General features: G+C 38.0%; 1 protein-coding gene across 1 annotated transcript; it reads right to left on the bottom strand.

Annotated features, from left to right (window-relative positions):
- Positions 1–43,998: 43,998 nt before the first annotated feature.
- Positions 43,999–103,406, bottom strand: LOC134527459 (large ribosomal subunit protein eL8). Its single transcript, XM_063360154.1, has 6 exons — positions 103,200–103,406; positions 93,764–93,878; positions 93,036–93,185; positions 81,228–81,451; positions 46,622–46,744; positions 43,999–44,222 (listed from the first exon to the last, which is right to left on the bottom strand). The coding sequence occupies exons 1-6, from the start codon at positions 103,212–103,214 to the stop codon at positions 44,040–44,042; spliced, it is 810 nt and encodes a 269-aa protein (XP_063216224.1). The 5' UTR covers positions 103,215–103,406; the 3' UTR covers positions 43,999–44,039.
- Positions 103,407–144,179: the final 40,773 nt, after the last annotated feature.

The following is a 144,179-nucleotide window of genomic DNA, read 5'->3' as shown; positions in this document are numbered from 1 at the left end:
CTGTTTCACCTCGAGCATGCGGCGGTTCACGTCGGCTCGTGTTCGGATGCATGTCCCCTTCGTCTATGCCTGTGGTGATGCGGGCGAATGCCGGGCCAGACCCAGCGTGTGTGCCTGGGGGGGAGGGAGAAATTTCTCCCATTCCTGTTGTACTGCAACATTTAATGTTTTAGCAGATTAAGTTGTTATTATTTGTGTTTTTATTTAATATGTATTCTATGTCTAATATTTAATTTATTTAAAAACGGTAATTATTTTTAAATGTATATCTATGAGAATGTTACTCTATGGATTGAATTGGACGTTTGAAATTGAACAATTACCGAGACCCCTCTAAGGAGGAATTGACTTTAAAACGGTAAACGGTAAAGTTGACGCCGTTAATTTGTAATGCAAATTATTATTTCAGTATTTATGTACGGTACGTATTTAACATTTACATGAAATTTTGTATTCCGCACTATTGTTGCGCGCGGATTTCACGAGTTAATTAGAAATTAATGTAACTGTTTTTGGTAATCGGCCAATCACGGCCCACCGTTTGAAATTAAGTCTAGCATTGTTAACTGGCTTAATTTGAGAAGGTTTGAGAGAATGTAATGGCCAGCTTAAGCTAGCACAGCTTCGTGACGTCGGTGAATTTAAACCCTACGAAATAGCTGGAAAGTAGTAGGCATCCTGGACTAAGGATGGTAATGATGTATCTTTAGGGTGTATAGATACTTAAGTAGGCTTTATCCAGGGCCGGTGCAAGGAGTTTTTTCGGCACATGCGAGATCTGGATTTGGCGCCTATATATATATATATATATATATATATATATATATATATATATATATATATATATATATATATATATATATATATATACACACACACACACACACACACATATTAGGGACTTCATATATTGGTGCAAACGCACATATATATATATACTTATACACACTAGCCTACTGTAGTAATAAAAACAAAGGAAATAAAGACTAAAAATTTATGATACAACTATCTTATTTTATTTACAGTTTCTTGAACAGTCAATAACAAAACAATTAATAAGGTCATCATCATCAACATACTCATAACTTCCTAACTACACTCGTTCATCAGCAGTGTTCTACTTCAGAAAACCTTTCTTTCTTGATTTAGCTTTTGCAAAATCCTTTAAAATCGTATCTGTATCTATTGTGTTCAATATTTCATTTTCAATGGCCAATGTGGCAAGACCACTAAGACGTTCTTGTGAAATGCTAGATCGAAGGTAGTTTTTTATTCTTTTTAGTTTTGAGAAGCTCCTTTCTCCACTGGCGATGAAAACATTTGGAAATATGTCTATTAATCTGTTTGTTGTGAGATAGCTCAGTGTTGTGTGAGGGGAGCTCTCTTCTTGTGACAATATTGAAATTAATATTGATATTTCCTTAAAAAGATCTTCTGCGTTAATGTCTCTTTCATCACCTGCTGTCAGTACTTCGCTCAAACGTTGACAATTTCCTTTGATAGTTTTTTCTTCACCATTTTCTAATTTTTTCAAGTCATAAATAAATTGGAAATGTTGGCTATGGTTGTGCATAAGATCAAATCTCTCGGACAATGAACTGATGGCTGTATCGAGAATCACAAAAAAGAAATTTATTTTGAAAGAATCTTTTCCTGTCTCTGTCTTAATTGTTTCGTCGACACCTTCATACAAAAATTGACGTTTAACCTTTCTTGTCCTTACTACCGTTTCATTAGGAAACTCAGAGCTGATTCCGAGTTTATCAGCCAACTCCTTTGCGTCTGTAACAACATTATTAAATCCATTTTCTGTTCTCATTTTGATCAAAAACGACTTTACGCTTTCAATTAGGGTCATGGCACTCTGCAGGTTGACTTCTTTTGCCTGAAGGGTTTTGCTTACCAAATTTATTTTGAACAAAACCTCATACCATGTGATCAAGCAACAAAGGAACCGAAAATCTGTTATTTTTTTGGCAATACCAGTGGCTGTATTTTTTCCAAAAACATCAATCTTGGCATCAGTAGAGGCTGCGTAAACAGCGTTGTATATTTCATCAATATGGTAGCGCAGAGGTTCAAGAGTGTCAATCCTACTTTCCCATCGGGTTTCACTTAAAGGTTTTACTGTTAAATTTGTTACGTGATGTTTCAATATGTCCCATCTATGGATGGATGCCGAAAAATAGTTATAAATCTCTTGAACGTTACTGAAAAAGTTCACGGCTACAGTACAGGAAAGAGCAGCGTCGTTTACTACTAGGTTTAGTGAGTGACTTCCACAAGGGACAAAGAAGGCTCTTGGGTTGAGGTCTAGGATCCTTTTTTGAACCCCAACATGTTTTCCCTTCATGTTAGACCCGTTATCATACCCCTGGCCTCGCATGTTGTTTAAAGCTATTCCTCTTTTTGACAACTCATCCAACAAAAGAGCTGTTAGTCCTTCTCCAGATGTATCAAACGCTTGCAGAAACCCAAGGAAGTATTCTTTGATTATTGCGTTTTCTCCTGGTACAGCGTGAACAAATCTGACTACTAGAGTCATCTGTTCTTGGTGGCTAACGTCAGGTGTACAGTCAAGAATGATGGAATAGTAGGTAGCTTTATGCAATTCACTTAAGATGAATTCATTAACTTTACGAGCAAGTACATCTATGAACTCATTTTGTATCTCTTTGCTTAAATAGTGTACATGAGTTTCTTTCGAAGTTATCCTGCGAAGATGTTCAGAGAGAACAGCGTCAAATCTGGAAATGTGCTCCACTAGTTTCAAAAAGTTTCCATTATTTTCTTGGAAAATCTTATCATTTGTGCCACGAAAAGCTAATCCTTGAGCTCCAAGGAACTGCACTATAGTAAGAAGTCGCTTCAAATCTTCATACCAATGCTCTGTTTCTGATTTTATGATGCGTTGGTTTTCGTCGTCAATGGTTTTCCCTGACTTCAATCTCTGGGAAAGTTCTCGATAAGAAATGGCAGCTGTTATATGATAAGGTGACTTTTCGTGTTGGCGTAAGAATGTTGACATGTTTTGCCAATCAGAGTAACCCTCTGTTCCAGAAACAGATATAACTTCATTACTGAAGAGTTTACAAAAGAAACAAAATACTGAATTTTTCGATTTTGAGTACACGAGCCATTCTCTGTCGATTTCTTCTCCATTTGACAATTTTTGTTTATAATTGGCAACTGTGAAGCATCTGCCAGATTTATGGTCAACAGGAAATTTAAAATGTTTAACCTGCACAGGGCCTTTCTCGACGAGAACTTGACGGATGTCATCGGTGATTTTAGCCGGCCATTCTCCACAGTCGTCAAGATCGTTCCTGTTTTCCTTGAGATGAAAATCCTGAAAACACATCAACACAGTGGTTAATTTCAGTGGGAACGCAACATAACGGCGTTCCCTTACCTCCCAAGAGTGCCGGAACGCAAGGGAACGCACGTAATTCGTAACTTGTAAAACTACAAATAAAAAAAAGTATATGGTTAGGATCAATTTTAGGCTTTGCTCGCGATCAGGGAGGGAAGTCAGTCATCTCGCCCGCGCTACACAATAACAAAACAAAACCCCCCGCCACTCTATTAAAACAGCTGTTTGTAGAAGTCTAGTCTAGTCTAGTCTAGTCTAGTCGGAAACCGAGAGGGTAAAAATCAGCACTTTAAGTATGTGTAATAATATAAAAATTGTTGTGATTTTTTTACATCGTTTTTTGATTTGGATTAACATTAATAATAATAAAGTTAAAAACGAATTTTGAAAAAATAATTTTTGTTCATCCTCCCTTAATGGTGTGCTATAAGCTACGATTTCATGATCGGCTACTTACCAAATATAGAAACAATTGAACAAAAAGCACCTAAAATATATTCAAATTTACCTGCAGTGGATGTTGTTCGATGTTCTCAGATTCAATTTGAACAGTTGGTCTAGATGATTTGGGTAATGGAATAACCAAAGTTTCCTCGGAATCAGAATCCTGAAACACGTGTAACACATGTTGGATACTAAATCATCCCATAGAAAATGCACAACAAAAGTTGAGATAATTTGTAAGTAAGATGGAGAAAACTTAATTTTTCGTTTAGTTTAAAAGTACAGATAAATATAATAATTGCTCTCTTACCTGCATTGTTTGTTGTTCTGCGGTGTCGTTCTTATGAGACTCAGACTCTACGGAAGAGCCAACTTCAGATCTAACAAAAAATTTACTCATTGCTTTCGCCTGTTTTTCGTTTCCTCTTTCCATGTCCTTTTTTCTTTTTCTATAAAAAGTACCCGTAGGTTTCTTCTTGTCCGCCATGATACCACCACAATAATAATATCAAACTGGACAGTGGCGTGTGCATGCACTTGTCGAGTTGACAGATCGCACTAGCACTGAGACTGAGCGGTGCAGTGAGCAGGCACTTACGGTGGGTCGGGGGCAGCAGGAGGAGGGTGGGGAGGGCTTCACGTTGTGACAGGAAAGCAGGGAAGCACCGCGCGGCGCGCACCACCACCACATGAGTCATCGCCATCGCATCACCACCGATGCTCGCATATTGCTGTATTAGCAAACAGAAACACTCTATCTTTTATAAAATTATAATCATGTTCATGGCGTTTATTTATTTATAAAACAATTTGCTCAAATAAATTAAAAATTTTTTGAATTTTTTTTTTCCGATAGCTCCGTTGGCGCCACTGCCCGCGTGGCGCCACATGCGGCCGCATGTGCCGCATGGGCCTGGCGCCGGCCCTGGCTTTATCTACAAAGATAAAGATCCTAGGAGTGATAATTACGTGAGTAATAGAATTGCAAAAATCTGTCACCACAATTCTATGCCAATCGTCACGTACCTCCCGTAAAATCGTCACATTGCGGCCTAAACGAATTATAAACATTGAAATTTGAAATTAACTAATATTGTCTACAAGGAACTAACTTTTTTTGATACAAATTATTTTATTTCTACACACATTTAACGTAACTAAGAGGTCTGATGAGCGAGAGAGACTGAGCTCTACCGACCTAAATTGAACCTATCTAGCCGAGGTAAAAACAAGAACCATAATTCTACGAAATAAAACTGTGTAAAATATCGCCGAACCCGAACCAAAGACTTTTGCTTGGTAATTAAATGTGCGCATCGTCACTCCTGACAGTTGGAAATGTTATGTGTGATGCCAAGAACAGTTAGGGAATTTGAGCTTAATAAGTAAATAATAATAATAAGAGTAACTTTGAGATATTTTGGTTTGAAATAAATAAGTAGATTCTTAATGGTGTGTTGTTTTATGTTATTTATTATCTTAGATATCCAAGTGTATATTTGTGTCTATGTTCCTAAATCAATACCTAACTGTGGCTTAAATACTTCCAACACATGCCAACTGTATGTTACCCAAGCAGTATTGTTTTACACAGTGAAAGTAAGCCTAATGTAATTAAATTTGTCTCCATCGAGGTGGGGCCATTCGTACAAAGTGTACCGTAACCTGAGGTGGGGACGCGGATTTGTGTCGAAAAGAATAGTGACTATTCCGCCTAAACAATGGCAAAAATCGGATTTGTGTCGAATCGGAATAGTCACTATTCCATACAAGATTTAAATCTCACAAGTTGGCACGGACTTGTGCCGACTCGGAATAGTCACTATTCCGGTTCGATACATTTCCGTGTAGTGAAGATTCCGGGTATAGTGGAAGTCGGGTTAGTTTTATGCGGAAAAGTGTCGAATTTTTTTCGATGGAATTCATGTAGTTTGGTGAAACATGGTCCGATCCGGATTTTATTCGAATATGAATTTTTCAAGTAGTACCTACATAACGACGTTAGAGTGCAGTGTTCGCGTGGTTTAGCAACGCCATCTGTCATGTTACTCATAACTAATTGTTGAAGCTCATTGCGAATTATCACTGAGCAGGGTGCGCCAGTATACCCTTTTCCATTTATAATTTTATAATTTATTGTATATTATCTCGGTTTCTATTTGCACACATGATTTATTTTATGCCTGTAATTTTTAAGTGCATAGTTGTCAATATGCTATTATTGTAACATTAAGCCGATTGCAGGTTCAGCTTTTTTGAATTCTGTAAAAAAAATTATAAAACATGTTACCACATTATTACTGAAATTTTAATGAATTCAAAAGTTAGTTAACTTATGTGAAATTTATGTTGATTTATTTATATTTAAAATTTAAATTAATTTGCCGATTCTCTTGCATCTTATATAGCATAAATATTTTATAATTCAACTTCTTTTTAAACAATTTTAAGAAAGATATTTAAATGTATGCAATTTTGATGTTGCCACACATTTATTAAATTAATTTTGTAAGTACCTACGATTTTAAAATAATTGTGTAGTTTTGAAGTTGCCAATATACACTTTTTGGTTGAAAAACGCAGATTTTAAAACTAATTTGCAAGAGTAGGCAGCAAGTATTGTTCATATTTTTCGTTCGTTTCTTGATGTTTTAATGAGTTGAAAATAAGGCGGAAAGTCGGTTTTTTAGGAGAAATTTTTATTGTTATTTGTTTGATGCTTACTTAATTAGTATCAATTCAAAACATTATTTTTGCAATACGTTTTCTATAAAAAAAAAAATTTTTTTTTTTTTTTTTTTTTTTTCCTAACCTAACTAATAACTAAGTGTATTTGGGAGGGGTCTGGGTAGGGAAGACTCTAAGTGCGTCTCAGGCCGAAGCCTATACGCTCTAAGCATGCAGGTTATGAACCATGCAGGAGAGGAAGCATGCATCATGTGCTAGGAGGGGATTGGCCAGCCATGGCAACGTTTTAGCCATGACTAACTCCCCTCACTGACTATTCTAAGTTAAAAACTAGATAAGTTGGGCCCAGGTAAAACCTGCATAGACACAGGGAAAACCCTGGGCACTGACATGCGGGATGCAAAATTTCATGCATTAATTACAAGCAGGTTGGTTACAGGAAACAGAAGGATGGTTCTGGAAGAAGAGTTGGACAGAGTAGAAAGACTACTAAGCAAATGGGCGGGAGCTTGGACATTTTGTCCGCATTTAGTTTGGTGGCACTGGTTGTTTCGGGGCGACTTTAGTCGTTTCCCCCAGGCTGCCAGCCAGCCTGGTGTTTGAGAAGGAAAAAAATTTGTGTTATGTATATATATATATATACATGCACAGGCATATATACACATATATACACACGCATACATATGGTTGGTATGTATGTTGTGTGTGTGCGATGTCACACTAGTTGCAATGGTAGCTGGTATTCAAAATCTCATGCCATCAGAAACACGACCGTCACTGCAGGTGAGGCCTGCAGGCGAGCCATGCCCATCAGGCATAAAGAGTCAGCCCTAATAACACAGGCAGTGGACCTCTGCATAAGTCAAAACCTACACCTGCGTGCTTCGGACCATTTTGAATAAGCATCATGTTTGGTTATCACATGTATTACAGCCATCTGTGTGTTTATTTAGGTGTAATTCAAAATCTCATGCCATCAGAAACACGACCGTCACTGCAGGTGAGGCCTGCAGGCGAGCCATGCCCATCAGGCATAAAGAGTCAGCCCTAATAACACAGGCAGTGGACCTTTGCATAAGTCAAAACCTACACCTGCGTGCTTCGGACCATTTTGAATTATTATAATCATGTTTGGTTATTACATAATCACATAATTAATTGTCATGTATGATAATTAGGGCGCTTATGTTCTTAATTTACTTAACTTATAACTAAGGGGGTGAAACCTTAAATTTATATTATATTAACTTTTACTTATTATCGAGGGGCTGCCAGCACACATGTGTATTGTGCGCGAACTTTGTTTCATTTGTAATGCACACACTGCCCTTAATTATGCGTAAGCATAGGCAGATTTGTTTTGCCGGCCTGCCACGAGTCCGTGGAAGGCCGGCGCGGGAGGTACCGAGCGCCGGCAACTAGTTTTGTTTGGGGGGGGTCGTGCGCTGATTGGCTGTCAGGCTCGGCCAATCAGAGGGCGCCTCGCCCGCAGCTACGGCGGGCGGTGCGCCAGGATTGATTTCGGAAGCTTATACTTCTGTGTATTATTTGGGTCGTAGTTTCCAAGGGAGGAAATATGTGGATTTAAATTATTCACGCATTTATCGTAAAAATTTTGGGTTGTGCGGATATAAAAATCTTGCAAAGTTTCAGTGTTAGTTTCGCTGTGCAAGTTCTCTACTGGACAGTATATCGGGGCGTCTGCAGCGATTCGAATGCACCTATTCTGAACTCGCTGCAGTTTTATTAGATGGCAGTATGCAGCAGTAGCCCAGACTGGGGCTGCATACGTGATTATCGGGCGTATGAGAGCTTTGTAGAGCAGTAATCCGTTTTTGACTGTGCTGCCACATCGCCTGCTCATTACAGTATATAATGCGCGCATTCTAACCTGAGCTTGGGTTTGTTTAATGTCAATGTGCTGTCTCCACAGGAGTTTCCTATCCATGTGGACACCTAGGTATTTAACTACGTCCTTGTGAGGGATTGGCTCATCAAATAGACGTAGTTGCGGCCTGTTGTCGGCTGGCGGGAGGTTTTTGCGTGTAAACACAATCGCCTCAGACTTGGTCGTGTTTACTTTTATGCGCCAGGCTGTACACCACTGTTCAACTTCAGTGAGCGCAGTCTGGAGCCTGGTAGTGGCCAGCTGTAGGTTATGAGATCTGCTATACAGTACAGTGTCGTCTGCATAGCAGCCTAGCTTGACTAGTCTGTGTGCGGGGCGAGGCATGTCGCGTACATATATATTAAATAGTACTGGGCCTAGGATGCTGCCCTGCGGCACTCCGGCTTTAATTAATTTTAGGTCAGACGTTGCCCCTTCAGATGACACTCTAAAGGTTCTGCCTGCTAGATAGGATGCAATGAGTTTAGTGTAGCAATCCGGGAAGTTTGCTTCATACATTTTATATATTAGCCCTGCATGAAAAACTCTATCAAAGGCCTTTTCTACATCGAGAAACGTAGCAACTACGTAGTCTTGAACGTTGAATGCGCTGGTTATCTCTTCGGTAAGACGGACCAGTTGATGGGTAGTCGAATGAGCACTGCGAAAGCCAAATTGCTCATTTGGCAGCAAGTTATGTTCGTGTATGTGTACTTTGAGTCTGTGTAAAATTATGCGCTCCGCAACTTTAGACACAGTACTTAAGAGGCTTATTGGCCTGTAGTTCTGGGGCAGTGTTTTGTCCTTGCCCGGCTTGTGGAAGACTATTACTTTAGCTTCCTTCCACTGGGAGGGAAAAATATTCAGTCTGAGCATTGCATTAATGCATTCAGCCAGATATTCTAAGGCTTCGTCTGGAAGCTGTTTGAGAACAACTGCTTGTATGCCGTCGTTCCCAGGGGCTTTTCGCGGCTTCATATTCTTGATAGCACGCTTAATTTCTTGGGCCTGGGTGGGGAGAGGCTCAGAGATAGTGGGCTGGTGCAGTTTAGCGCGGAGTTCGCGGTAAATTTGTGCAGTGAATGGCCTGTCGCAAGGCTGCAAATTGGGCTGGAATGCTGTTTCTAAGGTGCTTGCGAAAGCATGCGCCTTGTCCTGGGGAAGAAATGCAAGTCCATTATTTGTTTGGAGGGGTGGAATTTTATCAAATTTATTCAAAATTCGCTTAGTCATTGCCCAGGCACTCCCGTCCTGTACATTGAGCTTCGCGATTTTGGCTTCCCACTGGCTGCTACGCCACAACGAGAGTTCATCTGATATAGCAGTTTGAAGCTCGTTGATTCTGCGTTTGATAATGTGCGTGCGTCGCCGTGTGTATTCGCGGCGCAGTCTGTTCTTTTGCGATATCATATCGCAAATGTATGCTGGCAGCTCGTCATGCACTAACTTAACCTCCTTTTCTGGGATGCACTGGCTAATTCCGTCTTGAATTTTCGCGGTAAAATTTGTTATAGCGGTTTCTAAATTATCACTATTATTTATTTCATCAAGTTCTGAAAGATTTAGTGACAAAAAATTTTTAAAACTGACCCAATCTGCATTTTTGTAATCCCTAACTTTGCGAGGTGGATTTGATTCGACATTTGCGTCGTCAAAAATTAAGTGAATAGGGAAGTGGTCAGACGTTAAGTCGTGTACAACTTCGAGTTCGAATCCCGAGTTCACACGTTTATTAATAACGATGTCTAGAACATCTGGGAGAACCCCCACACGCCCTGTGTCGTGTGTGGGCTCCATGGGAGCATGAATTTGGTAGTTGTGATTTAATTGGTGGTTATAAAGAATTGTACCATTCTGTGTGGCTCGCCTGCTGTTCCACTCTCTGTGTTTAGCATTTATGTCTCCTAAAGCGAGGAAGGTCGGGGCCGCCCCATACAGGGCGTCCAGATCAGCCTCGCTCAGGGACCTACCTGGTCGCGCATACATAGAAATAATTTTTATGTTTTGCCTGTTAATAGTTAGGTTTATGGCTATCGCTTCAAGATTGTGAAAAGCGGGGAGCTGCCACTCTGTGTGCTTTATACTTTTATGAACAAGAAGAGTCACTCCTCCGCCTCTGTGATTTACTCTGTCGCGCCTATAGATTACATAATTTAATATAGTAATTCTATCAGTCGGAGTTAAGTGGGTTTCATTAATCGCAGCTATTTTTATTTTGTATTTTTCTAAGTGGTGAATTAATTCCGGTATTTTATTTTTAATGCCGCGTGCATTCCAGAATAGGAGGGACTTAAGACTATGGGCCGCGGTTGGTATGCAACACTGGGCCGGATTACGAGCTGCCATTGAGCTTGGCAGCCAGTGTCTGGACGAAGCCCATCATCGCATGGACTTTTTCTGTTAGGGAAACAGATGGGTCGCACCATATAACCATAAGCTGGCACATGGGGACGATTGTGGCCGCCAGATTTGCATCCGTGTTGAAAGTGCGCGACTGCTCGAGCACTTTCTGGAAGTCAGCCAGGCCCGGTTTCGAGGCTGGCTGCTGTTGGGGCGCGGGCGGTGCAGTTGGCAGCACTGGAGCTGCGTCTACCGCCATGCTCATTTCAGGTGCCGGGGCTACCTGCGGCCGGGAGAGCGCGGTCGTGCGCTTCGCCGGGGCTGGCGCAGCCTTAGCTGCTACGAGCTTATCCTGGGCAGGCTGTCGCGGCCTGTCCTGCCCAGGCTGCGGGGGCCTTTCCTGAATGGGTCGCGGGGGTTTGCCTTGGCCATTTTTGTGGCCCGTCGGGTGTTTTTTGAACCCCTTCCGCTGCCAGGGGTTGTTCGCCAGCACTGGGTAGTCCAGCTCGTTGTAGCTGGGCTCGCAGTGCTGCTCCAGGGGCGCGAATCGGTTGCCACCTGCCTGCTGCAGGTAGTCGCCGAAGCTCTGGGGAGGAGGGTACCTCGGTGGACCCCAGGGGTTTTGCCTCGGGGGGCCAGAGAAGCCCGGAGGGGGCCGTGGCATCGGTTGCGGCTGGGGCTGCATTGCAGCGCGCCTGTTTTCGCGCAAGTCGCGGCGAGACTGTTGCTCGCGCTGCTTGCGTACCTGGGGCGGAAGGTGCCTGCGGGTCTCTTTTTTATAGACCTGGCAGCCCTTGTAGTTTGCGCAGTGTGCCTCCTTACAATGCGCGCACTTTTTGTGCTCCTGGTTGCCCCCATTGGGGCAGTCGGGAGCGCGGTGTGGCCCGCTGCACCACCGGCACACAGGGGCCGCGTGGCAGGCCTTGCCAACGTGGTTGTAGCGTTGGCAGACGCTACATTGGGAGGGGCCTGAGGGGCGACGGTAGTCGTCGACACGCACGAGCATGCCGGCGAACTCCTTTAGGCCGTAGATGCGCTCAGAGTCGCAGCTCTGAGGCACCTCTATCACTAGCGCATCGCACTTTTCGCGTCGCTGCCGGTTCTCCAGGAACCAGTGGTTCTGGACCGGCAGATTGAGTGAGCTGAATTCCTCCTGGAGGAACTCAGATGGGGTGTGTCGGTGTTTGCAATACGATAAAATTATAGTTAGGTATATGTGTGTTTATAATTATTTATTTTCTGTCTAATATATACAGCGAGGTTTTTTTTTTACAAAGACCATCGTTGGAAGAGAAGATTTTCTCAATTTTGGGGGACTCGAAAATAGTACAAACAAATAGCCTACTATGTTAATATGATGAAAACATTTGTTTCAGTTGCAGTGTTTAACATTCAGGTTTCTCCTGATGTATAGGCCTATTTGATGGTTTTGTGTGGGGTAGGCTCAATGTGTGTTAACTGCCTTTATCTAAAGTTATTTGCAAAAAAAATTCTTAAAAAACTCTAATAATATCGTAAATTCTTAAGCTACAACAAATACAAATACACCATCTCAGAAAAAAAATTGGTTGTCTGTAAAGTCGGTTAACGGACGATAGTTTAACGTGACAACGTCATAACAAAACATTGATGAAATGATTGCATACTTTTATTAATAAAATTGAATCATTTTAATTGAATTATCACTATTTTGTATGGATACAAAGGAGTGAAATGAAATATACAATTTCATTGATTAATTTTCTTTAATTTGCACTCATTAATTCAAATATGTTTATTACTTTAGCGAAGAGATTATTTTAACTATAACTTTTATACATGTTTGCTATTTAACTTCTAAGGATAGGACGGTGATAGGAAAAGTAGGAAACGAATGGGAGTTTTTCAAGTTTAATGTGCCTCGAAAAAGTCAAATCGATGGTTGTTCCAGTCGAGTGGAATCGTATAATGAGCGTAACGGGACACAGCGTAACGGGACAACGGGCGTAACGGGACACTTTTGACGTGACAACGTCTAATAAATCGATGAACGCCGGCTGCACGCACAGATTGGAAGAAGTTAAATAGCAAACATGTATAAAAGTTATAGTTAAAATAATCTCTTCGTTAAAGTAATAAACATATTTGAATTAATGAGTGCAAATAAAAGTAAATTTATCAATTAAATTGTAGATTTCATTTCACTCCTTCTTTGTATCCATACAAAATAGCGATAATTCAATAAAAATGATTCAATTTTATTCATAAAAGTATGCAATCATTATTTCATCAATGTTTTGTTATGACGTCACGTTAAACAAGTCCGTAAACCGACTTTACAACCAACAACCATTTTTTTGGAAAAATATTTTGTTTTAAATTTTGGATATTGATTATTCTTATGTGTTTCTGATTAAGTTCGCTTGTCTTTCATGCTTTCATAAATATAATTTTATATATAATTTTAACTGTAAAGCCATTTTATGATGGCCTGGATTAGATGATATTATTTCAAAACTAGTTTATCTTTTATATTTAAGTTAGATATCTTCGTTTCTGATTTTAGTACGAATTATAGGTTACGAGCTGCAATGTTGCACATTTAAGGTTCAATTGTAACTTATCCCAAACGTCTGGTATCTCAAATAGGTGCATATATATTTTACCAAGAATAAAAATTTGTATTTAAAATTATCTGTCTACAGCGATTCCAAACCGAAATGCACTTCAAACTGCAGACGATACCTCTGCTAAAGCCAGGCTATTGCTTCCGGGACGAAGCGCAACACCCCGTGGCCCTTCCATAAATAAAAATAAATCAGTTCATAAAAAAAAACCTACTTAAGAATTTATTTCTTAATATTATATTGTTCTTGTAAATATTGATTGGGTGGGGTCACACTTCCAGAGGCGCAGAGTTCTAGCTGAATTTTTCTTGTGAAGCAGTGCGCAATAACGTGGTTTGAAAACAGCGATGGCCGTGATTTGCATTTTGGGCAAATGTCTCAGAAAAATAAGATGACAATAACTTGTTAATTTAATAAATGAGTTTTCTGTGAGAGATTTTATTGCACTACATTTAAAATAGAACTTTTAAGATAGATTGAAAGCTGTTAGAAAATTCTGGTCTTTAGTTACATAATTATATAGTAATTTTGATTTTTAATAACTATAAAATATTATATTGCCCTTGAGGCTGATATGAGTAAGCATATTCAGACAGAAGAATTTTTTAAATAACATAATTTTAGTCGTTATGATTTTGAATATAGATATATACCTAGCTGAAATGCTGTATATTTTTATTGATATATCTTTATACATAAAAATCCCGTGTCACGATGTTCGTCCACGCTAATCTCAGAAACTACTTAACCGATTTTAATGAAATTTTGCGCATATACGTAACATAGTCCAACTTGAGGGGTAGGATAGTTTTTATCTCAATTAATGACCAAATATTTGTTTTTTCAAATGAAAAGATTTTTATAGGACAAAGGCTCATATACATACAAACAGCAATTGTGTGTTATTTCTCTATGTCCACCACACTCTCATATAGTGCTATACATTTCGTTTTAAGGGCAAGCTTCAAGGTCGCGGTTGCAGTGGCGTAGCCAGAGGGGGGGCCAAGGGCCATGCCCCCCCCCCCCCCGAAAGTTAAATTTTTTTTTAAATATAAAGTTTGCATAAATAATTGTTATTTATTTTAAAATACTCTTACTTATCTTATTCATACAAAATTTTACCTCAATTTTAATACTTTACAATGGTTTTGAGGACAAAGAGAATTAACATTTACTCGGTTCCAGTGCTTAGTCTTAGGAAAGATGGAATAACTTTGTGCTTCATAGGAAGGAAGTTGTTGTCAGGTCAAACAACTCGTTGTTACACGTAAAGTATAGATATGTGCGACAAAAAAAGGAAAGGAAGTAATTTACTTTCGTATTTTAATAAAGTGCCGAAGCAAGACGGAAGTGGATATGATATGACAATGACAGGTGTATCAATACAGGTAAGATTTATAACTAATAAGTTAATCACGAGTTGGAAGTTAATATTACTAAAATACTAAGTTTCCATATAGGTTCGATAACATTTCTAAAATGCTTGCCGTTTTTAAAATGGCCACGGAAACGGGTTTTTCAAAACGTTATGTCTCAATGTCAGTACACCAATTGGAATAGTACCTAACGGACTGAGTCGAATATAAAATGCTATGGAAACGCGGATCGTATTGGGAAGGGATGGAAAGTAAATGAAATATGAATTTTTTTCCGGCTACAGTTGCCACGTAATCAGGAATAACCACACTTTTATCGCGTACATTAAATTTACTTGCGGAATTTAATTCCATATGTAGCAGAATGAAAACAGCTGTTTGTTTTTATTTATTTGTTTATTTTATGTGAGCCAACATAAATTAAATCACGCCAATAATCCAACACGCAAATATGTCATGCGAATCGAAGTCGCTTTTAATCGGACTGAAATTTTCCATGGGAATAGGTATTGTTCACAATCTAGATTCAATAACCAAAACGTTTTGGTACCTACATGGAAACAATCAATGTTTTTTATTGTTTCATCTAGAGATGGACGAGCCTTAGAGTCTTGAGCTGACCCAAAAAAGCTACAGAAAAACAACATAAAATCAAGCCGGGCAAAAAAAAAAAAGATCCTATTTGAGCTTAAATCAATGCCATTTATATGAAGGAAAAAATAGTTTCTCTTTCTTCATAACAATTACATTAATAGTTTTAGACGACAATACATTTTTTTAAAGTTTCGAGTGTGTGAACAATTTCTTCTTATTATTTATTTTTTATTACATTATTTACTTTTTTGAAATCTGTGACTTGATTCAAAGGTTAAAAATTAACTTATTTGATATAACATTTTATAGCTCATGAATAAACAGCATAACATGCATGTGAATGGATTGGGGGGAAACTAATTTATATACATCATTAGTCACATGCATGTTATTTATATTAACTGTGTAGTTATTAATGGGGTACTTTGTAGATAAAAGGTGTACAATAACATTCTGCATTTAAGTATAAGGTTCCCTGTGAGTTATTTGTTTATGTATTTTACGAAGTTACGTATGAAGTAGAAGTCAAAAAACATACCCTTTATATTTATAATAACATAAATACTTTGAATTTGTTTATTGTGACTTTGCAAATGCTTTGGTACCCATGCTCAACCAATTAATCGGACAATGCTACAGAAGTGTCTTTGTTCTTTATTTTGTACAGGCTGCTGTCGAAAATAAAACATCGCAGTGTTCAGGTCCTTCTTTGGAACACAGGCAATCTCTTGATGAGCAAAGCACATTTTAAATGGCGAGTTTAAAAATGCAAAATAAGCAAGATATCGGGAGTTACATTGACAGACGCAATGTAAGCGAAGATGAAAAGGAAGCGGTTTTAAAAAACACGTGGACTCCAAATGCTGACTACAAATTCGAAAGTCAATTTAAGGGCAATAGAAAAAGGAATTTTCAGATCAATATAAGATATGTTGATCCAGAAGTCATTGAACTGCACGAAGATTTCTGTCATTTGTTCCCGTGTATGATGTAAGTGGGGCTGGACTAGAAAATACTATAAAGAAAAAATTGGTTTCCCTTGGTTTGGATATGAAAAGACTAAGAAGTCAGGGATACGATGGAGCATCAGCAATGAGAGGCGAATTCCGAGGTGTCCAAGCTATTATAGCAGAAGAATACCCGAAGGCATTGTATACTCATTGTGCCTCGCATTGCCTTAACCTCAGCCTCGACGAGTGAGGTGTGCAATTTTTTTTTTTAGAGCTTCTCATAGAACACATGTACTGAAAACCAAATTAAATTCTTCACCACTGAATCACACGGGCTTAATGAAGTACTGCGAAACACATTGGGTAGAAAGGCACGAAGCAGTTTCCCTTTTTGTAAATGCTCTGCTTCATGTGATTGAAGCTCTAGAACACATCACCGACGAAAACAAGGAAGGAAGTGCTAAAGTACAGATCCTTCACAGAAGTGGCTGTGACTTTAGCTTCATTATTAGTCTTAAAGTTTCCGAGAAAATGCTTTCACTGACTTGTTCACTCTCCCAATGTCTACAGAGCAAATCCATAGACCTGGGTACAGCTCTTAGCCAAGTTGAGTTAGTTGGCCTAAAATTAGCTGATATGCGCAGCAACAGCGATGAAGAATTAAAAAATATTTTCAAAGATTCTTTAGAGCTTGCAGATGTTCTTGGTGTGGTTCCAGCAATCCCAAGGTGTGTAGGCAGGCAGAAACATCGTGAAAACTACTCAGCAAATTCACCAAAGGAGTACTTCAGGAGGATGTCTTTCATTCCTTATATTAAAGAAATGAGTTCATCTCTCAGTGAAAGATTCTTAGCTTATAAGAATATTATTGTAGGATTGCAGTGCATCATACCAGTGAATGTTGTAAAATCTAGTTTCAGTGATATAGAGACAGCTTTTAATTTCTATGCTGATGACCTTACAAACACCAGTAAAGTCATGTTCAAAGGTGAGTGGGATTTATGTAAAATGAAATGGAAAAACTCCAAATATGAGCTACCGAAGGACGCAATCACTGCACTGAAGAAGTGCGAAGAAATGTTGTTTCTAAATTTACATATACTTCTGGAAATTCTGGCCTCTCTGCCTGTTACCACAGCATCAGTTGTTGAAAGAAGCTTTTCAACTCTGAAGAGACTGAAAACCTATCTCAGGAACAGCACTGGTGAAGACCGTCTAAATGGACTCGCACTAATATCCATACACCGCAGCATACCATTAAACGAAGATATATTCATTGAGAAATTCGCAAAGAAGAACAGAAGAATGCTGCTTGTTTAGATGGGTTAGTAGAAGAGTGGCCTTTAAAATGATTAAGAACGTGGTTATAAATTATTAATAGCAGTTTAAAATTTTTGTTTGGTGTTTTCAACTTTGAAATGATTTTTTTACAGTTTTTTTTAAGAAGTATTGAGTTTTCATAAAATCACTATGAACATATTCGAGTAAACATGTAAATTATAGAAGTTGTTCACTTTAGGTGTCTATACTGTATATACGTGTTTTCAGATTTAGCTCTTAATTTATTTCTTTAGTGCATCTTTTACTTTTTCAGATACCTAGTGTTTGATGTTTTAAAAGTTTAAATGGTTGTTATTGAAATGTTAGTATACACTTCTTAAGTTCCTAATGGCTGAGTTTTTTTAAGTATCATGAATGAATACGAGAAAATTAATAGATTATATTTGTTCGTGCAATGTGTTTATAGAGTATGTAGCTAATGTAATATTTGTATTTTGTGATCGATTGACCAAGGAAGCATTAGCTCTTTCTTAATGTAGATTTTTATTTAATGTATGTTTGTTATTATAAGATTATAAGTTTAGAAATTTTTACTTGAAATGCCAATATACTATGCTATTTTTTTAAAGCAGTCCCGAGTATACTTTCTAAATATACAATAAAAGAAAAAATGTATATTTAGTACAAACAGTGCAGCTAAAATAGTATGAGAGTATTAAGATCAAAATATTGATTAAGATTTAAGAAAACATTAGCACTTGCAAAGTCACGTAATTATTGTCTACAGGCTAAGTTGAAGAAATTGTATTTTAGTTTTAGTGTTCCTGCTTGAAAGCCGTTTGTATAAGTACTTTGAAGGTCATTTAAATAATAGTGAAATTTTTCACACAAAATTTTTTTTACAAATATATTGTATTATATGCTAATTATATATTCTGTATTGTGGCATGATAAACGCTTAAATAATACCATTTTGCACCTTGAAATCCTAATTTTTCCAGGGCAGGATTCCCGGACCCCCCCCCCCCCCTCCTTTTTCCTTTTGGTGGACTGGTGAATGACGAAATGTCGGCCCCCCCCCCCCCCCCCCCCCGAACAGAAATCCTAGCTACGCTATTGCGCGGTTGTGAATCATGGTCACCAGGTAGTGCTGGGGTGGAGATGAGAGCGAGAGATCGCAGACAGAAATATGACCGTGGCAGCGAGTGTGCTGAAGGGTGGAAGGGGTGCGCCGGCGGGATCACGTGTTCATCCGGTGTTGCCAGTTCTGTGTCCCACTGAGGAGAACAGCCGCGTGTCTTGCTAGGGGCGGACCGTTAGGCGAGGCACACCCACTCAGCAGTGTTTCAGCACTAGAAGCCCGGGACAGCAGGAATCTTCATTGGGCATCGTATAGAGCAGGGTTTTTTGGAGATGAATTCAGATACTAAATTGATAATGTATTTTTTAATATATTTTTTTTAGTTATAATTCTACAACCAATTGTCAGTTAAATTGGACTCTATCGCATGTCATGTTCAAGGATTACGTGCACTTACACGTCCCGTAACACCCGACACTCTGGTGGGTTTTCCTACAAGCACACATTTAATTTTATGAGCAAACCTATATTTTTTTTAATTTAGAATATTTTAACTTCTCCACATAATGTATGCGAATATTACGCTTGTGACCAAATGTTTGAATTATGTTATATATATATATTAAGATTCGAGTTATAGGGCAGGACTATTTTTGAAATATTAAACAATTTGTAAAATACTGAATAATTTAACAGTAGTCGAGATGAGTCAAGACATAAATATTTCGTAAGAAATAAAACACGATGTACATACATATACTTGCTAGTTGCTACACATTGACAATTTAACGATATGTAAAAAATGAGGACCTAATACATTGACGTATTAAAACTTAAGTTTATAAAACAATTGCCAAGTGCAAGTACAATAGGCAAACCAAGAGCCCCGTATCATTCATGGATATTTGTTCTTAACTTGCAAACTTATAAACTGAAGTAATATATATGTATATATAGCCTATATATATTTCCTTTTTGTTTCCCATTACCAAGGATATAATGATATATATCAGCATTTATTTATACATACAGAGATTTTCAATAGAGTAAAAATTGTGCTTAATGCATGAAAAATAATTACACACACACACACACACATATATATATATATATACACACACACACACACACATACAAGCTGCAGTACCCGGCGTTGCCCGGGCTGAACACAGGGTGAATGGGACCTTTTTCGAAATCAGATGTAGATAGTAATTGTCTTCTTGATTTGAATGTCAAGTGTGCAAAATAATTTATATCACTTTCAGATCCCGACAGACGTTTTGCCAGTGCATAGTTATTTACCTGTATATATCTCAAAATTGGTGGTCTGTATGTAATCTAGACTCTATAAAGCACTTTAGAAAAAAAGCTGAAAAATAAGAAATTACTAATATTGAAAAGAAAAACCATATCACTGATAGTAGAAACGCAGTTTACATCAACATAGAGACCAAAAGACATGTACCTATATTACTAGAACATCCATTTCAATAAATAAATCAATTTTCGTTTTTTTTACATCATAGTATACACAAAATAAACAACCACATATAACAGTTCTTCGAAATTCATTGTAAACTATATTTTAAAAGGTATGTCTCCACAGAACATAAAATATAAACTTCAGATAAAATTAGAACCTTATATAAAACTCATGAACAGTTACTTCCAAAAATATTTTTTTTTCTCTCGTTTAACTTAATGTTTTCGATGTTAGAACAAATTTGAACACACACAACAGAACATTTTATGGCTAATCGTCCAGAGTTTCAAAGAACAAAAATATCTTACTTCAATTATATTTACATTCATTTATCCCTTGCTGTTTCAAGCTCAGTTTTTAACGTCTTGATTGCTGTTTCTCTACCAAGCTTCTTTCAGCTTCCAAAATGTAGGCTGGTTCTCTAATGGCTCTGCCTATGCTTTGATTTGGCACCACTACCTCAGGCAGTAAACACCTACGATAAAATATAGTCAGTTTCGGCAACATTTCTGTTTTCCACATGAGCTTATCTCTTTCTGCTCTTTCTACGTGTAAATTCTGACGAACGCCAGACATTACTATGAAGTAACAATATTCGCGCTTTGTTAATGTCCTTTGCAGCTGATAAAAATAAAGCTGTGAACGTTTAAGAATTAAACTTTCATCGTCATTCACACGTAGAAAAAACTTTCTTTTTCTTATTGCAGATTCTTGGAGCCCTTGGTCAACTACAGAAGGCACACACTTGATTTCAACAATCGCATTTTCTTCGAACACAAGTCCGTCGGGGCTAGCACTCAAATATCCGTATTATAGATCCAAAAATAAATCACATTTCTGTACAACTAATCCGGTTTGTGCTTGAAACCTCTGAATGGCAATATGCTCATTGCGACGACCGTATTCCATTGCCAGTGTCGAAAACGTGGGCTTGTTAAGTAGGTAACTGTTTAACAAGATTTGAACAGGACGTAGATTCTTTCCGGCGACAAACAACGCCGAAATGACTGGCACACGTCTCATTTTGTGCCATAGCTCACAATCAGCTTGCATTTTTGTTCGTTCTACGATATTATTTCTTTCTTCCAAAGTGACTTGCAGTGATGGGATGCAATCAACATTAATTACATAAGTTGTTTGTCACAGAAATGATACTCCTAAATATATTAACATTGTGCACCTGTTAGATGTTAGACATGCAATTATAACATGACATTAATAATATACATTTTGATACTATTCATTACTGTTAAATAAAACTTTATAAACGTTAATTATATAACGTTTTTCAGTCACATTGTAGCAAATATAAGACGTGTGTATTATCACAATGGCAGTCCATCGGTGAGTGGGCAAAGGCGTCACCAAAACTCAGAAAATCTAATTTAGTACTACTTTTAACGTAAATAGATTCTTACATTAAGTGAAATTTTAGTAAAAAGTTTGTTTTACGTATACGTCTAAAAAAATATACACATGGTAAAATTTTAAAATGGAATAACATAAAGAATAGTTTACAGAAATATTTCTGGATTGTTTTTTCAGTTTCTGTTTTATAATCTATTGTCGCTGGCAATAAGTGCCAACACGTGAAATTGACAGTAAAGATTACAAAAAATTTTATAGACATAAGATTGCATCCTAATAAAAATGGTATTTATAGCTGCACATAAAAATCAAAATTGTCCCGTATGCATTCGCACTTTTACGGTTAACATTGTCACAAGCACACAAGTGTAATGTATCATTAATAAATTTTCAATCTATAGGCATATAGAAATTATTTTTAAGCATAAATGGAAACCTTAAATCCGTTTTAAATGTGTTTAGAGCAAATATATATTTTTTTCAACTGTTAATAATGTTAAAAATGAATTTCCAGGACAGTCAGTTTTCAACCTTATTTTAAAAGTTTTACAGTAGGTCACATATAAATGTCTCATATCCGTGTATGCATAATAATAATTATAACACTCAATGTACATAGGTACCTATTTTATTTTTAGCATACGTGCCAGAAGCATTTTTTTTTGCGGATTTCTTTCGCTTTGACAATTTATTGTGGCCGTTTCTTGAGGAATTTTGATAAAACTTCGTTGAATAAGTCACACGTAGTCGAGCGTTCCGAACACTAATACTACACAAGAGAGAATGAGTGACCTCGGTGAGACGCTGGCGTCACACACCTTTCCCCATCCCTTCCCATCATGCTCGGTAGCCGAGGGCGCAGCTAGCCACGGACCTCGACGACATCAAATTTTTTTCTTAAAAAAATGTCTAATTGACAGAATGTGAGTGTCGTTTGATTTTTTTTATCTACACGGCTCTACCAAAAATATCAAAGTTTGAAACAAATGTGATCGTTTGTGCGTCTTCAGAAACATTTGAATTTTCAGGAGCAGCCTAAATCTAAAGATAGCAAAAACTATTCTGTGTTATTTTTAAAACTCGCTATTAAAATAAAATTTTATCAAGTGTGTGTAGATATTCAGATAGGAATTTGAGATCTCTTGTCACAATAAATGTCAAGTTAAAAAAAATAATAAGCATTTGGTTTGGACAGGATTGTTTCGAAGAAGCCTCGGTGTGCATAACAGTGTGATATAAAACCCTCCTAAATTATATATGAAAAAACTACCACAGAAAAAACTATTTAAAGTAATGTACAAGTTTAATTTGTGAAGACGAACTGCGCAAGCACAATTTTTATTATTTTTAATGCATGATCATCATGCTATCAGTTTTTGTTTTTATTTGCTGTCCTGTAAAGAGTTAAACACTAACCACTGAAGTTGTAAATGCAGAACTGTCACTACCCCGCGCGCAAGGCGTGTCCGTCTCCCTGGCTCACAGTCGCGAGGGGTGGGTGACCTTCCAGGAAGGAGCTGGCAACACGGCAGCCTGTCTCCGCCACCCCGCGCGTCTTCCTCACCCCCCTGCCACACCTCACCGGCAACCATGTGCTGGAGCCTCGCGGCCTCAATGTTTCCATTACAAATAACCATGCTGATGCTGTGTCTTTGTTTTTAGAGATAGAATATAGTATCAGCCCCGCTGACTTTTTTTAAAGAATTCAACTCAATCAAGGGTGCAGTACAGTTGTTTAAGCGATTAAATTAATAGCCTCAAAACTATGATACTTTGAATATTATATCACATGATATCACCATCTTGAAATAAAAAAATTAAAACTTTTAAAGCCATAGCACTGTTAAAGGTCTTCAAAATCTACAACATGGTTTTTTTTGACACTGTTATCACAAAAATTGTGGAAATCACGCCAGAATTTGTTTTAATGTAAATGCCTATCCCGCGGCCGGAGTGAATTTGGTTGAAGCCCGGCCTTACTCGCGGACAATATATCACCCTGGGTTCAGCCTGGCAAACGTTGGGTACTGCAGCTAGTATTATATATAAACCATATGGACAATGATTATATTCTATTTAAACTACATTTAAAAATAGTTACAGGTAAAGCGTAAAGGTGTATGTGACTGCGTACAGTGAAGTTTGCGTAAGAATTGCTGTGTAGTTAATTTTTAAAAGTTGTAATATGTTCACATTTCCCGTAATAGACGCTTGGGCACGAGTTTTAGAACCTTGACAACGTTAATTTGACCGCTGGGCGGAAGGATACCAAACAAGATAAATAATATGATAGCACAGTGGTAGAGTCGACTATGCTTAATAACATACCGACATTTTGCCGCTGTAGACCTTGTGCGTATCACCGAAAATTTGCAGTAAGCCCTAGATGACAGCGACTGACAGCAGTTCATTAAAATGCTTTCCATTTACGCACTGTTTACCGTAGACTCTCGATAGCTTTATGAAAATAATCTTAAAGCACTACTACACACATTTATAATGAATAAAGTTCTAAGTGTTAATATAAAAGGTAAGAAAAAAATTGTTTCATTAATGAAATAAGTTTTTTACATCAGTCAAGGAAATAAAAATATTATTCACTTAAAAATAAAGGGTTTTCCGAAAATATTTCTTGAACAAAAGTTGTTCTATAATTCTTAAGCTTTACAGCGACATATCTCTTAAAGGTCTAGCTTAATTTATTTGATCACTAGAGCCTTCCGAGCGCATCAATGTCGTCTACGCACTGCGACAGAGCCACAGCCGCAAGCGCTGGGGCCACTTCCACACCCACGAAATCGAAGAGTTTTAATCTTTGTAAAATTTGCTCCAAACTTAAATTTGAAACAGCAGTAACATACACGTTTTCTAGCAACATGTGAAATGTTTACCTCCGCAAACCTTGCGCGTAACACCGAAAACATGTAGTTAAGTATTAATAATAATACTTTATTGGCAATTTAACAATATGGCACTCCTTAAACGTAATTACTATAGTAGACCTTCATAATAGCAAACCAAAACTAACTCAAAACATTAATCTCTATGATTAAATTTAAAAACCTTTCACAACGTTTGACTAAATATGATATGTATTCAATATTAGGAGAGAGGTGTTATGAAAAAAACAATGGCACAAATGGAAATACGCATGAAAAGCCCGATGTGGAAACATAAAATAAAAGTAGTTGCAAAGTTCTTAAACTTTACATTAGTTTATTTGTGAGTGTCTGGTACAATTTGTCTGACCGCCGAAGCGATCCGAGCCGCGTACTGTGCACTACTGCGAGGTTGCCGAAGTTGGCTCGGGTCGGGACGAATTTCGCTGTTAAGAAACAAAGGTTTTTAATACATGGAAAATTATCCCAAAGAAGAAACTTTGTACAGTTGTAGAATGAACGTTTCTTAGTAACATGTCAAAAGTTTACCGATGTAACCCTTGTGATCACACCAATAACGAGCATTTAAGTCCTAAATGATAATTTCCCAAACGATCCACAAAAATGTGTTTCGTAAATAATTTAATAACTCCATAAATACTTTTTTTTTAAGTAGGCTCTCAGATAACAGCAAACTTGGTTTTTCTTCAAACGCCATACTGCTACGGTAATAGGAATATGAAATCACTACAGACAATATTTGGTTCCGTTTACTATGGTGAAACCAGAGCTAACCGAGAAATGACCGAGCGTCCCGGAAAGTTGTGATATTTGACGATATTGCGCGAGTAGCACACCCGTACGTGACTACAGAGAATGGCTAGTTTCCTTAACCGTTAGGATTTCTGGGACGAACACCCTCTCAAAGCTAGGGTAATAAAATACGGTCAAACTCTTGCAAAAACATCCACCACCGCTCTTTGCCACTAGCAATCCAACGACGTCAGCTAGGCCCAGCACTCATATACATTAACTTATAAAAAAAATATGTAATGCTACCTATACATTTTACAACACAACTCGTGTTTTATTTATTTTCTGTAAAAAAAATAATACCTATTATTATAGGAATTATGTTATAAAAGTGAAAAAAAAAAACTTAGAGTACATTTACGATGTATCGTTTTATTCAATTTTTATGTAGTAAACTGATTTTAAAGAAGTAAATATATAATTTTTAATATTTTCGAGTACAGGCTACATTAAAATTTTGCACTGTTCTGATCGAAAAAAAAAAACAAAAAAAAAACGATGTATCAGAAATAAAAAAAAATTTAGTTGCTACAAAAATAATTTTTAATAATAAAATTGTTGTAACAGAATAAATCCATGCATATATAAAACCAGAGGTCCTCTAGAGTTTTTCATTTACAAGTTCCAAGCAGAAAACGATTATTGTTAATTTTATTGTATCAAAAAACATTCATATAAGAAAAAAATGCATAATCTCAATACATGTAACATAAATACACCCTATCATATGAATTAGCTATGTTTAAAGTAATCCCTAAGTAAGACCAAGTTGAATGAGTGTCGCAGTACGCAGTGTGTCGCAATGCCGCGCCGGCGCGGCGATGGCCGTGAGAGATCAGTACGGCCGCAGTACACTGCAACGCTCGGGCCGCTTTAATAAGCTAACTAATTACGTTAGACTCTTTATAAATATACTGTCTTAAAGCTAAAAGTATAACCATAAACATTTATTTGGACATTTTTTTCATTGGGCTCTTCAAATTGGTGTAAATCGTATTTTTAACTGGGTGGCAAAGATAAAAAAAATGTCATGAATTAATCGCTTAATATCATATCTTTAATATTAACAATTTATGCTTTTTACAACATTAATGGCTGTATTAGATTCTCAAGATTATTTTGGTAATTTTATGGACAGTCTAAATTAAAAACTGTACAAATGGGTAGCATTTTAATGGACTGATGTAAGTCGCTGTCATCTAGGATTAAATGCAGTTTTTCGGTGATACGCACAAGGTCTACAGCGGTAAACTTTCGGTATGTTATTGAGCATAGTCAACTGTACCACTGTGCAAAAATTCAGCTTTGGACAAATTTTTTACAGGTTTGTGCCTTTTTAAGTCTTGGTTTCCTGGACTATCATGTTGAAATATTTTCCTTTGAAAGCGTTTTTATTTTATTTATCTGTACTGTGTGTAGTACCTACACTAAGAAATCAGATAACATCATAATACTGATACTTGCTTTTCAATTTTTCAATACGTCACAAATGCGTTTAAATGGATTTTTACAAAATATTTTAGGTTCTGATAGAACTATTACTATTTATGTTGCTGATAGAATGAAACTTAAAATTTTATTAAATCTGATCAAATAGCATTCGATTTTTAAACGTTTTGAATTTTGAAGGTACGTAACTAAATTGGTATTTTTTTAATTAACGAAGTAATTTTAAGCAGATATCTGTGGTTGAAAAAAAATACTGGCTAATCTCATCGAAAACTCATTACACAATTAAAATTATACGAGTAGTGTTTCAGTTGTAGTCCAGCAGGCTATAAGAGTTTGAAGAACTTACAACATCAGTTTCCAGGGATTAATCCAAGACATCATTCTAGACCTTCATGAGCGTTCGTACCTATACAGCTGCCGAGGTTGGTTAACGCCATCCCTGTTTCAATGATTTTAACCCTGTTTTAAACAACAACCAACATTTGGAACTTAATTATAAAAAGTGAATTTTCTTAAATCATCACACACCTTAAATGTTTGTATAAGGACTGTAAATTCTTATCTTGTTTTCAACAGTTAACTCTAACTGTTAAATTACGTTATTGGAATATTATTCCCTGTAAAATTTAGTAGTTAATACAGGTGGAATTGTTTTAGTAACACAATATTAAAATCAGATCATTATTTAATAACCTTCATTAGTATTCTATCTGTGTATTTCTTGTTTCACAAACTCAGAGGTCCAAACTTTCCGACCGTGAGCTTAGCTGGCAATTAAGTATTTTCTTGAACCCATAAATATTGTAACTTATTTGTCATTAATTGATACATAATATTTCTTATTAAATAGAATATTGAGAAAAATGATATCAATCTTAAAGATCAAACGAAACGTAAAAAATTATTGAATGGTTAAGTGACAGAAAACTAAACGAATTCCATCTGGTTTAGTTATTTAGTAATTATTTAAACTAGTTAAAGCAAGTTAACATTATTTGTTTAACAGAATATATTGTTCAATTGTACTTGATCAACGTACACACAAAACTAAACCTGAAAATACACGAAATATTACATGGAAATTTAACTCATTTCAGGGTATAATTATCACTATAAAGCATGAACATACTAGTTTAACTTAAGACTAAATTTGTCAACACTATTCATTCACAAACACTGTGAGATTAAAACTAGCGTGTAGAAAGTTATTAAACTCAAATTAATAACGTTTATTGGGTACACTAGTTAGCTTCTACAGTGTAAGTAAGGGAGATAACTAGGCATTTAAATTAAAAAAAAAAAATATATAAAAAAAGGAATTTCTTTTGTAAAACTTTACCAATTGATACTCTTTCGTATACAATATCAACAAAAGTAAAATTTCTAAAAATGTGGAGGGCTATACTAACATTTGAATTTTTCAAAACTATGTATTTATGAAACCATTATTGATTAAATGGTACTTTTGGTTGATCAAACTTAAACAAATTATACTATTTCAGATTAAATATTAAAAAAGTTGTGATTTTTAAATGTGGGGGGCGGGGGGCGGGGGGCGGCTGGGGCTAACATCCTGTTTTGATTTTTTTAAATTTGATATATTTATGAATCTATGATTGATAAAATGGTAATTTTCGTTGATCAAACTTGAACAAATTATCCTCTTTCAGATTCAATAATAAAAGTTGAGATTTTGAAATGTGTGCGGGGGGGGGGGGGGGGGGGGGGCTTCGCGTTTTCTGTTTTTTTTTTTTTAATTCGATATATTTATGAAACTATGATTGATCAAATGGTACTTTTGGTTGATAAAAATTGATCAAATGATCCTCTTTCAGATTCAATAATAAAAGTTGTGATTTTGAAATTTGGGGGGGGGGGGGGGGGGGGGGGGGGCTAACTTCGCACTTTTTTGACGGGCTGGATCTGTTTAAATTAATTTGATCAAATGATAATTGTATGTGATCAAATGATGATAATAATACAATTCTATTTATAAAGTATGTCATTTTCATACATGGGGGGGGGGGGGGGGCATACTACGCACACAGGTTGACGACCTGTAGCGCCGACGTTGTACAGAGCTGCTGTAATTAATTATGTCGCTGTTGAACAAAGTAATATAATTAAAAAAAAATTCCTTTTAGTTCATACAATTAAAGCGTGTGTTTTTAGTTTTTAAAAATATAATTTTATTCTTGATTACCTTTTGATGTATAACATCTTAGCTCTTGGTATACGGATTTTGATAAGAGTAGGTACTTACTTTTTAGTGTATTATAGCAAAATGGGCAGTATTTTATTTAATTCCTTGTCGAAAACAGGTCCAAAACCGGGTTTACTATTTTTCCATGTCTTTTTTGCTTTAATCGGAGCATTAATCTGCAAATAGATTTATTTGATAGTTGATGTTCTTTTTTTCTTGAAAGTAGAAAGAGAGTTAATGCAGCTTGTCGTCCTAAATCGACAATTTGTAATTGTTTTACTTGCAGCTGGCTTTTTGTAGAATGATGTACAATAATGATTATTGACAGAACAATATAAGCATTATGTGTTCTTACGCCTGTATCAGCAGCAGTGTTGCACTGATTGTACTTACAAAATTTATTTTACTCTTCAGACAATTAATAGCAGTCTTGAAATTTTCTGCAAATTTGCAGCAAAACCAATTTGATAGTATAATAATTTGAGTCAGACTTACTACAAGCATATGAAAGCACACTTGTCATAAGCTTGTTTCAAGCACATCACTACTAGCTTGCTGCATAGCAAGCATCTCATGACATCTAGTGTCAAGCCATTTACAGCTTGTCATGGCAAGTCTGCTGCAAGCTTATGGCAAGCCTGCTGCAAGCTTGTCAAGGCAAGCCTGCTGCAAGCTTGTCACGGCAAACCAACTGCAAGCTTGTCACGGCAAACCAACTGCAAGCTTGTCATGGCAAACCAGCAGCAAACATGCCATGGCTAACTAGCTGCAAGCTTGTCGCGGCAAGCCTGCTGCAAGCTTGTCATGACAAACCAGCAGCAAACATGTCATGGCAAACCATCTGCAAGCTTGTAGCGGCAAGCTTGCTGCAAGCTTGTCACGATAAACCAGCTGCAATTTTGTCAAGGCAAGCCTGCTGCAAGCTTGTCATGGCAACCAGCTGCAAGCTTGTCGCGGCAAGCCTGCTGCAAGCTTGATTCAATCACATTATGGCAAGCTTACTGCAAGCTTGTCATGGCAGGCTTGTTGCTGCAAGCTTGTCAAGTGTAAACTAGTTAGCTTGAATCAAGCTTGATTCAAGCTAACACACTTGCCATGACAAGCTTGATTCAAGCTTGTAGGCTTATCATGGCAAGCTTAATTCAAGCTCGATTCAAGTCTATTTTACTATCTAGGTAGTTAGTGGCTTGACCTAATCATCACCTCTAATTCTAACAAAGTTGTGTGCCATGGGCATCTCCCTGCACCGGGTCTATCGCACCACAATCTTATTTACCATGCTTTTCCATTGGCGCACTTAAGTTTCTAGCTACAGAAATATCAAAATGTTTGATAAAACTGATTTACTTAACAAAGTGGTCTAGTTATTCTTATAAACCCGGCGTGTGGCGCGTCCTCCGTCTGCACAGATGACACCGGCATCTTGTTATTGATGGCTCGAAAGGAAACTGCTTTCAGAAAATATAAGGGAGCTATTTAATGCGACGATGAAGTGTCAAATACAGTTTTTGAATCCTAGCGTGTTCTAAGAAACAGTTGCATCCAAGATGTACGCAAGGCTAAATTGCTTACACGAGCCGGTTCACGGCTCAAATAAGGCGTGATTTAAGAAATAATGTTATTGCAAACAAAGCTCCAACTGCGAAAAATGTATTAACTCTAACGATTTAAATTCTCATTTCCTAATAAATTTAATTCCTGTGGCTCCTGACATCCAAAATAAGGCAACAAAAGTCATGTTCATAATTCAGAAAGTCAGTTGTAAAAACATAATGATACTGTTCTTTTTAAGGCCCGTTCTACAATGGCACTCACGGAAACGGAGACGGATCACGTAATCAGAGACGGATCTCACGGAACAGAACTTCTATGGTAGCACGCAGACGTAGACGGACCTGTACGGATTAGCTCGGCACGCCGCCGTTTCCTCATATGCTCGGCCGAGAGCGTGTGACAGCGATACCAGGAACTATTATGTTCCCATAACTCGCTATGTGGTTGCCAAAATAAATATTGCGACCCCGTCACTTTGTTCGAATCATTGGAAACGACGGGGGGCGCGAAGTGTGCGATTTTAAGATTAATGGTGGCTCACGGTCCTGCAAGTTGTAAAATAGCTGTCGCATGCTGCTTGGCTCTATTTTTAATAGTGTAGATGTCAGGCGGGGGGAGGTTACCCTTTCCCCTCAGTTAGTTGGCTAACTGATGCATGAAAGTGTCGTGATGTCTGTATTTAGAGGCGTGTGGAGTTTGTGCAAAGATGGCCTAATTAATCTCGTAGTGTATAGCTCCAAGGCCGCACATACCTGGCTGACCAAGGAGGCATATAATCGTGTACAGTTAGTCCGATGAGGGAAAGAGCGCATAGTATTAATAAACACTGCGATGATACCTGTAATTTTATTAAAAAGTATCTGGGGAAAACAACTAGCATGAACTATAGCCCCGCCTGGGCTAATAAAGGCCTGAAAATAAAATTTAGCGCCCCGCGTGGGCCAAAAGGAGCCGCGAGTGTGTACCCAGCACTCGGCACCGCCAGCCAAAATTCTATTCTGTCACCTGAAAAACTTTTTCCGCAGCATCGGTGCTATAGAGAAATGAGTTATTCATTTAAATTAAAAATTTAAATCGTGAAATATTAAATGTAATTTAATTTCCCGTGAGTTGCTGCTTTGGGACGCACTCAGGAGAGGACATAGCTTCATGTCGCCTGTCACCAGCAAAAGGCAGTCGGCAGTTAAAGAAATTGCCCAATCCTTCATCACGAGTCCCTGGCCACAACTCCTACGCTTAAATTCTAACGGTGGTGTACGGCTATTAACTTTCCCCATTGGCATGGTCAGTACTTGGCCGGGCAACACTAATAATGATTTTACATTCTAATATAGAGCCCCGCATGGGCCAGAAGTAATCGCAATCGTGTGCCCAGCACTCGGCACCGCCAGCCCAGGCATGCCACTCGTTGGCAAGTCCAGCTTCAACGGTGTATACTTTCACCATGGGCATGGACAGTACTTGACCAGGCAACACCGCTAACTATATCAAAACAAGTCAGAGCCCCGCTAGGCCAAATTACGGCTGCGTATACTCGTTTCGGTGCTGTGTGCACTGGGATGTATGTGGCCTTGGCTTAGGCAAGTCGCGGTTTTTTAAATTGTCGCTGGACAGCTGGGTCGTAGTCGGAGATAGTATTTATAAAAACATTAGGATGTGCCGGGAGTTGGCCATAAAAAGACCTATTTTGGCGTTTTATAAATTCCGAGACATATTCTACTTTAAGGAGCTGGTGTACTTCTAAATTGCTATTATACCAGTCGCAATCGGATATTACCCGCAGGAATCTATTTTGGGTTATTTGAAGTTTCTTTATGTGCGACTTGGCTGCATAGCCATATATCTCGCAAGCATAGAGAAGTTGAGGGCGAACTATTTGTAGATATAGTTGAAGTTTTTTCCTTCTAGGGAATTGAGGGGCCTTAAACATTGGGTATAGGGTTCTTAAAGTGCCTAGGGCAATCCTTGAAACTTTATTAACCTGATGGTTCCAGGTGAGACTTGAGTTGAGACTTAGGCCTAAATATCTTACAGATTTTTCGTATGGAATTTCTTGATTAAATATTTTAAGTTCGCGATCAGGAGCTGTACGTTTTTTAGTTAAAATTATAGTGGTTGACTTGGCTCCATTAATTTTAATGCGCCAGCGAGTGCACCACTGTTCTAGTGATGTGAGCTGTCTTTGGACAATAGTTAGGGCAAAATTTAAATTGGAGGATTGATAAACTACCGCAGTGTCATCCGCATAGAGCTGTACATGGGCATGTTCGCGTGGTATATCGGCTGTATACACATTATAAAAGAAGGGAGAGAGGGGTGAGCCCTGCGGCACCCCAGCTGTGAGTTCCCGAGTAGAATACTTCGCCCCATCTATCGCGACAAAAACGTTTCTGCGCCATAAATAATGGGCCACCAGATGAATATATGTGTCTGGAAAATCAAAAGTAACCAATTTATGAATTAGGCCAGGAATCCAGACTTTGTCGAAAGCTTTTTCCGCATCTAACATGGTTGCTACTGTAAACTTCGCTCGTGAATTAAATCCATCAGTGGCATCCTCAATAAGCTTGATTAATGGATGAGATGTTGAGTGGCCACTCCAAAAACAGAATTGGTTATATGGGATAATGTTGTGTTGGTCGGAGAGCTCTTTAAATCGTTTTAATAGTATTTTTTCGAAACATTTGCTAGTACTATTTTGCGGTAAAGCCGCATTTTCCCCTGGCTTCGGAATCGTTTTTACTTTCGCGAGTTTCCACTCGGAAGGATAGGTTTTTAAAATAAATATAGCATTCAAAATTTTTAATAGATATTCGATTGCTGGAAGAGGTAATTTTTTAAGTGATTCGAAATTTATTCCATCAGGTCCGCCTGCTTTGTTTTGAGGTCGCGATTGAATTACTCTTAGTAGCTCATGAATTGTTATAAGTTCCGTCTCTATTTGTGTGGCTATTTGTAAATAATTATTTACTGCTACTGTAGTGGTTCTAGTAAACTGAGGGTCATTTACATCCTTATTTGGTGAAAATTGTTTCTCAAAAATATCTGCTATCGCATTTGCTTTGTCAGCTGCGTCATATTTTATGCCCGTGTCTGTAATTATTGCGGGAGTATAAATAAATTTATTATTGCCTCTTAGTGTGCGCGTAAGGCGCCACATTTGTCGAGGTTGTGTTGCGACTTCTGTGACTATATTCCCGAATTTATCTATTTTTAATTGTTTAATTTTCCGAGTAACTTGGGCTTTAAGGCGATTGTATTCCGTCCTAGCCTGCGGTGTTCGTGTTCGTTGATAGTAATTTCGCACCTGAAGTTTTAAAATGATTAAAATATCAACATCTGGATAATGAATTCGTGTAAATTCTCTTTTGTTTACTAATTTCGTGTGTTTTTTGCGCACATCTGTAACCGTGTCAGTAAACAGCTTAACCCGTGTGTCTAGCTCTTCTGGAGTATTTATCGGTGGTGGTTCGATAAAAATTGTTTCTAAATCGTCGCGAAATTTGTCCCAGTCGGTAACTCCGAAAGTTCGGCTAAAAATTGCCGCGCAAAACTGGGCATCAAAAGTTAATTGTATTAACACAGGAAAATGATCGGAGTCTAACTCATCTAATTTTTCGGAAGTAACCTGTGCTCCCGGGATGTTGGTATTAGCTATATCTAAAATTTCCGTCATGCCCCCATTAGTTGGGTAGATAGTCTTTGGAGCAAAAATTTCGTAGTTATTTCTAGCCGCATGTTCAGTTAATATTCTCCCTGCTGGGTTGGTATTCCTGCAACCCCAGTCTTCGTTTTTACTATTTAGATCACCTGCTATGAAAAAATGTTGCATTGGATTAATTAATTTAAATCCCTAAACAATAGAGGCTTGTTCGGTGGTTTATAGACTGCCGACATACAGATGTGCGCACTTTTGTTACGAATATTTATGCTGGTGGCCTCAATATGCTCTAAGCCAGTTATTTCTATAGGATGATGATTTATTCCATGCTTAATGAGGATGGCTGTGCTGCGTCCGCCCCCTATAGTGTCGCGGTCGGTTCTATAGGTTGTATAACCACTTATATTAAAACGATTGTGAGGCCTTAATTTTGTTTCCGAAATTAATGCCACATCTATCCCGTACACGAATAAACATTGTTATAACTCGTAGGATTTTGAACGAACGCCATTTGCATTAAAATTTAGAATTTGCAGTGTTTTCCCCATGTCTACAGCCATTTATTGGAGCACTTTCGCAAGGGCTTCCAGCAAAATGGTCTGGCGCTGTTTTTTTAGTCGGCGCGGCACGGATGCGGACGTAAAATGGCTCAAGGGCCTGAACAAGGTTCCAATAATCGCATAAGTGAAGAATTTCCGCGAGTTCCCCAAGGCCTGACATCGTACTAGTTTCGTTTGCGTCTGTATGAGTAGCTCGGCAATGCTAAGCTCTTCCGTTTACGTTGCTCCGTGCGACCAATAGACGCCGAGTATTTGGATGTGGTGGTAGCCATGTTTGTTTATGTTCTAAATACGTTAACATTTGTTTGAAAAACTAACATTTTTAGTGTTCTTTATTAATTTGTCGTTAATTTTATATATATTTGCAAATTCTGCCCGTACTTAGATTTTAAAAAAATTAATAATTATTTTTTTTAGTTAAATAAATATTTTTTAATCTTGAAATGCACTCTCAGGCCCGTTCTACAATGGCACGGAAACGGAGACACCGAAAACGTAAACGGAGAAGGATCTCCCTGACATTTCACTGTCGCATCTGCTGCTTCCACAATGCACGGAAACGTTACAAATGGCAACCAATGAGAGTGCATTTCAAAATTAAAAAATATGAATTTAACTAAATATATATATATGCCTATATGTTTTAAAATCTAGATATTTTAGATTTTTGTATACAACATGTACAGAACAATAATTTAAATAAACTACAGTCAGTATTTAATCCCAATTACGTTGCTGTATGTTTACTTTTTGGATTTAATAATAGTTCAAATTTATATCTAGATTTTATGATGTATAGTATTTCAACTTCAAGTCAAACTCAGCTTTTAGCTTCGCTGCCAGGTGGCAGCATTGCTCAAAATGGATAAGCCTGCAATCTACCGTCATTTTATATGAACTAGTTTTAAAATATCAGATTCGACAGAATTCCGGATCGGTATGGTTCTGGCTTACAGGTTAGTCACTGGAATTTAACCTAAAATATTTCGACACTTTTCCGTGTGCTATTTGTAGATGCTAACAACAAACAGAATAGTCACTACGCCGTTTCGACACAATTCCGTCATTCCTACGATTGTGCGGAATATACACTATTCCGTGTCGGTACAAATCCGGGCCACCTTTCAGAATTTATTTCGTAGACGGAATAGTCACTATTCCGTTCGATGGAAATCCGTAGGAATTCCGGAATAGTCACTACGCCGGGTCGAAACAATTCAGTCGCCCCAAACTGACTATGCCGTGGCCGCCACGGAACGAATACCACCTTTTTTTCAAGCGTGTAAGGTACGAGAATTGAATAAATTACGTTTTCACAGCATTCTAATGGACTTTTATTTAATAAAGAAGAGCAAATCGCTATTATTAAAATTTTCTCTGCATTATATGTGAAAATTATGACGTTGCACGTAGGAGAATAGAAGCTGTAAGCAACATTTTGAACTGAATTTTAAAGCAAACGTCTTATGGCGAAAATGGCGGGACTGGCCTAGTTAAACACGGGAAAATCTTATGTGATGATTTTCCTGAAAATGCAAGCTGCCAAAAGCACAAAAAATATGGTATTTACAAGATCAGTGCACAAGAAATACACATTAGCCTTGTAATTAATATTTTCGTGACTTTTACCAAAATATACTTAAAAATGGTGACTTTTTCAGGACTTTCGTGAGCTTTTACAACATTCGTGACTTTATCGTGACCTAGTAGACACCCTGTAATTACTTATGAAACAAACGATTATTTAAATTGATGTGTGGTGATGTGTCAGGAAAATACTTAAATTAAATACTCTTCCACCTGAGAGCAAAACTTTTGTGGCATACTGTACCATCTGAAACGACACGAGCAAGCTAAACTCTGCTGTGTAGATGGAAGATAATGAAGCGCTGTAAAGGGAGGGTGGCAGGCAGGCAGGCAGGAACGGGACTATGACCATCAAGTAACCTTGACAGTTGACAGGACTAACCACCACTCCCGTCACTGTTGCTAAGCTGGCGCCGAGGACTAGATGACTCACAGGTAGCTTCTGGGACGAGGAAGCGAAGTGGGCTGGGGACTGGTGACAACATTCTCTCTCTCCCTTTTTTTACTAGCTGCTGCGCTGGCTTTCTGTAGAGGGGGGAGGTCTAAAAATAAACAAGAGACCATGATGTGCGAGCTTGCGCGTGCACATGTCTGTGTGAAAGAGAGGCCTCGTCGCTTGTGCGTATGTGGGGGCTGGCCAGAAACATCACCCGGCAGTTAACGACTACCACTCCTCCTCCCCGGCTCCCCCCTCTAACTTCCCCCCCCCCCCCCCGTGTATAGCCGCTATATACGAGTATATACGGTATATATCATTTCGTTGTGTGTGGATAAGATAGAGATGCAGACACAGACGCAGCTGACCAGTGGAAAGAAGAAAAGTTGGAGAGTAGTTTTGAAGTCTTACTCATTTCAAAATATATTCCATGCTTATAAGACTGCCTTGAATAATTGAACAAATTTATCTCTTAATCCGAAAATGTTCAAGTGGTCAGGAAAGATTTGCAAGACAGAACATTATCTTTAAAGATATTAAAAAAAAAAAAAAATTATTTTCAGTTTAGCAGAAATACCAATAGTTAAATTTATGTCAGATTTTCAAAAAAATGTTGTATCTTATAATACCTAATGCTATTTTTCAGTACTGAGCAAAAAACTTGTGGTCCCTGTAAGTACATCAATCCTTCACTTACCACACCTTCAAATTACAATAACATGGTTGCTACAGAAATAGAATCTTAGAATTCCCTGACTTTTCCCTGTTTTCCAGAAATTTAAGAGAAAAATTCCCTGACTTTCTTTTGAAGTACATACCATAAATATTAACGTGCATATGATTAAATGTAATATAAAAATTTCAACATGAGGTAAAATAGGTTTTTTTTTGTGTTATTTTGATGGCAGAATTGCGAATGTGTTTTTTTCCTTCGACATGGCTGGTGAGAGCTATTCGACCCATATTGCTGAGTTGAATACTTTTGTAGCACAAAGTGCAGTACGCAGAATTTATGTTTTTAGCAGAGGGTTTGATATGCTGAAACTGTGACTCCTTGAGCCAATTCTCCTTAAAAGTAGTTTTCTTGGACATCTGTAACCTAAAAAAAAAGTACATATTAATTAATATTTTCAGGTTAGGTTAAAAAATTGTTTATGAATTCTTAAAAAAATATATTATTACACAAATACAAACACTATTACAAATTCACACCTAGCAATATAACGGGCCTACTTAGAGAATTACAAAAGCAGCATTACAACATGCAATACTCCAATACTCTTACAATGTTAAATAACGATTCTGGGGAAAAAAATGTTCAGTTAAGCATATTTTTTTATACACAATGTAAGTGTCACACAACAGAACTCAACGATAATAACAATTGAAAAAAAAAAATTAGTTTTCAAAAAATAGGCAGAAAAAATGTAACAACATAACCGCACACAAAAGCCACGTGTTTTCGTATCAGCTTGGTAGTTTTCAAAATGAGAATTGATATTGTCTCTATCAAAATGCAATTTATTTTCTTATGATCGCATCAAAAACTAACTTCACCTGAAACAACGCCTTTAAATTCACGTAATAAGCTTTGTACTCACCTTATTCCACGTGAAAATAGCATACCTGCCAACTTTGGCCAGTCCAAAAGCAGGTGGTTTTTTTAGTGGAGTAAATACTTGTTCCCCCCAATAAAGCGGGGGGCCCGAGTAATTTTTGTTTATTTTGTAAATTTTTAACCAGCATGATCAGCACAAGCAATGGGCAAATTGTGTTCTAAAATAAAATACGTTAACAAACACTCTGTTTTGTCACATATCTTCTTTCAGACTTGTGTCACGAAAAACGTCTAATTTCTGATTTGATGCTATATGCATTTAGCATTGACGGCATGTTTCTTCGTATTTATATGCTTCACAATGTTGCCCTTTCCGGCATGCGAGACTTAAAAATCACGACACAAAGAACAAAATGCAGCATGTTCAACTTTCCTCAATTGCAAAATGCACGGAAATTCGTCACTGAATGTCTTCTTGTTCACTGCAAGATACTTCACTGTAGGCTTACTTAGCGCCATTTCTATTAAATCCTTATTGCGGAGTAGGCCTACAACCAAACAACGCGTACAAAATACTCATCACGCAACTGCTTCCACAAAATAATATTTTTATGATTACACCGTTGAATAAATTCGAAGACTGTACTATAATGCTACCTCTACACTTCCTCTGTGAGCACAGCAGGGTGTCTACCAAATCTAGTAAATTAAATTCCCTGATTTTTCCAGGTTTTCCAGGTCTAAAACTGAATTTTTCCAGGTTTTCTTTAACACAATTACGACATTCCACGAAACTGAAAAAACTGCATAACAATACATTGACGGGTTTCAAAGCATTTCAACTTACTTAAATTAGTAAAAAAATTACCTTCTTCCAGACGTGGCCAAAGTGACTCAATTGATGGCAAATAAAACATGTTGCTACAAATATTTCACACAATTACTTTTGCAAAAAACATTAGTAAAAGGAAGCTCCCGTCAATTTCGCAGTGACTCAACTTTTGCGTCTATTGCACTTGCTTCAGAACGAGCCAAATCCAACACTCGAGCCTCCTTAAACTGCAATGCCTTGATCTCCTCTTCAACTCTTCTTTTTTCTGCCTTCTTCTTGTCTGCAGCTTCCTTTTCTTTTTGTTTTGTTTGCAGGGCTTCCTTACGCCTACAACTAGCATTTCTTACATACCGTAACATGGACTTGTTGATATCAACATGCTCTACACCTCCAGAACGTTGAACTAAGTCGTACACTCGTCTTTGTGTAATCAGTGTTTCTTCCTGCAAGTTTTCAATCAGCAGATTATAATTCACTGAAAATCCTCTTTCCAATTATGCATTTCCATGGAAAGTACCAACATCATCCTCACAAACTTTAGAAGGCCTGTTTTAGCAGCTATTGTATGTGCCTTAAGAATGAGCATCCACAGTGCTTCAGAATCTTGCGAGGAACAAACCAACTGATATGATCACTCAATGTTATCAGCTTCTTGTCCTGATAGCCACCTGTTTCGAAGACAACATTATAAACTGTAATTCACACGCTGTTTCCTCACACCCGAATTTAAAGCCACAGACGGACATAAGCAGGAAATTCCCTTGGTATGTTTGTACTTCAGGGGAATTTTGTCTTGAAGTATTTTTACCATAACCTTTGGACAAGTCCTAACATCATTTTTCAGTAACAGGACAGACTTTTCTGGTACTTTCTCTTTCTTGATGGCATGGCGTACTGCATAACCCAACTTGATATTGTTAGCAGTCAATAGATTTTCCTAGTTATCTACATCCAATAGAGATACATTGCGTTTGTCCCTAAAGCTCTTCAGTACCTCTGGTTTCACAAACTTTCCTGCCAAAGTTAACAAAATGTCTAACAGTGAATTATAGAGAAAAAGTGCCATGGGTGCTTCACTTTGGAACATTGTAAGAAACAATTCCAGCTCTGATGCTAAAGAGTGGAAGAATGTCAATTTTACTTCTAGAAGACTATCTTCAAGGGCACTTTTCACTACATTGAAAGAGACAGATGAAATAGAAACTTCACTAACAAATTTATTTGGGTGGGGTAACGTTTTCATGGCACGCTCAGCAACTGCAGTATTTTCTAACCATCTGATTGCACAAAATTTCTTGGGAAAAAGCTCTGATCCAGTTATTCTAATGTAATCTGCCCTCCATGCAGGTACATGCTTAAACAAAAAGTAACTGTGCCTCAAAAAAACTAACAATGTCCCATTGTGTAGCAGAAATTCCAGTTTTGAAAGCACCATGGACCGTATGAAGCCCACAGCTACCAATTTCTAGCAATTATGGCGAATCTTCACCAAAAGTGTCTGTGATACATATTTTCAAAGCTAACAAAAATGCCCAATTTACGATGGGAGCATTCATAGATACTTAAAATTAAATGCACCTGTCCGTATAATCTGAACGTGGGAAGCATATGCCACAGCACGTACGTCAGCAGGATAACAGACCAGCTTGAACCAGTTTGTATCACGTAATTTGACGCCACTTCCGAATCCGAAAATGGACGTGGGAACTGTTCATTATTTGCCATTCAAACATAAAAATGGGAGGGGATACACTTGATGCTACGTTAATGCAACCTGATCAATAAACAAAAAAAAAATTGCCAACTACAACCTACCAAACAAAAATTCCCTGATTACAATATTCCCTGATTTTTCCAGGGTCAGTAGACACCCTGCACAGACGCGCACAAAGGCAAATTTGTTCGGGGACAAACAAACAATTCACACATAGCCGGCTGACAAACCGAAGCGAATTTGGGCACCAATGTAAACAGTGGTATCAAACTCATTATTAATCCAGTCCGTCTTTATTTCAAACCAACACCGCCAAAAACACAGTTTACAATGTTTACAAAAAACGCCATCTTGGAAAACAAATGAAACCTTTTTCTGATTGGCTAACAAACACCAATGACGAACGTGTACCAAAACAGCTCCCATAATTATCGTAAATAACTACGTTTCTTTCTTAGATGTACGCTTAACCAAGAGTTTTAGCCGACAATTATGGGCATTTAGGCTATTAAAATAACTACACGTTATGGTACGAACCATAGTTACTATATGATTGTACGGAATAATGGTACAAACATATAAATTCTATAAATTTATTGCATTAAAAACTTCAAGAGAAACAGAACCAAAAAAACGGGAGATTTTAATGACAAATCGGGAGGGCGGGAGAAAGGGTATAAAATCGGGAGTCTCCCGCCTAAAGCGGGAGGGTTGGCAGGTATGAAATAGCCTTTAAAAGATAAACGACGCCATGCCCGTTCTGTAGTTCACTGCATGGAACGGAACATAATACAAAGTCTCAAGGGCAAATTAAAAAGGAGCAAAACACGAACAAATGAAGGTCTGGCTTCGCTAGTGAACAAACGAGTGCCTGGATTGGCCAGAAGTTATGGTAGGTGGGTGTAACGGCCTATTGCAACGGACAATTGTAGACCAAGTAAAATAAAGTTGCAGTTAACGTGTGCCTTAAGCAGCAGCCTTTTAGCAGAGTCATTCGGTAGCGGTACGAGCGCATCAAAACAAAGCTTTGTTTGAATTATACGCAACTTTAAAATTTCCAGAATTCGTAGAATTTTCCCTGACATTTCCCGTAATTCCCTGACCATTTTAATTTCCCTGACATTTCCCGGTTTTCTAGTCCTGTATCAACCATGAATAATTCATTTAGCACGATGTTAATTTTACTGTCTCAGTCTTGAATAGTAAATCTGTAAACTTAAGTTTGTACGAAATATCCTCTCGCAAAAAAAATTGAGCATGACACCATATGTCTGTTTAATCTCGGTAAACAACAGATGTACTGTGGAATACAGTTAGTTATACAAACATTAACTATAGCAAGTTCAGTTGCGGCTGTTGGGTGTAAAGGACTAAATGCTTTTACGTCGCACAAGTGCCGGCCACAGACCGAGCCGTGATGAACTTGTAGTCTAGCCAGTGGCAGGGCTAACTCGAGAGCGTAATGCATAGTATTCAAGTATTTGAGACAAAACTATAAGTATTACAGCGTGCAGAATGTCATGAAGGCCACAGCTATGTTGGTCGCACTTTAGTTTTACGCAAGTTATTAACTGTGCACACAATCGTACATATCGTAAATAAGGACTATCAAAAGTTTATAAAGTCTGATGGTTGTACTAGTGGGAATATATTTGACATTAGATACCTGAACAGAAATGAATAGATAACTCACATGTAAAAGGTTGTTAAATGAATGGTGTAATGAATAATAAATCACAGTAGAACAATGGTAGGCTTATAAAGATAAATGGTGTGACATTAATCGAGTATTTTCCACACATTTATATTACGTGAAGAATATTTTCCTACACATTTTGGAACAGAATCAAGAAAATTAACCTCTTTATTTATGGTCACTATTGCTTCAGAATACACTATTTTGAGTAATGCATTAGTTTTAATAAGTGAGGGTTTGGTGTACTCAGAAGTAAGATTCTACCGAAAATCAGCTGAACAGATTAAAGTTTTTATAGAACACTTTGCAAGCTCCAGGCAATGTACTCAAACTGATTAACAATGCTGGCATCTGCTGAACACACGAGCAGTTAGGTAGGGGTGCAAACCTACAAACTAATTGTAAAATCCCATTTCCAAATACAGTACAACCCTGTTATAACATTCTCCAAGGGACCAACATAAAAAAATGTTATAAGCAGGAAATCATCTTCACTTTGTAAAAATTACACGTGGATTGATTAAATTAAAAAGTATAGGTAAAACAACACAAAATACAGGAGTATTACACTAAGTACAGCAATAGAGTGGAAAATTGGTTAATTTTATTTATAGATAATACCTAATAATATGCTAAAGAAAAAAAAATGTTTTGTACGATACAGTTCAGAGTCGAAACAGAAATATTCAACTCTTCTGCAATCACAACACACGTTTTGTTGGGGTTCCTGTCCACTTGGTTAATAAACTGAATTTTTTCAGCTACAGAATATATTTTCGCTTATATTTATCGGCCATCATAACCGTACAAAAACCTGAATAAAATTTCAATACGGCGTATTTTAATTAAATATGACCGTGACTACAATAAGTAAAAAAAAAAAAAAAAAAATAATTACGGTAAAGGTTAACCACAAACAAAAGCCGTGAATATATCCATAGAACAGTTAACCATCTCAAGGTGTTAAACCTTTGAAACAAAAACCAGCACCATAGACTATAGTAGCACTGTTTCCGACCATGTATCAGTGCACAAAATGTGCATCATAAGTATAAAGGAACAAGTCATAGGCCAATAAGAGCGAACAGGACGCCATATTGATAGTCGATCCGGTGCAAGTTGTGGAGTGCGTGTGTACCACGTCTATGGTGAAATACTCAAATGTAAACATCTGATGTTTGTATATGCGTGCTGTATTTTCTAGCTATGGTTTCGCTCTAAATTATGACTTTGAAGGAAGGGATACTGCAAATTGTGGCAGTTATCAAAGCAAATTTGAACGTTAAAGGCGGGAATGTAGAAATTTTAATATTGTTACAGGCGGGAAATTAAAGCATTGTGATAAATGGAGAAATGACGGGACCATGAAAAAATGGTGTTATAGGCGGGAAAATGTTAAAAACGGGAATGTTATAACCGGGTTGTACTGTACAACCTGAGCATGAGTGCACCATTTAAATTTTTTATTCTTTATTGTGAATATAAATTTAGATTCCAAAGAAGAATAAACAGGAGTGCATCGGTGCACAGTTTGGGAACCCCTGATTTAGGAGAAGGGTGTAGCCAGAAAGAGACATGACAGGTACTTCAGTAACTTTATTGCAAAAGAGAAAGGGTTGACCCTAGCCCTGCTTCTGGGCCAGCTCGCGAGCCTTTGCCTTCTCGATCTTGGCGATGCGAGCAGCAGACTTAGAGCCCAGCAGCCCACCGCCCCAGTGCCTCTTGATCTCGTCATACCGCTCGTTGAAGTTGGTCTTGACTGCTTCCAGCACCTTTGTGAAGCTTGCGCGATCCCCTGCGTCTACCTGCAACCAAACACATTGGTCACACGCATGTTCCAAGTTCTGCTCTACGAGTACACCCATGGACCTGTTTTCAGTCAATAGGCTCGAATCATTACCTCATAGGATTGGCTCTATTTGATCATCACTAACATAACTTCACCACACATCTCCAATATGTTTCTTGTGACTACACAGATATTACACTAGCCCAACTCTCGCCACAGAATTGGAGAATATTAAAACAGCTTTAGTTGGGACTGTGCAAAAAAACAGTAGAGGATGCCAAAAGTACTTCGCAACCCAAAACTTCAATGTGGAGAGCAAATTTACCACCGTAAGGGCAATATTTTGGCATGTTGGAAGGATAAACGTGAGGTGTACATGATCAGTACTCGACATACAGCAGAAATGGTGACATTTACAAACAAACGAGGTCATGAAGTTACCAAGCCAGCAGCTGTAGTAAACTACAACAAAAAATTTTTTGGTGTAGACTTGTCAGACCAGAGAATGTCATACGGTGTGTTTGAGCACAGAACAGTAAAATGGTGGCGCACGCTGGCTTTCCATATGATACTGATGTGTGTATCAAATGCGTGCATCTTGTACAATCAAATAGCAAGTGACCATTCTCCTGTCTCTCTGACTGAGTTTTTGAAGAAAGTCTGCAGCGACTTAGCAGTTGTAGTGGAAGAACCATCTCATCCTGGAGCAAGTGGGACTCAGCTTTCCCGTCTTTCAGGAAAAATACTTTCTAGAAAGGATTCCCATTGCTCCAGGGAAAAAGAAAGCCCAAAGAAGATGTAAAGTTTGTGCAGAAAAAGGTATGAAATATACTGGAAAAGCAAGAAGGAAGGATACCTCGTAACAGTGCAGTGTCTGCAATTTTGCTTTTTGTGTAACACCATGTTTCGAGGTTTTCCATGCAAAGAAAAACTACCTAACATAATTGTATGTTTTTTTAATTTATTCACTTGTGTATAGTAAAATTACTAGTTTGGAGATCAAATTCATCAATAAAATCACTATAAATTATGCAGTAGGAATTTTTCAAAAAAACTTAACTTTCACATACATGATTTTTGGGTGTCAAATAAAAAAAATATATTCTAGAATCACTCAAACTTAATTCTGAGTATGTTTAATTAACATTTATATCAATTGTTTCGAAATAATTTTTGCTTTGGTTCAAATTAAATTATGTATTTAAAATCAAAGTGTTATTTTCAAATTTTTATTTTCATAAAAACTGAAATATTTAGAGCTAAGGTTTTAAAATATATTACTAAGTTGGTATTTTTATTTTATATTAGTGTTAAATATTTTTTTTTGGTGTTGTTGAAAACCGCTTAAAATGGCCAGCATTGGTGAAAGGGCAAGTATTTAAACAGGTAGCACCCAGTGTTAAAAAAATATGTTTTCACGCAAAGCGTTTATTTTGTGTAGGCTGGCTGCGGCTTCTGAACATAAGAGCGCACACGCGAGTGAGAGAAGAAAAAAAAAATGAGTGGCGTCTTCCACTAATCGCCGGCACCAAATTATCTCGACACCTGTCACATTTCTCACGCCCGCTGCCAGTCACCAGCGCTCTGCGAAGTAGTGTGCCGCCGTTAATATTTTTCAACTGGGCCAAGGGAAGGGTGCCAATTATACAAAGCAGCGAGTTTACTAATGCAATCTGCGGAACTGTGAGCATACGTAAAATCAGGGTACTAGTAAACTAATTACGAGAGAACAATTTTTTTACTCTACACAGAACATGTAAAATTTTGATGAAAATTTTTTTTTTTCCGGATTTCACCTCATAATGTCCGCACCCCATTTTTCTCTCTCAAAAATGTTGCAAAATTACTGTGGACATTATGCGAGTAAATACAGTAACTTTAAAGTAAATTTTGACTATGATGGTGATATTAAAACACTAATTGCAATACATCAACAGGATATGCATTAAATTCTTAGTAGACTACAAAATTTTCAACTGAATCGGTGCATAATTGTGATTATGAGGGGAAAAAATGAGAAAAACTGTCAGTCTGGGGGGTTTCAGGAAATACCTACACATTTTACTACAAGCAGGCCCAGCTTTAAGTGCCTGTAGCTCAGAAATGGTTAGATTAAATGTTATAAAAATTCATGTGTGTTCATAAAATGATACATAGATAAAGTACACCAAGTTTAATCTAATTCTGAGACGGGTGGGTTACAAATAATATTTTGTTGGATGATTTGGCGTGGAATGACCCACCTCTTTTAAAATATAAGTATGAGTCCACTGAAAAACATTATAACTTAAATTGTGTTAGGAAGAAAATTTAATTAACTTAAGATGTGTATATATATATATATTTACACATATAAATGTATATATGTAAATACAAATATAAACTCTTTAGTTAATATTAAGTGGAGCTGAATACCTGGGTGAGCGCGATGGCAGTGCAGGTCTTGCGCCGAGTCAGCAGCCCGAGACGTGCCTTGCCCTTCACGATGCAGTACGGCACACCCATCTTGCGGCACAGCGCTGGCAGGAACAACACCAGCTGTGGCAAACATGACTGTTGTGTGGAAGCCACTCACCCTCACTCTGCGTACAGGCTGCTTGCCAACGCCATTGCTCAGTATGTCACATCTCTACATTCTGACTACACATTCAGGTGAAGAAATTCATTAGCATCACAGCAAATTGGCTGGCATTCACTTAATGTCAATGAGAAAAATCTCATAGTAGACAAAAATTGCTCCATCACAAATGATTTTATTTTAAGACATATAGTGTTCAAGTTATTTATTTTTAAATAATAATACAAAACCCCATTGCTACGATATTTATTAAGCCCACCTCTATTATGACCCCATTTCGAGGAAGTACAAAAATACTTTGATAAATGAGTATTGTTTAAAAAACCTACATGATTGTAGCAGAACTAATGAAGAGGATGAGGCAAAGTCAACAAAGCTTACAAGTTGTTTGTTATTATACCCAATCATAATTTCTTTTAAAATTGAGGTTTTTATTCCCATTAGATTTTAGAAAACTCAGATGACGTGAAAGCCCTTGAAGCCTCGGGAAAAAAAATTGGTTCTGTATTCTGTGAAATAAAAATGCATGTCTCAGATCTTTGATTTTTTATGAGATAGTATGAGATTAGCAGATAAAAAAATTAAAAGTTTGAATATTTATCGCATTTGGTTTTTAAGTTATAAATTAAAAAAAAAAGTTTGCAGGAACATTTTGATATATTTAAAAAAAGCATGTGACTCAAATTTGAACCATTCGCTTTAATTTTACATATAACAAGTGTATCACATCATTTTAAATTTTTTCCAAAGAACCCAATAAATGTTTCTTATTAAAAACAAAATAGGAAATTTTAATTTTGACGAAAAAATATATTTTATACCAAAAATCTTAGTAAGTAGGGTACAAAGTATCATGATGGTATTCCAATAATGATGAGTAGAACACAATCACAAAATTTGATAATTGTTGAAAACCTCAAGTTTTAAAATTAGTAGTTTATTGGTTGATTTTATATGGAATGCCCCAAGTGTGTGTTAAAAAGTAGTTCACCTTTTCAAGTGGTTAGGAGGTTATGTTAGATCAGCTACAATTTAAATACATATACTTCACAGTATTCTTAACACAGTTATCCCAACTTTACTTATTGTTCTCACAATTTGACGCTATTTATAACGTACCTAATATAACCTCTCTTTAATATGGAGAACTACTGGTCAACTACCGTATTTAACTACAGTGGTCGCTCATTTTATGCACATTATTTGTTTAATAAAATGTAGACACTCATTTTTTTTCCATTTTGGCTAAAAAAAATTAACATTGCACTATGTGCAATAAATTCAAAGTAGCAGATGCTGCAGAAGGTAAAAAAGAGCTGTCCCAAGGGGTTGAACATTTTAAAAAACATTTCCAACGTACGTTAATATCAAATATTGGCAAGAGTTGGTTTTTAATAAATATGTTACGAGTAAGAATTGTTTAATTAAAGTATCTCAGCAGTGCGTGTAAAGCCAAGTGAACTGCGCTGTTAAGCTGTATCTGCTTCCTGTCGCGTGAGTCATCCAATTCATCATTAGAGTCCCGGAAAATTGCCATTTTGTAGTATTTTAAAAAGTGAAATATAGCCCTTTGTAGCATTAAAAAAAAAAAACGACTATATATATATATATTTTAGGGATGGGTCGGTACCGGTTCTCGGTTCCTACGGTTCTCAGCATTTTAACTGGCACCGAGAACCGCAGCTAAAATGTCGGTGCCGGTACCGGTAGTATAGCAAAACCCTTTACGAAAATAGTCCTTCACTACAACTTAACTGCAGCATGAAATGGCTCAACTCATATCCAATTCCCTTATGAATTATTTTTTTGGACTTCTGTAGAATAATATTCATCTCTAACTATAAAACACGTGAAAATATTTAATGTTCTCATCACATCTGTAAACAAAGTACGTTTTACAATCAAAACATAACAGTTGAAGGTGCCATAGAAGTAGTTCATAGATGTGTGCAACTGTATAACGTGCCGCAGCAGAAAGATGAGAACAGAAAGACGCCATGTTTTTTTGAACGGTTTTTAAAATAGGCAGCTAATTGAGTCGTTGACACGTAAGTATAAGTGACTGGTGTACAAAGAACAATTAAAAGTGCAAAAGTATATTAATTTTTTTAATAGGATTGATGATTGATTTCAAATATTTCCGTAATAATTTTCGGCATTCTAACATTTTATGCTATTTGTGCAGTGCTGTGGAGTGTTAAGTGCACTGTATCTGCAGCCATCTAGCGGAATGGCTAATAACTTTCTCTTTTAGGCAAACGGAATTGCTTTAAAAGTGGCACGTCTGTTTTTAGTGGTAATAGCGTTGACAAAGATCCCGCAGACACGCGATAAAAAGATGTTTTTTTTTTTGCAAAGTGGTGTATGGATGGTAGAGGTATTTTACTATTGACTGGACAAACAAAATGCTTGTTGACACTTGTAATGTATAATTATTCCGGCAAAAAAGTACAAATTGTGTAAGAAATGTCATCAGAAGTGTGGCAGTAATTGACTTGAATGCAAACAAACTGAATTCGATGTAGACAATTTATTATTTTAATACTTTGAAAGTTCACCATCAATTTAATTTATTTCCATTAATATAATATTTTCTTTTTATTCCTATGTTTTAAAGGAGGGTGTATGTAGCTTTCTTGAGATAATTGCTAGATTAATATATATAGTAAATTTTAGTTTTATTAAAGGTTCTCTATATTATTTAGAATTATTTTTCACTAATACATATTACATTTGCACTAGGTTGGTGTGTTTGCTGTAGCTTGAAAACTGTACTAAACCTTTTAATTTGTTTTGATAGCCTCTTTAAAGACAAAAATTATGCCAATGCATTTCTTTGTAAGCATAAAACAAAAACATCGAGGAAAAAACAATACAAATAAATTATTATTTTTCAGTGTTATAAACAATAAATTGCTGAAGATGGAAATCTAGATACAGGCTTTTTAGTGCTTCTTTGTAGCCGAAACAATAAATAGTTTATTACTTGAAACACCTCATAAATAATGTATGAATAATGTTTATTTTATTTTTGAAGTCAGAACCGAGGACAGAGAACCGATTTTTAAGAACCGATACCGAACCAAGAACCTGGGAAAAACAGTAATTGACCCATCACTAATATATTTAAAAAAAATTTAAAACATGTCACACATCTAAATATTAAACATTTCAACAATTTCTTCTTTTAAATATGTTCTGCGATCACTCAAAACAACTTTGTATGAGCTTAAGCACCTCTCTGCATCAACACTGCTCACAGGTGCCCAGATGGTTTTGAGGGCAGCTGCTCCAAACACTGGTTTTGTGAGAGAAACGGCAAGAAGAATTTGAGGCATGTCAATGTGGTTTCCTTCATGCACACGTTCTTTCAACTGTTTGTGGAAGTACAGATAACCATCCACAAATTGATCACTGCTGATCTTTGAAAATGGCGGGAGCTTATTCTTGCAAAAAACCAACTTACTACAGTTCACTTCTACTTGTTGACCTGCTTAGGCAGGGTTGAACAGTTCACCTGTTGTTCCATAGAAGTTGTTTGCTGGAGATGGAGCCATATGTGATGTTAGTTTCATAGCACTTTTCGTACAACAGTTGGATATAGCTTCGCTCACGAATTTGCACTTGATGTTAAGTACAGAAAACTGGCCTCCAGACAACTTCTGGCACACCAACTTTACACTGGCATTCTGAGGTTCCCACTGGTTCAAGAACTGAAGAAGTGGTTCAATGTACTCAGATAAATAGATAACAGCCATAAACCAAGAATTCCACCTTGTTACCACTGGGCTTGGGAAAAGCTTTGCAGTCAGTTCTGGGTAGTTTTCTTGCAAGAATAAAATGTATGCACTCTTAATTTTCCTACCATGTAGAAATGCCATCTTCACATCAACAACCAGAAAATTCACATCACTAAACTGGCACATGAAAACATCACCCACGAGGTTCACTTTATGTGCCCAACACTGGAAGTGAATAGTGTGGTCACCTAAAACTATCTGCAGGGCTGCAAAACAGGTACTCATGTACCTTGCCGAATCTGACACAAGACCTAGAACATTTTCAAGGCCTTAAACCATACTGGTTTAATGATTTCAGTATTGCCTGACTGCACGTGGTGCCGTTTGCTGAGTCAAGAAAGCAACACATGGCCAAGTACACATGCTGATCTTGGTATAACAAAGGTATAACAAAAACACAACGCCCACGACTGTCCGAAGTTTCATCTACAAAAACATATATGTCCTTTCCTGAAATCAATTGCTTAAGTCGTTCTTTTTCTTCAGCACATATTTTGCACATACACTCCCTTCTGAGAGTGTCTGCCCCAGGTAAATCACCAGAACCTCTTACATACATACTTTTCCAAATAATTTCGAACTGCAGGGTGGTCCATTTTTTCTAATGGTATGTTTGCCTGCATACACATCTTTACCATATATTCAACAAAGATACTCTTCTGAATCTTCACACACTTTTTGTTTTAGAATATTCCAAGGACTGTTGCTTGGCGCTTGGACATCTCTCCCTTTTCCGCTATCAGTTTTTCTTGTTCAAGTTTTCTTCTAACATGCATACTGGATTTATCATGTTTGTCCAGACCGTCTTTTTTTCCCCCCATTCCAGACGTGTATTACAAACACCACACATTAATATTGTACTGTCACTGACAAAAAAATTTTCATGTTTGAATTCATTAGCACGATTGTGAATTGAAACTTTGCCACGTGGCATCATTTTGATTAAATTTAATTAGGGATACACCACGTTTAACTTGTGGAACACGATTTGCAAAGAAAACTCTGCAACGGAACTCCCCGTATAACCTTTCCCCATGAGACACGCGAGGGGTATTGCTGGTGTGAACAGACTGTACCAGTTGACCTTGGCGACTTCCTCTTGCTCACACACACACACACACACACAAGCAGGCTGGGCTCAGACTCTCTCTACCTCTCCTCTTCTTTCTAATAATCTCTTACCCACACAAACACACTTGCTGACTGGGCCGACTCGGCTTGATTGTTCCCTCTCTATCTCTTCACCCTTCTTATCGGTTACTAACATACCTATACACACTTGGCTTGCTGGCTGGCTACCGCTGGACCATCAGCAGGTATACTGCAGCTGTAGCACTCACCCTGTACTGCTTGGAAACAGTTTAAAACCAAGAAGCTATCTTTACATGCGGTATTGCCATCTTCAACAACAGACCTTCCAACTTCCCAAACTGAAAAATCAGGAGGTTCGTCACCTCCTCTCCAACATACACGCTAAAATTTTAGTTGTCCAACTTTGAAATTTGAGACATTTTACACAACACCATAAAAAGGCTATCGAGTGTGATTCATACAATGATTAGAAGACCAACCAGCAATTTATAGCAAAAGACAAATAAATTAACCTCTTTATATCTAAAAAAACATTAATAAACTATAGAATTACAATCCAAGAAAACAGTTAAATTATAGTGAACCTTTGTGATACTACCTTAATGCTGCTGATTCCTTGATGTTGTAGCTGATTTTGCAGTCTTGAGAAATGAAGTATCAAACTTTTGTTGAAAATATTTTCCCATTTGGGTGGATTTTGCTGTCAGAAGACATTCCAGGGTTTCTTCGCTAAGTGCTGACCTGAACTGTGTGTGTGTTTTAGTAACCTGGCTAAATACTCTCTCACAAGATGCGTTACTGTATGGGATTGTCAACATAGCAAACATTACTCTGGATAATTTGTTATATTTTAATGTCCCAGCTTTCATCTGACCCACCATTGACCACTTAACATCTATTCTTTCTTCATTCTTGATGTCGTGTGGTAATTCTGGCTCAAGTTGAAAATTACAAAATTGGGCCTGAAATGCATCTAATTCTTCATCCAAATCTTGTTCAGTAGAAGCAAGAATTGTAGGAAAATTTCCCACAAAACATAGCAAGCTTGAAAATGAAGCACTACAAATTGATTCAATATTTGTAACTTCAGCATTAATCATATCACATTTAAATGGAAATTTATGTACCATATAATCACAGCTTGCCGAAAAATATTTTCTTACAGAATCAAAGAAAATCAACTTCTCTTCTTGTTTTAGTGTTGCCACAACTTTGGTCGTCGCACTGCCCACTATTATATCAGAGTCATTTTTCTGATTGTCTTTGCTATGGTAGTCAACATTTAAAATTGACGATGCACATTTGACTGCTGCTGGGTTAACAAATTTAGACATTATGTTCTGTAGCATACTACGTAAACATGATCTTAGCACATGAATCTGAGGCACACTGGACTGGAGAAGCAAATTTGGTGATTCAAATGCTGGTATAGTATTTGAAATAAATAAGCAAAACGCCTTATTCAGTTCTGAAGAAATAAACATAAATAACCTTTCTTCCCGCGACAGACTGCAACTTACTGGAGTGTCTTTTTGTTTCGGTTTTTTGTGTTTGCTAGTACAAATTTGTGTCTCTAAGCTTCGTTTTGAACTGGATGAAACTGCAGACTTACTTATTCCAGAACCTTTGTCTGAGTCTTGAACAGAGTTTGAAACTTTGCTAGTAACTTGATTATGAACAAGTTTGGGAATTTTGGAAGTTTGTAAATCACCAACGCGGGAATCCTTCTAACCACAAACTTCAGTTCTAAAAAAAACTTGCAAGAGATTGCCACTGCTGCAACAATCTACTTAAACACCTACCAAGAGACAGCCAACTTGTACTCACATTTCAAAATCTTTCTAACTTCTGTTATGCAATTCCTGGAAATGCTTCAAATGTTCTTTCCTTTTCGCACTTTTATCAAAATAATAATAATAAATGTCGATCAAATATTCATCTATTTTGACAGGAAGGCATGCTGCTCCCTTTTCAGCAACTAAATTTATTAAGTGGCATGGACAACCTATTACTATGAGATTTGGTATATCAGTTTTTAAGAGCCACAACACCATTCTTCATTCCCAACATTACAGGTGCATTGTCTGCACTTAGGGCCAAACAAACAATCCAACAATGGGATATCACAAAATTTGAGGGTGGTGAGTACAAGATTGCCAATGTTTTTACCAGTCGCATCACCTTCTAATGAAGGGACAGACAGTACAAAGTTTCAAAGTTTTCATTTGTTGAGAGTCTTTGCTGTAAAAAGTGACTACAATAGGGTACAGTTTAGCATCACTTTTGTTGCTACCGTCCGTAGAGACAATGTATTTTTAAGAATTTTGACAGTTGTCTTTTTTCCGTTAACGCCTACTTCACACACAATTGCTGATGTTTTTGTTCGGGCACACCCGTATTTTTTGGCTATCTGGCTGTTCAGGAACATAATCCTAAACAACGGCCCGGCATGATCAGCACAGCTAAATGGGAGGTTATGTTTGATGATAAACAAAGTAAACAAACACTCCGCACGTGTAACACTCTCACAATCATTTTCTTGAACATAAAAATTCAACTTGCGATTACTTTCAACGCACACTGCACTTTCTTTGTGTTTTTTTTGTTTCCATATGTTTGATAACATTGTGTCTACCGCCATGTGCCACAGAAAAATCACACCCACAAAGCAACAGAAAGCATATGTAGCACCTTTCCGAGATCCTTTGATACACGGAAACTCTTCTGAAAATGCATGTTGGTAAACAGTTTCATATTTTCTAGAGATTTTAAAATTTCGAACAACGCATTTCACATAGAAATCGACTGAACACAATAGAATAACAGCTGACAAAACTATTTCGATTCATTCACGTGACACGATAATCGTAGCATATCGATAGAGACCACGGAAAATGGTGAAGCGCGAAATTCACGAAAAAACGCGAAAATTTGATACTTTAAACGAATTTTGCGACTTTCCTTTGATTTCAACAGTCGCAAAATTCACGAATTTTCGCACAAAAAGATGTCCTTATGTCGCAAGTTATATTTATTTACGCCATAATAAACATAGGCATGAAATAAACACAGACTGAAAGACTAGCACCGTGATATTATCTTCGTTTTGACACGTTACTGAAATCCACGTAGGTATTTTTATTACTCTGTTTACAAGCAGTAAATATTGCCATCGCAAATGAAATAAAAATGTAACAAATGTCAACAATCAATATGTGCACACTACCAACATAACAATATTGACTGTCCACAGTTTTCGTGTTTATAAAAACGTCATTTCTGCCGCTAGGGGCACTGGTGTCGATTTTTCTAACCTTCTACTTTAATCGCATAAAGCTAACATGGCAGTCATATTTGCGTGCACAAATCTATGAGTGTTTACATATACCGTCGCCACATTTTGTGAGTTTAGTTATACAATTGTAGTTAAGGCTAAGATGCCGAAAAATTTGACAATATTTGATCGCGAAAGAGAGATGAAATCGGATGGTTTTTATATTTTTGATCAGCGGGAAAAAATTATGATGTGCAAGTTCTGCAACGTGCGGGTTGATTGGACACGCAGACACATGCAAAAAGCATGTGGCAAATGACACACACAAAAGAAAAAAACAATTATTTTGTCAGGCAAATTCTACAGTGTTTAAACAAATTTCGATAAGCGACACCGTGAAAAAAGCAAACAAGCTGAAAGTGCAGAAACAAGAATTTGTTTCTGATTTTGTTAATATGATGCTGGAATCTAACATTCCTTTGGAAAAAGCTGATCATCCAGCTATGAGGGAATGGTTGAACACCCATGTTGAAGGTTAGCCTTATTTATTTACTTATTTATCAATTTATCTCTAATAAAAGTAAATAAGCATATGTAAGCCTACAATATTATTAACTTACCTCTAGGTGTAACTTACCTTTACTTCAATTAAATATACAAGCACCTCAGATTAACAAACACATAAATAGGATGGATTGCATTGTGAAATGGTGAGCACACCACAAGATATTTGTTGACTGATCGATTGATGGTTTGACTCTGCAATCAGCAGTAATCTTGAAAAGGTTAGGTTAGGTTTGGCTAAGAATTGTTTTGAGTAAATTAGCCCATTAATATTTTCAGTGCTAACCTGATAAATGCTACCTATTTATAAGTATATTGTAATTTATGTTTACATTTTAGGTGCAGGGGATTTGCCATCAGCCAACACGCTCAGAGAAACATATGTCCCAAAAATTGGCCAGACAAATAAGGAAGCAGTAAAGCACGCTGTAGAAGACAAACAGATTGTATTATTGTGTGATGAAACGACAGACAAAGTGGGCCGATGTATATTTGTGGTTTTGATTAGAGTGTTACGTTGTAGTTCGGTTCCTCTTATGTATGTGGGTGGTGTGAAAGAGTTGACAGCTGCAACTGGATCTGAGTGTTCGAGAGCTATTTTGTCAATTGTGGCAGAGCTTGGAATAAAATTTGAAAATGTTGTAGGTGTGATAACTGACTCGGCCAAGTACATGACAACTTGTGTGACTTCACTGAAGTGTGTCTTCAGTGATGGATGGCATGGTGCATGTCCAATGTTGGGCCCACAAGCTCAACATTATTGCTAGTTTGTGGAGTGCCAACCTAACTGAACTGAACAGGTGTGTTGCAAATGCAAAGCATGCATTTGTCAATGCAAGAAAAAGGAAGCACAGGTACACGTCTTTCTTGAAGGACAAGTACCCTGAGGATGAAACAAAACACGTCCTGTTTCCACTTCCAATAATGACGAGGTGGACTTCATGGTATAAATCTGCCAATTATGTAGGTGAACATGTGGATGATTTGGTGGAGTTTTTGTCTGCAGAAGAAGGAAGTAGTGCTATTGTGTATTTCAAAAATCTCTCTCAAGATGATGTGGCTGTAATCAAGTGCTCATCAGTTTTTCTAATTGAACATTGCATTAAAACAATTGATTCAATAGTACTCTCAGAAGGTGCAAATTATGCCTTTTCACATCAAGTGTACCCCATACTAATGGACCTTAAAAATACATTCACTCTGATTAGCAGGGGAATCCTAGGGGAAGATACTTGCACAAGCATAGCAAAATTGTCAACTCAAGTGAAGCAGCATTCACTTCGTGAAAATCTTGTTAGTGTAGGACTGAAATGTGTCACCAAGCTTTCCAATTTGATGAATCGGGATTCAGGTAAAGACTTCATTCTGCACATCAGCAAACATTTTCACCCCAGTAATGTTTCGAACAATGTTGTTGATGAAAAACTGTACAAGTCAAGTGCAAAGAAGATTCCTATTCTTTGCCAACTTTCCCAGACAAAATTTTTGGAAGGCTACTTGGCTTGGCTTACCAATATCAGGTTTCACAACTTTTGGCTGAAATACAGCCTGTTGATGTTGTCAGTGTTTTGTTGAACATGCAAGTCCAACATAGTGAATTTGTTCAGCACTGTGTTCCTCCACTGTGGATCCCATCTCCAAATGCAGACAGTGAAAGGGCATTTTCAGCATACTCACACATTTTAGCAGACCGTAGAACAAATTTAAAGGCTGAAAATCTAGAAATTCTTTTCACTTGATTTTTTGGTAGTAAGGCAGAGTCTGCTACTTTGTAGTGCCTGTGACTATGGTAACTGTAGTGTTACACATTTGTGTACTAACAAAACTTGCCTGCAGAGGAGAATTTCTAGTATGTACAGTGAGAGAGACTATAATTGAATTTTGATATTGAAATACTGTGTATTGTAACTTAGAATTTTTAATGGAATATCTTGAATGGTTTTACTTTGTTAAGACATGTTTAGTCTTTGTAAAGCCTGTGTTATTTAGTTTACAACTGTTTTTTTTGTTGCAAAATAAGACAAACTTTGAAATGTATATAAAATACTGACATACAAAACAGGTCTTAAAACTGTACCAAAGTTCCATGTGAGAATAAGTATTTTCTTTAGATGAGTAGTACCATGGTACATATATGTAAAGTATTGTAATCAAAAAGTATAACAATGTTTAATCGAATGAATCACTTGATGTTTTTACTTTTTTTCCATTTATGTTAAGCAGATTTTCACATACAAAATTAAACAGCTATTTATAATTGTATTTTTATCTACAATATAAAATATTCGTAAACACTGCTTTCCTCATTTATATGAACCGCTATGAGGTTTTTTTTACACCGCCAATGGCATAATTTGTTCACCATTTTTTGGGGTCTCTACATATCGAGTCCACAGAACTAACTACCTGCGATAATTGCTATTATTTTTACCATTTGACGCAAAAAAATATTGAAATACATAGCGGATAAGTCAAAAGTCCGGAGATTTATATGAAAGCTCCGGAGGGCGGGATATAACCTACAAAATCCGAAGTCTCCGGCCAAAATCGGGAGAGTTGGAAGGTCTGCAACAGTGTTTGGAAGATTTTCGTGCATTCACGGCAGTACAGTGGAATGCTACTATGAGAGCTGATAATGGCGAGAAAAATCCTCACAACTACGAGTACTCGTAATAACCAAATATATAAGATTATAGTTAAAATCATCAACATTCCCAGAATGTCTTAATTTCGCACAATATCTTGGAAATGGTACTTCATAGCAAAAAAACACATACAGTAAAACCTTTTTGTTGCGACCCCATTTATTGCGACCACCTCTCTATTACAACCCGATTTCGAGGAACCGTGAAAAAATTGCTGAAAATCCGAAGAAAATCGGACAGAAAATAAGTTTCTTGTGGTGAGTAGCGTGTTACTGCATCTCTTGCAGAGTGCTAAACTGCCGGAGGCAGCGTATATTGTTACGGCCGTCGACTTACTCGACAGCACGGTTTATTTATTAACGACAGTATCCCTGATAGGCACGACTATGGTTCAGTAATTATGTGTTAGTAATAGAAGGTACTTTTAAAGACACAGAAAGTAGAGAATTGATTATGTGTTGAATAAACTGTTAGTTGAAACTGCGGAAATGTTCTTGTGGAAACGTTCACCCTTAACCTCTTTATTTAAAATGTTTTGCAAATAGGAACTCGTCACCCTACCTTAAGGACTGCTTAAGGAAAAACACGAGTGGTGGAACCGCCCCCAGAACCTGATACTCATGACAGGGCCGTCACGATATCAGGAACACAGACGATCCCGGTAGATTTACTTCCATCCCCTTTCCCCATCATCCTTCACGATTCATTTCATTATCATCATTTCATGTACATATTCCCTTCATTTCCATCTTTACGGTCGACACAGATAAGAGTAAGTCGACTGCCGTAACAATATCTAAAAATAGATACCACTTCCTGTCGACCGCTGTCAGCGCTTGACAACCCCCATTCCACGAATCACGTTATCTGCTTGATTTTAACGAGCGTAAAAATATATTAAAACTGTCAGCAAATTGATAAAAGATTTATGTGTCCGCAAAACAGGGCACAACACTGGCCCGCCAGTTATTTTCATTTAAAACGTGGCTAAAGAACTTGTATGGATCAGGCTGAAAACATCCGGCAATACCTGTAGGTTATAAGGAATCTTGTTATGAATTGAGATGTTATGTTTTTCGAGTAGATATACACAGCGACCGACTGGATGCACGCCCGCCTCGACTTGTTTAACTGCCGCAGCGATGTTTATTTTGACAGCTCAAGCAATTATCTTTTCCCCGTGGGTTGACAGAAAAAGGTCGCTTCACCCAGCATAAAAACTAAAAGGCTACACCACTTATTCCCCAAGCAGGAAACACACTAGCTGCGGTCTGTCTCCCCCGCATTTATCTTTCTTCTATCATTCCACGTCTCGCCTCTCGCGCGAGCAATAACGAAGCGACCACACATTGGGCCGTTTTATGCTTTGTTTGGTGACAGCAGCTTGATTTTATTTGGTATATTCCTTTTCATAGGACCCTTGGTATTAAAATACATTTATATTTAATTTTGAAAGCTTGTAAATTCCTTGCCAGAGATGACTGAACTCGAACTTGATGTGAAAAGTGACATATTTTGACATACTTTTTTTTTGGGCGTGTTTGGTGGGAGGGAGGGGTCCGAAAATATTTATAACGATCTTAACTCTCCCTCACCGCTTTAGTACCCCATTCATAATAGCCAAATTTTGCAGGAGAAGAGAGGGTGAAAAGAGCATTTTCTCACTGAAGGTTTTTCAAAGGGGAGCGAAGTTGGGGTGTCATAAGGGAGGACACTAGATGGTTTATGTGTCTGGGAGGGATGAGCTAGCCTTGAAGAATGTTAACGAGGGGAGGGAGGGGTGAGCTTATGCATCATGAAGCCGCTGCCGCCAGCCAGCCGGGCGAGCTTCGTGTGCGGCTACTCGCGTTGCAGAACCTACCTTTTTAAAGGAAATGTCCCATTTTTTTTGTTATTCTTACATGAACATTATTGGAAGTATTAAAGCCGACACAAAAATATGCTGTGTGTTAAAATTAACAGATTTTAATGATCTTTCAGTTTTTCTTTCTTTCTGATTTTCAAAGTTTGGTCAAAATGTCCAATTTTTTGACGGTTCCCGAGAATGTATTCGCAAAATCACTGCTTCGTTAAACCCGGGGTTCGTGACATCGGGGTTCTAGTGTATTTAACTACGGCAAGCAGAAAACATACATGTAAACTAACCAGTAAAAATAAACTGTCTTTTGACATATTTTCTTTAGAGGTGGCCTGTAGGGCGACGGACTTGTCATGAAGGTTGAAGTGGGTTTAAAGCAAAGCCGTCTAGCATTGTGAGTGACAGCATCCTGCCATTGTACGGCTGGTTTCTGAGAGCGAGTAGCGGTTGGGGGGGGGGGGGGGGGGGGGGGGGGGGGGGTTTGAAATCAACTGAAAATTTCGGAAAACATCTATTAAGACCCTATTCCCGGGAACCGTGAGGGGTCGTTTCAGAGAGGTTTGACTGTAGAATAAAAGTTGTAGCAAATTAAATTTCTAATATAAAAGGTCTCTGTGATGTTTTTTGTATCTGCAACAGTTTTTGTTTTAATCGCGAATGAAATGGTCTGACTCATGACCGCGCTCCGAGATGCAGCAAAAAAAAAAAAAAAAAAAAAAAAGCTGTCACTGTCGCCTTGATGGTCAGGGAGGGGAGGTAAGTGGAGAGGAGAAAGGAAAACACCGGAGGGGTGGTAAGTGGAGAGGAGAAAGGATAACACCGGAGGGTTGGAAAGTGGAGGGGAAGGGAAGGGTATCTGCCACTTTCCTTGTTCATTTGTAGAGGGGGAGAAAGTCACACACACACACTCTTAGACCCAGCAACACACACAAAGGCGCTTATCAGTTCGTGTTAATACTACGTGAATGTTTTTCCCCCCCTAACAGTGGGCATTTTTCCTTGTTTGAAGATGCCATTTAAATCTCTCTATCCATTTTAATTTAGCATGATTCACGTAGTCCAATCGACGGTGCATTACAAAACTGTCGTCACTTCGAAGGTCACGTAGTATCCCGTACTCGTAATTGAGGTTGCACTGTATTAGCATTTATCGCAGATAAACTAATATTTAGCATTTGTGAATTTTCCGGGACTCTAAATCATCACAAAAACTGCTGAATAGAACATTCAGAACTAAATTGGTTCCACTGTTCAGGTTTGTCAGAAAACCTTTCTCTACAACTCTCAGAAACATACAGATGAAACATACAGATTAAACATTCTGAATGAGGCAATCTATAAACTATATGCATGACATTTTGTTGAATTCCTCCTTTTCACTGATGGTCCACAAATACAATTGGATTGTAATAACAATCCGCAACACCCAAAAATTCTAGCACTATCTCGCTTAACTTTTTTATGCTCTACGCTGTTTAAAGTTACTGTGTACGAGTTATAGGACGAGACAAGATCTTTTGGTTTTATTTATACGCCAATTTCATTTTTAAAACACAACATGAAAGGTGTTCAATTGGCTAATAACATGAAAACAAAACAGCACTTTCTTGTATTATGCTTTAAGGAGTATGAAGTAGACCACAGCAGTGCTAGGGGTTACCCGAAATGTTCTTTTTGACCCATGTGTTGAGTTTCTGCCTATCTTTCTCTACACTAGTTTTTGTGACTAGTTTTGCGAATATTCGAAATTTCTGAATTTCAGTTCGAATTTTTTGATATTCGATTTGTCAATTCGAATCGAATTCATTTTACAATAATTCGACTTGCAAAATCTGGCCCGGATACTACACTAATATAAGCCATCCCCCCATGTTTAAAAGAAATGTAAATGGACGATCACATCTTCCACTTATAAAAATTATACAGCGAAACCCCCATTATTACGTTTTCCCGTTATTTGAACAATTTTATTTCTGTCCTGTTTTAACCTCATTTGATGTAATGCAATAAATGCCCCTTGTTTACAACGCGCCTATTGCTTTACACAGTTTACGCCGTTCGTTCTGATAAAACTGCTTTAACCTTAATTAATTCTATTACAAAGTAATCTGATGTGTAAATCGTGTTTTAAAGACTTTTTAAAATTTATTAACTTCATTTGTAACGTCTCGGGAGTCGCTTTATACAGCTTATAAAAATTTTAAGCAGCGCCAGTTTAGTTGTGTTGTGTAGAGCGTGTGCACGTAGTCAAAGATTTATATCAATAGCTCGCAGACTGCATGCACGCGCGCGCTCTGTCAGGAACCGAGTTAACCAGCACAATTGTTATGCGTATAGTTACAAATCACGTTCTTGTTACGTTTTTTTTTTACATTGAATAAAATGGTTTTATCGCATCACTCATTAATTTAAATTATTTCGCGTGCTTTCGCAAAGTCTACTTTTTAAATAACCGTTTCTTCATTGAATAAGTTTTGATTTTATGGATTACTTTACTTATTTTTTTTTTTGCATAATAGTAGCACCCACGGTCTCACCCCTAATTTTCAAACTTAAGAATAAAATGTGCAATGCTTAAGCGATAAAAACGGTAAATTTGTTATTTTTCTTTTGTAAAACTTCCTTATGTTGTGATACTTTTTGTGGTATATCCTATATTTACACTTTCCCGCTTTTTAAACTTTTTTACTTTTACCCCATGAAAAGTGGAAACAAGTTTTACTGTAAATAATGTGCGTAGCCATGTTCCACTTTATAAAATAACCAACTAAAACTGTCAAACTTTCAAAGACACTAATGATTGCCAGTCTGTAAATTTACAAAATACAGTAATTTTATGTTAGTGCTACAGACAATTATTTTAATTTTATTTTAATTTTTGAGAATCTGGTTGTGCTTCTTCAATATAGTCTCACTTTAATTTTAGTTACTTGACTTGTGAATTATGTGACAAGTTTTTCAAAGGTGGTATGTTAAAATTTTTAATGATCTGTTATTTTTAGAAATATTCTCAAATTCAATTTGAAAAAAATTTGAAACTCATGAATTTTTTTGAAATTCGATTGGAATTCAATTTCAACTGAAAAATCACAATTCGCAGACCATACTTCATAATAATGCATTGTCTCAGAGATGCAGCCAAATTACCGTGTTTTCTCATATAATCGTCGCACATTTTATTCTAAAATCAAGTTTGAAAAGTTGGGGTGCATCGATTATGTGGGGGAAAATTTTTTGTTAGGTAAAGTTATTCATAAAAAGAAAACCCGTTCATGGAAAGTACGTTTATTTAAAAAAAGGTAGAGTATACAATAGCACGCCAAACAATCTATATTAATAATTCCTTAAACAAAAACCTTTCTTCAACTTTAAATAGAAAAGCCCAAACTCTTAACGCGAACGCAAGCCACTTGAATCTGACGTGAACTAACGTGTCGTAGTAAACTCGGCACCTGACACAGAGCGCGCGTTGCATCCAATCGGCGAGATATCAATATTCAACTATGTGCGCGCGCTCTATACGGGAAGCAACATAACCAAACTATGAATAATGCGCTGACTACATTTTTATAAGCGGTACGCCGCGGTAACGCAGATAAAGGAAATACAGTTTAAAAAGTCTAAAAGAAAATTTACACGTCAGACAACTTTGTATTTCCGTTAATTAAATAAATAAGTGGCAAAGACCGAAATTAAATTTGAGATTATACCTACACCGCGGCGACGCAGACGATCAGATAAAGAAAATAACGTTTAAAAACGTCTTTATAAGAAAATTTACACATCAAACCACTTCGTATTTTTCTGTTAAGTGGTAATGACCGAATAAATATTAGATTTCTACTTTAAAATACATCGTTTTATACGGAAAAGATACCTACACAAAGCGCTCGGCATCTACTAGCAGGACCAAAAACATAATGCGACGTTTACAGGAGAAGTTTTTTTATCCCAATTTTGACAGCCTAAAATATGGTTGCGACGATTACGCGCGTGCGACCATTATGCGATAAAACACGGTACATGCATTCTGAGATACCTTAAAAATATAACCAAACACAATTAATATAGTTTACTTGTGAATTATTCTATGAAATAAACCAGCAACTTAATGTTTGCTAGCATATTAAACTTTTTTTTATTTAGAAAAGTTAGCATTTAAATTAGAGCTGTTTTTAATCTACGAAAGCACGAAAAATTTGTGTTTTTGTACAAAACTGAAGAGTTTTAGGGATCTGTATATATGAACATTTAATTTGCAACCATTTGGAATGTAAATATTCACTGTTAAGTAAGTTTAATTTAAAATGCTAATAATGAAAAGGATACAAATTTTTCTAGCCCCTACCTATCAATATTAGACTATGTGCGCGCAATCTATACAGGAATCAACATAACCAATTATGAATAATGGTAACTAGCGCTGGCTACAATTTTAAAAGCGGTACACAATGGCAACGAAGCCAAAGAGATAAAAAAAAATTATAATGCTTGAAAAGTCTTTAAAAGAAAATTTACCCATTAGAAAACTTTGTATTTATGTTAATTAAATAAGTACACGGTAATATCCAGATAAATATTAGATTTAAACTCCAAAATTATAATTTTATATGGGAGAACCACGTAGATATCTAAAGAAAGCGCTTAGCAGGACCAAAAAATCACGAAACTTTTATGCAATAAATCAAGGTACATTACAAGATTAAGTTTTGGAATCCCAGTTGAGTTCTGATTAAATATGCAATTAATTACATAATTTTTATGTTGTACAGCAGAACCCGTTTATAGTGAACCCGCCTATAATGAATTCCCGTTTATTGTGAATTTTCGTCTCAGTCCCGGCAAAATGATTTGAGGTTATGTATTAATTTATTGGATATAGCACACAACTTTTGTCAATATTGATACGTTTTCCCGTGTACCAAAAACAAATTTTGCCGACATAATGCACATTTATCTCAAATATTTTCATATAATTAAAAGTTTTTTCACAAAACGTCTCTTCTGGATCACATTGAAGTTTTTCTCCGCAATACTCTACTCGATTGTCCACATATTATAAACAAAAAAATTCGAGTGGCCTCGGTAGGCTACGTGTAGCCAAAAATGGTGATTAGTTTGGTGAAAATAAAAAATATTTTTCCCTGCATAGTTAAAGAATGGGCGAACGCGTGTACATTTATTATGTTATCAAAATTATAAATAAATTACCGCCACACAAGTACGTATGTACATTATTGCAGCAAATTCAATATTTTTACGTCTCATTTTTATCGTTCACGTTTCGGACATTTTGATCGGGTAAGGTTCGTAAGACTACCACTAGATAGAACTCTGTGGACAAAATTTTTCCATAGAAAGTGAGAAAATTTTGTTCCAGCTTTAGCAACTGAGATACTAAATGATACGCTGTAATCTTTGATGCACAAGACTCGTTATTTACTTTTAACGGTAAAAAGAATTACGTGTTATTAAGCTGCAAATGTGCTTCAATAAGAAATATGTACATAAAAAAAAGGTGAAAAACGCGGTAAAAAACGTAAGGCATTATCTGTGCGAGATAAACTGGACATTATTGAAAAGATAGACTCCAACCCCACTGTCCCGCACGTGTTAATAGCAAAGGAACTGGGAATTGCAACATCCACATTAAGTACAATAAAACAAGCTGAACAATCTTCTTTCTCAAGCTGCGATAACGTCAAAGAGTATTAAATGCCTGGAAAAAGGATAATACGCCGATTTCCAAGAACCATTAGGTAATAGAAAGTTTGTACATGTGTAGTTCATTAAAAATAATATCTGCATTTGCTCATAAAACTGTTGCTTTGAGTATTTTCATTCGTTCTTTTCATGGCTTAGGCTTATGTGTAGTTAAGATTTTGCTTTTGAGTATGTATTGCCAATATAAAAGTTTTCCCTCTATAGTGAACATATAAACTACTCCCTTCAGATTCGTTACAACAGGGTTCTACTGTAATTCAGTGCTCATTGGTGTGTTATCTTGAATTAGGTGTTATATTGTTTGACATGCTTTTCAGCGTTATTTTGGTTGTATCACAAATCCCCTTATCCCTAGTTATGGCAGATTCTACATACTTTGGTAACATATTAATGTTCTCCAGATAGTATTTGAATCCCTTTGGTTTTCACTAATTTCAAATACAATTTTTTTTATAATGCTAGTAAACAGTACCTCTACATAAGGTGATTGGTGCATGGAAAATATTACGACAAAACTAATTTAACTGTACATATTTATTTTTGATGCTTCTTTTTAAGACATAATATACCTAGGATATTTTTAATAAACTTTTTTTTTACTGAGTTATGTCATTTTAAATGCATTTATTTTTATTCCAAGCCAGAATTATTTAGAAAACACATAATTGTGTTAAACTTAAGTATAGTTCAAGAAACGAGTGTACGAATATGTTTCTGCATCTATAAAAGAAGAAAAAAAAATTTTCATCGTCAAAATTACAGTTTAATATTGACAATTTCCATTGATCACTGCTGGACTACTTCAGGAGCGATTTAAAGAATAAATTTAAATGAAAATGAAAACATAATTGGCAGAACACTATTGAGTTATGTAAATATTTTCATATCCTTTTGTTTTTGATACGATCCGACTCAAAACACGCCCTCTGGAGTGACAGTTCTAGTGCTGCGTGTAAAACTCTCGCCGCCGGGAAGAATGTCCCCGCGATGTGGCGCTGAGGGCGGCGCTTATCGGAACCAGGTAGTCCGGCGGAGCTCCGGCCGGCTGGCCACAGCCTGCGGGTGGGGAGGGGGAAGAATGGGGTGTAGAGGGAGGACGAGAGAGGAGGCCGAAGAAACGAAGGGTCTGTCAAGGTCGCGCTCATGGAGCTAATACAGTAGAACCCTGTTATAATGAATCTGAAGGGAGTAGTTTATATGTTCACTATAGAGGGGAAACTTTATATCTGGGAAAACTTTTATATTGGCAATACATACTCAAAAGCATAATCTTAACTACACATAGGCCTAAGCCAAGAAAATAACGAATGAAAATACTCAAACCAACAGTTTTATGAGCAAATGCAGATATTATTTTTAATACACTACACATGTACAAACTTTCTATTAATGGTTCTTCGACATCGGCGTATTTTCCTTTTTTCAGGCGTTTAATACTCTGTGACGCATTCGCAGCTTGAGAAAGAAGATTGTTCAGCTTGTTTAATATTGTACTTAATGTGGATGTTGCAATTCCCAGTTCCTTTGATATTAACACGTGCGGGACAGTGGGGTTGGAGTCTACCTTTTTAATAATGTCCAGTTTATCTCGCACAGATAATACCTTACGTTTTTTAACGCGTTTTCACCCTTTTTATGTACGTATTTCTTATTGAAGCACATTTGCAGCTTAATAACACGAAATTCTTTTTACCGTCAAAAGTAAATAAACGAAAAATAACGAGTCTGGCGCATCAAAGATCACTACGTATCATTTAGTATCGCAGTTGCTAAAGCTGGAACGAAAATTTCTTACTTTCTATGGAAAAATTTAGTCCACAGAGTTCTATCTAGTGGTAGTCTTACGAACCTTACTCGATCAAAATGTCTGAAACGTGAACGATAAAAATGAGACGTAAAAATATTGAATTTGCTGCTATAATGTAAATACGTATTTGTGTAATTTATGTTTAATTTTGATAACTTATTAAATGTACACGCATTCGCCCATTCTTTAACTATGCAGGGAAAACTATTTTTTATTTTCACCAAACTGAGCACCATTTCTGGCTACACGTAGCCTACCGAGGCCACTCGATTACGACTTGTTTATAATATGAACAGTGGACAATCGAGTAGCATATTGCGGAGAAAATCGTTAATGTGATCCAGAATAGACGTTTTGTGAAAATACTTGTAATTATATGAAAATATTTGAGATAAATGTGCATTATGTAGGCAAAATTTGTTCGTGGTACACGGGAAAACGTATCAACATTGACAAAAGTTGTGCACTATATCCAATAAATTAATACATAACCTCACATAATTTTGCCGGAACCGAGACGGAAATTCACAATAAACGGGAATTCATTATAGGCGGGTTCACTATAAACGGGTTCTACTGTATACAGTAATACATCTGGAGAGGACAAGGGAAGGCCAGCAGAGGATGCGAGGTGAAGCCGGGTATCGGCGTTTGTTCCCTGCTTCCTACGCTGGAAGCAAACGAAAACGAGCCAAACTTGCCTCGCGTGGCCGAAAAATCCTCCAACAGCTCCGAAACTATCAAAACAATCAAACTGAAAATTTTACTGGAGTATCTGTAAACATTTTCCCCCACATCGCTTTAATATTTTTTTTCGAAACATGAATGCTTTCATTTTTAAAAATTAAATACCTTTTTACTGCCAAAATTTTTTGTGAATACGCAGAGTAAATTACAACATCAAGGAATTATTTTTTTTGAAATTATAAGTGGGGGACACCAGCGTATGAAATAAGGAAGAAGCCTCAAATTTTATTTATATACCCCTTTTGACTTATTCAACCCCATACTTTTATTTTTACAGAGAGTTGAAGTGGGAATAATATTTCAGTGGGTAACACTACCGACATATGTCTTCGGAACGCACTTCTTTTTGTTATTATACGTCTCAAAATTTATAATTTCATACACAACGTTTATAAAAACGAATTATTACTTACCTCATTTAATCTATTACAAACCTCTTGTAATATACGTGTATTAGTAGAAGAACCAACATAACATGCAAACCTTAGGTAAACACTGGTAGAGAATTGTTTGGAATAACTGTAATGCTATGCATATACTGACAATGTAAGAAACTTTCAATTTTATTAATTGTTTGCATTAGAATTAATAATTTAAAAAAAATCATAAAATAAGCCTTTATAGACTGAAAACCTTTCACGTAGTTTCAAGTCGCGTACATAAAAGTTTTTAAATATATATAATTACCAAATATTGTTGAATATATAATAACAAACCTATATAGTATATAAAAAGACAAACGCCAAATTTTAGCATTTTGTATTTCTTTTCTCTGTGTGAATAAAATAACAGTTCTTAACCCTTTAGCCCCTGTTGACTTCTGTAGAAGTCGGCCAAAGTCGGGCCATACAGACGGTGGACTGCTGCAGAAGTCCACTGGATGCAGTGCCTTCCCGCCGGTGGACTGCTCTAGAAGTCCTGACGACTCTACCTCTTTCCCGTTTCGCTACGGTGAACTGCCATGGAAGTCCGACCTTGGCGATAACTAGCGGGCTGTCGGGATACTAGTAGTACATTTTTCTGCCGCTAGATGTCATCACCATTCACTCGGCGACCTGCGGCGCTGCCGAATATTTTACGCGCCTAATTCGCGTGTCTTGCTTCCTTCTGTAGTGGTTTTAGACGTATAAACATGGGATTAAGGTGCTAAATTATTTTATTTACGTTAACTTATAATGAAAATTTATTTTGTGTTATTACTGTGTTGAAACGTGAGTATGATTACGTTGTGAGCTGACAATTATTATTTGTAATGGAAATTTATTCGTTTTTTTTTTTTTTACGAATTTTCCCTGACGGTTTTATTGCATTACTTTTGTGGGTTAGACTTTAAAATGAGCAAACGTTTTTACACAACCGAAGAAGCCTTGCAGCTTCTGTTAGACAGTGACTTTGAGGTCAGTAGTGATGAATCGGAAAATGAATCATTACCACGAAAAAATTCTACTCAACAATCGTGGTCAGGTCCATCGACATCTTCAGGCCCATTGGCGTCTTCCGGCCCCTCAACAACACCTGACCCTGAATTGTCTGATGATTCTTCAGAGGGGGAGGAAGGGGATGAAGAAACAATTACATCTCTAGAAGCAAAACGGAAACTTGTGTGGTCTTGTAGAAATCTCACCCCACAAAAACATAAGTTTTCCTCCGCAGACTCTGGACTGAAAAGCGATGTTGATACAAACAGTTTTTTCAGTTTGTTTTCCTTGTTTGTAACTGAACAAATTGTGGCTCATATTTGCCATGAAACAAACAAATATTTCACACAAAGGGCTAACGATTTGACGGACAGAACCAAGAAAGAGTGGACAGAACTGACCCCAAATGATTTTTTTATTTTTGTTGCTATGTCTCTCATGACCAGGGTAAAAAAAGTTGGCTTTATCGGAGTACTGGTCAAAAAATCTGGTTCTGGAAACTCCGATTTTTTCTCAACTTCTTTCACGGGACAGATACTTGTCAATCCTTAGGTTCCTACACTTCAATGACAATACTGTGGAAACCACAGATTATTTATTCAAACTTCGCCCCATTTTGGAGCATTTTCGCAGGGTTTTCAGAGAACATTTGTAACCATTTTAAAATCTTTGTGTGGACGAATCACTCCTTCTGTTCAAAGGACGTTTAAAAATAAAACAGTATGTCCCAGCAAAGCGAAGTCGTTTCGGAATCAAAATTTTTGTGATTTGTGATGTTCAAACAAATTATATTTTGGACTTTTTCATTTATTGTGGAACTGACACTGATCTTACAAAACACAATCTCGGTGTCTCTGGAGATGTTATTGCAACACTGGTAGAGCCCTACTTACAGAATGGGCACACATTATTTTGTGATAATTGGTATACAAGTCCTACTCTTTTCTGCTGGCTGTACAATCGCGCAACTAATGCTTGCGGCACAGTGTGACACAACCGGAAGGAAATGCCAAAAATGGCAGAAAAATTACAAAAAGGAGAAATGACATTCAGGTCTGTTTCAGGCCTAATGTTAGCTTTGAAATGGTGTGACAAGCGAGATGTTTATATGCTGTCCACTTTTCACACAGCAGACATGCAAGAGACTGCTAAAATGGCCTACAGAACAGGTGCAAAACGTCTCAAACCTTCGGTTGTAATTGACTACAACAAGTCAATGGGAAGTGTTGACCGAAGTGACATGATCATGAAAACAGTTGAAAGCGTCAGGAAATGCACCAAATGGTACAGAAAGCTTTTCTTCCACATAATAGACATGTCTCTGTTCAATGCATTTTGCCTATACAAATTGTCTTCCGGCAAAGTGCCATATGCAAATTTTCAATTAGGCTTGATCCAAGAAGTTCTGGAAAAGTTTAAAGTTGACAGAAGAGCAAGTGGGGGTGGGAGACGTAGTGATCCTCCACAGAGGCTGACTGCTGGACTTCATCTTCCAGGACAGCTTTCAAAGTATGCGACATGTATTGTTTGCAAGAAGAAACATGGGAAAAGAAAGCAAACGAAAATATTTTGTAAAGCCTGCAAGCAAACACTTTGTAAATTTCCCTGTTTTGCAATGTACCACGAGGTGAAAAACATTTTCCCTGGTGAGATGCATAAAAAATTAATATTTTGATCAACTAATATTATATGTTTGAAAAGTTTTTGAATTTTGGGATCCTTTGCAAAGACTGTGTGAATTTGTTTGTTTTGCTATGCATAAGAAGGCGAAATACATTTGTGTTGCCCATTCAATAATAGAAATGATTTCAATGTTGACTAATAATTCCAGTAAAAAATACTTTGTTTAATTATGCAGAGCTGATTCAAAGGTTGCAATGTAAATATTTTGTACGCTGTAAATAATATGCTTAAACTATAAATATTTTGTTTATATGTGTTTGTAATAATTACGTTTTTATGTAAGCGATGTGAGTACTCTGCAAGTGAGAGTATTATGTAAAGCTTTAAAACAAAGTATCTTTGTTATTCTTATGGTTTGCTAATAATTAAAAAAAAAAAGAAATATGTATCCCCGTCAGCAGATTCATAAATAACATGAACTATATATACGTGTAAAATGTTTTCAAATATAAAAAAATTAACAACTGCTTTGTTCATTCTGCGGAGCAGATTCGTAAGTTAAAATAAACATATTTTGTTTTTAATTCTACATAAATATTGTCTGTTTGTAATCAAAACTAAAACACTGCAAAGAAAGAGTTTATTTCGTTACAAACCAAGGTTTATTTTGACAAGTAGCCAGGTTTATTTCAAGAAGTACCAAGTTCTTATTCTACAAGTACACCTCAGCTAAGATACCGCAGTAAATACAGTAGAACCCCGATTTTGCGAACACGGATTTAACGAAAACAGCGATTTAACGTAAAGGTTTTCAGGAACCAACAAAAATCACCAATTTATTAAAATAATATAGATTTCCAAAAAATGCAAGTAAATAGTAATGGAATCTTATTAAAAAATACACTCTGTGGTGTCAGTAATAGAATGGAGGTACTATATATTAATATGTGCCTTTGCATCATCTGTCCAAATACGAAAAAATGAAAAAAATTGTTCAAATTGCTTAAAAACTCCGGGCGCTGTAACTAAAACGCGTAGGTGCGTGCCATTGCGCGCAGCCTGGATAGATAGACTGTCCGCAACACATGACGCCATGAAGGGTTTCTTTGTCCGCATCCCCCTCCCCCTTCTCCATCATTGGCTTGACTCACCACGTTATCTTCCAAATACGCCCGCATAGTAACAGTGCTAGCCAAATATTCCCTTTCCCATCCTCCAGGTTTTTTCAACTTGTGACCACGTCACACCAATACGCCATTATCATTATTCTCTAGATGTGTAAAAGTAACGAAAAAAAGTGTACCCGTATGTATTCGTTACTATAACAATTAGTACTCGTTACTATTGTATCGTTACGTTACTCGTTACTTATTAACCCCATAAAAAAGCTATGTTATGTTGCATCAACGAATCGAGTCGTATTGCGTACGCGTACATTATGACGTCGCGTAAATAATAATAAATAGAATATAAACAATTAACAATATTTGATAATTAACAGTTTTTGTTAACCAAGAAACAATTAAATCTCATTAATGCGGCTTTTTTATATTATCTCTTTTAAGATAACAACAAAAAAAAAAAAAGTGAAAATACGTGATAATAAAAAACAAAAACATACATATTTCTAATTTGTAAACAATACTTTCTTACGTTGTTTCTGTTCCAATCTCAAACTTTGTCTACACACACAATACCTTTAATAAACAGTAAAAAACTTTGATGACGAATTTCCAAATTATACTTTACTTAATAAACAAACATCGTTCTTTGTAACGCAAATTCATCGAATATGCGCGCGCATGCGTAAAACATACGAAAAATGTGAGTAACGAGATGCAGCCGTGTGTAACGTTTCGTTACTAGTTACTAGATGGCGCACCCGTTACTCAGTACCGAATACATACGGTTTGTTACAGCTCTATATTCTCAGTAAGAGCTTTGTGCGCGGTGTTTAGTTTTTGGAATACGTTTTTTATAAGTGCTGCGCAGCTGAGCGGACAAAGAGTCAGCCGGCGGCCACGCCGCGCCGTAACAGCAGCTGACCGAGTACAATGACCTTTCTCCGCGCACGGCGCGTTATGGACGGTAAATTTCCATCAATTTGCGGCCTTTTTTTTTAAAATTTTTTACTGTGACGCAATGTGTATGTAGCTCGTTTTTGTTATAAACGCTGCAGGTTGCGACTGTATTTTAATAAACTAACGTATTTCTTACACTTTACATATTTTTAAACTTTTTTTTATGCCTCATTTTTCACGGTTTCTAAAAATCTGTATGTACGACCGAGGTGTACGTACGAACCGGGGGCCGTACGAGCGAGATCAAAAACGTTGAAGATGGAAAGTTGACGAAGTCTGAGATAGCACGGCAGCATAAGATATCAGCGTCGACCCTGACTACGATATGGAAACGTAGGTACGCGATTATGAGTGCAGGGGTCATTGAAAATCGGTAAATCGGATTTAACGAAACATCGATTTAGAGTAAACATTTTCGGTAACCGTAGCACTTCGTTAAATCGGGGTTCTACTATATTCAAAGAAAATCTATGTGAATTAAAATAATGTTTGTGCGCTGCTGCCGATTCACTAAATAAGAATGTAATGGTAGCATGTACAATATAATCATGTAAAACGTTTTCCTTGGAAAATCAAAAATTACTCGTAAAAATGTTATTTATTTTAAGAAGAGCAGACAAAACTAGCGAGCGCGCTTATCAGGTGGATTCCAGTTGGAAGAGGCCCGTACAAAGGGCTCGGCCGGCCGGCCACATGCCCGGCCACAAGGTCGCGCACGACGCACTCAGCGTCCGTCGCTAAAGGGTTAACGTAGTTGCTAATACAGTACAGTCAAACCTCTATCTATCGTTTTTCAGGGGACCAACAAAAAAATTCAGTAGATGCGGACATTCAATAGATGTGGACTTCACTCCAAGAATTTTTAAAAAATATTTCAACCTCAAAATTAGTGTCAGAAATATATCAGTTACTTGTCATTAAAGTTAAATCAGTTGAAAAATAAATAAAAATGAAAGTATTTTACTTAATTCAATTTACACTTGCAAAAAAAAAACATACACAATAAATCTACACGGCAATTAAAGTCTTTTTCAATATCCTGAAGTCTGAAATATGTTTACTCATGTCATCAAATGTAGAGCTGTACTGAAGAAGCCGATTTTGCCAATATTTAGTTGAATCGGCATTTCTGCCGACTTCCGATACGCTTGTTAATTTTCAGCCGGTATTACTGAAAAACGAGAGACTGCCATAACCTAAAAATCCACGAGTATCGTTTTCACTTTTCGTAGTAGTACTGCATTCTTTCAGATCGCATTATTTCTTCGCAACATATGCCAAACGTACATATAAAAATTTAACATCCTTTTTTTCAACAATGTTTTTTAATTTTAATATGTCATAAATAAATACATTACCGTCACGGTAAATATACTTCTGGGTTGTTACGGTAACTGTAGTGCAAATGTGGTAGCTATCGTGCTTCTGTAGTAATTATGGTATCGACAAAGAATCTTTAGTTCTTTTTATGGTAATTATCTTAGGATAACAATTGGGTTTGTACTGTAGTTATGGTACATCATCCAATTTCTTCGTAAGTTGTTGTTCATTTGTCTTTTCTTCATATTTACGTGCTCCATTACTTGGCTGCAGATTCAAGTTGATTTTTACTACTGTATACTATCGTTACTGTTTTTATGACGGTTTCTTTCTAAGAAATGGTTATTTCTGCAAAATCTTTATGGTTAAACGATCATCTATTATAATTTATAGTGACGGGACCACATATTTTGTACGATCAATGCGGACAAAACGATAATTCCAACATCGGTACAAGCGGACTTTTTTAACCTTAGTTGTATGGCAATATTGCCGGGACAGTAGAAAGTATACGATAAACACGGACAATCGATACATGCGAGTTCGATAGATAGAGGTTTGACTGTACTATATTTCTATAAAAAATTACGAAAACCCCTGACATCGTCACCATAACAATGATAAATTTGCAAAATAATTAAGGCACATCTTTTAATGCTACGAAGCACACTCTTAAGAGAAATGTTTTAAACTTATGTTGGGATGTAACTAATATCTTAAAAGCATTGTGAAACCGTTACTTTGAGGGAAACCTTAATATACCGAACACCATACCATCCTTTAATCGAGCACGATTTTCGCCTTTTAAGACCCATTTGTCTTCAAAATGCACTGTACTGTGTAAGTAATAAATCAGTCTTAAAATCAGTTAATTATTTTGTCTTCCTATTTCGTATTCTAATTGAGATAAATATCAGATAAGCATGTGTTACTTGTATCACGACATCAAGGTATTATTTATCAGTAATTAATATTTCATTTTATTTTTTTGTTAACTAATGTGCATAGGGCAGTGCACTAGACATCACTACCTGTGTGTAGCGTTGCGTTACACTTTTCAACGCATTAGAGTTTACATAAAACGATAAATTCAAAATTTAGTTTAAAAGAATAAATATCAGCAATCAATTTAATTAATGTCCAGTATAACTCAGTCAGTAAAACATTCGGAAATATGTATAGGACCTGTTAACCTAAATATTTGTTAACAGTCAAACTGAACTAAGATGTGTTAGAGTGGTTTTCTCTCTCTCCGTATTAGAGGTATGGGACATCAAAATACGCATCTGTCGCCCATTTACTTTAAATACATAATTATAAACTACATATTGTTAAAACATTCTGCAGCAGTTTTTGCTGAACGGAAAAACACGGATGAGAAGACAGACAAAATGTGTTTGGAAAGTGATTTTTCGTCAAATGCAATGGAACAGGACAGTGCTTATCAGAATGAAATTACAGAACTACTTTTGTGTAAGGAAATGAATACGTTTCTGGCTATATAGCTCACAGTTTCAGAAATAAATATCCTGACCTTGGCACTGCGGATTTCAATTCGGAGGACGATAGCTGGATACATGTACAATCAAAGGGTAACTTAAAATGTCCCACTAATGAATTTTTTGAATTAATAAAGATTGCTGAAATGTGTTTTGATAATGTTCATGGCAACAATTTGTGCAAAAAAGAGTGGATTTTTGAATCACTGACTAAAATTATTTGCGGAACTACTGAAAATGAATATCCAGAAGAAGTTATATACTGTTTTGTCAGGACAAGAACGTATATGCGTATCAAGTATTTGAACATGAAATATTTTAACGAACAAGACCAAAAACGCAAAGAAAGAAATAAGATGAGGAAAACTACCCTCTAAGATTTTACAGTGTGATAGTGTCCACTTTCCTTCACCATAATATGTATGTTCACAATTTATTTACGATGTTTTTTAATTACTATATTTAAGAAAAGCATTTATTGTGAATATCGCAGCAATTACGTAGGGCTTAAGGTATTTATTGTATTCCAAATATTGAGTATGTCATTTTTATTGCCTTTATTAAAAATAATATATATGTTAACAATGTAATAAAATTGCGATATTTTTGTATTGCTATTGCAATTTCGTTTCTAGTAAACATTATTGTAGACTTTTTCATATTGAAATTAAATTTGCTATAGGGTTGTTTGTATTTTAATTTTACAGTTATAAGATTTTTTATGTTGTTTACTGTTTACAAACATTTGAAAAATATTTCCTTAACCATATTTCCATTTCCATGGCAATAGTCTTGTTAGCTTTTCGGGTAACTCTTCTACATGGATGATAAGATGGTGCGACATCTAAAACATATCACACCACCTTTACATAACTATAAAACTAAGAGGTGTTTTCTTTACATAATATTAAAGCACAATGTTTCCTTGTGGCATAGGTGATTTAGAATTTCCATTTATCTAGAAAAATGGGCTTTCAGAATGTTTTTTAACACACTGTGTTTCGGAAGGTTTTTGAAGAAAAAAATTGACTACCCGTTTTATTTTTTTGCAGCTAAATTCGGGTACGTGCATGAAATATAATTAATCCGTAGGAAGCGCAATGGTTTAAAGTATTGATATTGAATAGGGATGGGGCGACCGAATCCAATATCCGTCGAATCCTAGGGATTCGAAGATTCGGCGGGTCTGATATAGGATTCGTCAAAGGATTCGGTTTTTACTATTTACGGGAAAATAATACAGTAAAACTCGCTTACGAGGTCCCGCATGGTAGGTTTTTCCGTATAAAGCGTTTAAATTGCCCGAGGTCTCATCATTTACGCCATTAAATGTGTGATATAAAGTCCGTTATTAAATTTTTTTCTGAAACTTCCTGTCTCAAATAATGGCGCACGTAAATATGAAGAAAAGACAAATGAACAACAACATACAAAGAAATATGGATGATGTACCATAACTACAGTACAAACCCAATAGTTATTTTAAGATAATTACCATAAAAAGAGCTAAAGATTCTTTGTAGAATACCATAATTACTACAGAAGCATGATAGCTACCATATTTGCACTATAGTTACCGTAACAACCGAGATGTATATTTATCGTGATAGTAATGTATTATTTATTTATGACATATTGAATTAAAGAACATTGTTGAAAAAAATAAAAGGATGTTAAACTTTGATATGTACGGTTGGCACATGTTGCGAAGAAATAATGCGATCTGAAAGAATGCAGTACTACTACGAAAAGTGAAAATGGTACTCGTGGATTTTTTAGGTTATGGCAGTCTCTTTCGTTTTTCAGTAATATCGGCCGAAAATTAACAAGCGTACTGAATCGGAAGTCGGCAGAAATGCTGATTCAACTAAATATTGGCAAAATCGGCTTCTTCAATACAGCTCTACATTTATTGACATGAGTAAACATATTTCAGACTTCAGGATATTAAAAAATACTTTAATTTCCTTGTAGGTTTATGTGTTATGTTTTTTTTGCATGTGTAAATTAAATGAAGTAAAATGCTTTTAGGTAAATCTGTATTGTACGGATTAGCGCCAAAAAAAATCGTACAAATATTAAATAACTTTCATTATATGCTATCTTACGTCCTCTTTTCAGAACTGCCTGCGGAGATAAAAAATTCTAATTACTTTTGGAGATATCGAATTTTTTAATATTCATTTTTTGGTGATTTTTTTTAAAAAAAATTTTAAAAATCCGAAAATACCTTTATTCTGTGCTCTTTAACTTCCTCATTTCATTAAACCTGACGGAGATCAGAAATTCCAAATACTTTAGGAGATATGGAATTTTTTTAATTTTCATGTTGTGCACTGATGCGGCGTTTCAGCGGGAAGCCTACGATTCACACATCCTTCTGGACATACCCGAATACTCACGTTGGCAAGCCTTCTTTTCTTAAAATTAGCAAGAAGTAATTAAAAATACTTTAAAACATTATGGATGGTTGGTTATATTAGGTAGGTATAGCTACATTAAAAAAACTGTAAAATCATTTTATGGTTGCTTAGCAAATAACTTTTTAATATGTAGCTATCCAGCGCTAGGAAACCGTTTTCATGATTTCACAGTATTTTTAATGTAGCTATCCTAACCAAATCAACCAACCATCCACAATGTTTTGAAGTATTTATAATGTAGCTAACATAACCTAATTGACCATTAGTTTTCATTAGTTGCATATTTATTTACAATAAACAAAAAAAAACTGAAGATGCACGATCGGGCGTTTGCCTCTCGTCTGTTGAAAGAAGGCTTGCCAACGTGAGTATTCGGGTATGTCCAGAAGGATGAGTGAATCGTAGGCTTCCCGCGTTCACCATTGTTGCTTGTTTACAAGTATGATTTTTTTTTCGCGACGTAGTTGAACGACTACATCACGTAAAAAGAAAATTACGTGAGTTCCTACTGTTAATCCTTTTTCCCGGTTTGTTAGGTCAGGTCAGCTACATTATAAATACTTTAAAACTAAACAACCATTAAAATTAATTTTTATTATTTTTAATGTCCGTTCAGTTTCAAAGTATTTATACTGTAGCTGACCTGACCTAATCTACCTTTGTCCCGTTTTGTTAGGTCAGGTCAGTTACATTATAAATACTTAAAACTATACAAGTAAAATTAATTGATATTATTTTTAATTTCCGTTTATTTTGAAGTATTTATCATGTAACTAACCTTACCTAATGGAAAATTTCTGTTATTTAGGCATTCACGCACACACGGCAAAATATAAAATGGTGTCTGTTGAATGATTACATAGGGCTTGTATTGCAAAATATGAACGGCGATATCTCCAAAAGTAATTGGAATTTTTAATATCCGCAGGTGATTCTGAAAAGAGGACGTAAAAGAGCATATAATGAAAGTTATTTCACATTTGTACGATTTTTTTGGCGCTAATCCGTACAATACAGATTTACCTGCTTTTATTTTTATTACTTTCAATTGATTAAACTTTAATGTCCAGTTACAGATATTTATGACACTAATTTTGAGGTTAAGCAATTTTACTAAAGCATTCCAGCCAAGCAGGTTGCCAGCGAGAGACGCTTCTCTATCTACAATCGTAGAGCTAACTTAATTCCTGAACGTGCAGAACAAATTATTGTTCTGCATGATAGATTAAAGAACAGAATTTAATACTCTGTGACAATCTCTCTCAGAATTATTGTGCTGAAAAGTGGAAATGTTGAAACAATGTGAATGTACTTTTCAAACAACATGATTTATGGTGCTAAGTTTGTTGAAGCTCAGTAAGGACTCCAGAAAAATTGACAAGGATGAAATTTTCCCAAAGATATGTTACATTTACACAAACATATACTTGGTTATGTTAGTTGGATGATATCAGTTACTAATGAACCAATGGAAACAGGTAAGATTCAATGGAAAAAAATGTTATTTTTTTCTAGCAGTGCCAAATGTAAACACACACTGTAAATAGTTACCCAAAATTAATAAGCCCACTTCATTTTAATACTTTATTCAAACATTATACTAAGTTTAAGATAAAAATAATTTCCCAAAAGTGTAACTGTACCACAAAAGCTCGAGCTCGGCTCGAAGTAAAATTCTTAGGCTCGCAGACCTCTAGCTTATTTATAGAAAAAATCCTAACCGCTAATCTGTACTAAAACTGAAATTTCTCAAGAAATTTTTTTTGTCTTTATATACACTTAGGCTATACCAGAAATGTACCAAACTACATGTGATAAAGTCAAGGGACTTTTAGTGCAAGCAGAATACATCTCACCTACATTAGATATGTGGACATCATCTGTTAAAAGATTCGGGTTTGGGTTCGAGATTCGGCAATTCCAGTCGAGGATTTGAGTTAGGATTCGGATTCGAGGAAATCAGGATTCGCCCCATCCCTAATATTGAAGATTTGAAAAGATTTATTGAAATAGTGTGAGAGAACGAGCGAGAAGATGTGCGCTCTCAGACACATGACGTGCGCAGTTGCGAACAAATAAATAATCCATTCCCCCTCCCCATGGCGAAGGATGAGTGAAAGAGAAACCTGCTAAACCTTCCCCTCCTCCGGGCACGATAGAACCATATCGGCTGTGTGTTAGAGGGAGAGGGAGATACAATCTTCGAGGTTTTGTTAGTTACCGCTAGATGGCAGGCCGCAGAGCGACCACCAGCGACACCCTTCCCGTATGAAAACCATCTCGCCACTGACGAGCTGGAACTAAGCTCCTGACCTCCCTACATAGTAACGGTCACCCACATAGGCATCTACTCTTTGGTGGTCATATGATACAAAATTCATTGTTTTCGGGCCTGTGACCGTTTTTTACAGTGCACCAATCGCCTTAAGTTTTATTTTAAATCCCCACTGGAGAACTTCTGATCAAAGTGTTACCGATAGAATGAAACAAAATCACAAAACAGACAATATTATAACTGCATAGACTGACTCAGACAGTAAAGAATATACATATTACAAAGAAGCTTACCTCAATAGGGTCTACATCGTGTGCAATGACAACTATCTGGGCCTTTTTCTGTTCAACGAGTCTGGTGACAGTATTGGTACCCTGGCGAATGACATTGGGCCTCTTGGTGGGCGGAGGCACCTCCTCCTTCTTGGCGATTTTGATAGCGCGTGCCTTCAGACGACCCTTTTTGGCCTGCGGCGTCTCCGGCCGGTACTTCTCCAAGATCTTGAACAAGGCAGTGGCTGCCAACACAACACGCACACTGATCTACTAGCCAGTGGTTACAAACAAATTACACCAATAGTTAAGCTGATATCATCAATAAATAAGATTAACCATGCATCAGATAATTGTGGTTTACATTATCGGCACTCTTACTCCAGACTAGCAAATACATTAAGTCATCACAGCATGGGGCACCTCGTAAAATATTGAACAGTCAAGCCTCATAAATATGTATCAGCTTACTATGAAATTACCAATTATTACGAAATACTTTCATAGTCCTGGAAAACGAATAATGCTTTCCTATGTTATTCAGTACTTTTAACACAAAATACTGTTAATATGAAATACAAAGTTGTTTCAATTTCTCAAGTTGCTGCTTACTTAACACTGAGTGCTGGGCTTAATGATGGATTTCCTTCTAGAAAAACTGGCCATTTTAAGCTTTTTTTATAACTTTTTAATGAAAAATTATGTTAATAATAATTGGGCACGAAACATTTTTTGAAAGTTTGTAACTTCTTCTACAAAACAATATATATATATATATATGGGTTCACATATTGAATGTTTTCTTTTTAGAGACATGTCTGAATAGAACCTTTTTCTAGAAAATATAAAAAATAAATTACAGTAACAATTTTCACTGTATTCACAATGTGTCTATTGAATTTCACTGTTATCCACTTCAAAATATTTCTTTAGTCACATACAGAATTGTATTATATTAGTACATTATGCTGTCAGAGCTGCCAACCTCAAATCACACCCATCAGTAATGACAATAAATATGAAAAATGTACGCGTAAATCATGCACGATCAATTTTTCCTATGGGATTACACAAGACAAAACCAGGACAATAATATGGGGAAAAAAAAAAATTAAAAATATAGGCCTATGTATGTATATGAATACAATAAATATTTTTTCAGATTCATTAATTTGCACTAGCAAGCTGCAAATCTAAAAAATAAAAAAAAAATAATCTGAATATGTAAGAAATGTCAATAATTTTACTGAAAATTTTGTCTTCAATTCAAAGTTAAACTTTTGAACTTGTCTTTTTTTTTGCTTCTTTTATCCTGGTTGGATAAGAACTGTCTTATAAACAAACAGAAGACAAACAAAATAAATTGTAAACAATAACTCTGCATTCGTTACTTTAGTTTCTTCAGATGTAGTGAAAAAACAATATAGATTTATTGATCGCCACGGCTTTAAAATGTTCCGCAAGTTTCTTTGATTCAATATGACGTCTAGTCATCCCTTCCACCATGTGCAATCAAAAAGTTACATGTGCATACATTACAAAACGCGTGGCGTTCCAAAACATTTGGTGACAAGCATGGACATTCTTTTGAATAGTTTGGTTGAAAGTTCTGAAGAATAACGTTCTTTTTTTTGCCCCAGATACACATTGTTCTGTCACACGCTTTATTTCTACAACCGGCACTGAAGAACACAACACTATCGAACAACATAAAATGGTTTCATGTCTGTAGACACGGCAAAAACACTTTGATGAAAAAAATGGCTTTCAAAAAATAAATTAAAACAACACAGGTTAGCCAAAGTACCGCACAAAAATTATTGTGATGTAAGTAGCCAACAAACGAAAAATCTGAGAATATGTACTAGTTGTATCGTAAAACGGACGTAATACTATCCCATTATTATCTCAAAACTCGAGAATTAATCTACTTATTTTGACAGTACATGCCCACGTGATGTATTCGAACTGCGTTCATGAAACACGCACATCAGAAACGGAATTTTGTCCATTACCATGGAGCACAAAGCCTCCTTTCCAGAATAAAAGTGCGATGTTCCATAATTCGGTGTTAAATCCGTATTGGTTGGTAGCTCTGTGATGTATAGTTTTTTCTTGAATGGTACAGAGAAAAACAAGGTTCAATACACATTGCAAGTTTGCACACACTACACTGCCATGTTGTCCCCTTGCGGATTGCTGTGCCAGTCCTTGATCTACCTGTTTCTGCGCACACTCTACACTTCTTTTGTTTCTTTTTCTGCCCTTCTTGAACTGGAATTTTCTCCAGAAAATGTTTCCCCGTGAGTCTAGCCAAACTAGCTCTAGAACGAGTTGGCTCATCTTGTGGGTCCTCTTTAAACACAGCCAAGTCACTGGCAATCTGCTTCATAATGATAATTTTCTTGGTTTTACCTGGTTGTACATAATACACGCATTAGATATGCCAATAAGGATCATGTGAAATGCCAACTTAATCCACCATTTAACAGATCTGTGGTTGAAAGCTCCATATGACATGCGCTGATCTAAAAGGTCAACACCAAACTTCTTAGCATTGTAACTGACAACAGCAGCAGGTAGGCATGGTCGGGCAGAGAAATTTGACTTCGGGCGGGCTCGGGCGGGTAATTGTCCAAAATTTTCGGGCGGGCATCAAAATCAGTTAATGAAATAAATTTTGAACATAAAATAGTCGTACTTAAGTTTGCATTGACAAACCTGAACTGTTTTTATTTATTTACTATACCGCACTGATATGAAAGTTAAACATTAAACTAAAAAATAGAGTGCATATTAATCTTGGAAATAAAGTGCTTATTAACTAAATTGTGTTTGGGTAGCTGCTTGAAGGTTCATTGTCACTGTTGATTGTTTGACCTACACTTCCACTGGTATCCATTTTGGTAAAATAATGACATGAATTAAATAGAAACAATTCACAACCACTTTCTGTAAATGCCACGCAACTACAATGTGTGTAATTAAAGTCAGCTTATAATCCTTCTCGCACACAGCAAGCAGATCCACCGGCCTTGAACACTACTTTGTGACTATTGAGCAGTGAGCATCCGCCGTGCGTACGCGCGCACGCGTGTGTGTGTGTGTGAGAGAGAGAGAGGCGGGCGACCAGCTGCATCGTTAGTCAGCCAGCGAGAGTAACGGTAAATGTTGACCTTGACCACTTCCGCTTGCTGCAGGGCTCGCTCTCTTATATCTGTCTCCCCCTCCCACAAACACACTTGCTGACCGGGCACCTTCTTTATCTTATCTCTCACACACACTCACTTCACCGGCTGGTGCCGGGACGGCGGCGGCGTGGCATGTTCCTGCAGCTGCCGCGCGTTCCAAAAAAAAGAAGCTTTGTTTACTTGCGCCGTGCGGTATTGCCGTTTTCCAAGGTGCCCGATATTTTCGGGCACTGAAATACCCGCCCAGAATTTCGGGTATACTTGATACCCGAAACACTGCCCGAAATTTCGGGTACCCGACCATCCCTAGCAGCAGGTTTTATTTTCTCATTTCCCCTCCTGTCATTATATATTATCACCTTAGCCTCATGTCGTGTGGTGAGCATGTACACATCCCTTTTATCCTTCCAACAAAGCACCATTAAGTTTCCTTTCCTAAGAAAAATTTGCTCACCTCTTTGTAAAGTTGGAGTACGAAGTGCACGAGGCATACCAAGCCAGTTTTTTTGACAAGTTCCGACCAGTCCTGTCTGCACTTTTTCTAGCTGTACAGCTAGGGAAGGGCTTGTGTAATACCGATCAGTAAATAGAGTGCGACCTTTTCCTGCCAAGTCATCCAGTAGTCGCATGACCAAATCGGTAACTACAGTAAATTCTCTTTAGTACGTACCCCTCCTTTACGTACTATTCTGTATAAAGTATTAACACGTCGGTCCCTTGAAAGGCAATGATAATTCATAGGGATTATTATCATATAATGTACAATTTTCCTTGGCGCGAATCATTACTACTCGGTAATACGTACAATTTTTATTTGTGTGAACAAAAAAAGTTTATGTAATATTTCTCTATGTAGTATTTCTACGTAGAATAATTGCATTCACTCGTTTTACTTCGCTATACGCCATATTACGTTGCTTTACAAGTGTGTTTATTGATGAACATGACAAAAAAAAAAAAAACACGATAACGTCAGTGCAGGAAACAGCGCGCGGCTAAATTTCATTTTAGCGCGAAACATTACTCAACTTACGTATTTACGTGTTAACTGACTGCCAAATCAAATTTATCAACATCAAACGAAGACACGGGGCCAAATTTTAAATATTGTTGAATGTACTATATTATGCATATTATCGTTGTTGAATAAGCAAATGGTTATGGCAGCGATGACGTGTTTTATTACTCGTACCTACTGGCTGCACTGCAGCCTGTGACCGAGCGTCTCGAGGTTGGCTACGCTGCATCTTGTAGCTAATCTAAAGAACAGTGTTTTGTTCGCGACGTAACGTAACCTATACGGTAATAACGTATAAACGGAATATACCCTGAAATTGTAATTCAATTCCACTTACAATTCCACTTACACATTGAAAGAACTCGCGCTTTCTATTAAATAGATTGTTAGTTTTGTTAAATGTATACTAGATAAAATGGCAAGTGAAACTTTCCGCCGCAACTAAAGATTTGTAGGTCACACTATGAGTACCAGTACTAAAAAATGTGTCGGTATTAGTATTGCAACAAAACTCGAGATTCTAAAAGCGGTTGACAACTGCAAGAAGAAGTGTGATGTGGCAAAACACTTTAATATCACGCCCACAACTCTGTCTACAATAATCAAAGACAGAGCTAAGATAGAAGAGAATGCAGCAAAATTGCACCACAAGAGGCAACGGTACAGTAAATGTGTGGATAGTGACCTCGACAAAAATCTTTTTGATTGGGTTGTTCAAGCACGATCCAATAATATACAAATTTCTGGCACAGTACTGCAAGAGAAAGCACGCATGGAGGCGTTAAGGCTTGGAATGGATAATTTCCAAGCCTCAAGTCCAATCTACCATTCTGAATTTCATGCAAACATTGTAGGTCTAAGTGTACATTGTAAAGTTGAACATAGTTTTTATATTAGTACATACATAATTATTTTGTTAGTTTTATTTACCGGTAACTGATGCCAGTGCCCAAATTTTTGTAATTAATGTTTTCAAAGTGGAGAAAATATGGAAGATATGGAAATAATACTGTATTGTTAGGCCTATGAAATGAACATTTAAAAACATCTCTGATGCACTGTATGAATAGCTATTACTTCCACTGCAAAAAGAGGTAAGCCTACTATGTATGTATATTTAAGGTTACCTATGTATTTAAGTTATATTAACTATGTTTTACTAATATTTTACATTACTTTACTTTTTTAAGTAAATCACATCATTGATAAAAACAAGGCGTGTAAGACCACATACATACGTTTTAATTAGAAAATGAAAAAAAAAATGTAAACATGTGCGGGAAGCGACATTTTTTTGGTTTAGGGTAACTCCTCTATAAAGTACTCCACTATAAAGTAGTATCATATTTTTGGTCCCCTAAAGTACAGTAGAATCTCGTTATAGCGAGAACACGGCTATAACGAGGTATTTTTGAGGAATTTACGGCGTGATCGCTTGAAGCGCGCATTTGTTATTTGTCTGCCTTATCTCCACCCCTCTCGCTCGCCACTAGACATCTTGCCGTTGACGCCTGTCACATTCTTCAGCCTTGCAGTCGCCACCTAAGTGCGTGGCTTTAAAAATAGAATCCCGTCCTTTCTTTCTTTTATCAAACTTCCGTTAGTTATCTGTGCCGTGTGTAGCCAAAGTTTGAGATTGGAACAGAAACAACATAAGAAAGTATTTTTTTAAATTAGAAATATGTATGTTTTTGTTTTTATAATCGTGTATTTTCACGTTTTTTTGGTTATCTTAAAAGAGATAATATTAAAAAGCCGCTCTAATGAGATTTAATTGTTTCTTGGTTAACAAAAACTATTAATTGTTTATATTCTATTTATTATTATTTACGCGACGTCATTCTGTACGCGTACGCAATACGACTGGATTCGTTGCTGCAACATAACACAGCAAATTATGCGGTATCAGAAGTAACGAGTAACGTAACGATAGTAACGAGTACTAATTGTTATAGTAACGAATACATACGGGTACGCATTTTTTCGTTACTTTTACACCTCTAGTGGGCACTACCGTATTTATTTCCGAATCGCTAGGACAGTTTTCTTGTAACTTTTGTTTCGGTCAGTTGTTGGGGTATTTGTCCGGGAAAGGGGTGGTGATGGTTTGAGTTTAATCCCAAATTTATTTTCTAAAAAAGTTGACAGGTTTCTTTAAATGAAAAAGTATAGTTTTCCAGCGACTATTTCGTTTGAGGCGTACGTGCGTTGCCGCAGCCGCACTCCTGCTTTTTTGTAAGGAATTAAATCGTCGCGCTACACTAGCACCACCTGTTTGCAACATCCCGAACCAACATGGCCGCCAGCAGACTGCCCGCGTCGGCAATAGATAGCAGCACAATGCTGCGTCGGCCGCGGGCTGAGATGCTATACTTACGTGGCGTGGTAGGGTATTCTGGTTATTTTGACGCAATCGTTGATCGCATCCGTACTTGTGGGGTATCGTTTTAAAGAGAATTCACACATCTGCTCACAGAAATTAAGATTTCGTTAATATAACCTGTTATTTTCCAATTATACAGGTTTAAACACAATTTTTATGCTATTTTCGGTTAATCTTTATTTTTTGGGGGCCAAAATCTGGCCAATTCGGTTATAGCGAGGACACGGTTATAGCGAGGATCAAACCCGGAACCGTGACACCTCGCTATAACGGGACTCTAGTGTACTTTATAAAGGGAATTTACTGTACATTGTCTTTGCCACAAAAAACATCGTAGTTCCAAACTGACGTAGTCCCAGGTGCTTCCGTGGCTCGCACAGGTCGGTGGCAAGTGTCTCGAACGGGTGCAGGTCGATTGTCATGGAGAGCGGAGATCGACTCGAGCCCTAACGGGACCTGCCAGGATGCACCAGTTGGCCTTCACCCCTCGGCACGAGCAGTCATGTGCGACTCGCGGAGTTCGGCGATCGGCGTTTGTGTGCGTACCGACGTTTCGAGTGAGTCGTGTGTGTGGTCCAACCACTCCTGCCTGCCACGTGGCAACGTCACGACCACCGAGAGAGAGGAGAGGAGTCTCGTGCTGTGAACTGGCACACAGCAACCACCACTATTAAAGGTTAGTTGACGCCCTCAGACACCACCCAGCCATGCATCAACATCGGCAGGACGACAAAACATACTGTCTTTGAGTCGGATAGCATGTACACCTTTATCCCATAACAACTGGGTTTATGTGGCATGAATTGTTTGAAGTACAGTCTGCCTCTGTAGGCACACATTCCTTAATCAATTGTAATGTCTTCTGCAACTTGAAATGATGTTCTACATTTCTGACGCAATAGTTCAAGGAGTGGGCGCACTTTGTGCAAAGGATAAAACCCCGGTTCGCCTTTCTGTTGCATGTGCTCATTGTCATTCAAATGAAAATTTGCTAACAGTGATAAAAATCTATCCCTTAACATCAAATTAGGGCAAAAGTTGCAGGAAACCATTGGTGTAGTGCTCCAGTGGTCTTTCATATCAGCGCGTTCAAAAATGCTCATGTGCATAATTATGGCAAGAAACTTCTTTTCTTCTAGAGATACAGGCTTCCAACTCGCTAATCTACTTTTGGGTGAGATTCGGTTGAGAAGATTTCTTGTTTATTTTTTGGCGAGCATACAAATTTTTTGTTCTTTCATATGCTTGATAATATCTGTATTTATAAAATGAGAAAAAAATCTAGTGATGCACTGTGTTCATCCAAATCTGTTTCTAGCACAACTCCAGTTTCCCCTGAATACACATTTATGGAAGGCATCCTATCTATTTCCATCCATCCATCTTGCGAATCTGTTCGTGATTTTCTGTTTTCTCTACTTCTGCTTCGTACTTTGCTGCCTCTTGTACCTCTGCTACAAGGTCTCCTTCTCCGCCTGTTCTACCTCTGCTTCGCCCTCTGTTTCTTCCCCCAACACCTGGTACTGAACCACTTCTAATACTCCCAGGTTCACTTTCAGAATCGTTTTCATCATCAGTCTGTGAAAAATAATCATGGTTGCTACAGAAATAGAATCTTAGAATTCCCTGACTTTCTTTTGAAGTACATACCGTAAATATTAACGTGCATATGATTAAATGTAATATAAAAATTTCAACATGAGGTAAAATAAGTTTTTTTCTGAGTTATTTTGACGGCAGAATTGCGAATGTTTTTTTCCCTTCAACATGGCTGGCGAGAGCTCTTCGACCCATATGGCAGAGTTGAATACTTTTGTAACACAAAGTGCAGTACGCAGAATTTATGTTTTTAGCAGAAGGTTTGATATGCTGAAACTGTGGCTCCTTGAGCCATTTCTCCTTAAAAGTAGTTTTCTTCGACATCTCTAAGCTATTTATTTTTTAATTTATTCATTTATTTGTATTCCATTGAGCCTTCTTTTGGTAGAAGCCATAAGTCTATGGAACATGTCTAGAGATGGTGATTTATAGCATTAAAAATAATAACATTTAGCATTTTGAATTTGAAATTAAGCATTATGAATTTGAAATTTAACATATTGTAGCATTTTTAAAAACAGATTTAGCCAATTCTCTCATTTTACATTACTGAGGAAAAGTATATTTTTAAAAAGCATTAAATAATACACATATTAATTATTAACAACCACAGAAATAAAGATCTAGCACAACTACAAAGATAGCCTATCTTGGCAGGTTTCCAAACAACTTTTTAGCACTTATGAGTGCAATAAATTGAATATTTAAAATTACAATAAATATTTTTTAGCCGTGTTTATGGCCATAGTTGATATAGAGTGCATTGAAACTCATTTTTTCAAATTTTTTCAATTTTCGCCTTCTTTTGGTTTTCGATTATGCCAGAAACCGTTGCTTGCCATGCCGTTTTACCGACTTTTTTCTTCATCCGATTTCTCGGTGAATCTTTTTTTTTTGCAGCCTGATGTCCCTCAGATTTAATGTGCTTTTCAAGTACATCTTTTTTTTTCCACTCCAGACGGCGATTACATAAATTGCACATTAAAATATTTGTATCACTTTCGTAGAACTGTTCACTTTTGTATTCATTTATGCGATCGCTAATGGAATTTACGTTTCGTCCCATTTTTACCATGAGAAATAACAGTATACAACACATTCACAAGTATGCACGTATTTTGTAAACACACCAACTTCCACAGACTACACAAGAACGCGGCTTTTAGGTGAAACAGAAGCAGAGATGTCGCAATATGGTGTCCTAAAAAACTTGTACTCTGCAAAATGACGGACAATCTTCCAGCTAGTTGTTCTTTGCTTTGTTTACAATCGCGAGGCATGGATGGCCATTCTTCTTTCAATATTTACGAACAATAGTGTTGTGAATGACTTGACAATAAGATACTTGTGCTGAATACGCCATAAAATGATGGTTTCTTTTGATACTGAACTGAAATTAAATACAATCAGTAAATAAATTGTGTAGAGTGAAGACGAATCTACATTTGTTACCTTGATTTCGCATTTATCTCGGAATAGCCTAGATTTCACATTTTATAGCGGAAAAATATAATTTAGCATATTATCGCATCTATTTCGCGAAAACGAAAAATCACCATCGCTAAACATGTCGTTTACATATTTACAGTTATACCTATACATAGTTTTACATGACACATACATATTTAGTTTTACATACATATAACTTTGAAGTAAAACGAATAGCGATAAAATTTTTCCAGATAATCTGAATTACAAATATAACATTATTTCTTTGATACATACCCATAGACATGATATGTCAAGCAATTTCTTATATTTATTAAGGAAACAAATAATACAAATTAAGCAGGATTTAGGGTATTAGGATATTGTTGTTAGGCATTGTAGCTATACAAGGTAGTCTGGCTGTAACCAGCAGTATACTCCATAAATTCTTTTAAATTGTAAAATGGATTACATACAGGTGTATTTTTTTTTATAGAAGCTTTATATTTGTCTATGTTGCTGATTTCCATTTATTTGTAAGGTAAGCTATTAAATAGTATTCAGCCAATGTGCTCTATTCCTACTTCAAATTGAGTATAGGTGTGTTGTATGGGTCTCAATTTATTGCAGCCTCGAGTATTATGATGGATATCTTTGTTTCTTTTAAATTTGGTTTGGTGTCTACAGCAGAAAATTAATGTTCTGTATATGAATTCATTTGTAAATGTTAGTATTCCTAACTTTTTAAATTTTTTCTGCAACTAGATGTTTTTTAATCTTTAGTTATTATGCGAATGGCTTTTTTTTGCAATTTTTGTATATTTCCATTTAGTTTATTTAAAAAAAGTACATAATATTTTCAGGTTAGGTTAAAACATTATTGCTTATGAATCCTTAAAAAAAATATATAACTACACAAATACAAAAACTATTACAAATTCACACCTAGCAATATAACAGACCTACTTAGATAATTACAATAGCAGCATTACAACATACAATACTCTTACAATCTTACAATGTTAACTAACGATTCCGGGGAAAAACATGTTCAGTTATGGAATTTTTTTATACACGATGTAAGTGTCACGCAACAGAACTCACGGATTATAACGGTTGAAAAAAAAAGTTATTAAAAAAAAATAGGTAGAAAAAATGCAAAAACCTAACCGCACACAAAAGCCACGTGTTTTCACTATCAGTTTGGTAGTTTTCAAAATGAGAATTGGTATTGCCTCTTTATCAAAATGCACTTTATTTTCTTATGATCGCATCAAAAACTAACTAACTTCACCTGAAACACGCCTTTAAATTCACGTAATAAGCTTTGAACTCACCTTATTCCACGTGAAAATAGCCTTCAAAAGATAAACGACGCCATGCCCGTTCTGTAGTTCACTGCATGAAACGGAACATAATACAAAGTCTCGAGGGCACATTAAAAAGGAGCAAAACACGAACAAATGAAGGCCTGGGTTCGCTAGTGAACAAATGAGTGCCTGGATTAGCCAGAAGTTATGGTGGGTGGTTATAACAGCCTATTGCAACGGCCAATCGTAGTCCAAGTAAAAAAAAAAAAAGTTGCAGTTGCAGTGTGCCTTAAGCAGCAGTCTTTTAGCGGAGTCGTTTGGTAGCGATACGAGCGCATCAAAACAAAGCTTTGTTTCAATTATACGCAACTTTAAAATTTCCAGAATTCGTAGAATTTTCCCTGACATTTCCCGGAATTCCCAGACCATTTTAATTTCCCCGACATTTCCCGGTTTTCTAGTCCTGTAGCAACCATGATTTTACTACATATAAAGTTACTTCAGAGCATGCTCAGAACAGTGCTATTTAATTCATAATTTCGGAAGCAGCCAATAAAAATTTATTGGAGTTCCCCCAGTCTTGCAAACGTCAAAACTGCTGCACCCGATCATGTAAATCTAGCAACCAATAATAAACCAAGCATGGTAAAATTATATTATTGTGGTTTTAAACTTATTATATGCTAGTGAGGCCATACACACAAAATTATTTTTTTCTAAAAAGGTCAAGCAACCTGAAAAATTAAAATTGGGACATTTGATATGGATTGACCCTATAACATTTTATTTTACTTATTAAAATCTCTACAGACATCTACAATAAATATAATACCACAATCTCCACTATACAACCAACAGCCAGTGGTTGAACAGAAAGGCATGAATACAGCATGCACTGACCTGTCTGCTTGTCCAGTGTCTGTGTGAACTGGTTGATGGGTGGAGGCACCTTCAGTCTCTTCTGCAGCACAGCCTTCTGGCGCTGCACGCGGATGTACTTGGGCCAACGCACGAACCTGCTCAGATCCCTGGAAGGCTGGATGTCCTGGCCTGCGACAAGAGCAGAGCTGCTGGGCTTCCCTTCCCCCCGGCACTGCTTGCCGAGGCTGTACAGATGGCACCTGTCATGACGGTAGCTTCAAAATGACAGCATGAAATCCATCGTAATAACTCTCGCACCATCACTATGGCATCGTACCACAGAGGACTTCAAACTTGATAACACGCAGAAAATCTTATTGACCATGATTTTCTCAAGATGGTTTTACTGCAAGATAATTTAGTACAATATTTTTTTTCCAGCCAACGATACAGCTCACATTTTACGTATTAAGTCAAAACCTGAATGAATACATGTCAACATGAGTGATGATTGTTTCCTGAAGCAATATGACATTCCTAGTTTTTCTTTTCAATGCTCTTTATCTCGACTGTAACTGTCTAACAATAACATTTTCCTTTTTTTTTCATCTCCAATTGATAAGGAAATAACAAAAAATTGTAATTTTTTAGAGCACTGCTCTTCTAATATTTAGGACAACCTGAAAGACAAACAAGCCCAAATGAAGCTGTCACCACACCCCATGTTACATTTAGCAAAATGCAAAGTTAACATTAAGACAACTCACCAATGCCAAAATTCCTTGGTCGCTTCTCAAACAAAGGGTTCTTGATTTTCTTAGGCTCTGGCTTCTTGACAGCAAGAGGGGCTGCCGCTACCTTCTTGCCCACCTTCTTCTTGGGCTGCAACACAGCACAATCACACACAAACCATGACAACGACAAACGATAGTTGGTGTAACATGCACATCATGCATAATTGCAGAAGATAAAACACTGGTCGCAAGAGCACCTCGACAGAAAAATGCAAGACAAACATGGGCAACATCAGTGTGAACAGATCTTACTCTTTTGTGACATCTGATGGCTGTTAAAAGAATTGCTACTAAACTTAAGAAATAAATTTCCTTTCCCAAAAAGATTTTAAGGCATGTATACATTTGGGAGGCCAACTAACTGCTCGCAAACCACCTCATGTCTGTTTTTCTGATTTTATGTGGATGGCGTTGTGTGCAGTTTGTTGGTTTTCTTTCTGTTCATGAACCTGCAAGCTCCATTGTCTTATCAGTGATGGCTAATTTCTCTCAAAGCTAGATATTGTCTCTGTACATAATCTGAGGGCCAGAAAATATGAATTATTTGTTTCTAACAATAATCTTTATGCAGTGTTATTCTGTACAATACCAACTGATATATTTTGTGACATGAAAAAAAAAAAAATATTTAAAAACTATATTTCCAAAAAATATTAGGTATAATTTTCTGTAATAATACCATGTCTTCATAAGAGTATTTGCTGAGAACCTACTTTACACATACAAACAAACGATATCCATAATATTTGTGTTAAACAATTAAGGCAGACCGAGTAAAATGATGTCACATGCCAAATATAGCCTGCGACTACGCATGAGCATGTGTGTACACACACACAAAAACACCACTGGTCTATTTTATCTTCATGTGCCTATGTTGTTCATTTTTTATTAATTTATATGATAAAAGTGGGGATGAATTAAGTAAAAACATTTATACAAAAAGGGCATGCCTTTCTTATGTCTCTTTTGATGGTTTTAAAACCCAATGTTTGTTTATAATCAGCCCTTAATAAATATGTCAAAAATGAACATTACCCAATATGATAACCACTAATCACATATTTGTTGGAAATGTCTCAAGTATTCTAGGTATCAACTGAATCAAACCCGCAGCCTACTTACACGCAGCAAGATTTATTATATACTACAGTTAAACCTCATCTATCCGGACTATCTGGGACGAAAGGCAATACAATCAAATGACCGGACAATCCATGTAACATTAATAATAAGCAAAACAAAATCCTTAAATAAGCAGACTTACAGTACGATACAAAAAATAAGTTAGGTAACAAAAATACCTAGTATACCCATTCTATATTGTTTATAAGACAATTAAAAATATATATAAATATATCTTTTCACAATTTCTTAACAAAAAATTCATCCACTTATCCGTTTCAAACATTGCAATTGAATGAAGAACAGTAATTTTTGTTATTAATAGTTTAGCTGATGTGCTTTCTTTAATTCAACAAAAAGCATTTTACTACCATAATTCTATCCTAGCAGGAACTGAACACTGAATCAAACTAAGAAGTAAATATTTGCTAACTTAATTTTAAAATTTTTATGTGAATATTAAATAAAATGTCTACAAATCTGATCCGGATAATTCGAAGATCCGTATCGATGAGGGCCAGATAAGCGAGGTTTTACTGCACTCTCAGCGTGGTTTTAACATTAAAATTATTTTGCTTTACAATAATTTTCTCTGTGCATAGAAAAGAATAAGAAAATGCATCCACTTTCTACGAATTTCACAATGCGTACCTAACAGCAAGGAAATGACTTAATTAATGTTAATACCACACCTAACCAAAATAGAAATGACAGTACTGTGATAATGTAAAAATGAGTATTAAATATCTAGAATGGCAGAGCACCTGGAAGTTAAAGCTTCAACAAGCAAAGGAATAAGGCGTAACTATTGCACCAATTTTTTGATAACGGTGGTACAGTATACTGAAACAAAAATTTTCAGAAGCAAGCCATAAGTATAATGTTGATAACATGTGTTGGAGTTTGTGAAAGAGAAGCGGAGGGAAAATTAGCAGGTAAAATAATCCGATTTAAAGCCTTGAAAATTGCCCCACACCACAGTGGAAGGTGTGCAACAAAAACATCTGGCGATGAAAAATTTATATTATTGCAATGTGGGCAATAACAGCCGACGGATGCAAGTTACCACCATAATATATTATACTGAAGTATGAAACATTACCCACAGAGAAATTTTCCCCCGGCATGGCAATCAGTAGTGAGAAATCAATGACCTGGGGCTGGCCTGTGCATACTAGCAATGACATCCTTGGATGCATTTCAAGGCCACCTCACTCCGGAAGTGAAAAGAAAGGTTGCAGAGACAAATAGTAACAAAGTTTTTATTCTTCGAGGAATGACTTTGCAGCTCCTAGTTCTTGAAGTGTTTGACTAAACCCTTCAAGGACAACCTTCAAAAGTAATATTTTGACTAGTGAACATGTTCTTAATACAGGAGGGAATGCTCAATGATTTTGGCAGCGTGGGCCAAAAATCTCTCAAGTCAAGAGTACATGGCTGCCAGCAAAACTCAAAGGATAAACTAGAAGATGAAGTCCTGTTAGAAAAGAAGTACAGGAAAAAAATGTCAGCAGCACTGATGTCAATGACAGTGAATAATGTCTAACTTAACATAAAGAAAGATCATTTTTTTGTGGTACAAAGTGATTGTTTCAGTTTTCTGGTTTAATAAATACTGTGTAAAGTATGTTTTACTTTTTCCTATAAATTTGTTTAATTTATATGGAATTATCTCATTAATGCAGACAAAAAAAATAACATACAATAATACTCTACTGTGGGCATAACAAAGTTGCATGTCAAACAATTATTTCTTCACTATTTTCCTCATATGACAACACATCAACAACTCTCTTGGTCTGACAGTCAATTACAAACTCATTGTCAGATTTCAGATTGGTGGTGCAGTGATAATCTACTTCTAACAATTTTGTCCTTGATGACCCCCCCCCCCCCCCCCCAAAGTGGATTAGCATAGCAGTTGTGAATGCAATGTGACTTCTTTGAAAAATCTGGCAAGAGGATTGTTCAACAACATTAGCCATGCTGGAATATATTGAGCCTTCATATTTTAATCTTTTTTCCACAAAATTAATTTATTAAAACAAGAATGACATCAATATTAACTGACATATTGTAAAAGCCTTTCCGCAGCTAAATTTATTAAGTGGCAAAAACATCCAAATCACCACATAATTTGGCTATTTTTCATTAAGATAAGAACCATAACCACTGCATTATCACAACAAAAGATAGTAAATCTTTGAAAGGAAACACTTAAATTTTTTGGTAGAATTTTTACGATACGACTTTCGTAAATAAAATAATAAAATTCTGAAAATACCTTTTGTTGAACACTAGACTTTCCTCTAATTACTCTGAAAACTAAGTTTCTAATTTCCAACAAATTTCTGACAAATTACAATTTATAAGTTACATTAGGTAGCTTATGCAGTGACGTGGTCATCACCATGTTGTGCTTTAGCGTAGCAACTTGGGAATACTAAGAGTTATGCCAGTCCATGCAGAGGCCCAACATTTCTGGAGTTTGCCCATGTTTACTGCTCACTTGCGCGACTTCGGCAGCATTTATTATAGGATAAAAACGCACGAAAAAGATATTGCCTTTCAGAGACGTCAGGTACAGATAATTTAGAGAATTGTCGAGCTACATTAAAAATACTGTGAAATTGCTTGAATGGTTAGTTATGTCAGGATAGCAACATCCAAAATAGATAATTCCTAAATATGTACCTAAAAATATTTTTTTAATACAAGTATATTAGCCTAACCAACCGTTTACAATATTTTTTAGAATTTTTAATGTAGCAACATAATCTAATCGACCATTCTCATATCACAAATTTATAATACCTACATTGAACACATATGTACATGGCCTTGGAATAGACTGTTGTGGCCACATCAATATACACATAAGGTAATGAAACCTATAAATTGTAATTTCTCAGAAACCAGTAGGAAATTAGAAATGCTGTTTTCAGTGTAATTAGAGGAACATCTTTAGTGTTTGAGAAAAGTATTTTCAGAATATTATTATTTTATTTACGAAAAAACAACAACATAAGAAAATTACCAAACATTTCTTGGTATGCTGATGTCTACCTCTTTAAAAGTAAAAAAAAACACAAGCTGAAATGCAAGCAGTTATAATTTGGCGTAAAAGCTAAGCTCATTTTTATAAACTGGCAGTTTATTTTGAAAGGGTTATTATTAAACTTTTTGCATTTGCTGTATGAGCAGTTTTGTCCTCTCATCTAGCAGTTTTTCAACTTTCATTGGCCACACCCAAGTTGGTTGCAATAAATATTGTATTGTTTAATGAGAATTTTTCTCATTCCAATGAACAGTTGCATTTGTGAAAAAAAAAAAAAAAAAAAAGAGATGGTTTAGAATATTATCAAGGTGACACTGAAGATTTAGTTAATTTTCTTCTGCAGTAAAGCCAGAAAAAAAAAACATATATACATAAAACTACAAACTTTTACTCAACATGTGACGCACTCATCTACCCACAGTTTCCATCAAGTTCACCTACCCATGAAGAACATTCTTTTGTGAAGTTAAAAAAACTTAAATTAAAATTATACTTATTAGTTTTATTAATTAAAAGTTTTGTTCACAGGCTTAGGCACAATTCTGAATTGTTAAAAGGAAACTACTTATATTTTAAATAAGTTTTCTTATGCAAATGCAATATCAAAATAATTTTAGGGACACAAATATAAAGAAAAATAAAATAATACAAAGTAGGTAGTTAATAAAAAGTTTTTAATTACTCATATACTTTTGAAAACAAAAGAAGCGAATGTGAGAAAAATTCTTATGCACAACCAATTTTGAAACATTAGCTGTATCTAAATACATAGGGATGCATTTTTAATTATAGTAGGTCTTACTAATGTACACACAGCCATTTCAATCACTACAAATATTCAGCAAAACATAACTAACATCCAGACTTGCCAACTTTTGAAACCCTCAATTAGTAAAATATATAAAAAATTATATAACACGCATAAACTGCTTGCGGCAATTGAAAAATAAACTTTCATGATATCACATTTTTTCTAGTAATCGAAATTATGTAATCGTTTTAACATACATTATAATTGCAGACCAACAATCATTCTCATTATTTACCATTATGGAAACATTTTTGCTTAGTATCATATCAAAGAAAAAATTTGTTCCTTGTGGTACCCTACAAATCAATAGAGTGTACTTTTGTTACAATATACACTGATATCAGTTAACTTCCAATAGAATCTCCCTGGAGTACTGGTAATGAAAACAACCTTGACATTATCATTTTCAAACTTGCATCACAAAATGTTACTACTAGTGGATATAATTTGGATTCAGAGTCATTGCTGCCGTCGGTCGCGACTGAAAATGCCAAAGTTTGTAAATTACAAACAATTTTATAGTTGCATTTTTGCCATTTCTTTCACGATAGCCGTCGACTTTGTTCTTGCGCAACCAAATTTTTTTGCTACTTTAGAATTTGAAAACATTTTTCTGAATAACTGGCCGGCGTGATCCAAAACATTTAAAGGAATATTATGTTCAACCAAAACGTTTGTAAACATACATTCTGCACGTATTACAGCATTGTCTGTGCTGTTATTTTTAGCGAACTAATCACTAACCTTTGAACTGACTGCGACACTTTTAACATTTGCGAGATGTTTTGAACAGTTCACGTGGAGATTGATGTCATATCTTCCGCCGTGCCCAATGTTGATGTCGCATCTACACACTGAAAAAAATGCGAACTGTGTTCCCTTGCTTGATTTAAGAATACACGTAAAGTCCCGCGTGTATGTATCACGAAATACCTGAGAATAATGCGTATCACGTTTCGAGGGCATTTTCTTCTTCACTTGATTCCACTTTCGTTTATTGTGCACATAACACGTTTTTATTAAAAACATGCAATAAATTTGTTTCCTAACCTGTAATAAACAAAATCAAAATTGGCTCAACTTTAACTGAAGAATCACAAAATACGCTAATGCACGACACCATCTTGCCAAACTAAAAATTCTATTTAAACTGGTTCGTGATTGGTTGTAAGCGCATCAATGTAACTCAGGCGGCCAATAAGGAAAGCTATACAATCGAACAACAAATTACGTGGTTCGCTGGCCTTCGACCAATAATATAACTCAATTACCGCACTCGTTTCCACAGCAACAACACATGGCAACAGCTTTCACAAACCATACAATAAAACGGAAAAACGTGTTTTAATAAACGACTCGTACTTAAAATTCGTAAAAAATGAAGACATCCTCGTACAATCGTAAAACGGACGTGATTTTCGTACACTTTATGAAAAAATCGTAAAGGTTGGCAAGTCTGAACATCCAATTATATATGCATGTGTGTGTAGGTAGCAAAGCGGTTATAAATGTTAGCGATCAAAATAAAATGTTTATTATGAACTTCAAATTATTAAAAATACTTAAAACATGCATTAAATATACCTATAAGTTTAAAGCCCACCTTTCGGTTATTTTTATTACTGTTTTCATTTGTCTATTTCAGTATCACTTACACTTATAACATTGTAAACAAATCTTATGCCAAAAACTTTACGATTATATACAAACAAAATAAAACACGATTTTGAAGCTAATGGATGTTGGGACGAGTTAGCAGATGCGAGTGTTGCATCCCTAGAAATCTCAATTTAGTGGACACATTAAGGGATGCATACCATCCCTTGTAAGAATTCGGAAGCAAAGATGGCTCTATCAACTCAAATGCACTTTTAGTGGATCCCTTAGATGAGGGATCAATTAGGCTATTATGCCCATACAGCTGATGCTGTTCTAATATAGTACATCGAAAGATAAAGCACATAAAAACTTGTGGTAAATATGTATTGTACGGATTAGCGCCAAAAAAAATCTTACAAATATGAAATAACTTTCATTATATGCTATCTTACGTCCTCTTTTCAGAACCGCCTGCGGAGATAAAAAATTTCAAATACTTTTGGAGATATGGCCGTTCTTATTTTGCTATACCAGACGTGTGTAATAATTTGACCGTCGCCATTTTATATTTTGCCGTGTGCGCGTGAATGTCTAAATAACATCAATTTTCCATTAGGTAAGGTTAGTTACATTATAAATACTTCAAAATAAACCGAAATTAAAAATAATAATTTATTTTACATGTTGTATAGTTTTAAGTATTTATAATGTAACTGACCTGACCTAACAAAATGGGACAAAGGTAGATTAGGTCAGGTCAGCTACATTATAAATACTTTGAAACTGAACAGACATTAAAAATAATAAAATTAATTTTATTGGTTGTTTAGTTTTAAAGTATTTATAATGTAGCTGACCTGACCTAACAAACCGGGAAAAAGGATGAACAGAATAAACTCACGTAAGTTTCTTTTTACATGATGTATTCGTTTACGTGAGAGTCCTTAAGATCCACATAAAGTTCTGCCATTCCCGATTACACCCGAATATTCACCTTCGGCCAACCTCGGGATTTATTTATTTTTGCGCAGGAAAAATGAATTGAAATATTAAAAGTGGTCGGATAGGTTAGCTACATTAAAACACTTTAAAACCATTTGGATGGTTAGTTAGGTTAGTATAGCTACATTAAAATAAACAGAGAAATATTAATAAATAAACCCGAGGTTGGCCGAAGGTGAATTGTTCGGGTGCAATCGGGAATGGCAGAACTCTCTATGTGCATCTTAGGTTTCTCCGTTCGGGAACATCGAAAAAAAAAAAAAAATGATACTTGTAAACAAGCAACCGTTATCGCCGCACGAGTGCACAGGATGAAAATTAAAAAATTCGATATCTCCAAAAGTATTTGGAATTTCTTATCTCAGCCGGGTTTAATGAAAAGAGGAAGTTTAAGAGCACAGAATAAAGGTATTTTCGGATTTTTAAATTTAAAAAAAAAAAAAATCGCCAAAAAATGAAGATTAAAAAATTCGATATCTCCTAAAGTAATTGGAATTTTTTATCTCCGCAGGCGGTTCTGAAGAGAGTACGTAAGATAGCATATAATGAAAGTTATTTCATATTTGTACGATTTTTTTTGGCGCTAATCCGTTTAATACATATTTACCAAACTTGTGATTTGACAATGAATAATAATATTAAGTTGAACACCCAAGATCATATTTTAATGTTATATCACAAGTACTTGTTATGAATATCAAAATAAAACATACTTACGTGAATAAAATACTCCTATAAGTTTTAAAAGTCATTTCATATAAGTTTTTTTTAACAGTTTCTATTTGTGTTTTCACTATAACGTTTTAAATACGTCATATGCCGAAAATGTTAAAGTAATATTATATGCAAACAAAATAAAAATTATTCCGAAGATAATGGTGGAAGGGACGCATTTTGGATGAGTGTGTGGTATCCCTAGAAACCTCAATTTTGGTGGATGCATGCATGATAATATTAATATAATATGATGCCATGAAACATAAATAAAATAAATATAGGTGAAATAAAACAAGATTGAGCCAAAAAATGAAAGGTTGTGTAGTGATCAACTTCACAATGTATGTTTGAATTGTTTGCAAATACGTAGGTATTTTTCAACCAGGAACTCCAAGAAAACATTTTAATTTAAGGGCATATATATACATAATTACATAATTAAAAAAAGCAAATATACGATATATATTATATTGTGATAGTAATGTATACAATGTTTTCGGACAATGGTTTTATTGTGATGCAGTTTCATTTGTTTCAATATATATTATTATATACTTAGCCCTCTTAATTTGGTACTACTGTTGTTTAGAATACCTATAAATATAGGCACACATGAAACATTCCGAGTTATTGAAATATGACACCATAAAAACAAAACAAAAATTATTATAACACGTGGTTTGTTAACTATTAGATCACCAAACTGTGCTACACGCACAGGTGCAATGAGGAAAAGCACCCTATTACAGCTAGGCTTTATGTTCAATAAAAAAGAAAGGATACAAAAATTATATCTAGATATTACAGTTGTACATTAAAATCACAAAGGTAAGTACTAGACAATTAACGTCAAAATACATGGACTTTGTATAACCTGTTAACTAAGGCAAAGTGAAAATGCATAATTAATTAAATATAAAAACACGTAGATTTATTTTTATTAGCGCTATCCAAGACACTTAATAATTAAAAGCTTAGTACAAATTTCAATTAGAAATAACTAGATCGTTATGTTAATAATTACAAACTATACTAAAACCCTCAGCCAACTCTGAAACTAAAACTATCTTCTCTGAGACAAACTTTTAAAAACTTACCTTTTTTTGAACCATGTTGCACCTCGAAAGTTCAAATGATGGTAAGATAAATTACAGATCTCCTTTAAAAACAATAACCTAACAGCACATAACGAGAACCACCACACTTCATTTCCGGAAAAAGGAAATACTATTTCTTCTTCTTGTTCACGTTTATTGGCCTTGGGGGGTACTCATTTAGCCATAGGAAATACAATTTAGAACGATGACACGTAAGTAAAGAGAACCCACTGGAGAAGTCTGTAGTTCTTATTTGACCGCTAGGATTATGCGTTTACATCAAAAAATAACATGAAGTATTTTTAAAAAAAATCGTCATTAATTATTAACATTTAAGCTTAGCTTAAGAAAACTTAAAATGTTTTTATTTCGAATTTTATTTAAATTACAAGTATAAATAATTTACAATGAACGCCGGCTGCACGCTCGAAAAAGTGTCCCACTACGGATGTCCCACTACGGATGTGTCCTGTTTGCTCATTGTTTGCTGATCTGAACAACCATCGATTTGACTTTTCAATCATATTTTCGTCGTTTGAATTATTAATATTATGAATTTAACGATCGTCCACCGTTTTTAAGCACAATCGGTATGGTTATTTAAAAGTAATGTTGAATAATCAAACACGTTTTGAACCAACAATGGTGTTTTACAGTTACACATAATAATTCAAATTACACCCGGGACCCTTTGCACAATGTTTTAAAAAATATTGTAACACATTATAAATAAAATTGGTGTATTTGGGATGCGTATTTGTTATAAAAACAAAATAATATTATTCCCCTACAAATTTTTTATAAATATATGTATATAACATCTGAAGCTATTATTTTTCAAGTATTGCCTCGTAGCCTTGCGGTCAGCATCGCTAACTTCCAAACTAATTACAGATTACCACCCAGGCAGGCCACCCTGACTGGGCAGAAAAAGAAAATCCTCCGAACAGCCACAACAGAGTACAGTGCAACGGACGACCACCAAAGTGCCGTGCATCGTACTCACAAATGAACGCCAACCAAAGCGACATAGGTATAAAAGTGTAACCATTGTAATATAGTGTAAAATAGTGTATTATACCTGCCGCACATATAACCAAATATATTCCAAACTGTTCAGTGCAAAAATGTATAACCAAGTGTATATATCAACAATTAGATCTCTGTAAATATATTGACGCCGTCCCCGCTACCTCTGACTATTTAGACGTGATTTTTGTTCAGTTCGTGATCTCAGGGAAGGTTCGGCCTTGTGGCTAGAGGTAGGGGTCAACGCAGTAGGGCCCCCCGAGCTGTTATGGCCACTCGGGACGCCTGAATAATAACACAAAGCTTCTGAAGATAGTTGGTGAATTTAATACAGGACAGCCCAATACATGGTGCTGCCCGTTCTGGCCGTAACGGTTTGCCCGACGCGACTAGTCACACGCGCAGCTCACTTCCTCAGTGGCGGCTCACGATTTTTATATGCGTGAGGGGCTGACTCGTACACGTGATGCGATAGTTACAAAAAATACACTCTGACATGGCACACGATATCTTGACGCCCAATACACTACACTATTACCTAACTCTAAATAAACTGGGCTAGCAGCACGTAGGCCCGTGTCTCCGGCGACTCTACGTGGTGTCTAGGTGTGTCCCAGGGACTGAATCGTTATTAAGTTCGATGGCACGCGTCGCCTGCTGGCTGCCCCGTGCGGGCCAAAACTATGTAGCCGGTAGGCTAGGTTGGGCGTGAAGCGCCGACGTAAATCCACATAATCTCCCCACAGTACTTACGTATGACGTAGAACACTCATCTTGGAGCACTGATTGAATTAAGTTAAGTACCTCATGGTAAATTTAGGCCGACCGCGGAACTGTATGTAAAAGGTTGAAAAGAAATTACACTATTGAAAAACTACATGTCGGTGAATGCAAAGGTTGAAGGTTCCGCGTTGCACGCAGGCTGCCGGCCTGGGTGAGCTCTCGAAGGACACAGACGGTGTCGCCGCGTGCGACCCCCCTCTTTCCCGCCAGCCCTCCCGCGGAAACGTGTGAATTTCGCGGGAAACTGAACCGGCCAGGTTCGGGACAAATCGCACAGTGAAACATGATTTTGCAAAGACTTAATTATTAATTAATGGAAAATAATGTTTAATAAAACCTGTGGAAAACATAATTAAAATAATTTGTTGTAGTGCGGCGGAGGGACATGCCACACCCGGCCGGATCCTTCCGCCGGTGAAGCACTCGTTGCATGGTGTTCGCCTCGTCGCATGCACTGCACTTTGCTGCGCGCACAAGCGCGTTCGGTGCACATGTTTTTACGAGACGTTGATGAGGCATAGCGGTCTATGCGACAGAGGAGCATTGGCGGTCGGCGTCAATATTTTAACATGTATGCTTTTCTGAAAAACATTGAGCCCCCAGGCTCCAGAACACTACAGAGGTTTTTTAAACTTTTCCTCCTATAACATCAATGATTTAATATCTGCAAATGTATATACAAAATGTTGTAAAATGTCTGTAACATATGGAAAAAGAGCACAATGTGCTGGCGTACCACTAAGTGAACTATTGTAAACAAAAAATGTACACAAACATCACGATAAAATTTTTTTGAATTTGAATTTTGAATTTGAACTTCCAATCCAAAGGGTCTCGGTTCAAATCCTGGCAAATGCAAAAGTTTTTTTTTGTACTTGTAAAAATAAATGCAGCGCACACAACATTTCAAAAGTAATAAATATATTTGAATTAATGAATGCAAATAAAAGTAAATTTATTAATTAAATTGTACATTTCATTTCACTCCTTCTTTGTATCCATACAAAATAGTGATAATTCAATAAAAATGATTCAATTTTATTCATAAAAGTATGCAGAGGTAGATTTTATCATACAAAATAAAGAAAAATTAAAAAAAAATTCTTCCTCAAAGAATATAATATTTTTAATGCCTTAATGGTTTGGTTGCAAAAACCTATTACGGCTCAGTCTCAGGCCGAATATGATATATCCTTTTCTTTGGATAAATCATTTCATCAATGTTTTGTCATGACATGGTCACGTTAAACTATCGTCCGTAAACCAACTTTACAGACAACCAATTTTTTTGCATTGTTGTTGCCCCGGATATCACCCCCGTGATGCGGGTTGCGTAGTATTCTCAGAGAGGGTTCAGGCCTCGTGGCGGGGGAAATTAACACTATCCGAGCTACAATGATGTTTCGACAGTTTGACCACAAGTATTTATTGAGCCCTTCGCATAATATAGGTATATGGGCAATCCGCGGCACAACACCTGTCCCTCCGCAGAGTGAAGCTCGGCTGCACGTGTTTGGGGTTGGGCAGGCACCAAGTGCGGACTGCACCCCCTGGTTCTGTATGCGATTGATGAACTGTCTCTGCCCCTTCCCTATGATAGCGAGAAACCAATTAAGTTGGATCGCCGTCGCCAGCGACGTAAAGTCCGTCCCGTTGCGGCATGTACATGTCCGCCGATGCGCGCAATGTCCTGCCTCAAAAAAACCAAGAAAATACTTATTTACAATTAATTTAGTTACAATGGCGACCGATAGCGTAATGCCCGTGAACGTGAAAGTCCCGAGCGCCCGGATCCAATCTCACCAGTCGTGGCTCACGTCTCACTGCCACACTCGTCTCGCCGTGCGACCGCCTTGCTCGACCGCCAGATGACTACTGCCCCCTCCTGCCGCGTCACTCCTCTCCGCCCGTCATCCCCCCCCCCCCTTCGCGACACGTGCAGCACTCGGAGTGATTCCGGGTGTTGGCCTTGGCTTCGTCGCCCGGTTACAGCAATTAACATTATAGTTTAGAAAAACATATAATTATAATGACAAAAGTTCACGAAAAAATTATAATATATACAAATAATAAAAATGACACGTTATTATATATAAAGTATGTTTCACACAGCACACATTCACTGCACGGGGCAGGGGAGGATTAGGGGTTGGCGCAGCATAACGGACTTTATGAGCAGGGGAGACACTTGGGTCGACGTCAGCTTCACAACTATCTAATGAAGCTGAAAGTGAGATGCTATGTGCAAACAGACAAGCTAGACGCGACACTAGAGTCAAACTTGCAGTCTGTTGCTACCCAACGCGCAAACAGAACTACAAATAGAGCAGCAGACATACGAGATGAGTTTGCAGAGTACTTTTCTTCTGTTCATGCAGTTCCTTAGCAAAACAGGTGTGTGGAACAAGGTGACTATTAAACGTGTTATGAAAGCCAGTTCAGGTTCCATAAAAAATTTTAACCAGTAAAGTAAGTTATTGATAATCACATATGCTTAGTGACGAGTTTAACTGCAAGAAATTGTATAATAGGCTGTGAATGTAGTATATGTAAATATGTAAATATACTCTTGTCGACGTTAGGGCCGTTTCCGTGGTTCGGAGTCGCTGCCCAGCTGCTCTGGTAGAGAGAGTACATGCCACGTGGCAATGGAACTACCCTAACTCGGGTGAAATAAAAGAGTTTATGACGTTAAGATGTGTTTACTGCACACGTCACACACTGTACATGGGCTGTCACGGCTCCCATCTGTGACAGTCCATCAGGGCGAGGCCCGGCTCCATGCATTTTGAGCGTGACATGACACTACCAGTGACTTGACTGGCGGTGACACGACAGCGACACGCCTGGCGGTGACACGACAGTGACGCGACTGACAGTGGCGTGAATGATGGTGACATGACTGGCAGTGATGCGAATGACGATGACATGAAAGACTGTGACATAACTGCCGATGCGAACGACAGTAACATGACTGATGGTGACGTGACTGATGGTGACGTGACCGACAATGCGAATGACGGTGATGTGACCGACAAAGACGCGAATGACGGGGATGTGACAACGGTGACATGACTGACAGTGTCCGTTCGACTGTCACTCACAACTTCGCAACCGCACTCTCTCATCCCACTCAGGCGACTAACTCCACCCATGCTCCGCGACGTCTCAGCGGCCTCCCCCCTTGCTGCGCGCACATGAATCACCCCTCTTCCCTTCGTGTGCAAGTGCGTGGAACCCACATGGTCACAGGCGGAGAGACGCGACTCAGTCGCCCGGGAAACACATCTACAGGTACACAACAACACAAATAGATATTTACACACTCACATAATTACATAAACAAAACCCTTATGAAAAGACATATCACTGTTATGGTGGTGCCTCTGCAGGGCGTTCCCCTCTCGGCGAAGGACATTTGTTACACTTTCGCACACGGGCGCCGGTGCACACGCAAGCCTGCAGCAGCAACAGGCAATAATGGCCTCAGCGAGCCGGAGGAGCACTTGGGACGACGTCAAATGTCCCCCCTCCCCGAGGCCATTTTGCCCGCTGATGCTACAACCACACACATTTCACCATTAACACTCGGGGACTCGAGCGTTCATATTGGCGTCCCATGGGCGGAAGTAGGAGTAACCCGCTTGGTGGGTACCCATGGTCAATAGTCTAGCAGGTAGGAGGGAGGCCTGCGGTGACGAGTCGAACGGCAGGCTATTTCCAGAACCTGGTAATTCGGGGCGGTGTCTGGGTGCATAGATGGGGATCTGTCCCCTTCCTTTACCACATCAAGGAGTTCAATGATGAACCCTTCCTCGGGGCCACAGGTGGATAACCTATGTGGTGGTGGCACCCATCGCCATTTAACCCTTCCATTACTTCCTCGGGGAATACGATTTTAAGGATGGTGTCAATGGTTGGTAACTCAGGGTCCTCTCCATCAGGAATTGGGGTAAGGGATGTGTTAAAGATGGAGTTTTTGGCTTCCCTGGAGTCCAGCCTGTCAGCAAGCTCATCCGGGTGGTCCATGGTGAAGCTGTTGGGCTCATACCCATATGCTTGTTGGGTGGGCGTAGCTTCTTGGGAAAATACTGGATCTTCGGGGTTTAAAGAAACCTCGCTACACACTGGGTTGGTAATGCCAGTGACCATTTCGTCGCCGAAGTTAGTCGGCACCTGAGGTGAGTCCGATCTCCTTCCTTCCCTACTGCAGTGGTTTCTTCCAGGGTCGGTGTCTAAGGGCATCGGGTCAGAATTGGCACAACGGCCTCCCCGCGGTGTCTCTGGTTGGTCACTGAGGCTGTCCCGGTCTTTAAAACTATCCGCGGCTCCTGTGGTTGACGGGTGCTGCGGCATCGGGACCGTGGCTAGCCGCAAGGAATCACGGTGTCTTTTGGTCGTTTGGCCATTCAGCTGCCGCACCAGGTAAGTGGTCGTCCCCAAGCAAGCCACCATCTCCCTGGGCTCGTACCCCTTGGGCTCGAGGCCCGCGCAAAACCCACGGCCCCTGGCCGACAGATGCTGGAACCTTACATGCACAAACTGGCCTGGAATGATCTGTGGGGGTGGATTTAAGGACTGGGGCATTCGATGATCAGAAACTGGGCCTGATGCCTGCGTGCCCCAGCCCGTAGGTCCTCTACCGGGAAAGGCTCTTCTGTGTGAATGATGCCCAGTTCGGCTGGCAATGTCAAGTTGTGACTGTGGAGCAGCTCAGCTGGAGAATATCGCGTGACCTCGTTCGTGCGCCGGCAGAGGCAGTACAAGAGGGTGGGGAGTTGAATGTCCCACTTAGTGTGGTTCTCATCAAGGCAGATACGGAGCTGGGTCTTAATGTCTTGGTTGCGGCATTCAGTGGGATTTTATCTGGGATGATAGGTAGGGGTGGTGTGATGATGGACCCCCACCGCCCACATGCCTTCCGCCAGCTGTGACCCGTAAACTGGACTCCATTATCCGTGAGCAGCACTCGCAGATACCCATACAGTGGGAACACCTCTCGGTCCAGTAGGGCGATGATTGTTCCCGCCTTGACATTGGCGACAGCAAATGCCTCGGTCCATCGTGTGAACACATCAGTGACTACAATGATCAACCGCTTTCCCCGGGAGGTGCGTGGGTAGGGGCCCATAATGTCAAGGGCCACCTCGTGGAATGGGTGGTCAGGGCGTCGGGGAACTTGCTGCTCCACGCCATCAGGTCGATGTGCCTTACACTGTTGGCAGCGTTGGCACTCACGCACGAACCGCTTGATGTCGGCCGTGACCTCCGGCCAGTGGAACGTCCTGCCAGCCAGCTCATGACTGTGGAAGAACAGTAGGATGGCTGGCCGTGCAGCAGGGGGTGCATGAATGCTCCAGCAGCTTCCTCTGCGAGCACCACAGGTCTGAATCATGCCATCGAGACTAAGCTGATGGGGAAATGCTTGGTCGCCACACTCAGCCAGTCGGGCTTGCGTTTGTGGGTCGTCCTGCTGGGCATCACGCACGTGAGCCACCAACTCTGCCATGGTGGCGAATGGGATGGCCGGCTCCAGTGTGCTGGGCCCAGGCAGTGTGTACAGTAGGGCATCGTCGGGGGCCGTGTCCGAATAGTTCGTAATCGGAACCGGGGGCAGGAGGTTTGCCCACCCCTTGGTCATCGTAGACTATGGTTCTGGGGTCCGGGTGCTTGGAAAGCTCGTCAGCGAGCTCATTTTCCCGGCTGGGAACATGTTCCACTGTGAAGTGGAAGCTGTGGAGGAGAAGGGCCCACTGGGTGAACTTGGACATGCCCTCCTGCACGGAATCCAGCCATTTGAGGCACTGGCTGTCCGTGCGGAGAATGAAGGGGCGCACCTCGAGGTAGTGTCGGTATCTTTTTAGTGCCCACACCATGGCGAGGCACTCTTGCGCATTGACATGGTATCGTCTTTCCACTGGGCCAAACTTGGCACTTGCATACTCGACGATACATCTCTGGCCTTGGCCATCCAGCTGGTACAGCACCACCCCCATGCCTTCCTAGCTGGCATCGGTCTGCACGAACAGTGGTTCGTCCGGCACCAGCCGCGACAGGGTGTAGCAGTTACAGAGCTGTTGTTTTACCTGGCCCAGGGCCTGGTCGGCGGCCTGGGTCCACCGGAATTTGTGCTTTGGTGAAAGCAGGTCGGTCATGGGCACTGTTATCGAGGCGAAGTGGGGAACAAATGACAACCAATTCAACAGCCCCATGAGTTTCTGGAGCTGCTTCCGTGTCTTGGGTGCCTGTTTGCCCTCAATAATGGACAGCTGTTTGGGCAGCTGGCGGCAACTCTCTGCGTCCACAATATGTCCCAGAAACTCGATATCCTCCGCCCCAATGTGGCACTTCCTCGGGGCACACGTCAGCCTGTGCCTGGCGAGCCGCTCAAACACCAAGGCGAAATGGTGTGCGTGTTCCTCCCACTAACATGACCAGATGATCACATCGTCCAGGTTGGGTTGGGCAAACTTGCCGATGTAGCCATCCAGGACATGGACCATCATGGTCTGGAAGGTCTTAGGAGCATCCATCAGGCCGAACGGAATCGCGCAGTACTGGAAGCGCCTGCCGTCTGGGGCGGTAAAGGCTGTTTTGGGGCGGTCGGCAGGGCATACTGGCACTTGCCAGTACCCCGACTTCAGGTCAAGCTTTGAAAATATGGTGGCATTCCCCAAGCCAGCAAGGGCATCCGTGATGTTGATTAATGGTGGTGGTGCCAGAATGGTGAGGTGATTTATTGCTTTAAAATTTATGCAAAATCTCAGCATTCCATATTTCTTGGTGACCATTACGATACAACTATTATAAGGTGAATTTCTAGGTTCTATGATGCCACTCGCCAGCATCTCCTCGATTTGCGCCTGTATGACATCCTGTTCACAGGGTCCGAACCCCAACACTTTCTGGAACAGAGGGGTATGGGGCACCAGGGGTATGCAATGCTCTGTAATTGTAGTCCTCCGTAACTGGTTGCAGCTGCAAACACTTGCGAATGAGCCCTTATCACCTCGTCGATGTTGACGTGGTGCTCGGCTGGAACTCCGTGGTACAACTCATCCAAACCTACATCTGTGCTAGGTGGGGATGGAATAGGTCGGTGGATACCATAGACAGTCCAACGGCCGCGGGTACCAAGGTGCAAGCGCCCGGCACGGACTTCGATTGTAGAATCGACCTGTGCCAGCCAGGAGGCTCCCAGGATCAGCTCCTCTCGTAGCTAATGCAGCACTATGGCATCCGTTTGGCTAACATGGTCCCTTATGTAGATTTTTACCTGGGCGCACCCAGACGTGGGCGCGCAAGCTCCCCTGGTGGCCAGCAGGAATGTCCCTGCCTCAGCCATCATGTCAGCACCGGCGACGAGGTGGGCGGAAATATAGCTGTGGCTGGTGGCTGTGTCCACCAGCGCCTCCAGTTCACAGTCTTCCACCCTGACAGGTATGCGCAGCAGACTGCCTTCCTCGGGACCCATGTGCCCGAGCCGTACAGCGTATCCTCTAGCCCCGCATCTACTCTCGAGGCCCCTAGCGATGTAGGGCGAGCGGCAGAGCTTGCCGGAGACTCTGGGCACGGCCTGTTGGGTCAGTGCGTACCGCCCCTGCTGACATCAGGTGGCCGGGGCGGTAGCTCACTGGCACCCGCAGCTGCTGGCGGGGACGCCGACGACGTGGGGCGAGCGGCAGAGCTCGCCGAAGACTCGGGCAAGGCCCGTCGGGCCGGCGCGGACCGCCCCCACCGACGTCAGGTGGGCGAGGCGGTAGATCACTGGCGCCCGCAGCTGCGGGCGAGGACGCCGACGATGTGGGGCAAGCGGTAGAGCTCGCCGAAAACTCGGTGCACGGCCTGTTGGACCGGTGCTGAACGCTCCCGCCGACATTAGGTAGGTGGGGCGGTGTGGCTGGTTGGAGTTTTGGAGAGAGGGGCCCAGCTGTCTCATCGCCCTCACCTAGGCGTTTCCCGATGGTGTTGTGTCACCTCCATTTTCTCTTTCTCCGGTGGCCTTGACGGGGCATTCGCGGTGCCAGTGGTACATTTCTGTTGGACAGTACCTGCAGCGGGGAGGCCTCTCTTCGTGGGCTGTCCGGGCTCCGCATCGCTCCCCTCGGTTTGCCTGCCGCCAGGTCAGCCGCGACTGGCCCTGTGGCTCAAGGCTGCATTGCCGCGATCCCGGCGACTGGGCGGATCTGTCCGGCGGTGCTGGCGGGCCAGTGTACCGCACCACCACTCCAGAATTTTCTGGTGACAGCACCTCCGGGGTGGGGTTGGGCCTCCACTGCATCGTGGTCTCCGTTGCATTCTGTATGGCCTGGATGTCTCTCTTTGTTTCCCTCGCCACTGCTAGGAAATCGTCCACGCTTCTCCCCGCGGAATTTCACATGAAAGGTCGTAATTCCGGTGACAGTAGCTCCATGATCACTGGCAGTATCTCGGAGACTGAGCAGCTTGTCATCAGATGTCGGTGGAGGCGTAGCTTTTGATAAATAAAGCCTTCCACACTTTCCCTGGTCCGCTGTGTTTGACAGTACAGCTGGTACCGACAGCTGGCACGGGAACGCACATCATAAAAACGGGATTCGAACCGGGTAACGAATTCGGTCCAAGACATCTGGTTATCGCCTGCCTTCGCCCACCAGGCTTGGGCACTGTCCCGGAGCTGTCCACTAACTCTGTCCGTGAACTCGTCCTCGGGCACCGCGTGTCTTGATAGTCTGTCCCAGCATGTTTGCAGAAATGCATGCAGATCTTCATGTGCTCGCCCCGTGAATACAGGCAGTGACACCACCACACTTGCATTTCTCGGTACCGGTTCCGGTTGTGCCTCCCCATAGCGCCACACACAGTCATTACAGGCTGCGCATAGAAATAGTCCGTCTTCGAAATTAGCGAATTCGCGTGCAGTCTTGCAAATCTGGTGTCTGACAGTGCCGCACACATAGCACCGCGTCTGGTCGCCCAGGACAGCCTACCATCGCGCATGTCACGTGCTCCCTTATCACGGCCCGCTCTGTGTCATGGTTATTTATTTCCTTTTTTAAGTCTTTTCCTTAGGGGTACATGAGCACCATAGTGTAGTGCCCTCCCCTCGCAAGCTGCCTGCCCCATGTGGCTTATGACACACCAGGCAGACCCCGTCCATATTCACGCGCACAGGTGTGTAACATTCCACGTCCTGCGCGGCTGACCAACCCGAGCGGCGGACCGGGATGTCAGGTGGCAGGGAACAGACAGGCAGGGGGGTCCACCTCCCCTCCTCCACTGGCGGAGGTCCCGTTTCCGCACGCTCTTTGCCCAGCGGAAGTTGACCCGGCGGCGCGGTGATCTTGAATGGTCCAACTCTGCTGTACTCATCGTCGCTCGGCTGGACTCAGCTCCTGCTACACCCGAAGGGCGCCATTAGCCTGCGCTCATCCCTTGAAGGGGAAAAGGGGGAAGAGCGAAATCACTCGCGCGGCCGAATGAAACCCGATACCTGTGTGATGCGCTGTTATCGCTTGACGACGCAATCTCACACCATTTTGGCGCGTCGGCTTCCGCTCCCGCGCCACTCTTGTCCCCGCTCGACTCCCTGCAGCATCCTCGCGGCTCCCGAAAGTTTTGAAAATCCGCACTTTTCATGTCCATTTCTATGTAATAGCTCATGGTCAGTCACACTAGTTGGGCGCCATTTTGTCGATGTTAGGGCCATTCCCGTGGTTCGGAGTCGCTGCCCAGCTACTCCGGTAGAGAGGGTACGTGCCACATGGCAAGGGAACTACCCTAACTCAGGTGAAATAAAAGAGCTTATGACGTTAAGTTGTGTTTACTGCACACGTCACACACTGTACATGGGTTGTCACGGCTCCCATCTGTGACAGTCCATCAGAGCAAAGCCCGGCTCCACGCACTTTGAGTACGACACGACACTACCAGTGACTTGACTGGCGGTGACACGACAGCGACACGCCTGGCGGTGACACGACAGTGATGCGACTGACAGTGGTGTGAATGATGGTGACGTGACTGACAGTGACGCGAATGACGATGACACGAAAGACTGTGATGTAATTGCCGACGCGAACGACGATGATATGACTGACGGTGACGTGACTGATGGTGACGTAACTGACAATGCGAATGACGGTGACGTGACGACGAATACACGAATGATGGGGACGTGACAACGGTGACACGATTGAAAGTGTCCGTTCGACTCTCACTCACAACTTCGTGACCGCACTCTCTCATCCCACTCAGGCGACTAACTCCACCCACACTCTGCGACATCTCAGCGGCCTCCCCCCTTGCCGCGCGCACATGAATCACCCCACTTCCCTTCGTGTGCGAGAGCGTGGAGCACACATGGTCACAGGCGGGGAGACACGAATCAGTCGCCCGGGAAACACATCCACAGGTACACAACAACACAAATAGATATTTACACACTCACATAATTACATAAACAAAACCTTTATGAAAAGACATATCACTGTTATGGTGGTGCCAATGCAGGGCATTCCCCTCTCGGCCAAGGACGTTTGTTACACTTTCGCGCACAGGCGCCGGCGCACATGAAAGCCTGAAGCAGCAACAGGCAATAATGGCCTCAGCGAGCCGGAGGAGCACTTGGAACGACGTCACTCTCAATTTTCATAAATGTGTTTTTCATTTAAATTTTTGTTTTGGTATTAGGCTGATTTTGTGTCATTAAATTTACTATAAAGATTTCCTGTTTTTTTTATTCATACACATATTCCCTTTTACAAGTTGGCCAGTGACCTACAGAAAAAATAAATGAAGTGTAAAATGAATTATTAACACTATAATTGAAACCTTTAAACTATTGTAAATCTTGGGATCTAGTTGATATTACAGTTTGCACTAGCATGTTTATAACATCCAACTTCAGTTGCTCAGAACTGAACACTTTCAGAAAAAATCCTATAAACAACATGCACGAGTCTACAGGACACAAAGGTTTTTTTGACATGACGTCTAATAAATCTATGAACGCCGGCTGCACGCACAAAAAGTGTCCCGTTACACACATTGTTCCATTACATTGTGTTCCATTATGCTTATTTTTCCATTACACTGTGTCCCGTTACGCTCATTGTTCCGTTACGCTGTCGGCAATTGCATTAATAATAGGTTATGTTACAATTGACTAAAAAATTATGGTGATTCATATAATTGATGATAGATATTTGATTACAGTTTATTTATATGAAAACTTGTTCATAATTATATTTAATCTTTATAGCTAAACACCAGTTTTTAAAATTAATTACAAGTCATCTACGCGTGAACTGTTTCGTTGACTGTTTATAAACTGAAGTGAAAAGTTAATGTGGTTTTCATTGCTTATTACAACAACAATTTCGGCAATAAAGGCTAATTATTATGCTTGTATTTTAAAAATCTGATTACTAGTATAATTTCAAGTATTTATTTTTTTATTATTAAAATAAAAATGATTCAATTTTATTCATAAAAGTATGCAATCATTTCATCAATGTTTTGTTATGATGTCACGTTAAACTATCGTCCGTAAACAAACTTTACAGATAACCAATTTTTTCCTCAACTTTTTGGGGTTCGGGGGTAGACAAAGCTTTGGCTATGGCTGTAACTGCCCCCCACATACTGATCATCAGTTTGGTTTTTTCTCCTTTTACTTGATGGTGTATCCGATTTAGCTGAAGCAGGACATGCACGTTTCTCTGAGGAATATGCCCCAGATGATGAACTAGCACACGAAGCCACGTCTGTTGAACATATGGGCAATAATGCAATAACTTTCTCTTGCTCAAATTCCATTGGGAAAAGAAATTCGTCATTTACCCGAGTGCTTTCATCACTGATGGTTTCTCCCATCAATGAAGCGGAACACTGCCCAACATTGTTTGTCCACACTACTGGAGATGATTTGTTTTTTCTTGGTACTACATGTTCCTCTAGGAACAATAACAATTCATAGTACCATAGACTTGGAGTGTATACCTGCAACACAAAAGTAAACACAAAAATAATTATTTGACTAACAATCTAGGTTGCACACCGATGAAACCACGACACAACATATTAAATAGGCCTATCTCCTCATATAAGAACAAATGAGGTACATCCTCCCCTACCACCAAAAACCAAATTCAACTTTTTATTGCAAAATGTAATATTTACTTACATTATCTGTTCCAGCTGTTATCTCCTGCAGCGACTCGTACAGAGTTGCCAAGGGAGATAGGTTGGGTTTTTATCTTGCGAAGAAACTTAAACAGTTTTGTGTAAAAGACGCTTTTATTGGTTATGATATAGCACCGACAAACATGCAAACTTGGTAGTGATGCGTCGCCGTTTGCTTCAATAGCTGAAACAGGTTTACTGCAAATGGCTGACGATCTCTGTGAACACAAATTACACATTTTTAATTTGATGCAATAATCTCGTAATAACAACAAACAATAATCCTGACATTTACCGATTATGTTAGGTATGGCAACAAACAATATAAATTTGGTATTCTATTTTCTTTAATTTTCTTTAATTAATTTCCTGTTACTAACTAGAGATAACTTTACTCAATTATACACAATCTATATCTGACACACAATACAAAACATACACTCGACTTATACTTAGACTAACGCCGCGAGTTTGGGTCCGCCCTCCATTTTTATTATATTTAACATTTAAGTCAGATCCCTAGTGGCGCTTTCGCCTACACACTATTGAGGTGCGGCCAACTCGTCGTCTTTCTATTTCCGGTTATCCGACGTCTCAGTCCTGTCTCTATCAATTTCCTATTCTACAAATTCAATTCCGGGTAAGTTCGCCAACGCTACCTATAAACCCCTCTTCGCCGTATGCGGACGATGTAGATGTCGCCTTCCACTCTCGCTGCGCCGACTCGCTCCTTCTCCACTCGCTGAGCGAGTGTCCCTAATCAAAAGTCTGCTCCCTTCATTATTTTCCTTCAGGGGGTATTCGCCGACCCCTGAGGACTTCAAATTTGACTAGCAGCTTTTCACAAAATTACTCGCCGAGCGTGTTCCTACTCGCTCCTGGCGAGTATTGGTGACGAGTCGTGGCATCTGAGGTCAAGTCTCTTTCTTCTTATTATGTCGTCTGCGGCTAAGTCCCGGTCCAGTGTGAAAAGTTAAAGTTCCACTTACTGCTTGTTGAAATTAAGTCCCACCTCGGCTGCGGATGGAGGTGATAGACTCTGAAGATGACGGCGTGTCCACCGCAGGCAGAGTCCGGTTGTTGCCTCTCGATGCAGAGTGACTGTCTCTCGTGGCGGAGCAGCGATTCCCTTCTGCCCCGAGTGCTGATTCTTCTAAGTCGGTAGAGGCGTGGTGTAGCGAAGTTCCGGGCGTCGTGGGCGATGGCGGCAGCGTGACGAACTGTTGTCTTCTTCGGAGCGGTGGTAAGCCGAAGCCTCTGGCTGGCAGCCAGGCACCTTCTGCTTGCTGCTTGCTAACAAACCCGTATTTATACCCGGCGAACCCAGCATGACATCATCAAGTGCCAATCAGCACAGACTTGAAGTGACATCATCTTGAGCCAATCAGCATTCACTGCCTTGTTGCTAGGGGCTCGGCCGACTTGTGAGTCTCGGGTTTCCTGGGGCCTAGGAGTTATGCAACCTCTTAGACTCCCGTGTATTGCAGTTGTCCTGCCTTTTGGGAAATTCTCGTTAGGTAGGAGTAGTATATAATAGTATTTCCGAGATCAGGGTTCAGGGTGTGGAGCCGAGAGCCGGCTCCGCCATCTTGGATTTGTGACGTCACGGCGGCAAAAATTCCTCAAAATTCCTCAAAAATGACTCAAAATGACTCAAAATTTCCCGTTTTAAGAAAAAATTTCCCGTTTTCGAGGGAAAAATTCCCGTTTCGAGGGAAAATTTCCCGATTTAGTCCTTAAAAATCCCAACGGCTAGAAATGTCCTGATAGAGGCTTAAGCATCCTTAACTCAAGCCTCAGTTAAGCCTCTATCAGGATGTGACCTTGACCTTTGACCTTGACCCCGACGGCCATCTTGGATCCACCATCTTGGATGACGTCATTTCGTTTTCTCGAACATTCCGGCATTGTGTTATCGGCCATTTTGAATTATGATGTCACCGTTGCAATTTACGTTATGGCCGCCATCTTTAAATTGATTATCCGATTTTAATGAAAAAAATTTAAAAATTATAAAAAAAATTAAATAATAAAATGTTTAATAAAATATTTAAAAAACAAACATTTACAACACGGAGCTCGGAGTCCTCGGTTCAAACCCGACGAGTGCAAAAAAATAAAAATGGCGACCGATCCTTCCCCCGAGGTGGCTGCAGGCATACTGACTCCCTCCACTTTTTTTTCAAAGCATATATATCGTCAGGTAGTATGACATAATGTCCGCCATCTTGTCTTCATCCACTGGAGACCACCATCTTGTTTTCGTCTGCTAGAGTGTGCCGATATCATGTAGTATAATTATCTGGTCACCACACCTTTGACCTTGACCTTGAACTTTGACCTTGACCTTGAAATTTGACCTTGACATTGAAATTTGACCTTGACCTTGACCTTTAAATTTGACCTTGAACTTTGACCTTGACATTGAAAATTGACCTTGACCTTGAACTTTGACCTTGACCTTGCAATTTGACCTTGACCTTGAAATTTGACCTTGACCTTGAAATTTGACCTTGACCTAGAAATTTGACTTTGACCTTGAAATTTTACTTTGTCCTTGAAATTTGACTTTGTCCTTGATGTCCATCACGGATCCATCATTTTATGTTCAGTACATGCTACCAGGAGCGACCACCTGCTGGAGTACACCATCTTGTGCGTGTACTCGTATTACCATCATGCTAGTTTTATTCTAACATGCTACAGTGCAGTAATCATTTATTATTACTGAGGTACCCACCATCTTGAAATTTGACCGCCATCTTGAAATCATGTAATTATTTAGCTAGAAATGCGGGAAAAATTCCAATAGTCTCCGAAAAAATCATTTATTAATTTACAAATCGAATCGATGGATCCCTGTCCACGGTTCGATTCTTGACCAGAGACAGTTGTAACTAATTATTAAATAAATGTTAGGTTCTGTTTTCCATTACCTTTCGCGGAGTTTATTAATCATTCACTCTACGAAAATCAACTCAAGTCAATATACCGGACCAACGAATTAAATCAGTGCCGATAAGCCTATTATGAAAGTCTAATTTTTCAATAATCTGAATAACATATAAGCCGTTCATGTACAAAGCCACACATATAGATCAATTGCCTTCAGTCCATGAGACCGAGTCATGTCATTATCAGACGTATAGGCTAGTCATTTCAGGACCACATGACCTTCGTAATCCATCGTGACATTTTTATACATTCTAAAGGACCAAGTAACCTTGTAAAATATTTTAGTAACACCAAGAGGTGATAAACTAGTAAATATTCAATCACTACATTTTGTACTACGCGCAATCAACAAAAAAGGAAGCACCAACAACGAAAAGACAGCACCACCAACGAAAAGGCAGCACATTTGGAAGCACCGACTACGAAAAGGCAGCACATTTGGAAGCACCGACAACGAAAAGGCAGCACATTTGGAAGCACCGACAACGAAAAGGCAGCACATTTGGAAGCACCGACTACGAAAAGGCAGCACATTTGGAAGCACCGGCAACGAAAAGGCAGCACATTTGGAAGCACCGACAAAGAAAAGGCAGCACATTTGGAAGCACCGACAACGAAAAGGCAGCACATTTGGAAGCACCGACAACGAAAAGGCAGCACATTTGGAAGCACCGACAACGAAAAGGCAGCACATTTGGAAGCACCGACAACGAAAAGGCAGCACATTTGGAAGCACCGACAACGAAAAGGCAGCACATTTGGAAGCACCGACAACGAAAAGGCAGCACATTTGGAAGCACCGACTACGAAAAGGCAGCACATTTGGAAGCACCGACTACGAAAAGGCAGCACATTTGGAAGCACCGACAACGAAAAGGCAGCACATTTGGAAGCACCGACAACGAAAAGGCAGCACATTTGGAAGCACCGACAACGAAAAGGCAGCACATTTGGAAGCAACGACAACGAAAAGGCAGCACATTTGGAAGCACCGACAACGAAAAGGCAGCACATTTGGAAGCACCGACAACGAAAAGGCAGCACATTGGAAGCACCGAAAACGAAAAGGCAGCACATTTGGAAGCACCGACAACGAAAAGGCAGCACATTTGGAAGCACCGACAACGAAAAGGCAGCACATTGGAAGCACCGAAAACGAAAAGGCAGCACATTTGGAAGCACCGACAACGAAAAGGCAGCACATTTGGAAGCACCGACAACGTAAAGGCAGCACATTTGGAAGCACCGACAACGAAAAGGCAGCACATTTGGAAGCACCGACAACGAAAAGGCAGCACATTTGGAAGCACCGACAACGAAAAGGCAGCACATTTGGAAGCACCGACAACGAAAAGGCAGCACATTTGGAAGCACCGACAACGAAAAGGCAGCACATTTGGAAGCACCGACAACGAAAAGGCAGCACATTTGGAAGCACCGACAACGAAAAGGCAGCACATTTGGAAGCACCGACAACGAAAAGGCAGCACATTTGGAAGCACCGACTACGAAAAGGTAGCACATTTGGAAGCACCGACAACGAAAAGGCAGCACATTTGGAAGCACCGACTACGAAAAGGCAGCACATTTGGAAGCACCGACAACGAAAAGGCAGCACATTTGGAAGCACCGACTACGAAAAGGCAGCACATTTGGAAGCACCGACAACGAAAAGGCAGCACATTTGGAAGCACCGACAACGAAAAGGCAGCACATTTGGAAGCACCGCCAACGAAAAGGCAGCACATTTTGGATATATCATCAAATAAGGAAGCACATTTGGAAGCTCCATCAACTAAAAAAGGCAAAAAGGAAGCACAAGTTACGAGATCTAAGTCTTAGTAAGAAATCATAATACAAGAAATAAAAACATTACATTCTTATAATTTAAATTATTTATTTTATTGCTTTACATTATACAAATGCAAGTAAAACAAGTCAATATTGTATGTAGCCAGCATTCCTCAGTTCCTTGAGTATGAAGGATATTTCTTTGATGCACGAATAGTTTCCTGCACAAAGCGAACCATGTAGAAGTCTTAGCCGGTCAACCAATATGTTTGGATCTTTCCATGATGTGTAATCATTCTCTTGTACCACCATCTTCCTTGCACCTTTATAATAAATATTATGATCTCTGGTGTCTTCCGTTTTACCACCAACCTCAGGGTAACTTTCATGTTGGAGACGGTGATCATCACAAGCTTGATCAGATTTATTTAATATATCACGTCGTTTCCATCGTTTCGGTCTCAGGACACCGCCACATTCTTCGATCTTGACAGCTTTAGGTGCTTCATCATAGTCTATGTCTTTGTCAACAGCCTCAGAGTCACTGTAACAATCACCGTAGAAGGAATCGTCTTCACCCAATTTACCGTAATAATTCGATGTTGATGATGTTGAAGTGTCTTCATCGTCTTCGTGCTTCCTTTTTAGGAGTCCATCATTTTTACAAAGTAGGAAAGATCTACTTGAATTCGGCTGGAATATATTCTCACTTTTTACGTTAAGGATTCTTCCACTGTTTTCATTCTTCCGTAAATCATCAACCTTCTTCAATTTAAGTTCTTTGTCGAGATCGGAAGAGCCAAGAAAATTATTGTCGTAATGCAGATCACTCTTCCTTAGGCTAGTAGATTCATCGTTGTCCTCTAGCTTGTACGCAGGCTTGGCGCTACAAGTTCTGCCATGTCTTTTTAGGCTCTCTCTCCGCGTAAACGACTTGCTACATCGAACACAACTTATCATATTGCGCAGTGGATTTTTAACACAGTCATTCTTCTCGTGTTGTCTTTTATTCTTTCTCAAGATAAACCCTTTACTGCAAAACTTACACCTATGTTCTTTTGATACAGCGTCAGATCCCAAATCGGAATTCATATTAGTTACTGAGACTAATGCCAGATACCAATTGAGTGTTTTAAATTAGATTCAATACTTAAATAGAAATTTTTTCATATTTCATCAGCGAGAATTAATATATCTCATGCAAAAGTACTTTATGCATGTAGTTCTGCTTTTCAACAACAGATGTCGCCACATGTTGCTTGCAGGTAAATAATATTTAGTTATTTTATGCGGGATGCAGGATGCTCACTATCGATCGCAAAAGAAGGATGGCTTCGTTAGACTCCAAGGAAAAGGAAGTTCGTCTTGCATGTTGGTGCTCCACAGATGTCTCATGGCGTAATATTAATTTGACTGAGTAATGATATTTGTTAATTCCACCTGATAAAAATATTGCAAGTTTTGATTTAGTAGCAGAAATTATCGAATTAAATGTAACTCCAAATAAAATGACATGTCTCATTAGAACAAAAAAATCCATGCAGAGAGCGGTTTCTCAGAATAGTCAGAAACACTTGAAGAAACCACAGGAATGATTGCAAGAACACGGGAAAAACCATCAAAATATTGTCAAGAATAATCAGGAGCACACTGAGAAAACCACCATAATATTAACAATAATAATCGGAAGCACACGGAGAAAACCACCACATGTTATCTTTGATATAATAAAATTACAAGAAAAAATATTTAAAAATAAAAATAAATTAATAAAAAATAAAAAAAAAATAAAAAAATGCATAAACAGTTTCTGCTAGCTTGTAAACTTATCATTGTTGAGCAAAGATAGAGTTCTTGTACAAGCCAGAAATTTATGCATTTTTTTTATTTTTTTTAAATTTTTTATTAATTTATTTTTATTTTTAAATATTTTTTCTTGTAATTTTATGATATCAAAGAAAACATGTGGTGGTTTTCTCTGTGTGCTTCCGATTAATCTGGTCAATATTATGATGGTTTTCTCCGTGTGCTTCCGATTATTATTGTTAATATTATGGTGGTTTTCTCAGTGTGCTCCTGATTATTCTTGACAATATTTTGATGGTTTTTCCCGTGTTCTTGCAATCATTCCTGTGGTTTCTTCAAGTGTTTCTGACTATTCTGAGAAACCGCTCTCTGCATGGATTTTTTTTGTTCTAATGAGACATGTCATTTTATTTGGAGTTACATTTAATTCGATAATTTCTGCTACTAAATCAAAACTTGCAATATTTTTATCAGGTGGAATTAACAAATATCATTACTCAGTCAAATTAATATTACGCCATGAGACATCTGTGGAGCACCAACATGCAAGACGAACTTCCTTTTCCTTGGAGTCTAACGAAGCCATCCTTCTTTTGCGATCGATAGTGAGCATCCCGCATCCCGCATAAAATAACTAAATATTATTTACCTGCAAGCAACATGTGGCAACATCTGTTGTTGAAAAGCAGAACTACATGCATAAAGTACTTTTGCATGAGATATATTAATTCTCGCTGATGAAATATGAAAAAATTTCTATTTAAGTATTGAATCTAATTTAAAACACTCAATTGGTATCTGGCATTAGTCTCAGTAACTAATATGAATTCCGATTTGGGATCTGACGCTGTATCGAAAGAACATAGGTGTAAGTTTTGCAGTAAAGAGTTTATCTTGAGAAAGAATAAAAGACAACACGAGAAGAATGACTGTGTTAAAAATCCACTGCGCAATATGATAAGTTGTGTTCGATGTAGCAAGTCGTTTACGCGGAGAGAGAGCCTAAAAAGACATGGCAGAACTTGTAGCGCCAAGCCTGCGTACAAGCTAGAGGACAACGATGAATCTACTAGCCTAAGGAAGAGTGATCTGCATTACGACAATAATTTTCTTGGCTCTTCCGATCTCGACAAAGAACTTAAATTGAAGAAGGTTGATGATTTACGAAAGAATGAAGACAGTGGAAGAATCCTTAACGTGAAAAGTGAGAATATATTCCAGCCGAATTCAAGTAGATCTTTCCTACTTTGTAAAAATGATGGACTCCTAAAAAGGAAGCATGAAGACGATGAAGACACTTCAACATCATCAACATCGAATTATTACGGTAAATTGGGTGAAGACGATTCCTTCTACGGTGATTGTTACAGTGACTCTGAGGCTGTTGACAAAGACATAGACTATGATGAAGCACCTAAAGCTGTCAAGATCGAAGAATGTGGCGGTGTCCTGAGACCGAAACGATGGAAACGACGTGATATATTAAATAAATCTGATCAAGCTTGTGATGATCACCGTCTCCAACATGAAAGTTACCCTGAGGTTGGTGGTAAAACGGAAGACACCAGAGATCATAATATTTATTATAAAGGTGCAAGGAAGATGGTGGTACAAGAGAATGATTACACATCATGGAAAGATCCAAACATATTGGTTGACCGGCTAAGACTTCTACATGGTTCGCTTTGTGCAGGAAACTATTCGTGCATCAAAGAAATATCCTTCATACTCAAGGAACTGAGGAATGCTGGCTACATACAATATTGACTTGTTTTACTTGCATTTGTATAATGTAAAACAATAAAATAAATAATTTAAATTATAAGAATGTAATGTTTTTATTTCTTGTATTATGATTTCTTACTAAGACTTAGATCTCGTAACTTGTGCTTCCTTTTTGCCTTTTTTAGTTGATGGAGCTTCCAAATGTGCTTCCTTATTCGATGATATATCCAAAATGTGCTGCCTTTTCGTTGGCGGTGCTTCCAAATGTGCTGCCTTTTCGTTGTCGGTGCTTCCAAATGTGCTGCCTTTTCGTTGTCGGTGCTTCCAAATGTGCTGCCTTTTCGTAGTCGGTGCTTCCAAATGTGCTGCCTTTTCGTTGTCGGTGCTTCCAAATGTGCTGCCTTTTCGTTGTCGGTGCTTCCAAATGTGCTGCCTTTTCGTTGTCGGTGCTTCCAAATGTGCTGCCTTTTCGATGACGGTGCTTCCAAATGTGCTGCCTTTTCGTAGTCGGTGCTTCCAAATGTGCTGCCTTTTCGTTGTCGGTGCTTCCAAATGTGCTGCCTTTTCGTTGTCGGTGCTTCCAAATGTGCTGCCTTTTCGTTGTCGGTGTTTCCAAATGTGCTGCCTTTTCGATGACGGTGCTTCCAAATGTGCTGCCTTTTCGTTGTCGGTGCTTCCAAATGTGCTGCCTTTTCGTTTTCGGTGCTTCCAATGTGCTGCCTTTTCGTTGTCGGTGCTTCCAAATGTGCTGCCTTTTCGTTGTCGGTGCTTCCAAATGTGCTGCCTTTTCGTTGTCGGTGCTTCCAAATGTGCTGCCTTTTCGTTGTCGGTGCTTCCAAATGTGCTGCCTTTTCGTTGTCGGTGCTTCCAAATGTGCTGCCTTTTCGATGACGGTGCTTCCAAATGTGCTGCCTTTTCGTAGTCGTTGCTTCCAAATGTGCTGCCTTTTCGTTGTCGGTGCTTCCAAATGTGCTGCCTTTTCGTTTCCGGTGCTTCCAATGTGCTGCATTTTCGTTGTCGGTGCTTCCAAATGTGCTGCCTTTTCGTTGTCGGTGCTTCCAAATGTGCTGCCTTTTCGTTGTCGGTGCTTCCAAATGTGCTGCCTTTTCGTTGTCGGTGCTTCCAAATGTGCTGCCTTTTCGTTGCCGGTGCTTCCAAATGTGCTGCCTTTTCGTTGTCGGTGCTTCCAAATGTGCTGCCTTTTCGTAGTCGGTGCTTCCAAATGTGCTGCCTTTTCGTTGTCGGTGCTTCCAAATGTGCTGCCTTTTCGTAGTCGGTGCTTCCAAATGTGCTGCCTTTTCGTTGTCGGTGCTTCCAAATGTGCTGCCTTTTCGTTGTCGGTGCTTCCAAATGTGCTGCCTTTTCGTTGTCGGTGCTTCCAAATGTGCTGCCTTTTCTTTGTCGGTGCTTCCAAATGTGCTGCCTTTTCGTTGCCGGTGCTTCCAAATGTGCTGCCTTTTCGTAGTCGGTGCTTCCAAATGTGCTGCCTTTTCGTTGTCGGTGCTTCCAAATGTGCTGCCTTTTCGTTGTCGGTGCTTCCAAATGTGCTGCCTTTTCGTTGTCGGTGCTTCCAAATGTGCTGCCTTTTCGTAGTCGGTGCTTCCAAATGTGCTGCCTTTTCGTTGGTGGTGCTGTCTTTTCGTTGTTGGTGCTTCCTTTTTTGTTGATTGCGCGTAGTACAACATGTAGTGATTGAATATTTACTAGTTTATCACCTCTTGGTGTTACTAAAATATTTTACAAGGTTACTTGGTCCTTTAGAATGTATAAAAATGTCACGATGGATTACGAAGGTCATGTGGTCCTGAAATGACTAGCCTATACGTCTGATAATGACATGACTCGGTCTCATGGACTGAAGGCAATTGATCTATATGTGTGGCTTTGTACATGAACGGCTTATATGTTATTCAGATTATTGAAAAATTAGACTTTCATAATAGGCTTATCGGCACTGATTTAATTCGTTGGTCCGGTATATTGACTTGAGTTGATTTTCGTAGAGTGAATGATTAATAAACTCCGCGAAAGGTAATGGAAAACAGAACCTAACATTTATTTAATAATTAGTTACAACTGTCTCTGGTCAAGAATCGAACCGTGGACAGGGATCCATCGATTCGATTTGTAAATTAATAAATGATTTTTTCGGAGACTATTGGAATTTTTCCCGCATTTCTAGCTAAATAATTACAGAATTTCAAGATGGCGGTCAAATTTCAAGATGGTGGGTACCTCAGTAATAATAAATGATTACTGCACTGTAGCATGTTAGAATAAAACTAGCATGATGGTAATACGAGTACACGCACAAGATGGTGTACTCCAGCAGGTGGTCGCTCCTGGTAGCATGTACTGAACATAAAATGATGGATCCGTGATGGACATCAAGGACAAAGTCAAATTTCAAGGACAAAGTAAAATTTCAAGGTCAAAGTCAAATTTCTAGGTCAAGGTCAAATTTCAAGGTCAAGGTCAAAGTTCAAGGTCAAGGTCAAAGTTAAAGGTCAAGGTCAAAGTTCAAGGTCAAATTTAAAGGCCAAGGTCAAATTTAAAGGCCAAGGTCAAGGTCAAATTTCAAGGTCAAGGTCAAAGTTCAAGGTCAAGGTCAAAGGTGTGGTGACCAGATAATTATACTACATGATATCGGCACACTCTAGCAGACGAAAACAAGATGGTGGTCTCCAGTGGATGAAGACAAGATGGCGGACATGATGTCATACTACCTGACGATATATATATGCTTTGAAAAAAAAGTGGAGGGAGTCAGTATGCCTGCAGCCACCTCGGGGGAAGGATCGGTCGCCATTTTTATTTTTTTGCACTCGTCGGGTTTGAACCGAGGACTCCAAGCTCCGTGTTGTAAATGTTTGTTTTTTAAATATTTTATTAAACATTTTATTATTTAATTTTTTTTATAATTTTTAAATTTTTTTCATTAAAATCGGATAATAAATTTAAAGATGGCGGCCGTAACGTAAATTGCAACGGTGACGTCATAATTCAAAATGGCCGAATACACAATGCCGGAATGTTCGAGAAAACGAAATGACGTCATCCAAGATGGTGGATCCATGATGGCCGTCGGGGTCAAGGTCAAAGGTCAAGCTCACATCCTGATAGAGGCTTAACTGAGGCTTGAGTTAAGGATGCTTAAGCCTCTATCAGGACATTTCTAGCCGTTGGGATTTTTAAGGACTAAATCAGGAAATTTTCCCTCGAAACGGGAATTTTTCCCTCGAAAACGGGAAATTTTTTCTTAAAACGGGAAATTTTGAGTCATTTTGAGTCATTTTTGAGGAATTTTGAGGAATTTTTGCCGCCGTGACGTCACAAATCCAAGATGGCGGAGCCGGCTCTCGGCTCCACACCCTGAACCCTGATCTCGGAAATACTATTATATACTACTGGTAGGATTTTCCTACCATAACACAGCACCACTTTTAGTGATGCTCTTCGTTTAGAATTCTCAACATTAAACTGAGTTCGGAGGTTATATAGCTTGCTCTGGCAATCTTTTACATCGGTATCAGGCCGAACATGCCTAACTGCACTACAGATTCTTTCCAAAGCTGCAATGCGAATATTTTTCTTGTGCTAATTGCTGCTTTTTACCACATACATAGAAGGCTCTTCCCTGTAAGCATTTATCAAAATTTTTAACTGCTCTTTCGTCCACTTCTTTCCTTCCATGTTTATTATGTTTAACAATATTCGCGCGCGGCAATTTCTAATGTTGTTGTTTTAATTCATTCTGATTGGCCGCTGCTTAAATATTGTAGTGAAACTCGTACGAAAAATAGGACACAGGCGATTAGGCTAAACCAGTAGCCGAGCTCGCAGGGCTAATCGTAGCCAGCGAGGTTTAAAGCGACGAAGCTTGTATCCAAGCCAGTATAACATTTCTGGTACAATATTGTAAGAAATATTGTACTGTGTGCAGCAGGTTTAAGTTGTCCTTGTATTAAAAAAAATAGTAGATTTAAGCTTAAGAGTGAGTGGGAGATAATATTTTCTCGTGCGCAGTCAGTTGAAGTGGTTCATTTTTTCCTCGTAGGATAGCGCTGCATTCGGCCACGAGCGTATGGAGCGTATTCAAGTGGAGATCCCGCGAACTAGTAGGAAAACGTATTGCCACCGTGTGGGGGGGGGGGGGGGGTGGAGTGAGATACAAAGACGAATGAAGGACGGCTGATAGGGGTGGGATGAGTCAGCTGTAGCAGCCAAGCCAACGGCTTTGTGATGTGCTGAGAAGTATAAGACGACACTGGACTATCACGCCCGTTTCACACATAACCAGACAGAGCGGATAGAAATTTTTTTCTTTTCGTTTAAAGGAACGCCGTTTTTATGCTTAACTGTTTCGGCGTCCATGGATGTTACTGTGTGATACAACACCACTTCGTTTAAATAAAAACCGTACAAAAGTTCTGGTACATAAAATATTACAAAGTAAATTTATCACTCATGTTTATTTTACATTTTACTGCAAGCGAAACAAAAAAAATAGAACTTTAGATACAAGGTTACACTACATACCTAATAGTTTAGTATTGTAATCTGCCTGACAACTTCAGAACGAAACTTCTTATTTATACCTTTTTTAATACACTTGACATTTCTGATTCGTGTTTTGTAACAAATGTACCGTTGATTGTAGAGAATAAAACACAACATAATTTGTTAATAGTTTGAGAAGATAACAGCATATTAAACTCTGAAAATCGCCGATCTCGGCACTTTCCGCATTACAAAATATCGGCTTGACCTCAACTTTTTCTGCTCTTATCGAGGTTACGTTAATACCAATGGCGCGTCCTGATAGGCTGGAATAGTTTTCCGCTCTGTCTGGTCAGCGTTGTCTGGCTGACCCGAATTACTAGGCACTGGCTCAGGCAACTGAAGCTGAACTACTCCAGGAAATATTATTCTAATGAGTTTGCTAGTGTACTATTTTCTAGATGAACATTTGCTAATTGTTTCTCCAAATTTCGTTTCGAAGTTTAAAAAAAACATGAAGTCCGTGTAGTCTATGTTTTTGATTGAAATGTCAAACAAGAATTTGTCTTTTTTTCCCCCCGCAATGGACCTAGATACTAGTTTCTATATTTTCTCTAAATCCAAATGTCCATACTTTAATTTTAACTTTAATTTAACTTTTATAAATGTGTGTTGTGTATAATTAAGTATACCTTTTTTATCGATCAACATAATATTTGCTCCGTAACCAATTAAGTGAAATTAAAAATGAATGTTACTGGCATTACAGTATATTACACATAAATTATTATTATTGCAATCACAACTGGTAATCATAATTTAAACAGAACTACTATAATCTATTTCATTGTCCGAATTTTGACGTTAGCTTGAGAGAAAGGTCTCTGTAAACAGGATTGCAAAGATCTTATTTTACCAGAAAACTATTGGACTGCCAGAAACTTTCTAAAAAAGTGAATGTCAAAATTCGGACAACATGGACTTTATCTCAATGGAAGTTAGTAGTATATAATAGGGGCTCCTGCGGCATGCGGCAGGCGGTGGTTGTGGTGTCGGTGTCCGCCATCTTGGATTGTGACGTCACGGCGGCCATCTTTGACTCAAAATTCCTCAAAATTCCTCAAAATTGACTCAAAATGACTCAAAATTTCCCGTTTTCGAGGGAAAATTTCCCGTTTTCGAGGGAAAAATTACCGTTTCGAGGAAAAATTAGGATTTCGAAAAACCACAAATGTCTTTTGCCTTAGAAAGAACACAAATTCCTGATATAGGCTTAAGCATCCTTAACTACAGCCTCCGATAAGCCTCTTTTAGGATTATGATGTCACCGTTGCGATTTTCGTTACGCCCGCCATCTTGAAAATCTGCAATTTTTATGTTAGAAAATCGGGAAAATTTTTAAAAATCATTAAAAAAATTATTTGATCGAATTAAATAAAAATCTTAAAAACCACTGTTGCAGTTATCGTTACGGTCACCATCTTGGATTATATAAATTTTACATATTTCGTTACACCCGCCATCTTGGTTGAGTACCATGTCATTCTTACACTTTATGTTACGACCACCATATTGGATCCTATTAATGTTGCAATTATAGTTATGGTCGCCATCTTAAAATTTAGACGCCATCTTGAAAATCCGTAATTTTAATGCTAGAGATTCGGGAAAAAATTTAAAAATCATTAAAAAAATTAATCAACCTAATTAAATAATAAAAAATCCTTAAAACCACCGTTGCACTTTTTCGTGATGGCCGCCATCTTGAATTCACCCGCTGGAGATCACCATCTTGTTTTCGTCCGCTAGAGTGTGCTGATACCATGTTAGTATAATTATCTGGTCACCATACCTTTGTCCTCAACTGTTGACATTGAACTTTGACCTTGACCTTGAACTTTGACCTTGACCTTGAACTTTGACCTTGAAATTTGACCTTGACGATGAACTTTGACCTTGAACTTGAAATTTGACCTTGACCTTGAAATTTGACCTTGACCTTGAAATTTGCGTTTGACCTTGAAATTTGACTTTGTCCTTGTCGACCATCATGGATCCGTCATTTTATGTTTAGTACATGCTACCAGGAGCTACCACCTGCTGGAGTACTCCATCGTGTGTGTGTACTCGTATTATAGAGTACATTTCCATCTGGATAGTTTTATTCTAACCCGCTACAGTGCAGTAATCATTTTTTACCGAGGTGCCCCCGCCATCTTGAAATTCAGCCACCATCTTGAAATCATGTAATAATGTAGCTAGTAAAGCGGGAAAAATTCCAAAATTCATCAAAAACATCACTCATTAATTTACATATTGATTCAATCGATTCCCGTCCTTGGTTCGATACTCGATCGATGCAATAATGTTTAATTTTATGTAAAAAATAACAACTTCAATAAACCATGTTCAACGTTCTTAAAGAGACTTTAAATCCTCTACTACATTCATTCTATCAAACATCAAGACCAACATATTGGTAATTCATAATTTTAATGCTAGAGATTCGGGAAAAAGTTCAAAATTCATTAAATAAATTTGTAATCTATATACTGATTGATTAGATAGACTAAGGTCCTAGGTTCGATCTCTGGCCGATACAAAACAACTTTAATTTTAAAAAAGTACCAGAAAAGTGTAAGGATCGAGAAATAAAACACCACAAAGTCTTTTACAAACATAATATTTACTACACAATTTCTATCCTTCAGAATCACTTGCGAAAGCCAGCAATCTTATAAACATTTAGCCCTGCATAGACGTGCAACGACTACTTCTTAGCTCCAACAGCTCCAAATGCTCCAACAGCTCCAACAGCTTCAAATGCTCCAAACGGCCTCCAAATGCTTGACAGCTCCAAATGGCTCCAAATGCTTGACAGCACCAAATGGCTCCAACAGCTCCAAATGCTCCAAACGACTCCAACAGCTCCACATGGCTCCAAATGCTCCAAACGGCCTCCAAATGCTTGACAGCTCCAAATGACTCCAACTAGAACTCTATCTTTGTTCAACAATGAGAAGTTCACAAGCTATCAGAATATATTTATGTATTTTTTTATTTTTATTTTTAATTTTTTATTAATTTATTTTTATTTTTTTCCTGAAATTTTATGATATCAAAGAAAACTTGTGGCGGTTTTCTCCGTGTGCTCCTGATTATTCTTGTCAATAATATGGTGGTTTTCTCCGTGTGCTCCCGTTTATTCTTGACAGTATTATGGTTGATTTCTCCGTGTGCTCCTGATTATTCTTGACAATATTATGGTAGTTTTCTCCGTGTGCTCCTGATTATTCTTGACAATATTTTGATGGTTTTCTCTGGGTGCTTCTGATTATTCCTGACTAGACATCTGATGGTTTTCTCCGAGTGCGTCTGGTTACTGATGAGGAATTGATCTCTGCATGAAGAATTTTTTACTTAATGAGTCATGTCATTTTTTATTCAAGGTTGCATTTAATCATTGAAATTCTGCCAATAAATCAGCACTTGTAATAATTTTTATTAGGTGGAAGTTTAAAAAAAAAATATCATTACTCAGTCAAATAATCTCTGAGAAATCTAAGAAGCACTAACAGGATGGACGAACTTCCTTCTCCTTGGAGTCTAGCGAAGCCATCCTTCTTTTGCGATCGTTAGTGAGCATCCCGCATCCCGCATAAAAGAACTAAATATTATTTACCTGCAAGTAACATGTGGCGAAATCTGTTGTTGAAAAGCAGAACTACTTGCAACAAGTACCTTTGAATGAGATAAATTAATTCTCGCTGATGAAATAATTAAAAAAATATATTTAAGTAATATATCTAATTTAAAACTCTTAGTTTGCATCTGGCATTAGTCTCAGTAACTAATATGAATCCTGAAACGGGATTTGTTGCTGTATGAAAAACGTCATCACTGTAGATACTGTAGCAAGGATTTTACCTTGAGAAAGAATGCTAAACGACATGAAAGAAGCGAGTGTAATTTGGGTCCTTGTCAAAAACCATTTCATTGCAGTCAGTGTCACAAATCCTTTGGTAGAAGATATTACTGGATAGACATTACAAGACCTGTACAATTAAGATGAATAAAGATAACGAAGACTGGGCTACAACATCGCGGAAGAGGAACGAAGGCGAAAAAGCTAATGCTAAAATTACTGATCTGGATCAAGATAATAATTTAAAATTTAAAACAAACGAAGGAAGTTGTAACCACATTAGAAATGAAAAGATATTTACTCCAATATCTAGTCGTCTCCATGAAAATGAGAAAGATGGAGAACCATCTGAAGCTTACAAAGTCGAAGACTTTGATGAATCATCTGAAGCGGGCATGATTGAAGATTGTGGTGACACATCTGAGGCTGACATGATTGAGTACTGTACTGAAGCACCTAAAGCAGGCAAGATCGAAGACTGTGATGGCGGTCTGAGACCAAAACGATGGAAACGACGTAATAAAATAAATTATCCTGATCCAGTTTGTGATGCTGACATGATTGAAGACTGTGGTGACACATCAGAAGCTGGCATGAACGAAGACTGTGCTGACACATCTAAGGCTGACATGATTGAGTACTGTGCTGAAGCACCAAAAGCAAGCAAGAGCGAAGACTGTGATGGTGGCTTGAGACCAAAACGATGGAAACGTCATAATAAAATAAATTATCCTGATCAAGCTTGTGATTATCACTGGCAAGATGACGAAAGTGACCTTGTGGTTGGTGTTAAAACGATAGACACCAGAGATAATAATATTTATTATAAACATGTAAGGATGATGAACGCAGCAGAAGAGATTGATTATACCTAATGGGAAGATCCTAACATATTGGTTGACAGGCTACGACTACTACATGGATCTCTTTGTGCAGGAAACTATTCGAACATTAAATAAATATCCTTCATACTCAAAGAACTGAGGGAAGCTGGCTACATACAATAATGGCTTAAATTAAATGTATGTGTATAAACTTGAAGATAAATTAATATATTTTCTTTCCAGATGGAATCTACCATTTATCGAAATCTGATTTCTAAATAAAACTTATAACTTAAAGGTGTAAAAAACGTTACCACTGCCAGTCAAAATGTATACTAATAAAGTCATGTCAGTAATCATGCCAAGTTCGATAAGAAAAGTAATTGGAATCAGTTGGAACCAATTGAAGATGGAGCTGTTGGAGCATTTGGATCCTTTTGAAGCATTTGGAGCCTTTTGGAGCTGTTGGAGTAATTTGGAGCATTTGGAGCCTTTGGAGCATTTGGAGGCTGTTGTAGCATTTGGAGCTGTCTTAATCATTTGGAGGCTGTTGGAGAATTTGGAGGCTATTGGAGCAATTGGAGCCTTTTGAGAATTTGGAGCTGTTGGAGCCATTTGGAGAATTTGGAGCTGTTGGAGTCGTTTGGAGCTGTCAAACATTTGGAGGCCGTTTGGAGCATTTGCAGCCATTTGGAGCTGTTGTAGTCATTTGGAGCTGTCAAGCATTTGGAGCTGTCAAGCATTTGGAGCATTTGGAGCTGTTGGAGACATTTGGAGCATTTGGAGCCTTTGGAGCATTTGGAGGCTGTTGTAGCATTTGGAGCCTTTTGGAGCATTTTGAGCATTTGGAGCCATTTGGAGCTGTTGAAGTCGTTTGGAGCATTTGGAGCTGTTGGAGCCATTTGGTGCTGTCAAGCATTTGGAGGCCATTTGGAGTATTTGGAGCTGTTGGAGTCATTTGGAGCTGTCAAGCATTTGGAGCATTTGGAGCTGTCAAGCATTTGGAGCATTTGGAGCTGTTGGAGACATTTGGAACATTTTGAGCATATGGAGCTGTTGGAGTCATTTGGAGCTGTCAAGCATTTGGAGGCCGTTTGGAGCATTTGGAGCCATGTGGAGCTGTTGGAGTCGTTTGGAGCATTTGGAGCTGTTGGAGCCATTTGGTGCTGTCAAGCATTTGGAGGCCGTTTGGAGTATTTGGAGCTGTTGGAGTCATTTGGAGATGTCAAGAATTTGGAGGCTGTTTGGAGCATTTGGAGCCATTTGGAGCTGTCAAGCATTTGGAGGCCGTTTGGAGCATTTGAAGCTGTTGGAGCTGTTGGAGCATTTGGAGCTGTTGGAGCTAAGAAGTAGTCGTTGCACGTCTATGCAGGGCTAAATGTTTATAAGATTGCTGGCTTTCGCAAGTGATTCTGAAGGATAGAAATTGTGTAGTAAATATTATGTTTGTAAAAGACTTTGTGGTGTTTTATTTCTCGATCCTTACACTTTTCTGGTACTTTTTTAAAATTAAAGTTGTTTTGTATCGGCCAGGGATCGAACCTAGGACCTTAGTCTATCTAATCAATCAGTATATAGATTACAAATTTATTTAATGAATTTTGAACTTTTTCCCGAATCTCTAGCATTAAAATTATGAACTACCAATATGTTGGTCTTGATGTTTGATAGAATGAATGTAGTAGAGGATTTAAAGTCTCTTTAAGAACGTTGAACATGGTTTATTGAAGTTGTTATTTTTTACATAAAAATAAACATTATTGCATCGATCGAGTATCGAACCAAGGACGGGAATCGATTGAATCAATATGTAAATTAATGAGTGATGTTTTTGATGAATTTTGGATTTTTTCCTGCTTTACTAGCTACATTATTACATGATTTCAAGATGGTGGCTGAATCTCAAGATGGCGGGGGCACCTTGGTAATAAATGATTACTGCACTGTAGCGGGTTAGAATAAAATTATCCAGATGGAAATGTACTCTATAATACGAGTACACACACAAGATGGAGTACTCCAGCAGGTGGTAGCTCCTGGTAGCATGTACTAAACATAAAATGACGGATCCATGATGGTCGACAAGGACAAAGTCAAATTTCAAGGTCAAACGCAAATTTCAAGGTCAAGGTCAAATTTCAAGGTCAAGGTCAAAGTTCAAGGTCAAGGTCAAATTTCAAGGTCAAATCAAAGTTCATCGTCAAGGTCAAATTTCAAGGTCAAGGTCAAATTTCAAGGTCAAGGTCAAAGTTCAAGGACAAGGTCAAAGTTCAAGGGCAAGGTCAAAGTTCAAGGTCAAGGTCAAAGTTCAATGTCAACAGTTGAGGACAAAGGTATGGTGACCAGATAATTATACTAACATGGTATCAGCACACTCTAGCGGACGAAAACAAGATGGTGATCTCCAGCGGGTGATTTCAAGATGGCGGCCATCACGAAAAAGTGCAATGGTGGTTTTAAGGATTTTTTATTATTTAATTAGGTTGATTAATTTTTTTAATGATTTTTAAATTTTTTCCCGAATCTCTAGCATTAAAATTACAGATTTTCAAAATGGCGTCTAAATTTTAAGATGGCAACCATAACGATAATTGCAACATTAATAGGATACAATATGGTGGTCGTAACATAAAGTGTAAGAATGACATGGTACTCAACCAAGATGGCGGGTGTAACGAAATATGTAAAATTTATATAATCCAAGATGGCGACCGAAACGATAACTGCAACAGTGGTTTTTAAGATTTTTATTTAATTCGATCAAATAATTTTTTTAATGATTTTTAAAAATTTTCCCGATTTTCTAACATAAAAATTGCAGATTTTCAAGATGGCGGGCGTAACGAAAATTGCAACGGTGACATCATAATCCTAAAAGAGGCTTATCGGAGGCTGTAGTTAAGGATGCTTAAGCCTATATCAGGAATTTGTGTTCTTTCTAAGGCAAAAGACATTTGTGGTTTTTCGAAATCCTAATTTTTCTTTGAAACGGTAATTTTTCCCTCGAAAACGGGAAATTTTCCCTCGAAAACGGGAAATTTTGAGTAATTTTGAGTCAATTTTGATGAATTTTGAGTCAAAGATGGCCGCCGTGACGTCACAATCCAAGATGGCGGACACCGACACCACAACCACCGCCTGCCGCCTGCCGCAGGAGCCCCTTTTATATACTACTGAAGTTATATCGGTTTTTCGAAATTGAATGACAGTTCACTATATAATTATTGTGTTATGTTGAAATTGAGCCAAATTCTCGCTACAGAAAGAAAACTTATGTCTCTTCTCATATAACGTAGTAACGTAGAACATGGTCGTGGTAACTACCCACCTATGTATATACTACCTCTGAAGGTTCAATTACTGAACTCGCATTCGTGTTGACCTTAGTTTCAATCCTTTTCCAGCGAGTCTTGTTATATTTTAAGTAGTTTATCAATATTGCGGCAAATTTTAGACTAAATTATATGTGTCTTTAAGAGCGTCTATGGTGGAAGGCCGTGGCCTAAGGTGTGGGAGGGCTTGCTGCCTGTCGCTAAGTGGCTATTCTGTAATTGAAGCTACCGTATATCTAAATATGATACAGAGACTATAACAGCTAATGAGCGACAGCCATTAACCCTAGCACACCGCGGCCTTCAAATAAAGATGCCCACGAAAGAGCCCATCGAAAATTAATATTGAAACATGTAATTAATTTGAGTGAAAAATTATGTATTACTTCAGAATTTTTTTTCGTTCATGTTACGTAGCGTTTTCTTTACATTGGCTAGTCATAGGTTCAGCAACTTAACCAAAGTAAGTTTACTCTTGGTTATTGAGCACAATATATATATATATATATATATATATATATATATATATATATATACTAGCTGCAGTACCCGGCTTTGCCCGGGCTGAACACCGGGTGATATATTGTCCGCGAGTTACAGCAAAATGGATAGCGATATGTCCAGTGTGGTGGACATTAAGAAATGACACATAATTACTGTTTGTGTATCTGTGACCTATGGTTTTCTGTTTACCCATGGCGATCGGTTGAAAGGTTTAGAAGTTGATGCGCTACAGCGCCATCTAGCGGCGAGTTACAAAAAAAATTGTTAGCATAAAAACCTTCTCCATGATAAAAACACTTCGATGTGCCAACTTTCATGGCGATCGGTCAAACGGTGTAAGAGTTTATCGACGACATACATGCCAACATCCAATTTATATATATTCTTATATTTCGAAATTTTGGGGCTTTCACTTTTGCGGGAAGTGGATGTTCAGGACCTCGAATGGTTTGGAACACTCCATCTCGAAAGAATAGATATTTGAAATTCCTGAAATTGTCGAAATTTTGGGGCTTTGTTCCCAGAGGGGGGCGGGGGGTTCGAGGACCCTGAATGGCTCGAAAACACTTAAAATCGAAAGACATAGATTTTTCCAATTTTTTAAACTTTCGAAATTTTGGGGCTTTAACCACCTGGGAAGGGGGGGGGGGGGGGGGGGTTTGACGTCGAGGACCCCGAATGGCTCGGAAACACTCCAAATCGAAAGAGATATAAAGGAATATAAGAATGTAGGCATTTACTGTACTCCTATCTACCATAATAACAATATTGACAAATAGAAAGCTTATTACCTACCTATTAATAATTATCTAAATAAATTAATAAATAACTCTATGTTTAAGAATTTACGTACATACATAATATTAAACTTCAAACTATACACACCAAAAAAAAAAAAACTAAGGATGTTTGTGAAACTATATTTATTTGTCATAATGTTTAAAACATTTGTAGGATTTCTTTATATGTAAAACTGTGGTGGCAATATTCCGCTTATCCAAAGGAGTATAGAAATTAATAGAGACATCACTCCCTGTACACACCACAAATCTTTGAATTAAGTATAAAAAAACATAGTCCAAAATGAAACAAAAAGTATAAATAACAACTAATTTGAGAAAAAAATTATACAACTGGAATGACAATGTTAACATCCGCCTGAAATTTAATAGAAGTAGGTAGGTAACAATATATATAAGAAATTGAAATGAAATTAAAACATACATAAATAAAATTATCTCACACTCAACCAAACATAATGTTTAATATGAAATAAAGGAAGATGGCAATTACACGTAACTATTCTAATAAATAAAAAAAATCAACTTTCCTGAAATAGTTAAATTCAAATTTTTCATCAATATATTACATAATTGATAAATATTTCTGGTCTACGGTCTCAGCAGCCCTAAGATTCTTGACGTCAGCTGATAAATTATAATTCTAAACCAAACTCCTTGCAAATAAGTACGTAATGTAAAAAAAATAAAAATATTGACAAATAGAAAATATGAGTAGGCCCTACCTACCTATGAATAAATTTCGAAGAAATTTATAAGTTTAAGAATTTATGTACCTACATAATATTAAACTTGAAACTATCCACACAATAAAAACCTAAGAATGTTAGTGAAACTAATGTTTTTTAATTGTCATAATACCTAAAATACGTATGTTTCCAAAATGAAACAAAGTAAAAATAATGACCAATTTGACAAAAAAAAATTTGTACAACTCGAATGACATTGAAAACATACACGTGCAATTTAAAAGAATTATGAGTGCCCTAGGTAGGGAGGAAAAAAATATATATATAGAAGAAATCAAATTTAAAAAATGGGTGCGTGTACTTAGGTACGCGCATGTGAAGTTATACTTCTTTGGCATCATTAAAAAATAGTTTTTAATTGCATGCAAAAAGAGTCCCTCCGCGTGGAAGAAGTGAAACTTCGTAATGTGGAAATGAAAATAGGAAGGGGTAGAAATTTATTTTTAGTGAAATTATATTGTATCAAATCAAACTAAAAAAATAAAGGAAATAAATTTGTAACGATTCATAGATTGAACTTCAGAGAGAGAGAGAGAGAGAGAGAGAGAGAGAGACCTATTGAATGTCTATAAAACTAACTTTTTTATGAGAGCAGATTTTCATGAAATATATCATGAAATCATTCAACGATAAAACCTGTTTATTTAACTAAGCGGACGGGTTCGCCCCAAGGAGAAAATAACGCGGCGAGACCTCGTGGACATAGAGAAATGACACACTCACTATTTATGTGTCTATAAAACATGATTTTTTTTCTGCAATTTAAATTGGAATATACAAAAACGGTATTGAAAATTGAAACAAATATGGCAACACTACAAACTGTCAAGAGCTTTTTTTTCTTACTCTCTACTTAGTTCCTTACAATAGCAAAACGTAACGTAATGGCTTGAAAGCTATTGCTCGGCAGACATAGAGGAATGACACTAACAGTTTGTATATCTATGACACACATTACATTTTTTAGTTTTTTTCTTAACTCAGAATCGAGATAAAATATCCAATTGTGAATCTAAACCATCCTCGAATCCCCGTGAACTCACACACAAAATTTCATCAAAATCGGTCCAGCCGTCTAGGAGGAGTTCAGTGACATACACACGCACACAAGAAATATATATATAAAGATATATATAGTATATATATATATATAGAATACATATAAAGTTGATATATATACACAACAGGTATTAAAAACATACGTACAAACTTCGGCAGGCTGTTTCTGGAAAGAATACAAGACGAAAGCCTAATAACCACTTTATTCATAAATCGAGTTACGAACCTCCGAAAATGGAATTTTCCATATCTTGAAATTAACATCATCAGTAAGTAAACTGTGGCATATTATTTTTTAGGAAGGAAACTTTACACCTTGCAAACGTGCTTTGTAATGCCTGCCCTGGTTTATTTTTTAAATTTTTTATTAGCTTTTCAGGTGATAAAATTTGCTAAAACAGAAATGCCGTTATATTCATTGAAGGATGTTCATTACAACCCACGTATCTCGTGGTGAAAAATTTGCGTTCTACAAAATCATCAGATGCAGTGCAATTTATTCAAGAATAGGAAAATTTGATTTTTGGGGGTTCAAAACTACGAGTCCATTTACGAGAAAAGTTTGGTACACAGGTTTTCGTCTTGTATTTTCGCCAGGAATATTTTACCAGAATTTGTCAGTATGTTTTAGATACACGTTGTATATAGAATGCATTAGAAAGTTTACACACACACACACACATATATATAAATAGAATACAGGAAATCAATTGGTTGTCTGTAAAGTCGGTTTACGGACGATAGTTTAACGTGATAACGTCATAACAAAACATTGATGAAATGATTGCATACTTTTATGAATAAAATTGAATCATTTTTATTGAATTATCACTATTTTGTATGGATACAAAGGAGTGAAATGAAATCTACAATTTAATTGATAAATTTACTTTTATTTGCAGTCATTAATTCAATTATGTTTATTACTTCAACGAAGAGATTATTTTAACTATAACCTTTATACATGTTTGCTATTTAACTTCTTCCAATCTGTGTTATTCTGTTAAGGATATGACGATGATAGGAAAAGTAGGAAACGAATGGGAGTGTTTCAAGGATTATGTGAAGGAAAATGGCTTACCCAACACCAAGATGCAGTCAAAAATAATATATTTGCGCCACGGACTCTGCAGCAATGCTAGGAGGAACGGGTTAGCAAAGAGCAATGAAAATGTTGCATTGAAATGCATGAAAACAGAATTACGCCACGGACTTGTTCGCAATGCTAGGAGGTTCAGGTTAGCAAAGATCAATATAAAATGAGCGTAACGGGACACAGAGAAACGGGACAATGTGCGTAACGGGACACTTTTTCGTGCGTGCAGCCGGCGATCATCGATTTATTTGACGTTGTCACGTCAAAAATTTTACACATATAATATATAGAATACATTACTAACTTAAAAAATGTAGGGTAAATCCAGGAGAGATGGACCACCAAGTGAGATGGACCGGTGGCATAGTTCACGAACCTGCTAATAGAAAGCTCCATGGTTGGTAGGAATGTGTCGTGGCAACTGTATTGCGCGTGCTGTGTTGTTTTAGTTCCTTTGTATGAGTAAATTGAGAAGATATTAAAGAAAATAGAAAACAGGTAGGTTAAAAATTTTGTTAATGTGAACGCAGTTGTGTCGTAGAGACAGTATTTGGCAATATTTTTGAACCATCATTCCTTACATGTAAACAAGCTAAACGTATCTTTTTAGTGTTCTGTAGCTACGCTGGGCACAACAGGGACGTAATGGCGGCCTGGTCCATATCTCCCTAACGATCGGGATAGATGGACCAAAATAAAGTGGGAGAGATGGACCATCGTGGGAGAGATGGACCATCGTTTTAAATTGGCCTACGTATTATTAATGAGTAGGCTGTAGATTTGTAATGTCGTTTCTACAAAATAATTAGTCACAGAACATATTGTTAAGTAATTTGTATGTTAATTTCCAAACTTTTAACGTAAATTCTTCTCTCCGTTAGGCCTACTTAAAAAACAAAAATACAATAGAGGCTGTATGCGGTAAAGTGAGCACTTTTGAGGCCATAGTTACTTCTATCATTCGATCAAATTATTATCTTTCGGCCACTTTTAATTAAGATATAAATAATCGCTTATGAGCCTATTACATGAAGTTTTCTCATTAGTCGCGTGTTATTGTTCGTATTTAAAAGTGCGAAGTGCTCACTTTACCTCGTACAGCCTTTAAGAATTTTTTACAACTTTTTGTAGTCTTTTGAAATATAATTCAGTCAATTTGTGTATAAAAATTAATTTTATATTCGAATGTAAATTTGATTTTGAAGATCAATACGCCTATTATGTTGACCTTTGTTTAGTACAGATATAAATTTGTTTAAAAGTACGTATGCAATAATTGACTTATTGGTCTAGTGGGTAGCACGTCCGCATGGCTTGTATGTTGTTTCAATGGCGAGGGCAACTACATTCCTCCTTATTGCATTTTTAAAGGGAAGAATAAGAAACAGGAGCTCAGTGATGGCATGTCTCCGAGTTCCATGATTGCAATGAACGTGAAATCTGCTTACATAACCTCTGAATTTTTTTTCGACTGGTTGAAACATCACTTTTTGCAAAGAAAGCCTGCTGGAAAAGTACTGTTGATTCTTGACGGACACTCCTCCCATTGCAGCAGTGTGGGAATGCTTGAATTCGCTGATGAAAATGATATAATTTTGCTTAGCCTTCCTAGTCTCCTAGTCACACGACCAATTTCTTCCAGCCACTTGACAGAAGCTTTTTTAAATCTTTGAAGTCTAACTACAACAAAGAATGTAATGTGTTCACGAGGAACAACCCATTGCGGCAGATTACGAGACTGCAATTTGGCAAGTTGCTAGGATGTGCTTGGTCCAAATCAGCGACTGTAGAAAATGCAGTTTCCGGCTTCAAGGCATGTGGAATTATTCCGCTAAACATGTCTGCAATACCAGACTACGTTTACCTGACACCTAGCGAAGATTCAACAATCATCACCCCTGACACAAGAGGTTCTAGTGAAACGTTACTTTCTGAAG

The sequence above is a fragment of the Bacillus rossius genome, chromosome 1 (genome assembly GCF_032445375.1).
Source record: "Bacillus rossius redtenbacheri isolate Brsri chromosome 1, Brsri_v3, whole genome shotgun sequence".
NCBI classification, from domain to species: Eukaryota; Metazoa; Arthropoda; class Insecta; order Phasmatodea; family Bacillidae; genus Bacillus; species Bacillus rossius.
The sequence above is the reverse complement of the archived record's forward strand: the minus strand, read 5'-3'. Positions and strand labels throughout refer to the sequence as shown.

What these genes read in the sequence shown, in the direction of transcription:
- LOC134527459 (XM_063360154.1), bottom strand. An exon ending in ACCAAGGAATTTTGGCATTG is followed by an intron (nt 93,186 to 93,763) that starts GTGAGTTGTCTT and finishes CTCTTGTCGCAG; the next exon opens with GCCAGGACATCCAGCCTTCC. An exon ending in CTGCCATCGCGCTCACCCAG is followed by an intron (nt 44,223 to 46,621) that starts GTATTCAGCTCC and finishes GTTTGGTTGCAG; the next exon opens with GTAGACGCAGGGGATCGCGC.